The sequence below is a fragment of the Saccostrea echinata genome, unplaced genomic scaffold, assembly GCF_033153115.1.
Source record: "Saccostrea echinata isolate AGI-Se365-2 ecotype Australia unplaced genomic scaffold, CSIRO_AGI_Sech_v1 ptg000010l, whole genome shotgun sequence".
NCBI classification, from domain to species: Eukaryota; Metazoa; Mollusca; class Bivalvia; order Ostreida; family Ostreidae; genus Saccostrea; species Saccostrea echinata.
Window position 1 is genome coordinate 3,340,624 of NW_026889759.1, and position 144,179 is coordinate 3,484,802.

The following is a 144,179-nucleotide window of genomic DNA, read 5'->3' on the forward strand; positions in this document are numbered from 1 at the left end:
TTAGTTATTTCGATAATTCCATGCATCTGTTTGCCTACAAAGCGCGGGTGAGACAACACTCCATACATGTATCTAAGTGCATGATCACCGAGATCCGAGGGTAACAAACACATATAATATTAAAATCAAACTCATGATAAAGTATATATGATGGCAACTTTTTTTTTGTGGTTGTGATGGTGGTGATGGGTTCTTTGAATTTCCGTCTTGGCTAAAGGTCATTTATTGTTCAGTTCATAACATTCCCCCCATAATAAAAATAATAAAAGTGCTTAACGACTCAACCATATTTAACAATTATTCCTATCCTTCCTTGCATAGTGGCTGCCAAACATAATTTCTCATGAAAAAAGTCAAAATAGTAAAGTTTATATATGGAATGTGGAGATAACGAACAGTAATCAAGCTCAAAACTCAACTGAAATAATACAAACCGGGAGCAGAGCAAACAAGGACCTCTCAAAGCTTCAGAGGTAGGATTAGATGTCATGGAGGCTTAAGCATCCCCTGTCAACCGACCGGTCACACTCCTTGTCATGATCCAGCAAACGAAAACATTTGTAAACTCAGTGTGTAAATTACTATGCAAAACGTCAGTCAGCATTCGACTTAATGATAGATGGTATTTGCTGACAAGGCCATTGTATCGACTTCAGAACTTGCAAAATGTTGACTTTAAATGAGACTGTTGATATCCTTGTTTCATCAAATTGTTTGTCAATAGCTTGCAGCTATTTAGAAATTGTTCTTACGCAGAGCATGCTCTTGCGTATCGAATCAACTGAGAGACACAGGCGTGGATCAAGAAATTTCATAGTAAAACAACAAAAATAAACCCCAAACGAATCCAACCCAAGAAATTTCTTCACAAGCAAAAAAAAAAAAACTTTCCCAAACGTGAAAAACAAACAGATTTCTTAACAGGGGTCTACGGGTCTACGTTTTCTAGATTCTAAGGGGAAGGGGGTCCAAAGGCATTTTTAGTTTCTTTTCAGTTTATACATTTAATAACTCTGCAAATTTCGGGGGGGGGGGGTCTGAACCCCCCACCCTCTAGATCCGCGCATGAGACATAAATTCCATATGCAGATGATAAGGGTATATTGTTAAATAAATAAAGGAATTGACGATAAAAAAGTAGAGGTCATCACGTTTAACATAAAGTTTTGTTGTTAGGTTACCATTTATGTCTTTTACTGGTAAAATATCCATATATGAAACAGATGTGTCAGACTTTAAAGTATTTTTCATTTCATGTTCACTGGGATATATCGAGTCGACATACGAATGGAAGTAAATATTGTTATTGATAATAAGTAACTATTGTTATTGATAATAAGTCGTCGATATATCTAAATGTCGTGTGGAAGGCCACAGCAATTGTTTTCTTCACCTCATGTAGAAGTTTTTGATTAGATTCTTCTTCATATGAATACAAAAATAGATCCGCTTACAAAGGAGCGCAATTAGGTCCCATTGGAATTCCGAGAGATTGTTGGAAGACTCATCTCCAAAAACTACATAGATATTGTCAATCAAAAACTCAAGCATCGTTTTAATATCAACTTCAGAGTACTTGTGTGTACAATCAGAGTTTTTTTTTAACAAAAGAATTTTGCAAATCACTATTGACAAGGTAAGTAAATTTAGGAGTTGCATGTTTATTAAAAAAGCAGCTGAATATGATGTCAAAAAACCTGGACTTAAATTTATCGTGGAGAATGGTTGTATAAAGTTTTGAAAAGTCGTACGTTTTGATGTTATTGATTTTGGTAAAATTTTGTGATTTCAAATTTTCTAAAAGTTCCTCGGAGTTTTTTAGTACCAAACTTTGATTTACCAACTTTGGAATACATGTTTATTGTTCTACGATACTCCTGAAGTGTCCCCTTCACTGCTGTTAATATTTTATTAAGGAGAAAGAAAAAGGCTTGGTAGAACATTTATAGGAACCCGCTATGTATCTTTGTTAAAGATTTTTATATAGTTTAGTGGTCCAGTATAAGTATGGTATGATTTTGGGGAATATTAAAAAATTATTAAAATATTTAAAATCTGACATATGATGTTGAATAATTTCCTTCTTAAAAAGGGGGCTATGGGTATAAGTTGGATTACCACTTGCAGAATTACGCGGGTCATTCAATAAGTAATGCAACACACAGTTTATCATAATAAATGTAGAAGTAGTTGATTCTATTTTTTAACATTTGTAAAGTTTTATTAAGGAACCCCTGATCACAGAAAACCTCATGCTTTTTCCTATTGTTCTCGCAAAGGAATTTACTTTTAAAGACTTAGTAAGCATGGTCACTACACTGAGCTGATAACTGTTTAAAATGATCTCTGACAAGAAGATGAAAACGAGGGCGTATGTGAAAACTGTGCTTCATTACATAAATAGCTGAAGAACCAATATTAAAAATATGATTTTAATAAGTAGAAAGTGCAGTCTTTCACGCTGTATTGTTTCAAATGGATTCAGAAATTCAGAAGTAAAAAAAGTACAAGTAAAAGATCGCAGTCAAACTAGTCAATCGGAATTTGTAGGGGCACCAAAAATATCAATGTTGTGAGCAACACGATATTTGAAAACGTCAGATTTGCATTGATAGACATTGCTAAGACACTAAACATTTCATCGTCACAACAATTTATAGAGTTCCGACAAATGAAATAAATCAAATAATTCTATCAGATGGGTGCCTTATTTCCTTATAAATGCCTAAGAGAAAACACACGTTAAATGACCCAATGGTCTATTTAAAAGTGAGCATTTTTACAGAAAAGATTTTATAAACTTGAGTGATAGATGTCGTAACATGGGTGTAGTTATATATTTTTATAGCCGAAAAGGAAGATCAAGAATAAAATGTGGAATCAAAGAGGAAGCTGTCGTCTTATTATTGCAAAGAGAAGCAAGGGCTCCAAATATGTTTTATAAATTTTCTTTTTACTCAAGACGTTCAGTAAAACATGTACAGCCAAAGGAAGAACTATCAGTGGTAAATTTTGTGTTAAAGTTTCACTCAGGAAAGTTAAACAGATTTCCTGCAAAGCAAGTCCAAATGCTGGTCCTCAGGGTATTTTTCTGTACCTGATAATGCTGCTGCAAATAAACATAGAGAAATAAATAAAATTTTGAAGAAAAAGTAAGTTTACAAAGCTTAGCCACCCCCTCCCCCTATATTCGCTAGATCTCAGCCATTATGAGATCTTCATATTCCAAAAACGTATGAAAATAATCGAGCATATCATGGAAAATGCTATTCATCCTATTCATCAGTGTCTTTAGGGCATCCCTAAAGATGAGTATGCTGAAGTTCTCTGGTTATGGGTACAAAGACTTAGACAGGTGTAAATGTTAACAAGGATGATTTTAGAGATTGAAAGTATTAAGAATAGATCTGCTTTACGTGTTTTTCCTATTATTAGATGACATTTTGAATTATTTATTGAACGACCCTCGTAAATCCCAGCTCCTCTAAAAATACAATTAAAATAATTAGGATTACAAATATATATATATATATATAAAAATATCCAATATACTTTGGGTTCTACTAGATTCAAACTACAAAAATAAACACACCTGTGAAAATTCAGCAGTATGTAATTCAAATCACTTTGTTTCTGCTGTGTATTTTGATTCACTATGACGTAATAAAAAATCTTCAGCCATGTAAAAAAAAAAGAAGAAGAAGAATATTTGTACCAGGAATGGTCACATGTTTTAAACTTGAAAACAGAAGACAGTCGTTACACTTGTGATAGTGAAATCAGAAAAAAGGTTCGACCGTGAAACAGAGAAATTAGGTTTACTAAGTGATAAGTCTGAGTGTAATTTATTGTTAACATCGGTAAGCTACATGTTTAACAACTCTTAAATTTAGTGTATGCTTTAACGTACGTGTCATAAGTGCGAACTAAATAATTAACATCAATGGGTTTTATTTATAAAAGCAAAACATTGTTAATCTGATAAATATAGTTTCATTTTTAAAATATGATTAACACTTTTAAACCAGAATTAACGGAAGTTTTCGTCTCAAAACTACAGCTGTAAGACACGAAATTAAGTGAAGGACTCAACATAATTCTGCGTTTGAGATTATGAAAAAAATGTTCTTTTATATCGATATTTTACTTTCCGTGAAACATTATTTCATGACCTGGATCTAAATCATGTTAGTGATTCTAATTAAATTACGAAATCAGCCTCTTTTAAGACTTGCTTGATATTTATTCGGTACTTGCATAATTAGAATTTTTTAATTATGTTGTATTGCACATTAAGTAGGTAATCAAAACCTCCATGTTCGGAGTTCGCCTTCGGAAATTACGAACAGCCAATTACAAAGTGGTAGGAAGTGATTTGGACATTTAATAGTGATTTAACGTTGAGCTGCATATATATATATATATATATATATATATATATATATATATATATATATATATATATATATATATATATATATATATATATATATGAGCTAGGCCACAGTATAAATGTCATTCACCGGTATTTTGCCTGCAAAATTCCTAAAAAATTATGAGCCCATGGCCCATAACGCTCACCAGAATTACCTTGATCCTACTGTCTTCAGATTTTTTCCTCTGTATTCCTTTGAAAAATGTTGAATAAATTGAAATCTTTTCTATTTAGAAGCTTGTATAGAAAGAATTTTTCCTAAATACACATGTATTCATATACCAAAATTTCGACCCCCTGCTGTGTCTTACCCTAACCCCAACAAAGGCCTGATTCAAATCCCATTGATCTACACTTCCTGTCGATGCTTGCTCATGATAATGCATAATCCAGCTGTTCGCATATTATTTGCATGGCCATTATTTGCATATTTTAATATCAATTCGATTAGAAAAGCTCACGTAAGCTGTTGGCTCAGGTGAGCTAAAAATCCTCTCTGAACAGTCATACAGTGATTAATTTATCATTTCTCAATCATTAAAAATCATACTTTTTAAAAAATTTATATAATATTTAAGAAATGTGTATCGATCGTTCGACAAGCCAACTACAGAACAATCTTGCAAATATATGTATTGTGAATAATATTAAGCCCTATATACGAGGTTTGTTCCAGAAAAACGCGAACATTTTCAATATCTTTTGTTTCATTAATACTATAAAAGCTATCGGCGCAACACTGACGACGCCAAAACGTAACTCGTGGCGTTTGGGAATTTATGGAATCGTGCGTCTGATAAAATTCGTTTCAAGCATAAATTAATTTTCTTTTAGTTACCAAGTTATCCGTCTCAGGTACTAATTAGCGTTTCCAAAAGATCGCGGAATTAATTCTTTTAATAAACTTTAACAATTTCCCAAACCAGGTCATAAGTTTACCTAACTGCTCGCTAGTTAAACGGTCGTCGCCACGTATGACGTCCAGCTTCTGACTTTTCAGTTTGTTGGTCTACCAAACGCTTATTCTATCGAATAACCAGTCAAGCCATCCTCAAACATCTTTAACTATAGGTATAAATCTGTGTCCGAGATACGTGTTTGTGTCGTTCCATCGTTTACATATCGTTTCCCGTATGGACAGAAGTCATATCCCGCTCAACAGTACTGCTTGATAATTTGATGCTCCGCGTTAACGCCCGACGTCAATATTTTTGACAATATCCAAGTAAAGGTGTTTTTGCATCTAACGTCATATTTTTGTCACTTGTGATGCTAAATAAATGAATTTTTACATACGAGTATTTCAGATCATAGAGTTTTTATGGAGGTAATTTTTTCTCATTATATTTTCGTACAGCCCTGATAATAAAGAAAACTTTCCTGACAATGCCATTTCTAAAACTCAAAAAATTGGCGTGCGCAGGGCACAAATATTTCACACCATTTAAAAGCTATTTTTACATACAAATGACATCACAACATTATAATATTTTGTCAAAATAGCAAAAATTTAATTTTCCAACAAGGTGCAATAAATATTTATTTTGGTCGATTAGTTTTTGAAATATTCAAAAAGTTCGCGTTTTTCTGGGACAACCATCGTAAAAAATATTTATGATATAGAATCATTCTGACTATAGATTGATTGTATGTTGTTTAACGTCCCATTCGAGAATTTTCCACTCATATAGAGACGTCACCATATACCGGTGAAGGGCTTCAAATTTTGACATTTACTCGGCACTCAAGGCCATTGAGCAGTGAGGGATCTTTACTGTGCCAACGCCTGCCGTGACACGGGGCTTCGGTTTTTAAAGATCTCATCCGAAGGACCCGCAACTTTCACTTCAAAGTGCCTAGCGCATGGCGAAGGAACAGTTGCTACCAATTTTTTTTCGACTTAGGTCAGTCGCGGCCGATATTCGAACTCACGACCTCCCAAACACGGAGTGAGCGCTCTACCAACTGAGCTACCGTGAACAGTTTCCGACTATAGATGCAGTCTCTTTAAAAAGCAAGTGGTTCTTAAGAAGATATTTAAAGATTTTCCTATATATTTCGATGTAAAACTTTGATTCCCTGTTGTGGCCCAACCCTAGCCTCGGGGGCCATGAATTGAACAATTTAGAATCTACACTACCTCAGGAAGCTTCCATTTAAGTTTCAGCTTTTCTGGCCTATGGTTCTTGAGATTTTTTTAATGACGCCACCCTATTTTTTTCTTTTCTTGATTATCACCCCTTGGAAGGGGGCTAGGTCCTTCATTTTAACAATTTAAACTCCCCTTCACCAATGAAAGCTTTGTACCAACTTTGGTTAAAATTGGTCCAGTGGTTCTTGAGAAGAAGTTGAAAACGATGAAAAGCTTATAGACGGACGACGGATGATCAGAAAAGCTCACTTGAGCTTTCAGCTCCGGTGAGCTAAAATGAATCTACACTACCTGAGGATGATTCCCATGTAAAACTTTGTCTATTGTGGCCCCATCCTACCCCTGGGGGTCATGATTTGAACAAATTTGATACTACTCCGAGAATTCTTCCATATCAATTTTACTTTTCATGCCTTTGCTGTTCTTGGGAAAAGGATTTATAAAGATTATTTTCCTATAAGAGGGTCATTCAATATGTAAAGCAACATACGTGCTTCATTACATAAATAGCTGAAGATATGATTTTGATTTATGGAAAGACTAATCTTTCACGCTGTATAGTTTTCAGATGGATTCGAAAATTTAAAAGTAAAAAAGTACAATTAAAAGATCGCAGTCAAACTGGTCGATCGAAATCTGTAGGGGCACCAAAAAATATCGATGCAGAGAACAACAGGCTATCTGGAAAAGATTTACATTGATAGACATTGCTAAGACACTAAACATTTCATCGTCACAACAACTTATTTGAGTTCTGACAAATGAAATAAATCAAATAATTCTATCAGACGGGTGCCTTATTTCCTTACAAATGCCTAAGAGAAAACACACGTTGAATGTGCCAATGGTCTATTTAAAAAATGAACATTTTTTCAAAAAAAAAAAAAAAAAAAAAAAAAAAAAGATTGACAAACTTGAGTGATGTTTGACGAAACATTGGTGTACTTTTTATTGCCGAAAAGGAAGATGAAGATTAAATTGTGGAATCAAAGAAAAATTGTCCTATTACTGCAAAGAGAAGCAAGGGCTCCAAATTTCTTTTTACTCAAGAGGTCCAGTAAAATATGTACATACAGCCAAAGGAAGACTATTAATGGTAACTTTTATGTTAAAATTTCACTCAGGAAAGTTAAGCAGTTTTCCTGCAAAGCAAGTCCAAATATCGGTCCCCAGGGTATTTTTTCTGTACCTGAAAACGCTGCTGCAAATAAGCATAGAGAAATAAATAAAATTTTGAAGAAAGGAAAGTTTACAGAGCTTAGCCATCCCCCATGTTCGCTAGATCTCAGCCGTTGTGAGATATTTTTCTTCCAAAAACGTATGAAAACAAAGGAAGACTTTACAATTTCAGGTATAGCACGGAAAGTGCTATTCATCAGTGTATTTAGGGCATCCCTCAATATGAGTATGTTAAGTTTCTGGTCATGGGTTCAAAGACTTGACATGTATAAATGTTAACAGAGAATGCTTTGGGGGATTGAAAGTATTTAGAATCTGCTTTACGTGCTTTTCCTATTTATAGTTGATCTTTTGCATTATTTATTGAACGACCCTCGTATATTCCGATGAAAATTTTAATCGCCCATTCAGGCTCCACCCTACATCCGGGGGACACGGTTTGAACAAACTTGAATATACATTACCTGAGAATGCTTCCATATCATGCCTTTGCTGTTCTAGAATATCTATAAATGACAAATTAAGCCTCACCTCGGGGCCTGATCCCGAGACACGGGGGGGGGGGGGGGGGGCATTAAATCTTATTTGTTGCAGAGAGAGTACTGCTTATAACCATGCAAGGAATTGCCTGCTACATGTCCATAGGTATAATGAAGGAGCTTTTCAAAGATAAAATTTATTTCAATATATTACCAACTTAGCCCATCCTGGGACCTGAAGCAATCACGAACTTAACAAATTTGGCAGAAGGCTTAGAGTTAATTATTAGCATGCAAAGAGTTGGTCCAACACATAATGCATAAATACGATTTTGTTTTTCCCCCAATATACTCAGTATGAACAACTTAGCCTCACCCTGCACCTGAACACTGTACCCGTAACACACCAGTTTTATAATTTTGGTAGATGATTAAGTACTCATCATAATCATGCAAACAGGTTGCATGGCATGTTTATGAGTAAAGTAGATTTTTAAGTTATATTTTTCAATATGACTTAGTCCCACCTGGACTTTAGGCCAGTGAGCCATGAATTTTACAATACTGGTAGAGGGCTAAGTTAAATCATAATCATGTTAACAGTTCATCAGCTAGATGTCCATAAGTAAAGATGTTCAAAGGTGCTATCAATTTTTCGATATAAGACCAACGTAGTCCAAACCTGGAGCTTGAACTCTGGACCTAGTAGACAGAAATTTTACAACTATTGTAAAGGCTTATGCATTCTTTATAATCTAAAAATTAGTTTGGCCACTCGATTTCTTTAAAAAAAAAAAAGGACCCTGTATACACTACACACACTGAAGAGTTCTAATTGCATGGTTAGAGTAATTTTTGCCTTTGGGAACTGAATTTTCCTTCTTTTTTTGTCAAGAAAATTCTTGGTAGGAGGGGGAGTGGGGAGGAACACCCCCCCCCCCCGGTAAAAAATTCCTGAATCCGCGCCTGAACATTTTACTTGTATTAGACAAAGATGAAGTAATTGAATATATACTTCAAATATACTGAATATATACTATATTTACCTTATATATAAGTAAATAACAATGATTTCTGTTCATCAATACATGTACTACATTGTCTCAACATTTTTTTCCGGTACCCTAGGTTGAAAATGAAATATATATATATATATATATATATATATATATATATATATATATATATATATATATATATATATATACATACATACATATACATACATACATATATATATATATATATATATATATATATATATATATATATATATATATATATATATATAAAATTAATTTTCACCTTAATAAATACAATTTTGTCAAGGTCCAAAATCTTTTTCACTAGTGTACTTAGGTCTGTAATGAATTCCCATTACATGACCAACTATAAGTGCCACCCTTCAGCCAGAAACGAGGGCTAATGGGTATGCATTTTACAATTTTTGTAGAGGGTTGAGTGTTCTATTATTTTAATCAATTGCCTGCCTATGTCCAATTTTCAAAGATTTAATGAATTTTCAATATATGACCTGTTAGCCCCGACTGTAGGGCACAAGGGGTATAAATTTCACAACTAAGGTAAAAACGCGTTCCAGTCTTGTAGCGTAGACTTTCCACTCTTAAATCACCCCCCCCCCCTCCCCGGAAAACTGGCTCTAGAGCTAGATCAAGATTTCCACCAGAAAATAGGCTCTAAAGTATGAATTCTCCCAACAAAATGACTCTACAATAAGATATCTCCCACGATCTATCAAATTTTCAGGGTAAAAATCCTACTTCGTCTTAAAGTATGGGACGCTATTTCCGCTAGAGCCATCCTCCCCCTTTCATTGTTATTCATTTATCCAAAAGCAGTCTAAACTTTTTTAAAAATAGTAAAATTACTGTTTATTTGATGCAGTTACCTCTAAAAACATAGGTAATCAAAGATTACGAAGCTCACCTCGACGAAGGTTATCTATAAGTAAGGCAAATCTCACATCATATTTTTTCTAGTTAGTGTACATCCCAAGATCAATATCTATACAAGTTTGGTTTAAGAAGGACTTATAATTACTTGGAAATAGACCTGCTCAAAAAACTTTAACCTGGTCACTCATCTGGAAAATCTAGGTCAGATTCAGCATCCGAAGCAAGTGTGTAGTGTTCATCCCTACATGCATCATCCATGCAAGTTTGGTCCAGGTAGGGCGTATAGTTACTTGGGAATGGACCTGCTCCAAAAACTTTAACCTGGTCACTCATCTGGAAAATCTAGGTCAGATCCAGCATCCGAAGCAAGTGTGGTAGTGTCCATCCCTTTATGCATCATCCATGCAAGTTTGGTTCAGGTAGGGCTTATAGTTACTTGGGAAAGGATCTGCTCCAAAAACTTTAACCTGGTCACTCATCTGGAAAATCTAGGTCAGATTCAGCATCCGAAGCAAGTGTGGTAGTGTCCATCCCTAGATGCATCATCCATGCAAGTTTGGTTCAGGTAGGGCCTATAGTTACTTGGGAATGGACCTGCTCCAAAAACTTTAACCTGGTCACTCATCTGGAAAATCTAGGTTAGATTCAGCATCTGAATCAAGTGTGGTAGTGTCCATCCCTAGATGCATCATCCATGCAAGTTTGGTCCAGGTAGGGCTTATAGTTACTTGGGAATGGATCTGCTCCAAAAACTTTAACCTGGTCACTCATCTGGAAAAATCTAGGTCAGATCCAGCATCCGAAGCAAGTGTGGTAGTGTCCATCCCTATATGCATCATCCATGCAAGTTTGGTTCAGGTAGGGCGTATAGTTACTTGGGAATGGATCTGCTCAAAAAACTTTAACCTGGTCACTCATCTGGAAAATCTAGGTCAGATTCAGCATCCGAAGCAAGTGTGGTAGTGTCCATCCCTAGATGCATCATCCATGCAAATTTGGTTCAGGTAGGGCCTATAGTTACTTGGGAATGGACCTGCTCCAAAAACTTTAACCTGGTCACTCATCTGGAAAATCTAGATTAGATTCAGCATCCGAAGCAAGTGTGGTAGTGTCCATCCCTAGATGCATCATCCATGCAAGTTTGGTCCAGGTAGGGCTTATAGTTACTTGGGAATGGATCTGCTCAAAAAACTTTAACCTGGTCACTCATCTGGAAAATCTAGGTCAGATTCAGCATCCGAAGCAAGTGTGTAGTGTTCATCCCTACATGCATCATCCATGCAAGTTTGGTCCAGGTAGGGCTTATAGTTACTTGGGAATGGACCTGCTCCAAAAACTTTAACCTGGTCACTCATCTGGAAAATCTAGGTCAGATCCAGCATCCGAAGCAAGTGTGGTAGTGTCCATCCCTAGATGCATCATCCATGCAAGTTTGGTCCAGGTAGGGCTTATAGTTACTTGGGAATGGATCTGCTCCAAAAACTTTAACCTGGTCACTCATCTGGAAAATCTAGGTCAGATCCAGCATCCGAAGCAAGTGTGGTAGTGTCCATCCCTAGATGCATCATCCATACAAGTTTGGTTCAGGTGGGGCGTATAGTTCCTTGGGAATGGACCTGCTCCAAAAACTTTAACCTGGTCACTCATCTGGAAAATCTAGGTCAGATCCAGCATCCGAAGCAAGTGTGGCAGTGTCCATTCTAGATGCATCATCCATGCAAGTTTGGTCCAGGTAGGGCTTATAGTAACTTGGGAATGGGACTTGCTCCTAAAACTTTAACCGGGACGCCGACGCTAACGCCGACGCCGGGGGTATAGCATAAGCTCATCTCGACTTCGTCGAGGTGAGCTAAAAATTATTAATTTGCTTTGGTTCAGATATTTTCCGATTGTTGATTTTGATCGAGAACGGCTTTATTTCAATCGGGATTGGTTTAAATTTTTTTTAAATGGGGGAGGGTCTCTTTTCTTGCATTTTTTTTTTCAAATAAAACTTACTTTTATTTCCTTTCTATAAGTGACACTATCGTAAGTACGTTTTCATAGACTTAACTGCAAGTATAGAAAATATTAACAAATATTGTTTTTAATTTGCATAATTTATTTATTTATTTATTTATTTTTAAAAATATGTCTAACTCTTCTTGAATTTTTTAAATATAATATTGATATTATTAAGAGCAAACTTTCTAAACTTTTAAATTTCTAAAGTGTTTTATTAGCAAAATTTATATTCTGTCGGGAAAAAAAAATACACCCCCCCCCCAAAAAAAACCCTGTAGAAACAGACTAGGGTAACGCACTTTACCCTACTCCGTTTCTACACAGTGAACACATATGAAATGATTAACACACACGAGCGAGGGTGTGCCCCTAAAAAAATCCTATTTTAAATAATTCTTAAGATCACAACCTATCAAAATATCATTATTTTATTTAGGGCAGACATGTCTTGAAGGATTTCTTGGCCAAAATTCATGCAAAAATCGGTGCTTTAACGGGGAAAATATTCTCTTAGCCATCATTGCAGGTTAATTTTAATAAATTTAGGTTCAAAATGCATTAAAAAATTTAGACAAAAATAAAAATTCGACATCAGTTTTGAAATGTGACTTTTTCGGGAAATTGTTCTCTCCTATGTGTCAATATTCTGATGAAATACGTCCTTTCAGCACCTTCCCAGGAACAGCTGAACCAGTTTATGTATAGATGGGTTGAGACATAAATTGTGAATTTCGTGGTCCAAAACCACCAAAATTAATGCAATCTTTAAAAATGCTACCTACTTCTATACATAGCAGGCAAATAGCTGGTATGATTATGGGATGATCAGCCCTTCACAAAATTGTGAATTTCATGGCCTCTGGGTTCTGGCCCGAGCTAGGCTGGGCTAAGTTGGTCATATACTGGAAATGTATTATATCTTTCATATTTTTTTACTTGTAGACTTTTAGATAAACTGAATAACTATAATAATGAGTATTACATTCCCCCCCCCCCCCCCCCGTCCTTCTTTCAAGCCTTAAATTAGGTTAGGATATATTGAAAATACATTACATTTTTGAAAATCTTTTTCTACTCATCGGCATTAAGAAAGCAAACCGATTCCAATATTATTATACTAGTATACTTTGCTTTCTACCACACTTGCAAAAATTCATGACCTCCTGGCCCACTGTTCAGGCTCCAGGTATTTTTCCAAAATACAAACAACAAATTTAATACACAAATACAATTTTGTTTTGTTTCTTTTATTCAAATTGAATGCTTATACATTGAATACTAATACATGAGTACCTTCTGCCAGATACAACATCCTCACATCAGATACAAGTAGCTGTCTACAAAAAAGAACCATCATTTATTCTGCCAAGCAAGTATGCTTCACATTTTTTATTTGTATATTTATGAACCAATCTCAGTAACCCAGTCTCTAACACATCTTCTTAAATCTTTAATGATGATCTCCAGCAATGATATCCTAGTCCAATTGTAACACTTTGTACTCATGACATTTAACATTTACCAGTTTGCCAAATGCTAGGACACTGCATATCTAATTTTGGTCCAATTCATTACACCCTCTGCAGATGGAATCACCACATTGAGAAAAAACACATAAGGCAGTTGAAATTCAAACAGGATTTAAACTCTAGGATTTTGGATGACAACAGAAATACTACCTCACTTATAAAACATACTGCATATTTAGAATATTACCCTCCAATATATTTTAGGATTTTTTCACATACTTACTTATTTTTCTTTCTTTTACTTTTAATTTATCTCTAAGTTCCCCAGTGTTTTGGCATGCTACCTCCCACATCCAAAGCATTTCAAGTGAAACCCAAGCAACTCAGTCAAAACATTTGGGCTGGGGGGGAGGGGGGGGGGGGGGTAAATGGTATTTTGAATGTTGTAAACATGCATTATACATATCTACAAAATATCCTAAATAGGCAATTTACATGTACCCTTTATAAGATTTATTTAAATCCCTTGATCTTTTGACTCCTTAAATTTCAACTCTCTTCTTCCTACATATACACTTACCACCTCTTTACTGCCACAACTCTGTAACAAATAACGAAGGATAATAAATCCCTCAGATTACTTTTAATGCTACATGCATTTTTTTTAACCCTGCATCAATAAAGGCATATCTTAAAGGCAGAGATTTTAAGCACCGCCTTCAAAAAAACTTGGTCTGTGTACCCCTGTCAATCAAGTGCATAAAGGTACATCATTGGATGCTAGAACTTGATTGACATTTACTTACTAGTCCCTGTGTATACCCTGTACACTTTGTTTGGCACTCGTGGTGACCTTCAAATTAACTTTTGATCCTCTGATATTTACCACACATGGTGTAAACAATAGAGAAGCTGTATTACTATAGAATTTTTAGCTTAATAATATATATTCATACACACCTTTAGTATTTGAAATAAGTATGATATTCTTTATGATAATATATATCAAAATTTGGTATAACTTTTTTTTAAAGCTCCACAAATAATTTGAATAATAATATTTTTTTTGATGGGTGGGGATGTTTGACAATCATTCAATAACAAATTGCTAAAAAATATTGAGATTTAACTTTATTTACAACTTTTTATTTCTAATTAAAAATAATCTCAAAATCCCAACACAGGTAAAGTTCGACTTCTTGGGTACTCTACTGTGTATTAAATCACTTCCTGTGTATAGGGATTAGGAGACAAATGACCACAGGCAAACTGCTAGCCCTCAAGGCATTCACACCTGTACAAAATAAGCCCCTCCCTCACCTGGAATTTACCACCCGGTAAAAAATCTCTGCCTTTAAATGCAAGAAAGAGCCATAGCTGCCTTACCGATGACACGGCCGACTCAAGAATTTAAAAGGAAATCACCTGTTTCTATTTATAGATATACTGTACCTTTTCAATTCATGAGCAAACTATGTAATATGATTTGAGGACGAGTGTTGCAAGTATGTCAAATGACAATCATTTTACTTGTTCAATACTCTAATTCTGAGACAAAAGATTTACGCAGAAAATCAATAAAAATAAAACAAGTTGCTATGAATTTGCAAACTTTAATTAAATAGCTAAGGACTGTCTTTTCCCGAGATACTTTCAAAGTGTAATTGTATATTATATCTTTCTGAAATTGTGCATGTTATAAAACATAATAAAGAAAAACGTAGAAAAGATACACAAAGAAAAAAAATTTTTAAAAAAAAAACAATGGAAAAATGTGGGGCTCGAACTCGCAATCACCATATTTACATTCCAGCAATCATACCGCTGCGCCAACGAAGTCAATGATGTCAAGCTGATAAATTTAAGACAGGTTGCTAAATCTTACGATTATATGAGAAGAAAAATTAATATATATTTTCATCATTTTCAATATGAAGACCACCTTTAACCAAAATTATCTAAAGGGAATGAAGTGCAGACATATCCAAATAAAATTATTCAAAAGTTGTTTTTCTGGTTAAGGATGGTCTTTGGCAACAGTTTGTCATCGTTAGGTGGATACCTCAATATTTACTATATATTCTATACAAAAACTGGATAATTTTCAAATTTATCATATGAGGGAACTATTAACATTTAAATATCATTATTGTGTGATTTGGTTTTACGCATGTATAAACTAAGACTGTATGATAAAATTTTGGTTAAAAATGTATTCAAGAAATCACTAGTAGAGTAGGTGAAAATGCCTATCAAATGCGCTATGGCTCTTTAAATATACAGTAGCAATCTAAAAGAACGAATGGCATTTTCTGTAAGTAAATATCCATTATCAATATTCTACTGCATGCAAACCTTGAACTTCTGTCCCCGATTATTTTTCGTTTTTATTCTGACCACTGAACTTCCTACTTTACTGTAAAATCTAACCATTGATTGGAATACAATTACCTTTACCCTCGTCTTCTAATTCCATACCACTCAGTCTTCATTTTTCAACTCCAAACATTTTTATCTTCATAAATACCTAGTATTTTCTTCATACATTTTCTTCCCTACATTCTCAATTTTCAATCTTCATCCCCTACTCGAATAAATTTTCTTCATTTCTGACCAATTCTTCATCCCTACTTCTCAATTTTTCTTTCTTCACTTTTCAAATCTTCAATTACTCTTCATAACTGAAGATACCCAAACTTCTCTTCATTTTTCTGTCTTCAAACCCTTATGAAAAGGTAAAGAATACAGATCAGTATACATGGCTATTTATTGACAACCACATCTACATTGTAATTAAACAAAATGTCATAATTAAAATCAGACATAACACTACCGGTATCTTGATAACTGGTTGTAGGACAAGTACATAAAAATTCACTACTAAGCACAAGGATGTACTTATGTGGTTGGATTATAACAGAACATTCAAACAAATCTGATACACAGATTTATAAAGTGTTTTAAATCTCACTGAATGCAAAATGCAGTTATAATGATTATTCAACTTATGCCACAGCTTTAAATATATACTTGCAAATTCAAACATTTCATATTTCCTTCATTTTTACAATACCAGTTGCAAATGAGGCTTCATACACCAAAATAACTAAATAAAACTCACAGGCAAAAACTTCTACTTAAATCACTTTTCAAGCCATATTTACTTAAATAGCTATTCAGACTGTCAAAAATATTTCTATCCAACATTTCATAAATCTTAATTGTCATCTTGCATTAAAAACTGAATAGAAAGTAAACATGGTCACTTACAATAATTCTTTGTCTCAAAATTTTGATTATGGTACTTTGTTTCCCATCTTGAACATTTCAAAATGGATATCTTGAAAATCTTAAACATTAAAGTGTATTTAGCCTCTATATGCTTGCCTGTTACATATCATGAAATAACACACCAGTTAAAATAAAGAATATGAACAAAAGTTACAGATTTAATTTTTTTTTTCTTTTTTCCTTTTTTTCAAATGTCAAAAGTCTCATCATTTGTTGATGCAATTTACAAATTGCTTTCTGTTTGTTTACAATAACACCTCCATATTTGATCATTTTTAATGACTCTGTTGTATACCTCCTCAATAATAACCTCCCCCTGGCAAAGAAACAAAACACCAACATTTAAACATGACAGCATCAAAGATTTCCCTCTCAAGGACTATAGAAAAATGATACATGTATGATGAAAATGAAATTATGGTAGAGAAATGGAAAAGTCATTTCTGCAGTTGTCAAACATTGTAGTTTACTCAAAATAGCAACCCCAGAAAAAAAATTAATTAAAAATACAACCATAAAATATGTAAATCCCCAATTCACTACAACAGCTTAATGGATGTAATTGCAAGAAATCTGAAAGGATTTCAGATCCCTTAAAGTTTTCAAATGCAGAAATCACCCTTTAAATGATATCATACTTAAAATGTGATTTTGTAATTATAAATTGAAGAACCAGAGTTAAATCTGATTAAAATCTGAATTATTTTATCAAAACTCTAATTTCGATAATGCTATTTCTATAATAACCTAAAGGGAAAAAAGCAAATTTCTTTTTGTTAATGATAGAGGAATCTGAAAAATCATCTACAAAATGTATTTTATCTGATGAATGAACATTTCCATGCATTGATGATAACTGTGCAACATTTTTTTCTAAATGCTGATGGTTATCTTAACTCAGATGAGCTGAAATATCACTAATAATCTGAAGACTTATAATGACACTACATTTAATATATCAATGACTGAGATGAATTTATAGGACCATATGAAATAGACATGAAGCAGGGAGGGATTTTTCATGCAACAATATATCTAATCAAACCTTTGGACTACTTACTTGGGCTGTATGACCGTGATCTTGACCTGGATCTGGAATATCTACTACCACGGCTATATCCCCCTCCTCTTGAATATGGGGAAGGGGATCTCCTTCTATAGCTGGACCTGTCCAATTACATGGTACAATTCCATCACTTTTAAATACCTGGAATTTCATGCTACTAAATATTCTAAAGTTATTGATGTATTGAATCAAAAAAAAAAAAAAACCATTTTAACTTTGAAGATTATCTCTGAAGAATAATCAATTAAATCTTATTTTTCTTACATCATGTTTATGGAGTTAACTGCAAACATCAGACATTTCTTTCTATTATTTAAATCAAAATAGGTTAAACTTTTCCACAAAAACAATTTAATTACTTTAACTCTACAATTACATGTATGACGAAACATGCACAGTCCCAACATTGAGAACCAGCACAATTTGCTGAAGAAAATTTATCGATGAGATACTAAACATATGTAGTAGGTTTGCCGAGATAAATCTGGATGAGATACTTAACATATGTAGTAGGTTTACCGAGATAAATCTGGATGAGATACTTAACATATGTAGTAGGTTTGCCAAGATAAATATATGGATGAGATACTAAACATACGTAGTAGGTTTGCCAAGATAAATCCCAGGTGTGGGAGTGTGGGCTCTCGTTGTGATAGAGAAATCCACTCTAATTCTTCGCCCATCTATCTCCATCCCAGGGCCCCTGTCCTTTGCCTTCAATTGAAATAAAATGAATAAAATAAAAGAATACTTTTATTGCATTTCACGGTGCTCAAAATCACCCAAGCAGGCACTCAGTTCAATGAATAGTATAAGCAACATTTCAAATATCTGTTGACTTACAGCATATAAAAAGGAAGCCAATAAATAAACATTTACTGTTGTTTTAGTGTGATTTTAAACCTTACTTTTTTAACATTTTCATTCTTTTTATAATCTGTATTTGAAAACAGTTTATCAAGGTAAACTTGAAAGTGAGATCAATTCCATTACCTCAATAGAATCTTCAATGTTTCTGAAGTGGATGAAAGCAAAGCCTCTGGATCTTCCAGTCTGAGGAGAGTAAAAAAGAAATGTTTAATGCCTATACAAATAAGCATCTGTTTTTAGTATACAGGTGACTCTTCATTGCTTGAACTTTTGATCTCTCGAAGTTCTTGATCTCTCAAAGTGAGTCTCCAGTCCCAATCGTTTCTCCTATATGTTAATTAGTCAATTTTTTTCTTGATTTCTCAAACTCTCCAAACCCTTGATCTCTCGAAGAAAAGAATATTTAAAAACTTGGAAGTCCCTATCTCTCACAGTTTTACCATGGTCATTGGCTTTGAGTTATTGAGAGTCACAGGTATACAAAATTAAAGTATTTTTCTTTCAGACTTATAAGACAGGTACTAAATTGCCCTTCTGTCAATTAAGTAAAATAGAAAATGCATCCAATATATTTCATTTCCATAGCATATATTCACCTGACTTGTTTGATAATCTAAAATTTGAGTCCTACCTGTCTATCATACACAACTTGTACATCTTCTAATGGACCAAATCGACCAAAAACTTCTCGCAAGTCTCGTTCCTGGGTGTAGAGACTCAGACCAAAGATACCCAAACATTTAGTTGGCTCTGGATTGTCCTAACAAAGATAACATCACTTAAGCACAATGACTACACTGTAAACATTCTTTTATAAGGAAGAAAACAAATAAGACTGTTGAAAAGAGTTTTCAGTTTGAAACATGCAAATATTTCAGATTCCATGAAAATCATACTTGCTTAATTAGAAAGGTAAAAGCAGATCCAAATCGTTTTTTTTTTTTGGGGGGGGGGGGGGGGATTTTCACTCTTTTATTGAGCTTGCTTTCTCCATTAATATAATGAGAACTCATACTGTACTTACTTCCTTTCCTACTACTAAAATCAAATAATTTTTACTATTGAGTGGTCAGTCATGTTATTCAAAACAAAAAAATTTACTCATCAAATGATACATTTCCATGGACAAGTTCATTAATGTAAGTAAAGAAATACTAGTCACAATTTTTGAAACAACTACAAAGCAGCTTCTGGTTTTTTTTTAGAAGACAATACTCATCTTTAATTTCAACAATTTTCAATTAAATGACATCAAATGTTTCAATGACCTTGTATTGGAGGTTAGACAATTCTTGCATTGCATCTCAGAGATTTTCTTGTTTTCATACAGGAAATGGTAGATTACAATTTATTCTTTGTATGTCAATTGAAAAAATTTGTTTTATGCGAAATATATGCATTATCATCTTCATAACAATTATTATCTTTGGATCTCAGGATAATGGTTTGGCCTGATAGGGAAAAAATCTGTTAGCAATGAAAACTAACTAGTCCATTGGGCATATCTGCTTCATACACCACTGGTCAAAGGCCAAATTTTACCGGGCCTTGGCCATGGACCTACTTTTCCCCCCCATCCTTGCTACCTTGCCTAGAACACTTTAATCTAATACTGGTCACTTACCCTGTTTCCAGTGTGTCTTCTTCTGTTGGACATGGGGGATGTTTCCTACAATGTGGAATGAACAATAAATCTTACAAGGCACAAATCTCAAATAGCTTTCAATGCTTAATGCTGGGTATATGCATTTGATAAGATAAAATCTTGATGTAGTTTTCTACAGCTCTTCTTAATGTATTAAAGTTAATGCAATATGCTGAATGTATTAAAATTAATGCAATACTCTGAAATACTGTATCAGATTTATTTTTCAAAACATTCTTTAACTGCTGGAATTTTGTTTGCTTTAATATTTCCTCACTGATATGTTTGATTTCATATTTCTTCCATCAAAACTTTCTACATGTACAGTGAATCTTGTCTAATCCCCATATCACTGGTTCCATAGAAATTGGCCTAATTAGACAACATTCCATATTAAACAACATATGAAACAACTGCTTTTACTGAAAGGGCCTTAAAGTTTATATTGCATTAGGCAAGATTTCGGAATACACAGCATCCATATGAGACAAGTTTTTCTTGTATATATAAACATTCTGGCAGTTTCCTACCTTCCCCCTCCTTCGCCTGGAATACCCTGGAGATCGGCTGCGACTTCTGTATCGACTGCTGCGGCTCTCTCTGTAATAGTCTCTGCTTTCTCTGTAATAGGGAGACCTCCCACGGCTATAGAGAGAGAAGTTAATTAAACTTACAGTATGTCACACAATCAAACATACAAAGGATGTGTCAGACAATTGAGGAACTTTTTTTCTGAGTTTAAATGTAACCAATAAAAGCACTTCAAGCATTTCTTTGCAACTTACCTTCTGCTCCTTGAGCTGAAAATAATTAGAATAAAATAATTATCTACCATCTAGATCTAGGTAACTTTAATTGACACAGAGTTCTTTAACCTACGGTAAGACATAACTGAAGGAGTTAGCTCTCCTGGCCAATATTACTATAAGTATTTTGTTTTTCCAAGTGTATTTAATATTTCTTCTAGGTTGTTAAACAGTTATATAACTAAAATATTGTTACTGCCATTACCTACATGCCAACTTTTTAAAGTTAATAAATTATATGATTTTAACAAACATCTTCAATCATATCTAAATTTTTTTTACAAATCAAAATGAATACATCCGGTTAAACTCACTATCGTGATCTTTTGTGATAGCTCCTAGATCCTGATCGTGACCTTGAATAGCGATCTCTGTGATATGACCTGCTCCTGGACCTGTTCATGTAAAAACAAATCGATGTAAACTGATTTGATTCCTGACATTATTTGCAAATTATCAGATCCTGCTGGAATATCACATATACATTTATCAACTGGGCTATTGCATGAGGTTCATAGATGCTCTGATAAGAGAAATCACCCTCACTGGAAATAATGACTATTATAATCTTTAAAAAAAAATGTCATTTTAAAAGGCCATTTCTGTCAGTTTTTGCTGAAATTGCTTACATTTCCACTATAATTTAGATTTCTTTTGGAATCCAAAATATGTGTTACTTAAAACTTCATTTGTGAAAAAAAAAAGCTGTAAGTTAGTCATGGGAGTAATTCCTTGCCTTAAAATTACCTCTCAACATAAAATGGTATCTTTTTTGGTCAATGGTCGTGGACAACAGAGGTGAAGTGAATTGATTTAAGTTTGTATATCTCTTCAATACCAATATAAAATCATTAGACTATGAGGGAAAGGTTTTGGGGATATTTTACAACTTTAAAATAGGATTTGTTTTTTTTTTTCTGAAATACTTAATAGTGATTTTGAGGGTTGTTTATAACCTCAGTTATACTTTCAATTCATCCCCTTTTAATTAAAAGAGAGAGAGAGAGAAAGAGAGAGCAATATGGACAAGAAGAACTCAAACAAAATTCTGTATTAGAAAGATTTGTTATGACACACATTCATCTGCTACAAGTTAAAAACATTACTATATAGAATTTGATACATCATAAAGATTAATTAAATACAATAATATAAGCTTACAAAACTTCCTTCATGGGGTATATGTTCTACCTTTTGTGTAAATATATGTTCACATAACATGATCTACATTAAATGTTCTACCTTTTACGGCCTCTTGAGTGTGACCTGGACCTAGATCTGGATCCAGAATAATGTCGTGAGGAGCGTCGATATGGTGACTTGGATGCAGATTTGGACCTGGAGTCCCTGGATTTGGGGGATCCTTTTTCATTTGATGGAGATCTAGAGTGCGAATAGGAGCCATCAGATTTTCGTGACCCCTCCGACTCCCTTGAACGGGACCTTGACATTCGTAGCTGCAAGAAAATAAAATAGTAATCAGCCATGGCTGTTAGGTAGGACATACCTAAAGAAATTTTGAAAGGTCTAAAATTTTATAGATAATTAAAGAAGAAGTTAAGCTTCCCTTTGTTAAAAAAAATTAATAGAAGCTAGATATATATAGTCCAGACCGGAAAGAAATTTTGTAGTGCGACACTAGGATAATTAGAGAGAATGAAAATCAAAAACAAAGAGTTCTGATTTTTGTTTTTAAGAGTGTCGAGATTTGCATCACTTCCATAATTTCTACTTTGACATTTCAAATTCTTGTAGCATTTTTCATGTTTGATGATGAATACTCGGATTATTGTGGAATGCCTGCGCAATTAAATAGCACCAATAAAGACAAAAATATCTACCGAAACAAGATATCATGACACATTTTGTTGAAAATCAAATGTAGTAGGTATATGACATTTTAGGCCAGATATCGAAGAGGGGTCCAGTGTTAACAATTTATGGAAGTGACTTACGTCAGAGCTCCAGATAAGGTGCGTATCTGCAGAAATACACATTGAATTTTACAAAATTCGCATTGAAAATTAAAACTGGGCGTACAGTTATGCATTAGCAATCGTAGATAACACCACGAAAGTACTGCATGCGATGGTTTGAATAAAAAAGTACGACTTAGCTAATGATATGAATTGAGATTAATTTTAACTCAGTGTTTGATTTTTCTCAAAACGAAATACTGATTTAAAAGCGTTTTATTAACCAGGAATTTTCAAGTAATGGCAACGACGACTTCCATTTATGGAGAAAGAATCAAAGATTTAGGTTGAGAGAAAAAAAATCTTCATTAATATGGCAAGTTGAGAGAAATCAGATGAATCCATCATGAAAAAAACTGTGTGTAACCATCCTACTAAACAGAAAACTCTAGAGAATCTAAGGGAACTCTTGATGCGTAATGTCCCTCTACAACAATTTATTTATTTATTTAATTGGTCTTGAAATTAAACAGAGCTCATTTTTTTTTTGATATGGTTTTAATATGGTCTTCACTGGGTTTTTTTCCCCTTACACATCATGTCCTCTTTGCAGGGTTGGCCGGAAAATACCAGTGGTGGGAATTACCAGTGGTAATTACCCGTATTTCCCATCCCGGGAAATACTACAAATTTTCTCTAAACTGGGAAATACTGGGAAATACAAAGTTAGTTTTTTATTTCTTTAATTCATTCAATCTTATATAAAATTCTAAAATAAAATAAATTAAAACCAAAAAAGATGAATAATATGGAATATGTCTCAAATTGCAATTTAACATACAGGTAACTCTCGATACCTCGAAGTCCGCGGGACCGAGGAAAAACTTCGAGAGATCAAGAGTTCGAGTTTTCAAGAGTCCGGAATTTTCCGGGTTTGTTGACAGGTTTTTAAATTAGTCTTACCGTATGTAATGATTTTCATGCAGTGCTAACCTTTTACACGTGGTTTATATAAAACAACGATATTTTTTCGTAATTTAGATGAATATTTCATTAAACTGAGTAAAGCAAAATATGTAAATCATTTCATGTATATTTATTTATTCTTTGTAATATGGACATCATACTACGCTTTCGTTACATGAAAACGACATTTTACCGCGTCGCATACATACATGTAGCATTGACTATAAATCCATATTAACATGATCATTGAACGGAGTTCTGTAAGTATTTGTCCAACAATAGTCATCATATTGACATTGAGGCTGTTAATGCTTTTTCATATTTCGTTTAACTTTGACACTGACTCGAAATAAAAATTAAATTAGTGTTTCGTCTTGTAATCAATTACTACTTTTCACTGACATTCCGTCTCTGAATCATCGTAAGACAGTCGATGATAATTATTTTAATAGCATATAGGCAAAAATGATTAATTATAAATCAATTATCACCTTGCAGCATAAGTGTCACCTGAATAAACATCCCGTTCCTCGAGACCCGCGTCCTCTGCCTGGGGCCATTTAAATGTCCAGGTAAAGGTGCCAATTATATAACCTTGTATACACATAGCCACTTCGAGCTATCGAGGGTAAAATCTAATAGAATATGCATAGCGGGACTGAATTTTGACTTCGAGGGATCAAGGGTTTCGAGAGATCAAGAGTTCGAGAAATCAAGAGTAAATTTGCTTAGTTATATAGGGGAAAAATTCGGGACCGGAGACTCACTTCGAGCGATCAAGAACTTCGAGAGGTCGAAGTTCGAGCCATCAAGAGTTACCTGTATTCAGAATGTATCACTACTCCAGGTCCCATACCCATAAGGTCTCTGAAACATTTCCCTGGTGGTATAAAACTGAGGTTTTCCAATTCAAGTTTCTTTTCACGTTTGTAAAATTATTAAGTTTATTAATGTTAAATCCAAGAAAAAAAATTGTTTTAATCCTTCTGTAAACACTGTAATTATTACAAACAATCATGTTGTTTTAACAAATTGCTCTGAACAGTTTTGTGCCCATGTTTTGAGAGATAATTACCTTGTCAATGAGTAGAACTGAAAGGCTTCTTCTTCTTAGGTTTGATATTTATACCATACTCTACATTTAAGAATTTTCTCAGATCCTTCTTTAGTTACATAAAAAACCCAATTGGGATCTTTTGGTTCATTTCATGTACCTGTATAGACTACATCTGACTCAAGCATGAAACAAATGCCACTCATGACTGGTATATGAGTATGCTGTGTTATGATTATATAAAATGAATTACTTGGAAACCAGATTTTTTTAAATCAGGGACAGTGATACCAGGTAGATATCTTAGCCAATAAGGTGTACTACATGTCAATATGAATGAAATATGTAGCTATTTCTTATTTCCCAGTATTTCCTGGGAAATTCCCGTAATTCCCGGTAATTACCAGTATTTCCCACCGTCCTGGGAAATATGAGTATTTCCCAGTTTTTTGCCAACCCTGCCTCTTTGATAACATTGCAGTACAAACTTTTTTTCTCCAGCTAAGACTTTATTCCTCCAACTATCGTTTGTTTTCTAGGTAACATTGTTTTCTTTACTTATGTATTACACTTGTTACAATATCATCTTACATAGACGACACATGCTTTTGTGTGCATGCTTAAAAGTACATGTAACTATGCCTAGTGCATAGTCTTTCTATTTAAAAAAATCGATTTTTGTTACGATATCATCTTAAATAAAGGAAAAGTTTTATGTGCCTATGGTAACTTTACCTACTGTATAATCCTCCTTCTCAAAAAAGAACATTTCTCAGTTTTAGCAAAAAGTCTTATGGATATTTTTGAAATTTATTTAAAAGAATGCAGGAACTGTCCTTTGCAGTTTTTTTTCCTTTCCTCTTCTAAAACACATATTTCAATAAGTTCAAAATCAAAATAGATGTCAAAACATTATATATTAACAAAATACTCTTAAATCATCAGCTGATCATGATCATATTGCTGAAAATCAAAATCTGCATTGATCTGAAAATCAGGGAGTAAATACACTTTGGGGTAAAAAATTCTCTGGAGCTCTGCTTACCTTCTCTATTTCATAATACTGCAGGTATGATTTCTTAATAAAATGTTAATTCTATGTAATTTTTTGGATTTTTCATATGGAAAACATTGTAAATGTGTACTAGAAGATGAATTTATGGAAAAAGACAAATAAAAATATCCATAGACCCAGGGCGTATATTCAGGTGGGGGTGGGGGGGGGGGGGTTCCTGTTCACATGCACCTAAGACAGAACTGACCCAACAAGTTTTTGAACCGTGACAGTCCTAGTCACAGACAAGTTCCATTTAATGTGGCTGGCAGTTTCAGGCCTTGTTGATTTTTTAGTATAGAGGGGTAGACGTCATCTACGAAATTAGATGGGGAGTGCATATATGAATTTTACTTCATTTATTTGGTTCCCAATAAAGAAAGCATGGAAATTATTCCATTTGAGTTGATATTTTACAGATATCGAACTAGCCCATACTTTTGTGACCAGTGACTCGAGGAGTTTCAGTTTCGGAACGTTGCATATTTTACCTATGTATCACTGTATGCACTTTCGATTTTGATTGTTTTCACACGCCTCTGATTACACCCATTCCATAATGGATGACGATCAAAGTAAAAATAATTATCCAAATTATTAAGTCCAATAAACATTAAATGCAAAAGCAGCATGCAATATTGGTTTCAATTAACATGATTAATCACTAAATCAGTTTTTTCTCGGTTTTCCTTGGAATCAACGACCACGCCATTCTACAAAGTTCTTTTACACTCCTAACCAAAATATTTGCACTGCTTAGTGGTAAAATTTGAAAGAAAAACGTGTAAAATACTCACCTCCCCGTTTTCACTCATTACTATTTACTCAATCACCCGCAATTTTTAAGAAATTGGATAATTTTACACACAAAAGTTCTACTAAATGCAATATGGCGCTTCCCACGTCGTTAAAACGTTTCGGTGTGCTGTTAATTTCCTGTGCGTATGCTTTGCACCCGGGTGTTTCAGTTCAATATTTGGAGATATTGTCGATAAGTGGAAGGGAAACGAAATAAATTGAAGGGTTATGATATCATGATGTTAACATATTTAATTTTTTTTAACTTCCTTTTAAAAAGCTTAAAATGCCCTTTTTCAATTTTGTGTTTGTGAGTATAATTTGTCTTTAGTATTCTCAGAGTATAAGGGTACGTTGAATTGAGTCAGCAAAGTTATAAATATAGTCCTGTGTTTTGTCAGAAATTTCAGTCAGAATTCTTTTAGATTTGATTTTAAATCATAAACTTCTTAAACAAATATACACATATGAGAGGGAGTAACCCTACATGAATGTCAGACACTTCGGCCCGACGACACCTCGGCCCAACGACATCTCGGCCCATTGACACCTCGGCCCCAACGGGTCGGCCCAAGATTTGAGACACCTCGGCTCACGTAAAAGACACCTCGGCACAAACAAAAATGTATTATTTTAAACATATTTATTTGATATTTTCTTAAGTATTTTATTATTATAGGGACTATATGCGACGGATTATATTATTATATATATCCATGAAATAAAAAAGAAAATAATTGAATAATCTTCCGAGAGTAAATTGACGGTAATTAAAAAAAAAAAATTGTCTATCACATAGTGCTAATCGTTAAACAAACAAGAAGACGCAGCGCATCCTTCGAAGTCTCAAGCGCGTGTCATATGGGGTGGTGACAATGAGGAGTTAATTACGAGCAGGCTAATTAATCCAATTGTTGGGTACAAACCACATATCTTCCTTGGTTGGTTTAGGGAAATATATCCATTATGCTCTAATATTACGCAAAGATCTATCAGGTTAACGTAACTTCTATATCTGTGTAAGGTTAAGTTGAGTATATAAATTAAAAAAAAAAAAGAATCAATTAAGACATCTTATTGATCAGGACAGAATACCTAAGGACATATGCTACTGTGCACTGGTTTATAAATATAATTATTATACATAGTTAAGTGTACAATACGCCCCTACTACAAAGTGATTTTTAAGTAAAAGAATTCTAAATATTATGAAATGAATAAAGTTGCATTTTCATAAGCAACAAAATAAATAAATAAATAGATCTCCTATCTCCCACTCAATAAATACAGCAGCTGACATCTATGCTGTCGTTCGTTCAAAAATTCTGAAATTATTTGCCCGTTTATCGTATACATATCGTCATTATAAACATACATACATTTATATTACCATAGTGAATACAGATAATTATTCTAAAAAAAAAAATTCCTTGGGCCGAGGTGTCTTTAGTATGGGCCGAGGTGTCAATAATTTTGGGCCGACCTGTCAGGGCCGAGGTGTCAAGCACGACGGGCCGAGGTGTCGTTGGGCCGAGGTGTCTGTCTACCCCCTACATGACCCCCACCCCCACCCCACACTACCGCCATCAATAATAATTTGATTTTTTTTCTTATTTTAAGGTATAAAATATCAATTTGAAACATATTCTGCATTTGTATTTACAAATGATAAATGTGAAATTACAATTTATCAAAAATTTGTTTAAAATTACAAATTAATAAATTAAAAAAAAAATAAAGTTAAGATTGTTTTATTTCCTGATTTAAAATTTACTTTTGTCCCTCTTTTAATTATTTTTCTTTTAATTTGCATTTTAAAATCGTTACAATAATCCTTGACAGGAGCTGCCTTTGGATAAGTATATTTCTAAGTCCCCTCATCAAATGCAGGAACCCTAAGGATCATGTTGTTCGTCCGTCTGTTTGTCCATCAATACTTTTGTTGTAGATAACTCAACAAGTTTTTGTTACCTTTATGCAAAAGTAGCTGACCATAGAAGGGAAATAATTCTGGGGTTTTTTTTAAGGGGTTGGGGGGGGGGGGTCGTGGTCTTGGCAAGAGTAATGATATGTATTTTGCAAATCAAAATCCCAAGTTTGAGTTTCGGCAGACATAAATTTAATGTTTACCTCATGTTTAATGTAAAATCAATTTTATATTTATTTTAATTTTACAAAAACGAAGAAGAACCACCATACTTAGTAATTCAGTCATACTTATTTCCCCGTTTCACTTCAAACTCATATGCCAGGTTTGAGGTATATGTATGTGAAAAGGTAACAATCTCATAAATCCTGTAAATGATACGAAACGTGAACAGGGAAAAAAAAACCAAAAAACAAACAAACAAAAACAAAAAAAAAACGGGCTTCTGGAAACCAGAGAGGGGATCGAATGCCTGAGAGGCGATGAACCCTCTGTATTGATCAGGTGAACAGTCCACTATTGTTCGTTTGATAAAGTCTCTTCGAGAATTTTTCACTCAGATTGAGACGCCACCACTTCCCGGTGGAGGGCTGCAAATTTAGACCTGTACTCGGCACTTACGATTTTTGAGCAGTGAGATTTTTTTCGTGCCAGCACCTACTGCGACACGGGACCTTGGTGTATACGGTCTCATTCGAAGGACCTAAAAATCCGTAGTCAACATTCGTATAAAAAAAAAATACGACACAAGGATAGTTTGCAAACAAGGGTAATAAAACAATCGTATAGAAATTGCGAAATGCTGCCTTTACAGGAGATTGTAGAAAGCCCTAATAAATCAACATATTTGTCAGTAACCTGCCTCGGTTTTAGAATTGATCGTACTCAGAACATCCTCTTGGGTACTATATGCTGGTGAAAATGGAAAGTTTATATATAAATATATAGGGAGAATTGACGATGGAAAAAGAGAAGTCATCCCATCTTTCATATATATAGTATAATTGTTAGTTTGCCATCAACGTCTCTAATAATCCTCATATGAAACAGATGTGGCGGCAGACTTTGTGGTATATTTTATTTTGAGTTCAGCAGGATTGTATCAAATAGACATAAATATTACTGCAAATGCATTTTTAAATCCATGAAATAATTGTTGCAGGGAGAATTTTCCACAAAAAAGTATAGTTTGACATTATTCTTACGAATTAATAATAAGAACGTTACCCCGGCTAAATGCTTTCCACACGATTTTAAGTTTCTTTGTACAATCGAAACCTATAGAAATTTTCCATGCTTTATCTAGCCGTTCTCTTTCTTACTTTTACAATGTTTGAAAAAGTTCTTTCGGAAATGAACTTGGTTGCAGTGGTGGATTAAACAGAGAGAGAGAGGGGGGGGGGCTCTTTTCCTAAAATCATCAAATTCAAGGTAAACCATAGAAAAGACAAAATAATTACCAGATAAAGAGATATAATGAAAAGGTTTTATATATTCCTTCAAGACAAGAGCGTCTGGGGGACCACAGGTCTTAAAATTAATGTCCGTATATTTGTTAACCTTAAGAATCATGACAAGAAGAAGTTTGAGACCTTTCATTTTCGCCGCAATAAATCTGTAGAATCTAGGAGCTTCGCCTCATGCCCCTCCCCCCCCCCCCCCCAACCACCACCATCATCACGGGTTCGCACCTAGACCCACAAAGGTCCCAAGCTAAATAGACGATCCCTAACCTAATCAGCTCAGTGATGCTCCTGTTAACCAGCTGCTAACTTAATTCAAATCCTGAATCTGCCCCTGGCCGGGTTGGTCACTTGATTAAATGAGGATTGTGAACATAAGCACTGCCTGGCTTATTTTGTAAAATAATAATATATCTACTATAAACATACAGTACATTTATGAATAATTTAATTTCGTTTGTATTCTAGCCTCTGATTGGTTAATATCCAAAAACGAACACAAATTATTTCTGTATAACCTGGTTTGGTATGGGGACACCCCCCCCCCCCCTGACAACCAGCTGAATCATCTGTATCCTTACAATCCTCTCATTTCCAGTCCTTGGGATTCATGGAAAATTCCAGATTTAATAAATGTACCTTTAACTTCAAACAATAATTCGATCTTACCACATGTAAACAAACAACAAGGCTGCTAGGCCTATGTATCAGTTTTTACCTCCCCTCGCTTCCCATCACTTCCGTAACTTCCGTTACTATGGTTGTATTATTGAGCGGCAAATTTGAACTAATAAAAAGCAACGAAATTTTACACCCATAGTTATTTAATGATTTGAAAATTAAATTATAAGGAATGACTCTAATTCTTGGCCAAATTATTCAAGTATAACCTGGTTTGGGTCAATTTACGCTGTTTTATAATCCGCTTCGCGGATTATAAAGCGTAAACTGACCCAAACCAGGTTATACTCGAATAATTTGGCCAAGAATTAGAGTCATTCCTAAATTAATAAGATTGGGCCTATTTTTACTTAGAATTTTAAAGCAGTGGAGAATGCCTATGACTATCCCCCCCCCCCCCAGTTTACTGTGTGTTGGCTAAAAATATATTTCCTAGCATAAGTCACAGTATTTCCCGTGTATAAATTCTAAAAAAAAAAAATAATTTAATTTTGTTTGTATTCTTGCCTCTGATTGGTTAATATCCAAAAAGGAACACAAATTATTTCTGTATAACCTGGTTTGGTATGGGGACCCCCCCCCCCCTGACAACCAGCTGAATTATCTGTATCCATACAATCCTCTCATTTCCAGTCTTCGAGATTCATGGAAAATTCCAGATTTAATAAACGTACCTTTAACTTCAAACGATAAATCGCTCTTACCACAAGTAAAAAGGCTGGTAGGCCTGTGTATCAGTTTTTACCTCCCCTTGCTTCCCATCACTTCCGTTACTTCCGTTACTAAGGTTGTATTGTTGAGCGGCAAATTTGAACTAATAAAAAGCAACGAAAGAACTATATACGGTAAGGGCGTATTCCTGCCCCCATAATAGTCAAATTTTCAAAATCTCTTGAAATGAGAAAAAGTGCATATATTGTATAAAATAATCCAAATTAAGACAATATATTATGAAATTGGAAAAATTAGTTGGCTTTTCTTGTCTCTGTGACGTCACAAACTATTTGGATTTCCGTTATTTTTAAAAATAGAGGCCAAAATGCACAGAGTTTGTTCAATTTTGGCTGTAGTATTTACAGAGCGCAAGCTTGCTCAGGTACCATATTCACATATTTCATTGATATTATCAATCTACACATTATATCAAAAGATCTAGTCTGAGCAGACCTGCGCTCGATAATTTCCAATCAAAAAACCGACGTAAAATACGCTATTTTCTCTCAAAATCATTGCAATTTGGAATTAACGTCATTTTATTGACGTCATATCTAACTAATGATGTCATAGTTGATAAAAATATTTAATGCTTTGAAGTCTGCAAATATCCACCTGGTTTAGAGCATAATTAAAGATTTCTCCATCAAAGTTTTATTTTGGGGGCAGATACTGGCCACTACAGAATATAGTCCTTTTACACCCATAGTTATTTAATGATTTGAAAATTAAATTATGAGGAATGACTCTAATTCTTGGCCAAATTATTCGAGTATAACCTGGTTTGGGTCAGTTTACGCTGTTTTATAATCCGCCTAGCGGATTATAAAGCGTAAACTGACCCAAACCAGGTTATACTCGAATAATTTGGCCAAGAATTAGAGTCATTCCTAAAATATCTCTGAAAAGAACGTGAAGTCAAGGAAAACAATCGTTTCCCTTACCAAACTGTTATGTTTGCTGCAGACCTGCAGCAAGTCTGCTGCAAGTTTGCAGCAAACAAAATTGTTCGCAGGAAGAAACTTTTCTTGTTCGCAGATGATTGCCGCTAGCTGCGATCTTGCGGCAAACATTGCAGCAATTGCTGTAAGCTTGCAGCAAATTCGCAGGAACTCAACATGTTTGCAGGAACATTGCAAGAAACATACACGCCAATCTGTTGTTCGCAGCAAGTTCGCAGGAAACATTTAACAAATTGAATGTTTGCAGGAAGTTCGCAAGAACAGTAAACAAGTCAAATCAGCCAATGAAATGCAGATTGTACGGGGGTCAACACAGAATTCGCCATTTTGAAATGTTTGAATTGAAGTGTAGATGTTTCAGTATTTTGTTAGGAATACTTCCCATTTTGAACATGTTGAATGATTACAAAAGCAAAATTCTGAATGTAGGTGTATATTGGCATACAAAACATCTAATTGGTAAGATCTGATTTTGTTTTATTTTGATAATGAAACAATTATCTCTTTAAAGCATGTTCAAGTAACATGTACTTGCTAGGTCAAATCTTAATCTATTTATGAATTTTAATCTTTATTTTAATATCACAATTGTATGTTTCTTTAAATGTATTAAAGGTTCCAAATCAACTATTATAAATGTTTATATGTTTTCAAATAAATTAGTATTAACCGTAAAATTTTATTGTTAAAGGAATGTGCGAAGTTTTTAATTTTCTGTACTTGTCAAAAAAATTATATTTTTTATTAAGAATAGAATGTGAACATTGTCAAGGAACATAAAGAGAGACTATCAACACTTCAGAAACTAGCTTGCATCATTTCATACACATGTGGTGGATTTTCTTTATAGTTAACTTCAACAGATTAAGGTCAGGACAAAGGCTTTCTGCGAACTTGCTGCTTGTACCCAGGAATGTGCCAAATACAATAATTATATTCCTTGCCGCAAGTTAGCAGCAATGTTTGCTGCAAGCTTGCAGCAATGTTTGCCGCAAGCTTGCAGCAATGTTTGCCGCAAGCTTGCAGCAATGATTGCCGCAAGCTTGCAGCAAGGTTGCCATATTTGGAAAATCCAGTGTTTGCTGCAGACTTGCAGCAAACCTCATTTGCATGGTAAAATGTTTGCTGCAAGCTTGCTGCATACTTGCCGCAAACTTGCTGCAAACCCAACGGCTTTGTATAGGCTGCCATGGTTTACTTAGCTTCATTGCAGCAAGCTTGCAGCAATGTCTGCAGCAAGTTTGCAGCAATGTTTGCTGCAGACTTGCAGCAAATGTTTGCAGGAAGGCAATATTTTTGGTAAGGGTTTATTTCAATGCATTTAAACCAAACGGTACGAATTAGTCGGGTAACGAGTTAGCTATGAACTATTGTTTACATGATCGGGTACCTGGTAAACTTTAAAACTTCATGTCACTAAAGGTAAGTTGAATAAAACCTTTCATTCAATAACCCAAAGAAATTTCATGGTTAGTCATATCACATAAAATTACCAAGGTACAATTTTGAAGTACTGTCGCTTTCTTTTATTGTTTATCTAATGCCTGTAGTTATTATAACCATAACCCATTAATCTGAAGTGTAGCGCGTTGACAAAAATGACATCATTGACAATATTAGTAAATAATGCAATGAAAGGTGCATGAAATAACTTGATGTTATTAGGGTTTTGCTGTCGACAAATACTTTCCATTCCTATAAGCAGCTGATAAACGATAAAGGCCTTTAAAAAAAAAGCATAGGCATTCCTCAGCTTAATCTGTATGTTAATAGTGTATACATATTATTTTTTTTTTATTAACAAAAAGCCTATGTAAAAAAGGAACTATGTTTACAACTATTCGTAAGACTGGGATGTAGTTTATTCCCTGTTTTGGATTCTTCAATCTTATATGCATGTCATTAGTAAACACATGTCATAAACTTATGATTCAGATGAGAATGTTGATTAAGAGAGAGAAAGGGTATTATAACAATATCACAACAAAACAAACTAATTTATAATTATACTTAAACTGTCATTGGAAGATTGATTTAAATACTGGCAAAAAGAATCATGTTTAAAAAATACAGTTTAGTCACTTTCACTCATATTTGCGATAATATATTAAGTTTTTGCCCTTGGGATATATACGGAAAGAAAAAAGAAACGCAGGGTAACATAATATGTGAATTTTTTTACTGCTTAACCGAAAATTATGAAAATTGGTCAGAGGGATATCTTGGTTACCGTGCATTAAAATCGGTGTTTAGAATTACTCCACCATGAATTGGATGATATCACGTAGGGAAAGTGATCAAAATACGAAAACACGTGCATATTGATGACAACATGTTTTTCATCACATCATTTAGTACCACTTGCTGCACTTAAGTTATACACATCGTTTTTCGGTATTTACAGACGATATGCATTTCTTGCATTCATGGTACGGTTGACGGAAGTTCCGTAGGTCTTGCTATTGCATTGCCTAAATAAGGACAAAGGCAATACCGGGTTTGTTGTGAATATTTCCACCACAGAATGTCTTATCTGTCGTCAAAGAGGGCCTAGAAAGGTTTCCAACCAACCGTGACGATGACGTTGATGCATAACAGCGCCACGTCAAGATCGGGCTACTTATCCTTCCACCTGTATAATCAACATCACATTACCCTAAAACTGCTATTATTACAATAGGCTATGATAGTCGTTACATTCACTCCAAAATCTGAAGGAAATCGATTGCGCGATTTTGGATTGTGAGCTCGTAAACTTTACATTGGTGTTCCTCTCACTTGCACATGCGTGCGTCGTTTGCCTATTTTTTTGGCATGTTAACCCCCGTCCCAATGCTGCCAGGGTTTTGTCAACTATCTCACAAACTATCACATTCATCCACTTGACTGGTCTCCGTAAAGTCCATCTTTTCTGCATCTTACATCTTTGGGACTACATGGACGATAAGGTTCAAAATACCCAAGCTGGTCTCAATCAACTTTGGGCTACCTTGTCGGAAAGGTTGAATAATATCCCTATTAGAAGGATAAACACACTGATGAACTCCTTGCATGGGAGAGTCAAGGCTGTGACAGATGCATGAGGGAGACATGTGAGATAATGAGAATTTTCACTTTTCGGGGGTACTGTCATATGAGTTTCAATAAATCATTAATTATTTGGGAAAGTCAAACGAGGTTTTGGTTACATGTTTATTAAAGATGAAATTAAATGTTACTAATAGATAGGAAAACTGAAAAATATGTCTGAAAAATATAACCGTATTTCACCTGAAAAGTTTACCCTGCATTTCTTTTTCCTTTCAGTATATAATGCATTGCTTTGGCTTAATCAAGTAGCTCTGCTGTTTATTTCATATTCATATTTAAAAAAATCTAAATAATTTGGAGCTACATGTAATCCATCCAGGACTTTAAAAACAAGGATGATAGTTGCATCCATTTGAGTTGCAGAAACATTCCTGATGTAAGTGTATAAAAGGTTTAATTTAAAATCACTCTAGCGGCTTGCTTTTGGAGTTTACACAGTTTGCTAAGAACTTTGTTCTTCATATTGCCCCAAACATTACAACAGTACTTAAAATATAGGAAAAACAATTGTATTGTAAATTTTTAGCAATAACTCAAAGGACATGAATGATCTTAATCTAGACAAAACACAATATTTTGCCTGCAAGTTTCTTTTGTCAAAAATTTCAACATGTTCAGACCATGTAAGACACCCTTGTCAATGTAAACACCAAGTAGTTTCGCACAAGATGCATCATGTACATTTTCAATAACAGTACTATCTATCTGTCTATCTGTTAGCTTTTTCATCTGTCTATCTGTTAGCTTTTTCATGACCAGGTTGTATCTTAGAGGTCTAGGACCATTAACCCTTGTCAGTTGATGCATCTTGGGTAGAATTTAATTTTGTTTTATTTTTATTCATGTAAAAAGATCACAGAATATCATGACTATACACATATAACACATAACAGATAGAAAATAGACATGGTCTCAGCACTATGCAACTAATGGTAAAGATTTATTTAAGGCCATATCTTTTAAAAAATTTTGTTTGCCATCTGATGCCGACCGATTGGCTTAAAATGGACCAACTTGAAGCTTTTTTTTAACCTACAGGAAATGATTTTTCCCTTTTTATTCCTGATTTTTTCTCATCCTGTCAATATGTATGTTGAAATTTTCTAGGGAAAAAATTTTCCCATCTACCTACCGACCCTTAAATTATAATTAGATTTAAATAACAAAAAAATTACAATAAACAAAAAATACGAGGGGTTATCAAAAAGTTCGTGGACTAGCACAATAAAATTAAAACCGCTTAAGGTACATCAATGAATATTTAAACATTTAATAAGCATCATTTTTTCTGTCTATAAAATAAACTATAAATCATAAGTTTTATTTTTTAATGATTTTTTTTTTGTAAGCAATGGTATGTCCAGGAATTGTTTTTGTAAGCAATGGTATGTCCAGGTGGCGCAACCTCCAACATGACATATTTTCTACCTAAGTGTAACTGAGAAAAACTCTTTTGATATGAAGATTTGCCATCCGAAAGTCCCATAAATTCACTCATGTGATATGACACAATTGATTCGTAAAAGTTGCAATTTTTACCTCATTCTGTAAGTTCTATAAAATTTTATCGTAATCTTTATATGGAATGTCTAAACAATTAAAGGGTTAAAAATGACATCAAAAGGGGGGAGGTCATTATTTTCCAACATTCTATAAAGTTTCAGCCCCTGTAAAATGGGCGTAACCTAGAAAATGTTTAAATGGGGTACAGAGAAATAAAATGCATCCAGAGTACTTGTTACTTAATTCCAAAACAGTTTCAGCTAGAGAAGAGATGTACAGTTAATGTCAATTTGTAGTCAGGGTGTCCAAAGTCGGTCACGTCGAAAAGTGACGTTAATTATGTGTGTTAGACATTGAACTCCAATTAGCAAATTATTCTGGCATAATCAAGCGAGGATCTTTTCGTTTGTAAATTTTTATTTACAATATTAATGCATTGGAATTAGCCGTTCATGACATTATAAAGTCATATAAATAAGACGGGCTTAGGTTTTTACTTAACTACAGGGAATCTCATCAAGATAAGTGTATTGAGACAGACGGAGCGAACATTGAGAAATAATGACGTCAGATGTTATTGAATTCAATGGCGAAAGCGCCGGGTGATCATATAATGTCTTTTTTTTTATTAATGATAATTTGGCAAATTATCAATGTATCAAACTGAAATTTTCAACACTTCTTAAACTTTTGTTTTTTTATGTACCTTATAAATTTTGTAATCAACAACAACATAGTATTAATTTTATCACATCAGTCCACGAACTTTTTGATAACCCCTTGTACATACTTGAATTAGGCAGGGTAGTATTAAAGATATTGCATAATGCTTTGAAATGATGACAAGTTTCTAAGATTATTCATTTATAGCTTCAAAATAATGCTTATAAATATATAAAATTGGAAAATTAAGCCATCATGTAGTACATTTCTTGCATTTGTAGCTAAAAAGGATCTTCCAGCTTACTTCAATGTTTGTTAGACTGTATATTAAACATCAGATTACCACTGTGACCATTTTGTATTAAATAATATAATATTACTAGAAGTGCTACTAATAAGAATTGTCATATACCTAAGATAAAAGGTAAAGAGTCTTCATGTTTCTTCTTCAGTGCTGTTTAAGACTGGAATGCATTAATTGCCATTAGAAATCAAGTAAGTTATTATACTTAGTCCAACGCTTGAAGTTATATGGGCTGTTTGCACTTTTATGAAACAATCACTAAAGTCTTGGATCTTAAGTTCAAGACAGACACACACATACCCAAATCAACTAAGAGATTATGGTTTCAAAAACTAAGTTCCTGCAATTTGAGGGAATAATTTGCACATATACATACACTTATAATTAATTCTTTTGCTGCTTAATTCATGTATATTTGTAAAATTCATATAGCTCACATTTAGAGGTATGAGAATCACCAATCTAATTTAAATTAGACGTTCCAAATCCGCTACCGCTTCTAAAACATCGATGTAGACTAAAATCAGAGTTTGCTACATGGTTATGACTATATAATTAACTGGGTAACCTACATGTATGATCAAATTAGTATTTTCCTCTAATTTGAGGGTTTTTTTTTTACATTTTCTATTGTAAATTTATTCATAGACTCTTGATTATATAATCTACTATGAAAGGGATGTCATTCTTTGAACTGTCAAATGAGCCATGTTTATCTACAATTTAACGCAATTCTTGTACAAGACAATCCCTGGTATCAATTATTATGACCACCCAGGAGCTTCATGTGAAATTCAAAACAAGATAAAAATTGCCACTGTTTTCCTACCATTTTCATCATTGTCTGTGACAATACTATACATTACATTAAGATTATACCATCCTAATGGATAAGACCCACAAGAATTGTTATAGCTCAGTTGTTTATAATACACAACTACACTGTATGGCCCAGATATAAATGTCTTTTTTCAATCAATCTGATGAAAATCAGCTGCTTTAGACCTGCATGCTCCACGACGTTTGAATCCCTTAATGATTAAGGTCGTAGAAAGTAACTTTTTTAACTAGGTTGTTCATTAATATTGGTCAAAATTGATAGGTGGCAACAATGGTTAATGTATCTGTTTGTCAAGCCTCAAACCTTCATCTCCTTGATATTCTAGTGAGTATATTGGTTTGAGTTTAAGGACAGTTTGTGAAGAAAGGTAATTAAGTCAGGCAAAAAGTCTAAAGACACTAACTCTTGTGTATAACTCGGTGCTGAAAAAGCGCAGTTTATGATTAAATTTAAAAATTAAATTTCAATTAATAAAGTATAAACTCAACAAAATCTCGTAAACCTATATCATAGTGGGACTGTCAAAAAATGCTGAAAAGGTCTCAAAGTTGGAAGATATCAATTGAAAGTTGAATATCAAATTTTATGGATAACAAAGTCTGGACAGTAGATATCCTTTAACATTATCCATTTTAAGAGATGCCACAGTTAACATGGTTGACATATATACTGACGCAGTTGTACTTGATGGTGCATGGTGTTGGTGAACGTTTTGATGGTATATCTTGTGTCTTTTAAAAATCATTTTTGTTCATGCATATATGAAAACATTGGCAGCATTAATTAATCTACTTTATTTGGTATATAATTAAGACTTTCAAGAAAGCTGCATACATTAGGAAAAATGACACATTTTTAGATCGCGACGCAGCATGGTACAGAAGCGTTCTAATAGGTCCAACTGTTTTTCTTGATAACATTAAACATTTGTCAAAGATTCATTAAATTTAATCATGTTTGATCACTTTTGGTTAAATTTCATTCACTGCCCGGCATGTTAATAAGTGGACTGTCGTATTTTATATCCATTTGTAATTTAATTAGTCAGAATATTGAATGCATGTGCACACCGATTCTGCAAAGTCATAAGATCTATTTATATATACATATATTTTTATTTTTCATCATTGTTCCTGAGATGCATGTTCATTAACAATTTTTCTCCCCTTTTTTTCAAACAAGATGAGTGACATATATAAATTTATACGAATCTTTTACATTGTTAGACATGGTTTAGAGACATACGTATCCCTACATTAATTAACAGCCTGTTGTGGTTTTTCAGTTTGCAGTATTATTCCTGAATAATATATCACCCCAATATGAAAGTACCCTAATAATTGGAACACCTTAGTGCAGTTTGCTGCCCATTAATTAAATAAATGGTGAAAAAACCAAATTTTGATCTTAATTTTAATATATATTCATTATGGTTGTTTCTCATCTTTATTAGTTTTAACCACAACATGACCTTAGCTTTGAAATTCTGTCTTGTTTATTGTTGGCCTGAACTATTTATGGCCCACAGTGGTATTGTTAAAACATTCACATGCCTTAATACTTACAGGAATACTAGAATAGAATTAGTTTTTCATGATGTTTTAGATAGATGAATTTTATTCTTTTTTGTACTCTAAAGTTAATTTGCATGAATAATAAAATTTTGAATAAAACAGGTACTAAATCTTACTTAAGAAATCATCAAGTTTCCAATGTATATAGGAATATTAATAATTATTATGCTTTAACATGTTTAAGCGGATGCAACATGCAGTTAACAATTTTCCAGTCTTTTTCTTATGATATATACTGGTAGTTATGTAGTTTCTGTTTGTCATTAAGACTCAGAAAGTGTTACACTGTAGCACTATAGACTGCATGTCTTTGCATGTACAGAACAACTTTCTGTGCAAACATAGGTGATACATTAAATATCCACAACCCTATGTGCTATAGTTTTTTACACAAACTTGTTTAATGTACATACTGGCCAGTGGTACAAATATGATTCAATAAGTAGCTTAGTTTCTTGTTTTCTTTACAAAAAAAAAAATCACTTGCTGTTTCCAAATTTAATATGCCAGGGCTCGACATTAACTTTTTTCCCTACTTGTCCATTCAGACAAGTGACCAAGACATTTACTTGTCCGAACTTCAACTTCACTTGTCAGAAAATTTTTCAATAAAGATCTTATACTGTCAACTGGAAAACTAAAATAAAGTCCATTACACATGACACGTGCTTGATTTATTCGTGATGTTATTGATAAATACAACAAACACATAAAACGAAATTTTATCTGACAACAACATATATGTCCACAAGTGAACCTGTCAACATCAAACAGAATCCAAACTTTGTTAAGTTCGTAAGTTCCATGCCTTTTCAGTACTAGTATGCAATTAGTGAACTTCAATCCCGATCGAATGTGAATCGAAGTCCAGTTTTTATGTACAACTTCCGTCTTGAAACTACCAATTAACATTCAACAGTCGTTCTTTTAATTATTTAGAGACTCCTTTACATTAAAATGCACTTGTCCAATTGGACAAATGCCCAGCAATATTCACAGTGAATTTGTCCGTAATTTTTTTTCACTGGTGCCGGACATGTGGACAAGGGTTAATGTCGAGCCCTGTATGCTTCATGAATTGCCTTATTTTCATCAGAATACTTAATTGTTTATCTTGTTAAATTTTTTTTTTAAGAAATAATACAGTAAAGACCATGGATTTAAACAGGCTACCGATACTGCCCTAGGTAGTAATAATATGAAAGCATCCTAAGGTATTGTAGATTCAAATTTGTTTAAATCATGCCCCCTGGGAGTAGGTTGGGGCCACAAAATTTTTCGTGGGAAAAATTCTTTTAAAAATCTTTTTAAAGAGAACAGCAGAGCAGAGGTTACTCAGGTTAGCATTGTGGCCCATGGGTCCCTTGCTTGTGGTTGGTAGGGGGAGTGGTGGAAGGGAGAGTTATCCTTAAAAAAAATAAATGTCCCAGTATGTAAGATTCTGAAACACCTCCATTAACACTGCATGGATATAATTAAAGTTTTTAAGCTTAAATTACTTGTGTAAGGAAGTATTCACATAGGAAGATCCATTTTCTTTTTCAGATTTGTTACTTTGATGCATCTGTTTTTATTTTATCAGAATACAGTATATTTAATGAACCCTAGATTTGTGGAGATCTGAACACCAAAAGCTTTTTTTCCCTTGTGTGAGAGTGGATTATGTTTATTACAAAAGTGAGCTTGCAGTTATAAAATACAATTAGGAAAAAACAATTTGAACTGCATACCCGAGGATTGTTTATTTCATTCAGAGATTTTGTATCTTTTCTAAGAAATATAAAAATACCCTAATTAAAATATTTAGAAGGGATTCATCCTTTTTTTTTTAAATGATGAATAATCATAAATTCTTTTAAATGATATCTTCATCCACCATTTTGGTGCATCATGAAGGATGTCCATTTTTAGGTCACCTGAGTCTGTTTATGTTCTTTTTATTCAGGTGACCTATTGCTGTTTTCATCAATTGTTGTGTGTCATATGTCCTTTCTTATCATTTGAACATTTTCAGCTTCTTCTCTGGAATGGCTTGGCCAATTTTGGCATATACCATCTATGGGTTAAGGGGAACAAAAAATTGTGAATTTCATGGTCCCTGCCCTTCTGGAGCCAGAGGGGTAGGGCCAGAACCATGAAAAGTAATGCAATCTTTAAAAATCTTCTTCTTTTATCCTGGACATCAAGCAGTCAAACAGTTGACATGATTGTAATAAGTATTTAGCCTTCCATGAAAAGTTTGAAATTTATGGCCCCAGGATCTGGGTTCTGGAGTAAGGATGGAGCTCTACTGATCATAAAGTGAAAATTCATGAATTCTCTAAAAGGCTTCTCTACCCCTGTACAATTAGCAGACAAACTAAGTACCTGGTAATAATGATGCCCAAGAGTGCCTCTTTACAACAATTGAAATTCCAAGCCCCAAGGTCCTAATGTTTCTGATGGAAGGGCAGGGTTTTATTCATTATATGTGTATTGTAAAAATGCATCATTTCTTTGAAAATTTTCTTCTCTGCCCCTGCATATTTAGTAGGCAAATTTATTGTATGGTTATGATCAGCAAGGGACCACTGCCTCTTCCAAAATTAAGGGTTCTGTGGATGATGTAATGAAACTGTATTAATTCTTTGAAAAACTCCTCTGCTCAGGATTGTATTACACTCAGGTGACCATTAAGGCCCTTTGGCCTCTTGTGAGGATTTTATCTATAATTGATTTTCCAAAATTGTGAAGATACTGGGTTCCTGGGTCAGGGGTTCTGTGGTTAGGGTGGAGATCTATTGATGACATAGTGAAATTGCATCAATTCTTCGAAAATCTCCTCTGCTCAGGATTGTATTACACTCAGGTGACCATTAAGGCCCTTGGGTCTCTTGTTGTGAGGATTTATCTATAATTGCAAGTACATTTTGATTGATTTTAGGGTACAGCAGGTATTGATAAAAACCTCATATAATAATTACAGGGAAATGTCAAGCTGAAAGGTTAAAGTTAAGAGACTCAATAGAATAAAGTAATGCATTTATTTCAGTTGTGGACAGTCCATTATGAAATTAATTTCTTTGACGCAAATAAAGTCTGACAGTCTGTTCTGTTATAGAACTTTCGGAATATGGCTGTTTTCATCGTTAAGTTAGTGAAAGTTATTTGCAAAAATCTGCTCTATTTAAGATGCATGTCATTAGCAATTTCCATATTAAATTTGTGTGTTTTGTGGAAATAATACCAGTCTGAGAATGTATTTACTGTGAACAGTGTGTACTTATATAAGTACATGTACTGTCAAAGTCTCAAAGTCAATTTCTTGGCCTCTTTAACTTTATTAGTTAGGCCTAGATTTAGGTCACTTCCTCTCTTTTGTGTAACACTGAAACATGTATAATTAATTTTTTAAAATATTTTTATCTTCATTAGATTGTAAAATTTCCTTAGGGAAGTTAGCTAGTGCATGGAAAGAACAAATTTAAGTAGTCTGACTGTGAATTGTGAACAAAATTTCAGAATATGGGAATCTTTTGCAGTGCCAGAGCAGACCAGTCTGATATTAGTGCAAAGGCAGAGAACAAATTCAATTCATTTTCATATGATTAAATCATTTAAGCAAAAATTCTGCACATTAAGAAAAACAAATATGCAAGTTTACATAATTGACTAGTGACTCAGTGCAGAAGGGAAAAAAATGCATATTATATAAATGGCCCTAATATACTATTTTGTTTTTAGAAAAAAAAAAAACAGATGTGTGATGACTTTCAGGAATGTCAATATTTAAGATGTTTTTTCTATAATGTCTGGTGTGGCTGCGTAACCCCCAGCTGTTTGGTAACTTCTGTTGACCGTTAACTTGATAACTTGACACCAGAATCACCCTGTAAAGTACCTTCCTTGATATTACAGAACGAAAAAAACAATGCAGGTAGGGAATTTGCATTCATTTCTATTCACTTTCAGGAAAATGGTATTGATTTCATGCAAAACAGTAGGTGTAATTACTTCCATCTTGGACTGGAGGTGAATTTTAAAATGTTCTTGTTTGGACCCCAGGCAACAATGAGTTGATGACAAAATAACTGCACATCAGGCCAGGTGCCAGCTGTTTTCATTTTTTTTTATTGTTTAAATTTTGATTTATTATAAAGAAGTTTCGGCGGCAAAAAGCAAATTAATTAATGATAGCAATCTTACAGCTTTACGGATGAGTCGATCATACCGGCACACTTGTGGCCTTGATTCCACTCACTTTTCCTTTTAATTGGTTTGACAGGTGAAAGGTCAATTTTGGGATGTCCCATTTTCTGTCACATCATACAGTAGTTATGATCTCCGAGTGAATTATTACTTTTTAATGCCAGTGGTCAAATGTAATGAAACGTAATTTGAATTTTGTCCAACCTTGCATTAACGCTGTATATTAAGTCGAATTTTCAGTCCATTCAGTAATAAATAAGTTTTGTTGATTGCATATGAGTAGTTTTTGGGGCTATGAATTAAATTCAAATCATGAAAATCATGTTTTTCAAAAATGCGAAAAGTATATTATTTGTGTTCAGCATGTACAGTGTATATTAATTACTTTAAGATATGACAGCTATATGTACTACTAAATTTAATTTTTGTTGTTGAAGATTTATATTCTTGAGTGACTGTGATATTCTAGCTTAGCTGAAGCTGATATGATTGACATTTGACAGTCACCATAATTGGCTCCATGGAGTGATTTAAAGAACATTCAAATTAAAAAAAATTATTAATTAATTAATTGATTTTCACCTCAGTATTTCTTCGAATTTATAGAGAGATCAGTAAGTTCAAGTTATATCTGAACTAAGTTAAAAAAAAATACCCAGTGTCTCACTACCTTTGAGAATATATATAGGAAAAACCATTAAAAATCTTTTTCTCAAGGAGAACAGATTCACAGTGTCAAGTCATATTAATATATAAGCATCTTTTTATTGTGTGGAATAAAGTTATGATTCAAATTATGGCCTTTGCTGTCATAGTGCACAAAAATAGGGAAGCAAATCTGTATGTAACACAAAGAAACCCCCCCCCCCTTTTATTAAAGAAAGATATGCAATAATTCTATGAAGTGAAATGATGACCCCTTAGGGCTAGGGTGGGCCACAGTAGGTGTTCAAAATTTTACAAGGGAATGTTTACGGAAAAATATCTTTATAATATTTCTTAAGAACAGCAGGGCTATGGTGACTTCCATGTACATGTAAGTGAGCATTGTGGCCTGTAGGTCTCTTTTTAATTTTACCAGTATTTCTGTGACATGAATTAGGAGAGGTGAATCTTGTGTGGACAAAACTTTGGAACTTAGAGAATTGAGACTTTAAAGGCTCATACTTGATACAAAGGAAGCCTGTGACCAGAGGAGTGTCTTGCCCCTGTACAGAAAAACTCGGTTATAGTGAAGTCCTTAGGGACCTGTGAATTTACTTCGCTATATCAGTAATTCGCTATATCCATATTACGAATTCGTTAAAGTATATATAATGAATTCGCAGTATGCATTTTTTTCTCTTCAAATATGACTGCCAAATATCTTCTGGGAGGTGTTAAATCGAAAATTTTCCCTAGAGTACTAAAGATATCTGATCAATTGAATTTCATTTATAAATACTGATGAAAAATGATGTAGATACGTATTTGAATTTTAAGATATTAAAAATTCATTATAAAAGATGTAATTTTCATCATTTTTAACCTCTACAGGACACAAAATCAGTTCGCTATATCCGTAAATTTGTTATATCAGAGTTCATTATAACTGTAATATTTTCCTAGGATTTGTTAAGAATTTTGCCAGGGACTCCAAAAAACTTTGCTATATCCGTGAATTCACTATATCTGTGTTCATACTAAACAAGTTATACTGTACCAAGGTCATTTTGGACAAGGGTACAGGTTTAAGAACTGTAAAATTCTTGCCTTGCATGGTTATATTTTTCAGGGGAGAAAAATAAAGCTTTCAACCAATTTCATATCAAAAATATTTAGGCCAAGTATAAGTTTTTAGGGAGATGGCAGAGTTCTCTTTAAGGGTATTTTAAAGAACATACAGTATATCCCCTTTCTCTAGTTGCCCCATGGGGTATTACCTTGGTATTTTTGTTTGGACATTTCTAGAGTTTTTAAAGTATTAAAATGAAACTTATGTGGAGGCTTTTTGAGGTAATGTAAATTTTAAATTGTTCAAATCATCGCCTCTGGGGGTAAGGTGGGGCCACGAAAGGGAATCAAAGTTTTACAGTGGAATATATAGGAAAAACCTTTTAAAAAAATCCTCTTCTCAGGAACCACTGGGAAAAAAAAAGGTGAAACTTATATGGAAGCTTCCTGAGGTAGTGTAGATTCTAAATTGTTCAAATCATGATCTCAAGGGGTAGGGTGGGGCCACAATAGGGAATCAAAGTATTACAAGGGGAAAAATCTGATGATCGAAGAACAGCAGTGTCAAAGTGACTAAGGTGAGCATCCTGGCTCATGGGCCTCTTGTTGAATTTCAACAAAGAAAAGAATGGCATAAAATGTGCTTGGAATATATACATGTATAATTCCTCCATTAATTCTTTGGACATGTTTCCTTTCACTGTGGCTTATTGAAAAATCCTATGTATAACATAGACAGGGAAAAATTTGACAAGAGATTTTTGTGAAATTCTCTTCTTAGTAAATTATCTATAGGTCATAAAGTTGACTGCTTACAAGAATTTTTCCTTGGAAGTTGATGTAAATTAGGATGCAGTTTGATTGAAAAGAAATACATGAATGAAGAAGCACAATAAATCATAGATTTAATTGCATTTTTATCTGATAAAATAAGTGCATATAATTATTATGAAACATCCACTAAATTAAATTTATCCATGCAAAGAAAAGATGTGCAAAATGTGAACCTTTTGATTATTTACTTACTATCAAGAAATGTACAAGCAAAATTGGTTTTCGTCTAAAAACAAGAGAATCGGATGTTATTTGTCTAATTTCTTGAAGTCGCAAATGAATATTGTCTGGCACTGACTCATCCTGAAAATCAACACACAATGTAACCTCATTTTTTTTATTTTGAATTTACCAGTATCAGAATTATCCTTTTAAACCAAAATATATCTCTTGTACTGGAAGATATTATTGGTGTCTCTTCTCTCACCATTTATATGGTTTGTTGGGAGAATAAATTAATGAATAAATTTATTTCATGCTTCTTTTGAATGGTTTTTTTTTTTAGATAATTATACAGATTTCTAGATCAATGAAAGTAGAGTCATGTATACCTTGCCCTCATTTCTTTTGTGTACTATAAAATACAGGTTGTGACTTTGTCTATCTGTCTGACAGGGTTTGAGTCATCATAGAATGTTGACAATGGTGAATATAGTACAAAAATACAAAATCACTAAAAAAAATTATAACTTAACAGTTTTAATAAATAGAGAATAATACATGGCAAAATCTGTATCACACCCCATATCTACCCGAGACTCCAATATCAGCCCGAGGGCCGAAGGCCAGAGGGCTGATATTGGTCGAGGGTTGATAATGGGTGTGATACAGATTTTGTCATGTATTGTTGTTTTTATTATATATTTGAAAATAGTGTCAAAAAAATCATATATAAACCTGTAAATTAATTAATTCTAAATAATTGAATATGTTCTCTTTTTTTTTTCGTTGAATTTCCTTTCTCATTATTTTTTTTCCAAAGGCAATGCATACAGCGATAAGAAATGAAATAATTATAAATTAAACAAATAATTATTTTGAATAGCATAAAATATCTGATGAAAATTTACATTATTTGAAAAAACTTTATAAACAATTAATAGAAAAAGATCCGAGGTATTCCGAATGAAAAATACATAGATGTTCCGGAAAGGTGTAATAAAGGGTGTGATAAAGGGTAAAATAAAGGGTGCCGATACAGGGTGTGTAATACAGGGCGCGTGCCTGTGTTCATATCAGGGATGCAAAAATCTTGTATTATTGAACAAATATATAATAAATAGAGATAAAAAGGGGGTTTTCAGGTAGATATAAGCATGGTGCAAGTGAGATTTTTTAGGCTACAATGTATTTATAACACTAAAATATTTGAATGCATTCAGTTATATATAGATATATATATTCAAAGTCAACTGTAAACATACATTGCTGTTTTGCTAACCAATTTATATATGTACATGACGTATTTATAGTTACGTATGTACGCTATCAAGGCCAAACTTTTTTGTTGTGAAATTTGAATTGGTACAAATATAAAGCTAGCATTGTGGTTATAATATTGAAATTAGGTCACAAAATAAAAACAGATTTTAACTGGTTAGAAGTTCGTAAACCAATGAATTTTCAGTTATCAACATGGTGATGATGCATTCATTTTGTATATTAATGTCAAAAATCCATATCAAAAGCCTTTGATACAAAGCAACAATGTTTTTTTTAATTACGAGGGATGAAGAATTATAGGTTTCATAATGATCTCTGATTTCTTTAGTAATCAGTTTTCAAAATTTATGCTTTTTTTTCTCTCTTTGTTTAGACCACTTTTGGTTAACTGACATTAGTATTCATGTATTGTGACAATCGGGCAACTGTTTTAGATTTAAAGCAGATCGGGCATGTTTTCTGATGCTATATGATGTGTCTCTCTCTTTGTAGAACATGAAGCCCTATATAAGTGCAAGACTCAATCAATTATGGATCAGAGAGCATGAGTCTCTACACAGTGAAGTGACATTAGTTTGACTGCAGTACTACTATGGAAAACACCTGTTGTATGTAAAAGAACATTAGAAGAATGAAGATGGAATTGGTGAACATTTTGGCCTTCTCTGTATTACTTTCAGGAGGGTTTCTTCTAGCCTTTAAGTGTCCAAAAGGGGGTAAGGCTGCCATATTTAATATTAAACAAGTTATAAAAAATAAAAAAGTTAGTTTTTAAATTTTTGTCAGACATTAAAAATATGTTTACATATGTATTTATATACACAATTTATAATTCTTTTTCTGAAGTGTTTAAATAAATTTGGAGAAGTTTCCATCACATATTATTATTAACTGCATTTGATTATACACATAAATATCGAAGAAATTTCAATTATACAGGTAATTTTTATGACATTACCAAGGAAATATTTTTTTCTTAACTGTAAATTTTCCAAGAATGATGGTATTGAATTCTTGCAAGCTTGAGTGCACTTCAGCTAAAAGTATATTGCATTATTTAAATGGATGTATTCTTTTGAAAAATTAATATTTTTCCCGTTAAGTGTTTGAGCAAAAATTAATGAGACAAAACTTATCTTTATGGCTATTTCTGCTACCGGTAATTTGAGCAAGTTATTCATAAAAAACCTCATTCATTTTTTTTTTTTAAAAAATAAATTTCTGTCAGTGGAAGACCTATATTAATCTTTTCAAGATTTCAGAGAGAGAGAGAGAGAGAGAGAGAGAGAGAGAGAGAGAGAGACAGAGTCGTAGCTAGATCTCGTTATATTGATGTTGGAAAATGGAGTTAAATACATAAAAACTTATCATTTTATAAACCTTTTAACCCTATGAAGTGGTACATATTTAACAAGGGTATAAATATTAAAATAAATGTACAATTTTAAAAACTAGTGAATTCCAGAGTTACTAAATGTGATGAGATAGCATGCAATATAGCATGGTTTTACACTATTCTATTGAGCTCTAGTATTGAATTATGTTACAGCTGAACCTTGGTATCATGAACACAGATTTCTCGAATACCATTGATATGCCGAAGTGATTTTGAAGTCCCAACTACCATTTTCTTATTGCATTTTACCCTCAGTATCTTGAACTCTTGGATATCTCAAAGTTTTTTCTCGGTCCCATCAGGTTCAAGATAATGAAGTTTGACTGTATTTTCAGATTTTTAATTTTACAGATATTTTTTTTCGAGTGTATTTCTGTTTGTCAAGTATTTTACAACATTTTGACCTCCCTCCACAGAATAATCTTTTTTAAACTTTTGTTAAATTTAATTTTTGAAATAACAATTAAATCTTCAAATCCACCTAGTAAGTTATGACAGAGTTGTTTGTCATGTACATAAATCAATCATATTTGTTTAGATTTTGACATTTTATGTCTTATCCTTAATTCAAATTTCTTGTTGACATTTTATATGTAAAAAAATTATGAGGGTTAAAATGTTAATCAAATGCAGCATGTAAGTTAAATGAATAGTTCAACACACACTTCAATCGAAAGAAATGTCTTTAATTGTTTCTTTTACAAAGAAAATTATACTTAGTATTACCAGAAATTACATATTTACTCACTCGTGCTTAGAACCAGATATCTAACAGCTGCTGTTGAAGTATAGTATGTCACATTGAATGAACTTTCATATAAGTGCATACTTTGTAGCAGTTTTTTTTAGTATACTATTAAGAAATTCAAGACCAGTTGACATTTAAAATGCTATTGTACTTCAAATGGTAGACAATATCAAATTGTATCTCTAATCTATTTTTTTTCCTGTTGTCTCGTGTCTTATTGTAAAACTTGGACTTTCGGAAACCCAGATCTTATGAAGGATTTGCTGATGTAGAGATTTCTTGGTAAAAGAAACCAATTAATGAAGAAAATCTATTACTGGAAAAAATTACGTTTGTTGACTGCATGGATTTAAAATTGCAATTCAAGGTGTGATGGGTCAATTGTTTTAAAAAAAAAATGAAAGAGAATAAAAAAAAATGAATAAATCATACCAAGCAGCTGTTTCATGTAGGTGTTTTATGTCAGGAATATAAGGCTAAGTTCTATATTTAAACAATACAGAGCTCTTTTTTACTTTTTCACTGTATATGCTAATTCAAAGAACAATGCAAAGCACATCATTGAAATTAACCATTTGGATCACTATATTGCTGAAAGATTTTTTTTTCAGTCATTTTTAATAAATTATGTTAAAGACACACAATTTAGAAGTGCAAAAGTTATATAGAGACTATTTCTTTAAAACTGCAGTTCTGGTAGACTGATTCGCTACTTGTAGAATTGTTATTACCAATATAGACCTGTCAGTTTTATGTCTGTTGTAGCCATACTTCTTGATGGAGAGCTCATTGTCTCCGAAAGAGAAAAAAAAAAATTGCCACTGGAATGAAATTGTCACAAAATTGCAGTGCTGCAAATTTGAAAACTGCATACCTTACGTTGTAGATTAATTACAAAATCAATTTTCTGTTGCTATTTTTGAACCAGCAACATCCCACTCCTCAATTTGGGCACTATTAGAGTGATCTGAAAATTAGATACCTGAAGCCCATTCACGTAGAACTAAACCATTGGGCTCTTTGACCTATAAACATACAGTGTGAGGTATTTTTGTATTTTGCACTATTGAGGTAGATAAAGCATGACATCTTCATTAAACTTCATGAAGTTTTGCAATGGAAATTGGCCTGATTGCACTGTATGGAAACGTTGATAGTTTTTAAGGTAGAAGCATATTTTACTGACAGAGTTGGCAGTTAGAATGGAGTCTCATTTGTAAAAGTGCTATATTTAGGGCATTTCCTGTCATTTTTGCAACCAAGATATAAAAAAAATCTATACCACTAAAAGAAAAAGAGTTTAGTTTCTTTCCTTCATTATGGTGGAGGAGAGATATGTAATTTTTTGGTTTATGCAAATTTAAAGAAAATGATGGAGCTATCATGCATGTTACATAAGGAAATTTCAAAGTTGCCTTATTTAATTAATTTGCTTGCCTTAGATTCAAGAAATTTTTATTGATTATGAGTTCTTATCATCTGGTAAATCCCAATAGGTTGGATACATATACTATGAAATTTTTACTGACATAATTATATGACTTGACCAAACTTTAACATATATTGCATGGGAAGATCCAGCTTGAGAGGGGGTGTTGGTTAGGGGGTGTTGTGGGGAGGGGGGATTGGAGAATTTGAACATTTTTCTTAGCATCCTGAACTTGATGGGGATGAGAAAAAGAAAACTAGAGATATCTGAGGATTAGAGATATTGAGATTAAAAAACATAAAGAAAAAGTGGTTTTGGACTTCCAGCTTCCAACTTACTTCAGCATTTCTGGTATTTGAGATATCAGTGGTTCAAGATACAGAAGTTTATACTGCATTGCATTTTGTACTGAAAATCTTACTTGAAAATGTAACTTCTAAAAAAATCATGTCTTGGATTAAAAAAAAAAGAATAGCCGATTGAGGTACTTTAAATCAGATGTTCTTTGCTTTGATTCAATGTCACTGCATATAATGCTCTCCCTAGGCAAAAGTATGAAAATCTTAGACAGCTAGGAAAGCTAAAATTAATATGAATCAGAATTCATGTAAAAAAAATTCTCTGGACTTTTAATAAGTGAAAGAGTTATAAGACCTTGTCAGAATAATGGGTATATACTGAGTGATCCTTTTTTTCAGATTGTATGAAATTGCATGTATTACATCTATAAAGTGCAATGGGAATTATACATTAATAAGTGATAAAAAATCTGATTAGTGTAGGCATTAGTTGATTCCTCCCCAATCCGGGTAATGGTTTATTCAGTGTTTCTGTGTATGGTTAAACAATTCCTGGATTATTGATATTTTTTTTTTAGAAAGTAGATTATCATCCTTTTTTTCCCCCTTTGACAGAAATTTACTGCTGTAATAAATTCTTTTCACAGCTGTATGCTGGAGAATAAGATACATTCTTATAAAACATTCACAATTAACTGGTTTGTCTCACCATAACCTGGTAATTTTTCATGATTTACATCTTATCATATTCATAATTAATGGTCACTATACCGGATACATATTGATCTATGAAGTCTGAGGACCATGTATCTCGGAAACTGAAAAAAGATAGTTGAAAGATATAGGGGGAGCATTTTAATGATTTCTCTTATTAAATTACAGCTGACAAATATAGAGACAGGCACTCAAAGGTAAACAAAGAAGGTGTTGTACTTAACACGCCTACTGTCACCTACCCCCAGAATCAATTTCAAAAATTCTTTGAAAATTGAAGTTAGCTAGAAAAAAAAAATCAATTTTTCTTATCATGTATTTTAATATGAAGGTAGAGACTGAAACATAATATAATTTTTGTGGTGTAATGGCACATATTCCCAGAAAGCCTTAATAAGTGGGAAGCAAAGGTAGTACATTGATCATAAGAAATACAGTCAAATCTTGTTATCTCAAACTTAATGGGGCCAAGATAAACGAGATTTTATATATCCAAGAATTCGAGATATCGAGATTAAAAGAAAATTAAAGTGATTGGAACTTCCAACAGATTTTGACTATCCATGGTAAACGATCGAGGCATCAATATTCAAGATATCAAAGTTCAATTAAATATATACTATGTGAATTTGTTAGTAAATGATAATAGTAGAGAAAAAGATACTCAGAATATGCGAGGATTTGCTACAATAATGAAACTCTGTTTTAATTATGTATTTGAAACTATTATGAATTTCAAATATAATTCATGATAATGAGAAATGAGGCTGTAATTAGACAACAAATTATGTGGCAGATATTTTTCTGAACTTTTATCTCTAAAACTTGTCCTTTCGACATATGTTTTGCAGAAATACAGACCTACACCCCTATTTTCTACTTTGGGGAATTCATTAACTTGACCTGCGTCCTCAAGGTCGACAGAGTTGGCAGCGCAAAACTACTGAGCGAGGGCAGGCTCTACTTCATGTCCTCAAAACTGGAAGAGGGTAAAGACGACCGAACACTCTATGGAAAACCTTTGAATAACCCTGGAGAGGTGGGAATAAGTATATTGGATATGGTGAACCAAACAGCCAGCAAGAAGAACAAATATATGCATTATGTCTGTCTGTATGACCAGGACGGTCAAGAACGTCCTTGTCTTGTGGACCAAACATTTGTAGAAATCGAATGTAAGTATAACACTCACCGACTGGAATGAGTTTTATTTCATTGAAATGTTGAAATGTAACATATTTGTTACATCGGATCCGAGATCTTTTTATGTAGTAATAAGTTTTCAGAATGTTGTCTTGCTGTTGACTAAGACACCCTCCCCTACCCTTTCAGATATCCTTTAAATGCATTGAAAAACTTTCTTATCATAGCAGAATAAATTGATGTTTCTTTCTCTCTCCTATGTTGACATTACTAAATTGGGTCCTTTCAGAAAACCTCCCATTTTGAAGAGTTTTGTTGGTTTTTGTATAACACACTAATGCAATAATAGTGCTGCTTACATTTTATGATTTGCATATTTAACTTTTTAAGTCCATTGAAGTCATTCCTCAGTTTTCATTTTTATAGAATAATGGACTTATATTTATATTCCACAATTTAAAATCTTCACAACCAGTTACAGGCTAGTTTTAAGTAAACAATTATTGTAGGTAGAAATCATTGATCCTGAAGGTTTTTTGATATTTCATTTGAAAGATGTCATTTGTAAAAGGAAATGGAGAACTGCAGGCTTATTACATACCCCTTCTTTATATGACTATTTAAATAAACTTTATAAATGTTTTCATATATTCTTTTAAATAAATATTAAATAAATAGTGAATTTTATGTTATATTTAACTACACTGGGATGGATAGTTTTGTAAGCATGTAATAAGCTAAAGGTCCTAAGAAAACATTTCAAGCACTGTTTTGTCCTACAGATAGTAAGGAATTACCGGTATAATGACAAATAAGTCAAAAGCTTACATTAGTATTTTAATTAATGAAATTGTAAAAACTAAGTCTAGAAGTTTCTAACAGTATTCAGACAGACAAACAAGTATTAAAACTAGATGCTTCAAGATGTCTTTTCCGCAGAAGTCTGTGTCCAGTTTTCGGTTGAGTTACCAGTATATTAAAATAGCGATGTAGAAATGTCATCCATATGCAGCAAGCTAAAGTGTATGTCCTACTTGCCCCCCGCCCTTCCCCCAACCCTTAGCCACTATATTCATGGAAGGTGAGAAGATAACAGAGGCAAATGATATAGACATTGACAAGTGATGACATTACTGCCCTTAGTTAAAGTACATTATTTACATTTGCAAATATTTTTCTTAGATGAACCTATTGAAGAGAAAATATGTTCAATTCTGTATGAACTTATTAGGGGGTCAGAGGTCATGGCGTGACCGAATCACACAGCGAGATGATATCTTATCTACATATTTCTGTTACGGTGACACTGGTTTCGGAACTTCTAAGCCGTTAAAGCGATGAAAAAGATAAAATAATTGAAACATATATGTTTTTCTTCGTTCAACAAATGATCATTTAGTTCTTTCTTCGGTATGAGGAATGTTTTTAATTAGCCTAAAATCACGCTTACCTTTTTAACCCGAAATTCCTTTGAAGGTATGTAAACTGAAGACGATACCACTGCTTTTGACTTCATATATTAAGAACTCATACACTAATAGTAAGATTATTCTCAGTAGCGATCATGGATTTTTCATTATGAACAGATATTTCCTGAACTGGATTGCTGAACATCAATATGTAAGTATTCAAATGTTGGAGCGAGGCGAACTCTCAAGACCAAACAGCTTCGAGGTCATTGCGCGTCACAACATAGCAATACGGCGGGCCGTTCGTGTAATAAATGCAGACCCCAGCAATCTTTTCAGAATATTCGTCTCAAATGTAAATAAAAGTAATAAACAACAATGCTAAAAAGTTCACTGGGAAATGAACTTGGTTGGTACGTGATCAAATCTTCTGAGAAGCCCTTCGGGCTTCACAGGATTTGATCACGTGACCAACCAAGTTCATTTCCCAGAGAACTTTTTAACATTGTTGTTTATTTCTTAAACATATAGAAATGCTCATCTTTTCTCAAAGTTCAAGAAGAGTTAAATTTTGAAAATGACTGACATATAATACTGGATATTTAAATGTGTATCATATCAAACATCCAAATTTAATAAAAGCTTTCATTGTAGTACAGTGCAATAGAATTGGCCAAGTTCTCTATGAATGAATGAATGAAATTATAATGACAATTCTTTAATCAATTGTACATCAAGAGTGTAAATTTAAACTTCAGCCTTTCAACTTTGTTGAATGTCATCCCAGTTTGTACTGATCAGAGGTAGAAATAAAATTTATTTTCTACAAGGAAGGAACTAGAGGAACTTATTTATATAGAAAAACTTGGACAAACATGTCCCTCTGTACCTGGTAATATGTCCTGGGCATGTACTTTGTGTCATTATTTAAAGTAGGTCAGGGCACAAATATTTTTGTGGTGACTTAGTTGAATACAGTCAATAAAATTAAAAAAAAAATAATAAATGACATTGATTTTAATTGTATATAATTATGAAAGTCAATTAATTTTGATTTAATTTTGCTATTATAGTACCCTCTTATGCTATGCGTGGAATGTTTAAGAATTTTCTCTTTTTTTTTCTCTGGTTAACTTTGATGTCAATTTTAATGAAATAATATGCCATATACTTTCAATCTTAGTATATTCTGCAAAAAGTTAAACAAAGTAATTCTTTTCTTGTTGAAGTTCTTTTTTGTAGAAGTACCTAGTAGATGGAATTATGATACTGAGAAGATTCCAGTCTTAAATCTCTTCGGTTCATACAGAATTTATAGTATATCCCACCTCACAGTGATATACTCTCTGTGGTTTTTTCATGCTTAGATACTGTAGATAGGAAAAAAAAAGATTTCTCAAATTACCTTTAAAAAGAGAAATCAATACCCACTACAACCCAGACTAACAGAAATTTTGCATGCTCAGGAGTTGGCAGATTTTTAATGTGTATATTCTTTGGTCTAGCTGTCTTGACATTGTTGTCTGTTTCAAGTTTGAAGACATCCAAGGACATTTGATAGGTGTAAAACATAGTAGGGACTCTGTCATTTTAATTTGATTACAAGTGAATTATGGGTTTGCCAATGTGATATATAGGCAATCATGTTAGGTTTTGATGGCTAATTCACTGTACTTGGCACCAGTTTTTTTTTTGAATGTCATTAAGTGTGTGCCATTAAAATAAGGAACTGGCCCATTGATAAATTCCACTATGAGTTTTAATTTATCTCCCATTTATGTGGGTCAAGTATGTTAGTTAATGACCATTTTTAAAAGATTAGCAGGAACTGGTACATGACACATGGCAACTATGATTTCTGCATGCAGACTTTCAGGTATAATCTCTGCATTAAGCTGTAGAAGTGTGGGGGAATATGACATTTGTGTAAATGTCAGCATTCAAAGCATTTGGGAAAAAGGGTTCATGGTTTGCCATTTATAACCACCAGTTTCTGGTTAATCTGTAAACAATTAAGATTAATAAAAGTTCCGATTTTATCTCTTCACCACTCACCATTTAGGAAGTTTCTGCTGTTTTTAGCTTTTAAGTGAAAATTATTTATAGTGATGATAAAGTAGGATCTATATTGTAGACTATAATCTGTCTATATAAGGAAAAGTAATTGAAATTCAAACTGAATTATTAAGCCTTATGGACTCAATATTGTGTCCCTCTTATCTCTCTTAAGTTGTAATCAATATAAACACTAACATGATAGTGGGATGAAATGTGCAACCTAGTAACCACAAATAATCTATGATATAATTTTATTGTACCTCAGAATTATTTTTACCAATATCAAGGTGAATGAATTAACTTTTTTTTATCTTCAGGCAGAAGATCCTAAGTGCCTTTTATATATTTGCCCAGTGGCATGTTAAATAGTCTTTAAAAGTTTTAACTCTGCATTAATTTCCTATTTTAGTTTTGATTTGACATAACTAAATGCCGATTGGCTGTATATTTAATTCTTTCAGTAGCAAGTTTATTACCAGGCTGGCCTCCTAATGACAGCAACTATTTTCTTCTGCACAATCATGTTTGAAATAGCTAGCAAATTAGTGAATAACTTTGCACCCATTAATCTCCCTTTGGGGATCAATTCTTATGTAATATTTAAAACGAAATTTCGTATCATTAGTAAATGACATTGCTATCCTAAATTTATGTATCTGTAATTTGTATGTTTAATGGATCATTCATCATTAGTGGTTAACAAATGGTTGTTTAATCGTACAGTTACTTTAGTAATGAATTAATGCAAAGTCTTCTGCGACAGTTGAATTTGGATTATTTAATAATTGCAGTTACTGTGTTAATATATTATATTATATTTTATAGGGGTCTGAGTTGGCCCTGTTCTCTATTTTGTATTGTTTTATTGGATTTTGAGCCAGAAAACTTTCTGTTTTCTTCTCATTTTCATTCAATTGAAAGTACATGTACTTGTTACAGTTTAGAAAGGTTAATCATTTACTATACAGTAAAACTCAATCATAAAGAACTCATTTATAAGGAAATCTTAGTCATTTTAAGAAAACATTTATAAATCCTGTAGAGGTCTTTGCACTATGGGATATAAAGTATTTAGTTATAAGGACACAAATTTCAAGGACCCTGTGACTTCTGTATATCCAAGTTTTGCTGTATTCTGACAAGGTATGTATTGACAAGGTAAACAAAACCAGAATTATAATTCTGTTTTACAGACAAACCAAGGGCTCCCAAATCAGGCAGCTGTGTGGTGTATAACTGGGAAAAAATGGAATGTTACTGGGACCTGGTGGTGGAATACAGACAGCTTCATGGAATCACTGATATCAGTGTGGAGTATCTGAATGCTTCACTGGATTATAGCCTGTAAGTGTAAGGATCAAAGTACCTTACTGCATTGTAGCCTAAGTGAAAGGGTTAAAGTACCGTACTGGATTAGAGCCTGTGAGTGTAAGGATCAAAGTACCTTACCGCATTGTAGCCTGTAAGTGTAAGGATCAGAAAGTAGCTTACTGCATTGTAGCCCATAAGCCTAAGGATCGAGGTAGCTTACTGAATTGTAAGCTTGTAAGTGTAAGGATCAAAGTAGTTTACTGAATTGTACCGGTAAGTGTAAGGATCAAAGTAACGTACTGAATAGTTAACGCTTGTAAACATAAGGATCAAAGTAGCTTGCTGAATTGTAAGCTTGTAAGTGTAAGAATCAAAGAAGCTTACTGAATTATCATACTAGTATTATATGTGAAAAGATCAAAGTACTGGTAGTTTACTGAATAGTAAACTTGTAATTGTAAGGATCAAGGTAGCTTACTGAATTGTAGCCTATAAATGTAAGGAATAAAGTACCTGACTGAATCGTAAGCTTATGTGTGTCAGAATCAAGTAGCTTTTCTGAAATGTAGCCTGTAAGTATAAGGATCAATGTACATTACTGAAGTGTAGTCTGTAAGTAAAAGGATCAATGTATGCTACTGGAGTGTAGTCTCTAAGTAAAAGGATCAATGTATGTTACTGGAGTGTAGCCTGTAAGTATAAGGATCAATGTACATTACTGAAGTGTAGTCTGTAAGTAGTGCCCTGTTCACATGGAGAGTTTAATTCGAATTAAACGTAAGTTACTGGGAATTAAATTTGAACTGCATTCACAGGGAGAATTTAATGCGAATTAGTTTAATTCGAATTAATTTACTGTGCATTAAATTACTTTGCATTAGCTCCGTGTGAACGCTAAGCGAAGCTAATTCGAATTAAATTTTGACGAATTAATTTACTACGAATTAAACTCTCTGTGTGAACAGGGCATAAAAGGATCAATGTATGTTACTGAAGTGTAGTCTGTAAGTGTAAGGATAAGCTTACTGAATTGTGAGCTTGTGTTAGAATCAAAGTAGCTTACTTTATGACGAGCTTGTAAGTGTAAGGATCAAAATACTGTAGCTAACTGAATTGCAGCTTAAGTGTAAGCAAGTACAGTGTACTAGAACCTCAGTATAGTGTAGAAGTGTATAACACACAGGTACAGCCAACATTGTCACTAAAGGTCCATTCACAAATGCATGTTTACAAGTGAAAATTATGCAAATTGTACTCCTAGTACTAAATGTAATTTTTGCTATTCTTTCACATGCACTAGCAAACTGTGTGTAAATCAGAATTAATTTGACAATCTCCAAGCATTCTTAAAAGTAAATTTTACTACATGTTTACATAATTGAAAATACAACCAGAAGTAAATTTACTCATGTATGTAAAAGTTAATTTCCACCCACACTAGGAGTAAAAAAATACTCCTGCAAATTTGTTTATCCTCTGTTCACATGCACCAAAATATACCGGGGTGCAAACTTTGCAGCAATTGCTCTTATGTAACATTTTCAAACCATGTGTAAATTGGTGCATGTGAATTGGGCTTACGGTAATTAGTGTTAATTAGTTTGTACGTGTACGTAATAGGAGGTAGATACAGTATAGCTTGTGATCTGCACAGATAATAAATCTGTACGGATTTACAACATTTCATGTATCAGAAGCATAGAGGAATAGGTATTATTGTTTGTATAACAAACAAGAAACATATGCCTTCATGTGCTGAGATAATTTTAATTAGCATTGAAGTTTTATCATCAAAGTATGCAGTAAAATTTCAGAAAGTAATACTGTTCTGTTAATCTCTTTTAAAAGAAAATTTAAAAGAATAGTAAGGCTTTTAGTGGGTTCACTCAATTACACAATCTCAGTCTGTATGTTATGGCATACTTATTATATAATGCTAGTTTTATGTACTATGTCAAAAGATAGATTTTTATGTACTTCTCTTATTGGTTTTTGGTCTTAGCCCATGAGAAGCTTTCATAATTCAAAGTCTGACAAGCTGTTACACATCACAGAGTCATTGACTCACTTGATGTACTCTTGTTCCTCACTGTTAAGACCCAATATCTCAGCTGGTATCTCGTTATCTCATTATATTGTTTTTCAGAACAACTGAGAAATGGAGTCGATGTCCTTTGTCTGTAAATGGGACACAAGTAACCTGTGTCATTAAGGAGGAAAAGAATTCCCCTCTCTTTATGGGGCACTATTACTTCCGTCTCATTGTCAACAACACGAAGACGCTTCACTCAGCGGTAACTCAGACAGAATTCATGACCAATACACTCGGTAATTATGCATGGATATTGTTTTTGTAGAGTAATGCACTTGCTTGGTTTAGAACAATTTTAGGAAATATGACATAAAATTGGATGTTTTGAATTATCTTTCAGTGAGATCGTGTCTTTTTTTTTTAACTGTAGACATAGATTTTCAGGAAGAACCATATATTTTGCTAATATAGGAGCATGTTTTCAGTGCATGAATGTTATATGTAATTTAGTTGAGTAGGAAATATCGTAAGTTGGATTGATGTTTCTGTTGCAGTGAAGCCTGCCAAAGTACATTCAGTTTCTGCCTTAGCCAATAAAACCTCTATTCATTTAAAATGGAGTGTAGAAAAGCCATATCAGCCACAGTTGTTCAGGATTCGCTTTGTAACTACTTCAGATCTCGACCAAAATCCTCCATGGAAGGTACATAATTTGCACACTGCAGTTTGTCTTCTTCTTTTTTTTTTTTTAAAAAAAAGACTAATTGCTGAGTTCAGAGCATTAATGCTCAAAACTTTTACCACAGAGAATTTTCAAGAAAATATAAGAAACTGCAAACCTTATAATACATGTATGAACATGTATATAAATATGGCAGATTACCATATTTTAATGACACCTTATTTTTGTAAGAGAGATATTTTGTATTCATAAGTGAGACAAAATTTTCACAACTTCTGGTTATTGATGTCTATAATCTTTACTAATAAAAATATTTGTGAGAATGAAATTTTTGCAAGCAAGCAGATAGTCTTGTGTAATTTTGCAAAAAAAAAAAAGTTCTCACGAATAAAAAGTTATTTGCAGTAGTGAGACAGGGAAGGAAAACTCAGTTTTTAAAAAGTATTTCTTTCATGTATTTTGAATTCAGCTTCCCTCTCTTCCTATTTACCCATATATAAATTCATTATCACCAAGTTTACTCCCAAATTATTTACAAGTTGTAATAGTGCTTAAAATATAGATTGTTCTAAAGGCCTACCCTATTTTTGTGATAAAAAATACTGCCATAATACTGTAAATCAACTATTATTTGTGACATCTTTTTCGTGATTTGTCAGTTTGAAATCTATATCCTCATAATTTTTGCAACCGAGGAAAAATTCTGCACAAACACACAGTTATATAATAGATGCAGCGAGAAATGTTTGTGAGTAAAACAAGGTTGCAAAAGAGGCCGATATTTCTTGTACACTAATAAAAGTTGGCTTACAGTATGTATTAGTCATTCCTTTTAATACAGTTTTATTTACCTTTAATCATATAGGTAATTTTCATTAAGATTAATAAGTAAAAGCATTAGACATTACCTGATTGAATTTTATTCATTACATCTGTACTTGCACATGCATGAAAAAACTGTATCATTGCACTTAATCTTTGACCAGTATACACATAATCTAATTAAAATTAGATGTTCCGAATTCCCTACCGCTTCTCAAAGAAGCATAGTGGATCTAATTTTAATTAAATTGGTATATACATACATGTACTGGTATATAGTGATGTACTAGAGAAACACAACATCCTATTTTTAGAGGAAAAAAAATTAGAGATTGGGTATAATTTTGTACTTTATAAGAAAGGACATCTTCAGCTTTTTTATTCAGTAATTTTACAATTGAATGATTTTATCTCGTTACTGGACCAAAGCCTGAGCCTGATTAAACGGAAATAATAAATCACACGTTCAACAAAAAATTTGCATATGATTTAGGTTTGTTTCTGTTCATCATAAGTATGGCAGCATTATTTCGGAAAAAGAGTTCTCGTTTCTTTTCCTTAAATGATGCCAAGGCTTCCTGAAAATGACTGTAAGCATGCATTCCAATTGCTCCTAGCAGAAAATTCTCAAAATGAAGTTGAAAGGGTGTTGAAAGAGTGTTGCAGATTCAAAGATGCACTTTATCACGCCCCTTCGTATGGCACCAGAATCGAGGAATTTGACTTAAGCATCTGAGAAACAGCCACTTCAAAAAGAATGAAAGAGTATTTCTTTCAAGAGTTTGATGAACTCAATGCATTGTAGAGTCTGAGCTACAACTGTTGTGCATGACCTACTTGCTGTAATTCAATTCAGGTGGGGAAAGGGGGGGGGCATTGAACAGTGACTTGTTACTTTCTAAAGTTGAAAGATAACATTCAAGATTTCAATGAAATTTCTGGTGTTTTTAAATCAAGTTATCTCTTCCTATTAAAATCTGAGTTAAATTGTGAATATCAGCAGATAAAAAATATTCATATAGTAGTTAATTGCTTGTGTTTCTTTTGCATGTCAGTATATTTTAAAGATTCTTTCTGTAAATTTCAAATAGAAATGCTGCAAATGATAAGAATTAGAGGTTCTAATATAAATGAATAATCTTTTGTTTTCAGGAAATTAATACAACTAAAACAGAGGCGATTTTGAATGATCTGCTACCATATAGAGAGTACACAATTTGGATAGCTGCTATTCCATTGGTCAGAAACCAGTCTACAGGATTTTGGTCTGACACAACAAAAGCTCATAACACCACATTACAAGATGGTAGGATTAATAAAAGCATACATTAACATTTTTAACCCCCCCTCCCAAAAAGAACTTTTATCAATTATCGCTCTCTCTCTCTCTCTCTCTCTCCTCCCACCGCCCCTCTCAATAGAAATTTTGAAATTACACACTCTTTCTCTCATTTTATGTTAAATTTGTGTTTTCCAGTACCCAGTGATGTACCAGAAATGGATCCAGGATTTTATACTTGTGTTGATACTAATTGTACAGCTGTGTTTATCTTTTGGAAAGTGAGTTTCTTTAAAAAAAAATGTTGCTTTATTGTCTATTCAAGATTGATTTATTATTAAAAAAGAAACCTATTATATCAAAAACTTAATACAAAGATCTATGGATGACTTTCTCTTATTATATTCTTTAAGCCAATAGAGGATGAGCACAAAAATGGCATCATTAAAAAGTATAGGATAATAACAGAGATAAATGGTACACAAACCCAAAAATATGAAATAGAAAATCCCTCAGCGATTGCTGACAAGGTCCCAGTTGACAACAGATTTGACACAAAGATCAAAGTGAACGTAGCCACGGAGGTGGGATACTCCCCAAAAAGTGACTCCTCCCTCATTATCCCTGCATTCCATCAGCGTAAGCACATTAGGTTTCTAGCTCACCTGAACCGACAGCTCAGGTGAGCTTTTCTGATCACATTTTGTCCGGCTGTCCATCTATAAACTTTTCACATTTTCGACTTCTTCTCAAGAACCACTGGACCAATTTCAACATAACTTACCACAAAATATCCATGGATAAAGGGGGTTCAAATTTGTTCAAATGTAGGACCATGCTATCTTTAGGTGATAATTAAGAATTAGGGAAAATTTATTGGCAACTTTTAAAAATCTTCTCAAGAACAGAGGAAACATGTGAAAGCATCCTCAGGTAGTGTATATTCAAATTTGATTAGATCTTGACCCCCAGAGGTAGGATGGGGCCACAATGTGTGATCAAAGTTTTACACAGGAATATGTTGGGAAAATCTTCTCAAGAACCACTGGGCTAGTAGAGTTGAAACGTATCAAACTCCATTATGTATTAATTGTAGATTAAAGTTTGTTCAAATCATGACCCCCCAGGGGGTAGGGTTGAGCCAAAGTAGACATCAGAGTTTTACAAGGGAATATATAGGAAATATGTTAAAAAAATCTTCTCAGGAGCAGTAAAGCCATGACTAGTCAAATTGATATTGAAGTATTCTCTGGTAGTTTAGATTCAAGTTTGTTCAAATCATGACCCCTGGGGGCAGAGTGGGGCCACAAAAGGCAATCAAAGTGGTGTATAGGAATGTATAGGAAAAAAAATCATTAAAAATCTTCGGTTAAAGAACACTGTGCCAGAAGAGTAAAAACTTATATGAAAGCTTCATTACATAGTGTAGATTAAATTTTGTCCAAATCATGACCCTCCAAGGTAGGGTTGGGCCACAATGAGTGATCAAAGTTTTATAAGCATATATACATGTATGGGGAAAAAATCTTCCTCTCAAGAACAGCAAAAACATGAAGCACTCTTAGATAGTGTGGATTCAAGTTTGTTCAAATCATGACATTCCCCCACCCCTGCGTAGGGTGGTGCCACAATGGGTGATCAAATTTTACATAGTAATACATCTGATTTCCTTAAAAATCCTCTACTCAAGAACAGCAAGGGCATGATTAGTCATAATGATATGGAAGCATTCTCAGGTTGTGTAGATTCAAATTTGTCCAATTGTAAACCCTTGAGGTAGGGTGGGGCCACAATAGGTGATCAAAATATTCACATAGGAATATATATGGAAACATTCTTCTCAACAACTGCAAAGACATGATTAGTCATATTAATATGGAAGCACCTTTAAAAGGGGGATGGGGAGGGGGAAGTGGGACTACAATAGATAATCAAAGTAATAAAAAATAAACCTGATGACAAAGAACAGTAGGGCCTCATTGACTCAGTGAGCAATGTGGTCCATAGGCCTCTTGTTTATGATAGCATATCCTGCTCATGAATTTGATACTTTAAACAATTTTCCTTTTTTTGTCTAATTTTTAATTAGGTGCAGACATACTATAAATATTTCTATGAAATTCAATCCCCTGTTAGAGTCTGTTCCTAAAGTTTTTAAAATTTTAGCTGTTATTAGATTTTTATCCTAACAATTATTATTATTTTATAGGTCCCCCCTATCCAGAAAATATTATTGTACAAGCTTTGAATTCCAGTCTGATAAAGTTATCATGGACAGCTCCCAAAATTCCAGAAGATGTAAGGAAATACATGATCACAAACTACTCCATTATGTGGTGTAAAGGAGACCATACTGGATGCAAGGTATAAATCAATTTTATCCCAATGGAAGATACTCTTATTTAGAAATTGGAAAATCAACAATGATCAATGGGGTCACCCAAATTGGTGTCTTTTACTTGGTGAAAATTTAATTAAAAAAAATTGCTTCAACCATAGACATGGATATATTATACTTCACCCCCGAGTTCAATACAGTGAAACCTGTCTAATCCAACATGCATTGGGAGATAAAGACAAGATGTCAGATTTAACAGTATAAAGAATATACAAAATAGTAGTACAATGTATGGGAACTAAATAAGGGTTAGAATTGACGGTAAAATGGATTACACAAGGATGGAATTGGACAGTTTTCACTGTATTAAATTAGTTTGTGCTTACTGTTCATTTGCTATAAAGTAGGGACCCGGCCAATAACAATTAAAGAGGTTTCTTTTCTTTGCTAGAACAATTAAGGTATCTTTGTTTCATAGAGATTTTGTTTTATGTACCTGTTACTGAATGTTGTGTAGAAAACCAGGTTTATAGTTTTTCAGTTTCCAGGTTTTCAGTTTTCAGCATGATTTTTTTTTGTTCTGAATGTAAACTAGTAAACATTAATCAGTTATTTGGTGCATAGTGAATTTTGCTATACTCCTTTTACAGTTTGACAGCAAAACTGTAGGATATGAGGTAATTTGTGTAACAACTCTTGGTAGAAGTTCTGATATTTTATTCATTCTGAATAATACTTTTTTAATTCTGACCTTCAAACAGGGTGCAGTGCTCTAGTTCTTTAACAGTAATACTAGGAATGGGATCTATAAGTCTTCCTAATGGAGAAATCCATATGATTCTATGTACATTTTCCTCATATTTTTCCTTCTCCCATTATTTTCTAAGCTATGAATTTCATTTCTTTTGGATGCACACTTTCATTTTTTTTGTTTGTTTTTGTTTCTGATGGGGAAAAGGTTTTTCCAACTTGGGCTTGTGTAATGCTTACACCACTTACAAATGTAATGTATAATGTGCTTGAAAATGTATTGCATTTGGTACTTACAGATATGATGCATACAATAATATTACAAATGTAATGCATAATTGCTTACAACAGCTTGCATTTTAATATATAAAAAAAAATTATACATCTTTTTCAAATGAAATTGACACAAAGTATAGCTATATGTAGGTAAAGAAATTAGACTGAAAGTGTATGATATGGCCAAATGAAGTTGTTTTTTTATAACCCCCCCCCCCCCTTCTTCCCAAATCAAAGGAAGGATTTCTCACACTTCATAGTTTATACAGAGTTTGGCTTTTACACTATCTATCATGTCTGATGTTTGTGTTGTTATACCTATGGTTTCTTTTATTAGAACTTCTTCAAAAATCTATGGAAGATGTATGAATGATACTACAGTGGCGCCTCTGTCTCCAACGAAATCGTCCGGATAATTGAATCACATCTCAAAGAGCACTCTCTAAGCATGTATATGTGCACATTCTTGTTTCAAATGTGACAGCAAAGAAAAAAAAAACTTTTAAATTATATTTTGGTTAATTGTTTTAAAAGCAGTAATTAATTAATGAAAAAATATATTAAAATGTAATTTACACAATAAAAAAAAAATGAATGGGCAATTTTATGCCGAGACCTCCTTTTTTTAATTCGCCTTCTCTTTGGCATGTGACTTCATGGATTGAGCAAATTTTGATCTACTGTTGTTTTAGTTTACCATATATTATAATTATTGAAGCTCATATGATATGACAGAACTGTTCAGCATCATCATTGAAAATGTTCAAATATAAACTAACCCTGTATATTCCCCGTATATTCAATACACAGGGTTACTATAAAATTAACTGAACACTGCAAACTAACTCAAGCAAAGTATTAAAAATATTCGTAAACACAAGCCATCTTCATGATTATCAGTATTATTTTTTTTTCTACAGACACTAAGTTTGAATTTCGATCATAAAAAAATACCTTGAAAAACGTAATCAACTTCTGTACGTAACGCCATTTTTATATGCAATGGACGTTTGTAAACGGTAGTACATTAAATAGAGATATTTCTTCAATTATGTACCTTTCTATACTGTCTTGTGGGGAAAAAAACGTTTCAAATACATTTACGATTTTTAGAAATGGAACATCGTATTTTAAACTAACGCAATCGACATGATAAAGAGCATTAAGAAATCGCTCGTTATTTATTGTTCATTTTATTTACAACTCTCCAAAATTCTCCTGAATTTACCGATGCGGTTAGCAATATGATTTTGAACGGATTATTATTTAATTAATGCACAGTGTCAGCTAAATTCTTTGAGCTTCATAATAAAGATAAACGTGTGATTGAATTGGGGTAAACACACGCTAATTATAGGCGCTATTGTTTGTAGGTCACAGGTAACCGCCTTCAAACTGACTGCATGGCCAATGTTTTTGCAACAATTAACACGAATGCAAGATAAGTGTGAAAATGTCGTTTCTTGAAAAAATACCGTCCGGATAAACGAGTCATTTTTCAATGAACTATTATGTTTTGTAGTAGAAATTGACCGTCCAGATACGGAAAGCGAATTTCCGGATTAATGAGACAAAATAACGTGGAAAAAATCGGTTCCCAAAAAATATCGTCCGGATGGAGAGCGTCCGGATAAATGGCGTCCGGATAAACGCGGCGCCACTGTATATGATCTTTACTTGGAATATGGCTTTAATATTCATATTGATTATACCATATGATGACCAATTTCTGTGATTCTAAAATTTTTGCAACATGATTGATACTTTAAAAGTAATTAATACATGAATGTCTACTCAAGGGTCACTTCTCTATAAAGGTCACTTTCAAGGGTTCCTGCAGGTGACTGATTAATAAATGTAATATAGGTTTGACTGTATATAACAATTATTTTCATTTAAAAAGACTATATTGAGAAAAATAACAATGTAAGTAGACTTTTGTGAAATTTCAATTGGACATCATATTCCATAAATTTTTAAAAACAACTTCAGATATAGCGTGTCATATGGTGTAACAATTTTTTACTGTGAGTGTCCTTTACACCTGTGTCTTCTGAACTTAAGACTATTATATGAATTCTGTTCATAGTAAAGTAGTATATTGTCTGTCTATCTGTTTGTGGTGTCAACTTTTCTTTCATTGAGTTCCTTCTTGAATGAGAAATTTGAGATATATTATTATCAAGAGGTCACCAAAATTGTATTTTTGTTGGGGGGTGTGATGGGGGGGGGGTCAAAATTTCAACATGGCCACCATGGTTGTTTATTGGTTTCGCTATTTTTTCAACTTGTCTGCCTTTCCCTTCTGATTATAAACTCATTCACCCATTTAGACAACTTTTTAGCTTACCTGAGCCAAAATGCTCAAGTGAGCTTTTCTGATTGAAAAGGGTCCAGAGTCCTTCTGTCTGCCTGTCTTCATGTGTTGTCTGTAAACTTTTCACAGTTTTAACTTCTCCAGAATCACTGGGCTAATTACAATTTGGAATTATTGAAAATTTGGTGACACCTTAAAAATCTTCTCAAGAACCACTATCATAGAAAAGTTGAAAGTTCATGAAAGCTTCCTGATGTGTCATGTATAGTTTAGATGTTAGTTAAAATCATGGCCCCAGAGGCAAGGGGCCACAAAAGAGGATTTAAGTTTTATATGTGAATTGAAGGGAAAAAAAATCTGTAAATTTTTCTCAAGAACAACAAGGCCATGATTAGTAATATTAATATTCAAGCATCCTCAGGTAGTGCAGAATCAAGTTTGTTCAAATCCTGGTCCCTATAGATCTAGGGTAAGACTACAAAAAATAAACACAATTATCATTAGAAATGTTGGGGAAAAAATATACAGTAGGGGATTTTTTTCCCTCAAAATCCATTGGAGCATAATTATTGCTTGTAGTATGCAAGCATCCCCAGGTATTGCAAATTCAAGTTTATTAAAATCATGATCTCTGGATGTTAGAAAGGGGTTGTAATAGGGGTCAACTTTTTTTTTAAATGAAAAATTCTTTTGAAATATTTTTTTCTGAAGAACAGCAGGGTCATTGTGACTTTGGTGAGCATTTTGGCCCATGGGCCTATTGTTATTTTCAAGATCAAAAATGTTTTCAGTACTTAATTTTGGAGTGCTTGAAATTTCAAACATGCCACCATTGATTGCTTTAAGATCAGCTACCTCTTCTCATACTTTTTGAAATCCTTTTTTACTTAGCTGTGTGGTCATGATATAAGAGAGCTGTAAAACTATAGGTTAATGTTCTCTTAGTATTTACAACATATTTCTCATCTTATAGGGAGAAATAAATTCTGAGATACTTCCTATCAAAAAAGGATGGAAAAACTATTGGAGAGAGCTGAGTGTTACCGACTCCTTTGAGAAGTTTGCCTTTGGCATTTCAGTAGAAGCGTTCTTGATTAAGACAGGCCGCTTCATCAGCAGTGGTATCAAGTGGAGTCAGTGCTCTTATGCAGTGGATGCTGGTAGGTTTTACAGTTAATTAAGGAGGCTCCAAACACTGCACACTTACTACATGTAACTCTATGGTAGTTTTATGCAGTTAGGGTGATATGTTCCGAGATGTAAGATAGAATAAATGGAAATCTGCAGTGAATGACTACAATAGATTAAAATATTCTTCACATAATTATATTAGTTCAAGATAAAGTAAAATTATTTGCATGTATTTTCTCAGAGTAAGTAAAGAGCAATGATTTCTGTTCACTAACACCCCGTACTTCATTGTATTTGAACATTTTGCTGGGGAAATGTGGCAAGTATCGTGAATATGAACTTGATAAATTCAACATATACACCTCTGTAATATTTCCAAAGTCCAAGGAAGCATTTTTCATTAGTATTTAGAGCCTCTCATTGGATTTCGTTTCTTCTTTTTACACAGAAACATTTACCAATGTTTTCATTTGATTTTTGTTGTAAACCTGATTTTTTTTTTTTTGCAGTGCCTAAGGAACCAGTTGACATAGATCCAGTATTAATTGACACCCATGAAACCAGCAACAGTACAATGTTGTTTAACTGGAGTAGTTACAGCTGTAAGAATGACAGAGTGGGTCCTGTCCAAAATTTCACTGTGACAGTCTGCACTATTAACATCAGTGAAAACTGTGAAGGTTAGAGATAGTGTTTGTCATATTTAAGTACAGTCAAACATCAATATCTTGAACTTAAAGGGACCAAGAAAAAACTTCAAGGTATGCAGGTAAAAATGCATAAAGAGTAGTTGGACTTCCAACTCACTTCAGAATATCCATAGATATATTTGAGTATAATATTTGAATCCCGTAGATTCAAATATTAGAATATAAGACATTTAAGTCAATTCTCTGATATGAAGCAGCAGAGACAATTGACTTCTGGGATATGCAGAAGGTTAGCATGCGCTGTCTTGTTTCTACGTTAAAGAAAATACTGCTGTAAAACTTGCCTTATACAGACACTACTTGTTCCAAAGAAATTTGTTGGATTAAATAACATTCTGCATCAGGAAACATTTATAGACAGTTGAATGTACTGGGGCAAATTAAATTTTTTTTATCATAATAGACAAGATTCAAAATACACAACATCTGGATTACTTGAATTGTACTGTATAAGTAAATTTGTTGTGAATTATGAACTTTACATTGAATATGCAAAATAATTTTGGCTGCTTGTCTACAGGGACACCTCGGATTGTTGTTCTGAGTGGAAACACAACCTCCTACAGAGTCACAGATCTGATTGGTGGAAAACTTTACAAAATTACAGTGACTGCTGCATTTAAGGGAGGCAACTCACCCACTGGACAATTCAAGTTTAAATCTCCAGCAACATCACTATTTAATTCTTCAAACACAGGTATTCAGCTCTTACATTAAAAAAAAATTAACAATATTATATGGAATTTATCTTTATATCAGCATTTTAGATTTCCAAACTTTAATGCCAAAATCTAAATCTTGCACAGATAAATATTTAGAATACTACAGAATTCTAATGTTAAAAAGTGCACATACAGTTTATAAATTGTATCTGTAGATTTAATTTGTTCATTAAGTAACAGTATTTTGTTTTATTATATAGCTTATGAATAGGCTATAATAAAAAAAAAAAAAAAAAAAAATGTTTTATTGAACGCTGAGTTTGCATTACGCGTATGAGTATGTCCCAAAACATTCCGAATACGAGCATTTAATATTGAAAGCCCCATTGTAAGCAAAGTATGTTGTCTGGTCAATCGTTCAACGACAATATTTATGAAGAGTAGAGGCAGATAGGTAAGATGTGTCTATTTTCACACAAAATTGAAATTATTAATAATTTAGTACCTATTAGCCTCAATAAAAACATCAGTATATAAGCAAATCAGAAAGCTTGGTAGGGTCATTGGAATGATGTGATATATTGAACACTTACAGGATACTGCAGTTTTAATATCTGGTACTGAAAATTCTCATTAATTTTGAGTTAATTAATTGAAATAATTAATATAAATCAATGAGAAATATTTTAGCTATATAATAAAGGAGTTATTGAACTTACATGTATATTGGTGAATATTGGCACTCGTTGGTTGTACAAATGCACTCACAAGCTTGTGCATTTGTACAGCCAACGAGTGCCAATATTCACAAATTAATGTAAGTTCAATAACCTAAAATACTGATACATGTGTATCAAATTAGATTGTTCTTGAAATATTTTATAATATACTTATTTAATGAGATTGATCATTCATATTTTTGGCATCTTTGGCACAATCCATTGTTTGCTAATTCATGCTTACCATCAAAATATAAAATTGTATAGAAGTATTATGTAAAATCTTGATTGAGCCAATTCAACATGATATTACTAAATGATCTCTGACCCACATGTATGTTGAGTACATTACAAATACAGTTAATTAAGTTGCTCCTGAGCAGAATTAAGGAAGGAGTGCCTATAGTATAAAAAAATGTTTTTTATATTCATTATTAGTTTTAATATATCCTATGTAAATCACTGTTTGAGATGTGTCACAGTTCTCTTTTCTCACAACAAAAATTACCATTAATGACCAAATTCTCTGCATGTTACGTGGTAGCAAAGACTGGTATTATCCTCACGCAGCAATATAAAGAATGAGATTGAATGCTGTATATTATTCAAGTTTCCTGTTTGGGGAATTGTGGGTATAAATGTGAAACTAATCACTGTCTGCTTTTGGATAAATGCTAGCTTTGCTATCTGCTATGATGATTTTGCTTTTAGGTGGTGCCGAGGGTGGTGCTCCGTGGGGAATCATTGCTGGGATTGTGGCGGCTGTCATAGCAGTGGTTGTAATCATTATTGTTGCTTGGAGAATAAGGTAGGTTTTACAATAAAATATGCTCTCTGTGATATTTTAAGATAATCTCATGGTAACGATCTATATAACCATAGTTGTTGCTTGTTTGTCTGATCAAGAATTATTAAAAGTTAGTATGAATTCTCTGAGAATCAGTTTATAGTAATTAGTTTGTTATGCATTCTTCACATTAGGGTTATTTGAATATTTTTCTGTTGAAAGTTGCAAGGAAAGATTACTGTATATACAAGCATGTATGAATGTCAGACTTTGTTGATGTGCTGTTGGTGTCTGGTTTATTGTAATTTGATGCTTCTTACAAAAAAAAAAATGATGTGTTATAGGATTTAGTCTGAATTTGTTCTTCTAGGCATTATGTAAATTTGTAATTGACAATTAATGCATTCATGAACCAGATTTTAAGAAAGATGGGATAGGAACTGCGGTTTCTGTATGTGTTGCATGGAAATATTAGCTTTCCTGTTGCATGTTGAGCTGTTTGGTCCAATGTTAATAAAACATGAACATCATTTTTATAGAAAACTTCCATGTTTAGCATTGGGGGTGCAAAGGTGAAATATCACAATGGAGGAAAAATTAAAATATGTCTCTTATGTGTGTATTTCAGAGGAGCTGTTCACTTGATCAAATATACAAAAGCTGCCGAAGCACATGGTTCCTTAGTAAGTTAATTGGCAAGAAAAGCTGGGTGGACAGGTATTCTTGGCATGTCAAAGAGAGGCTTGTCCGATCTTGTATCGTCTTTATCAACAGTTACCTGTGTGTTTGTTTTTATAGTCTCGGTAATGGGTTCCATGTTTTATACCTGTACAATTTTTGTCATCGGATAGGATTTCCTAGTTTGTACAGTCAGTTGTATTTGTTATTTGTTACAACATGTACAAAAGATCTTTTCAAAGAAACTGCTGTATTTGTGTTTGAAATTATTGGTATAAAAATGAAAAATGCCTTGGGGGGTTGATAGTGCATGATGTATATGTGGTGTGGGGTGATACACTGGAATTGTGGATAAAATGTTTTATGGAAATAAGTTGTCAAAAAATGTAAAATAAAGAGAGAGCAAGATGGCATTGAGAAGAGTGAAATTCATGATCCTAAGATAAAATTAATCAGAAATGGATGAAGATTCTAGTATGAAACTTTGCAAAAATTGTCTTCTTTGGTACTGAACATTTACCACTTGAGATTGTTTTTAGAACATCTTTGTTGCAATTAACCTGTGTCTTTCACATGTTTCATATATAGCTTTGTGAAAAAAATGAAAAAGTTTTGCATGAAAAAAAGTGTGCTACAAGGCCCTTGGGCCTCTTGAACTAGAAATTGAGAGTACATTTGTATTGTAAACTTCTCTTTGAATTAAGAATTCAACAGTTCAATAAGTTGGAGTGATTTAACTTCCATTTTTTAAGTGCTGAATGTATAAGTGCAGAATTTTTTAACAGTGAAAATCTGTACAATCTTCTAAAACTATAATAATGACAATTACTGTTATTGCTAACACACTGTAGAATTAATAATAATGGTTTCTTCCATTTCCAGGCATTGTTTAAAAACACCTGATGTAGAAATAGAGATGCCTGCCGTAAGTGTTTTTTTTCCCTTAAGTGATTAGTAACTCAATAAGTAACAAAATTATTTCCCAGTTGAAAAGAAAAAAAAAACATTGACTCATTTTATTTTATTGGTATTGCATATGTCTGCAGACAATTAATTTGAAACCTTATTGTAGAAAGACAAATGAATCCAGTTTGAAAGACAATTGATTTGAAACTTTATTGTAGATAAAAACCAATGGAGAAATATCTAGACTGCCAGAGTCTGCTGTCACCGAAAATGTGCCTTTGCTTCATTCTTCCGAGAATCAGTCGACATCTCCTCGAGCTGTACAAAACGGAACAGCGATACCAACCCAGATGCATGATAATTCTTACTATGAGTGCAGTCAGAATTGCTCCAAATACTATGACCAGAGACACAGTGATAATAACACAGAACATTCCTATATCCAGAATGATTCTGGATTAATTGAAAGTAAGAAATCCAGGTCACCTGGATCTTCACAAACTGCCAGGGATAATGGTTGTCCCCCAGCTGTGGGTCATGGGTCCTCTTACATTGATCACACAGTGGCTATGGGACTTCAGCCTATTCAGCCATGGGAGAGTGGTTTAGGCTCGTCTTCTTATTGCCATTCTGGAGAAATTGACTCGTATGCAAAGGCAGGTGAAATGAATATTTGTTCTGTGAATTCGGACAAAAGCACTTCCATGTATATTCCTGGTGGTGCATCCGGACATGATCAGAATAATACATCATCAAACAGTTTTGATGAATTCGGCTATTGTAAGAAATGATCATTCATAGATCTGTGTTATAAGGTAGCTAGCATCTGATTATTTTTTCATATGTGTATGTAATAATTTCAGAAAAGGCAAAGGCATTCCACTTGATCTGTCCACAATAACTTTTTCTCAGGGTTTTCAGGAGTATTTTATATACATGTAACATGTACAGAAAAGAATCATATTTGCGTAAATTTTAAAATGTTTATCAGCCGCACAGAAGTAACCATTTAGAATATATTATATAAACTGCATGCAGAATGTACAATCTAGATTATGATTTCCACTTTTAAGAGGTCAAATTTTAGTTAATTTGTAGGAATTATTCAATTTTGAAATTAGATTAGTAGGTCTACTTTTCTTTCAGTTCAAGCTAAAGCACACAGAAATTAACTTCAAAGTTAATTTTATTGAACTATTGCCCTTTCCCTTAAAGGAGTGGCTTTTTTAAGCATGAATATTCCTTGCCGCAAACCATTTACTTAATTTTGTATATATATATATGTATATGTATATATATATATATATATATATATATATATATATATATATATATATATATGAAATATTTTCTCAGCCACCAGAATTTATTGGCACAGATGGATTTCAGAGTGACGATAGATGAAGCTGTTATGAATTATTGTTGGTTTACAGTACCAATGGATACTGTGTTGTTTATTAGTCCTACCTAGTAATCAGTATTGTTTACCACCTTTAAGCTTGTAGTACCCTAATTAGAAGAAGTTTTAGAAGTCTTTTTTTCTGATCTTTTGAACTATTTTTAAGCTTTTAAGCATTCCTTTCCTTTTACCGTTGCATTATGTTTGCCATAGTCATTTAAATAAATTCCAATATTGTGCCATAAAAACTATAAGAATATATCTTTTCATATACACTTGCCAAAGATAAAAAATAAGCAACCAGTATTTTCTAATGCACTCTGTGTTACACATTTTGCTGATACTGAGTTTAGAATTTGCTATAGGCATTAATTGCCAATATAACAGATTTAAATAGTGCTACTTTTTAAATTTCTCTTTGAAATCATGTTCAATATATATACATGTACATGTATATATATATATATATATATATATATATATATATATATATATATATATATATATATATATATAGAAAGCACAAAGAAATTCACTTTTATAAGGATACCCACTTCCGCCCCAGCCCGGGGTTGAACTCTCAACCTATGGAATCTGTCTCCTAGCAGTACAAGAACAGTGCGCTAGACCGCTCGGCTATCTAGGCAAGTCAAAAAACTTGCTTTCGATGCCGATGGAATTCTCGCGGCGCTGTCCTACTGTACACTACACGGTTCATTGAGAATGGAAGTGAGATACAGTTATTTGGACATTAGTTTTATATATTTATATATATATATATATATATATATATATATATATATATATATATATATATATATATATATATATATATATATTTATATATATATATATATACTGTTTTATTTCCTATAGGAGTTCCTGTATAGCATGAACACTTGAGAGGTCAAAGTACATGTAGTCTGTTATGTGATATAGTAAGGGGTAGGGGTGGGGTGCAGCAACCATGAGATTTCTTAACACACACCTGTCTTTGTTAGCAGTTTGAACTTTAAAGTATCTTAATACAGGTAGATTGGTTGTGATAATTTCCCATTGATGTGTACCATTGTGTTCTGTTGCTTTTGCTCAGGTGTAATCTTTACCATTATACCGTTTTATCCTTGTTATACTGTATATGACTATCATGTTAAATCTTCTGTGTACCAAGTTTGAAAATATACTTAAGAATTTCTACCTAAAGTTTTTTTTTTTTTTTAATGGAAAATAACAATGAGATTTTAGTGTTTACCTCTGAATATAAACTACAGATTATATCTGGTTGTGTGTGAAAATATTAAGTTAAATGACATGTATATTTTGTTTTTTTCCTTGGATAATTACACTGTAATACAAACATGCACATGTATAAATTGTTTAAGTCTTAGTTGAAAGTCATTTTGCAACAGTAAATTTAAACCACATTAAAGCTGTATAATTTTGGTCAATTTGCTTATATATAAAGAATTCACGCTTATGGCCAAAATATACTTTGTTACCAACTCATAAAAAAATTATGCAAAATTAACTGCACATACCAAGATACATGTAATTCAATTACAATTAAAGCAATTTTTTTCATTAGGGTAAACTAGATCTTCAAGCATAGGTAGACAGTAGTTTATCAAAGAAGAGTAATTTGAGGGTTATTTACATTAAGGGTAAGCCAAATCTTTAGCCTCCTAACTGCTGGCTTGGCTTCCGAAATTCAACTTTACTGTAAAACCTAGCTTGTTGAAATATAAATACAAACAGACAGTCCACAGACATCGGGTTGAAATGACATTTTTATTTTTTCAGTTTTACCAATGATTTTAGAGGTCTGATAATTCTTTTTTATAGTCTTTTTGGGGTAAATGTCCTGCTTTTTTTCTATTTTGTTATCAAAATAAAAAAAGCATTAACTTATTTATTCACATTTTTAGGTGAGGTACTATTTATCTTTTAATACTTCCTGAGTACTTTTTTAAAATTTTAAAATTCTTATAGCAGAGTCAACAACTTTTTTTCTACAAAAGTTTGCACATCATTTTTAATTTTTTTTTTGGTTATGTTGTTAAAAGCTTTAGAGGTAGTTAGTGAATTTTCCCCCCGGGCTACTTCCTCTCTGTTCAGAGGGGATGGGGTGACCTCTTTCAATCAGACCTCCTTTAGCGATTTGTTTAATTAAATGGTAATTGGAAGAAGGGAGCTTTTCACGAGTAAGACATGCAATATTTGAAATTGTAAGTCATAAAAAATGTTACATATACATATTATAGTATTGTTATTTATTTCCTAAATAACTAAAATAAGACATTTACTTTTTTTAAAACTTGTACATACACATTTGACAAATTTTACAAATGTTTCAAGCTTTGGTTTTTTGTTGGCCTTTTTTTTAGATAGGTGCTTTAATCACTTTTTGAGTGATATTTGTTAGGATGGTATGCATGTATGATTTCCTACACAGAGTAAGCTGTTCTGTTAGAAATATCTCCTGTTTTCTTGTCTTATTTATATTTTTATCGTTTGTTGTATCATTTTAATAAAATTATGCCTGCATCAATGATTTTCTGAAATACACTGTACATTAAGTAAATTGGACACACTTTATAGAAAAAAGTTTATATTTGAATAAAAAAAGTTGTGCAGAAACTATTTTAATATTTCAACTTACTTTATACCTGAGCATATATCAATCTCTCATTTATGACATTTTCTTTATCTATGTATTTTTCCTTAAAGTTTTAGAATGAAATATTATGTATATTCTGTTGTTATGGCCCGGCTTACTGAAATCAATGGCCCAAAGTTTTAATGTTTGTTGTCTCTGTCTGGCCTATCAAAGAACTCTGAGATTTACATGTCAAATCTCAAATATTTCACTAATTCAATAATAATAATTTGGCAAAAGTGTTATCTTACTTGTTTCATATTCACAATAAGTCAATTAACAAAAACTTGCAAGATCAATTTTTTTTAAGTCAAATGGAAACATCAAAACCAAATAAAGATTTGTCACCACAGAAATTTTTCAGGACCTTCAACACAAAAACTTGTTTATAGAAAAAAATTGTTTTGCTGACTAATGTTTCCTGTCTTGCATCTCTCCAGTATGTTAGCATATTGGATCACTAGTCTTAGGGGGTAATTTTCTTGCAGACTTCCCCAGGTGTTTACTGTATAGTCTTTTGAAATGACCAATATTCAGGCAAAGTTTATTTTAAATCTAACACTCATTTTCTGTTTGCTGCAGGTAAATTGAATATATATATTTGAATATACATATTTGCACACTAGTGAACTATATATGACTTAGGTGAGCATAATTATGGGCAGCTTAATTGCGCATGTTTCAGATGTCCTTAGAATCATACGGCATTGTCTGATGCAATACCTTTTCACTATTCTTTTCAATATTCTGTGATTTAAAATTTTGTTAAAAACTAAATTTTGTTTGCTATGAAATCTGGTATTTAATTCTTTTGTCTTAGTTCAGAGAGCAATATAACCTTGTAATCTAGTAATGAAGAGAGAATAAAGAATGGTCACAATTTATTTAATTTTTCTATTTTTTGTTTTACCTTCATACAGATGTATCATCACATCCTACTGTTATTTTTGTAATTTTGTTGGTAGACAAAAGAATGTCATCCCGGTTTTATAATAAAGATGTTTTATCATATTCTTTAGTTTTTGTCTTTAAATATATGATAAATACAAGAGGCATAAGGGTCTAGATCTAGAATTGCTCTTCTGATAAATTGTACAACATTCACTGTGACCTACTTTTTGGTCAACAACATATCCTTAAGCCCAAAGGCATAGCTACCAACAGGGCCCTTCATTTGAACAATTTAAAATCCCCTTTACCCAAGGATGCTTTCTGACAACTCTTGGTTAAAATTGGCCCAGTGGTTCATGAGAAGTAAAAATTTGGAAAGCATACAGGCAGACAGACAAACAGGCACTAGACAATGCCTTGCATGCCAGATAATGACCATCCTTACAATGTCAATGTCAACACTGGAACTGGCTAGGCCATGTACTTAGAAGGGACTTGGACAGCATCATAAAGACAGCTCTCTTCTGGACACCAGAGGGAAAACGGAAGAGAGGAAGGCCCAAAGTCACTTGGTGGCGGACAGGGGAAGCCGAACTTAAAGAACAAAAGAGAGGCTGGGGCACACTCCAAAAGCTAGCCAGTGATAGACTAGGATGGAGAACCCTTGTTACTGCCCTATACGCCAAAGGCTTCACGGGCAGGAAGTAAGTCACAATGTCAGGGGTCCCGAGTCAACATGTTGGCGTTGGATCCGACAAACTTCATTTGATATTTTACAGGCTGACCGCAGTGACATCTTTTTGGGAAAAAACAAATCTTGAATGTTTTTCCTACCTCTTCACCATCACAGTAACCCTTTCCATGACAAAAAACCTGTAACATGTGCATTGAGGTATCAACTACTTACTTTCTGTTAAGGACATACACAACGTACCTTACCTACTGATAATTTTTCAAGATATTCTTAAGATTATAATGCCATCAAATGTTCGTGGACAAAAATTCAGCATGCATTACCAGGGGTTTTTAAAAGATATCAATTGACGAAAATTCTTGTATAATTCAAAGAAAAATCTACAAAAATTACTAAGCATATATTCTAGATGTTTTGTTGATCCAAACTTGTTCCGGAGGAAGTGTACAGCACCATATATAGACATTAAAATGTAGCACACAGTTCCTTTAAGTATTGGAACTCTTCAACTCCAGGGAAAAAGGCAATGAAGTTCAAACTATGTTGCGCATGTCCTTAACATTTTATATCAACTGATGAAAGCCCTGATCTGATTGGTGCTCCTCAATGTGAGAAGCAAGCCCATAGAATATTCAAATGAAGTTTGTCAGGAGTCCAATTGGCAACAAGACCCCTGATGTTGTGAGGATGGATGAGGGTCAATTACTGTATATACCATTCCATGTGCTTCATACAAGACAATTATCAATGATCATTGAGACTAAATTTAGTTTAATCTGACCAAGAATTTTAAAGGAAGAATGAGCATTATTAATGATCTAGGTAAGCTATGATGTAGATAGATTTAATGCTTTACAAAATCTTGAACTTTTACACATGTAATGCGATATTATGTTTAGATCTGAACTGACTTAAAATGTTCACATCTGAAGTGATATAAATTGTTAAAACTATGAGGGAAAAATTATTCAATTGAATAATAAACTTACGATGGAGAAGCATACATAAAATTTATTTCATAGCTAGGAATTGGAACAAAATAAAATACAGTATCAGTTTTGACTTATTTTCTTAAAATGTATTTCAAAATTACAGTATACCCTGAAAATATTGTTTAAATATTGTGTTTTATATACAGACTTTGAAGCCATAAGTCAAATACATATTACGCACTTAATTGTCATGGTAACATATATTTTATAATTCTAACTCATATATATGTACTTTACAAATATAAAAAAGTAAACTTTTGAAATATTACCCAGAGATGGTGACTTGTAGGTTTAATCAGCATGATTCTCAAGTAACTAATAGCATCTGTCTCTGCATTGTAAAGCTATTAACCTTAACAGCTCCCCCCCCCCCCCCCCAAAAAATGAAGAAGAGCAACACTCCTTACACAAATCCAATAATCTTTTCCACAGGCATCAATACAATCACAACAAAGAGTTGTTGGGTCTTAGCACACATGATTTTTTAAAAATATTTTTTGGCTAACAAGTGCTGCTTTGAAAACGCTACAATTTAATTGCCATTCACGAGGTTCACAACCACATGTATATCAATGTTGCTTAATACTGTGGAATCATTTCAATTCATGGGGGTTAGTGTTTGTGGGCAGGTAAAAATTTTACTAGTTCATGGAAATGTAATTTTGTGGGCAAATTGTTTATATAGAAGATGCAATGAATCCATATAATTCTTGGATATGTAAATTCAAGGCTAAGGGTAACCTTGAAATTCACGAACATTGGTACCTCATGAACAAGGATGATTCCACAGTAAGTAAATTTGTATAGAATACACATATAGCAGACAAATCAGTTAAATAAATCATATGCATGATTTAGATCATATAATTTCATTGAGGACATTTTCTTATAACAGCCTAAATACACAGTGAAACTTGTCTAATCCGGATGTTGTGTAATCCAAAATCTTGCTTAATACGATGTTAACTTTAAGTCTATTTCAGTAAATTCACTTGTTTAAAATGTTGTCTAATCCGGAATGTTGTCTAATCAGGCCAATTTCTTTGGAACCAGTGGTGTCTGGATTAGACAAGTTTTACTGTATGTACATGTATCTTCTTTCACATTTTGTCATTCTGAATTTAGAATATATAATATCTTTCTGGATATACAAATTGCACATATAAAGCATTTTCTTTATAAAACTTCCTCTGTACATTTTATTGCATCTTGAGAGCAATTTTTTTTTTTTAATTTCAAACAAAAATTAATTCACTCCCTTATCTGTATGAAACATTTCTCATTTGATGAGACACAGTTTAAAGCAAATCCAACACCAAGTGGTTACTACTAAAAATTCACTGTAGGCACATTTTTTAAAAAGATTTATCATTAAATAATTCAGCATCCCAATATACAAAGTCAATTTCCATACAAAAAATTACATGAATAGGGTTGTTTGCAGAAGTTGTTTATGAAATTCTGCATGTGTTATACACTTCAGACAATAAATCAACCAAAAAACTTTATCACAGAATTGAAGACACAAATGGTTGTCCAAACACTGTTCACAGCATTGAAGACCATAGATGATAGCTACAAACATTGACAAAGTCCTCTAAATGATGCTGAACACTCCTTACAGGGAGATTGGGGGATTCCAGAGTGTCCACCTGACCCATCAGCGAGTCTCTATATACAGCACCTAAAAACTATTTAAAAAAAACATATTTTTTAAAAAAGATATCCAAGTATAGAACATGTTCTCTTGACTACAGAAAAAAATATACCAAACATACAGTTTCTTTACAAAGTGTAGGATATTTAACTAGATGTTGTATCTTTTGCCTTTTTCAATTTGTTCACTCTACACATTAAAACTTTTTTTTTTTTAGACATGCTGTATACAGGGTTATTTTTGGCCCCAAGTAATTTCGCCTTATCACACTTAAAAAAAATTTTTGCACCATTTTGTTTTTGCCTAGACACAATAGTTTTAACAGAAAGGTTACTCTGTTAAATTCACCCGATTTTAAATGTGCTCACTAACCACAAGGGTGAAAATAAACCGGGGCAAAAATTTTCCTGTATATGTATGTTTTCATCCGCCTTTGTCAAATATATATGTACATTGTTAATGAAACTTTCAGAATCTGAAGAGAAAAACTTGCAAATCTCAATTATGCAAAGTAAAGCATTTGTGCTATAGGTATTAAACTCTATGTTAAAGTACATTTATATGTTTATTTTTAGAATATTAACTACTCTATACATGTTAAAAGCCTACTGTTCTATTTTCTCTAGCATTTGTCATCAACATGGAAAACATGTCCACATAATTTGGATTAAGAATAACCTGCAACAAATAAAACAAACCAAGCATGATTTCAAACATACTTCAATAATCCAATCAAGAGCTACGTTTACACTTGAAATAAATCAGAAACCTCACACTAACAGAGAATGGCTTAAACATACTTGGCATCTTGTACATTTCGTACTTTGTTTAACTTTGGTTTATTATCTATACAGTTATTTTCATATGTGGAACTTACGATATATTGCACTTGGCCATCTTGTGAGGAGAAACATCTATGAGTATCTGGATATTTAGTCTGAAGTTTCTTGAACAGACCATTGTACCACAATAGGTTCATGTTGAGGAAAGGAATCAGCTGGGAATCTATCGAGTTCAAGGAAACCTGCACTGACATTCCAAGGAGCTCCAGAAATTCCTCAAATTCCAGTTTCTGAAGCTGTTGATAAGAAACATTACCATGGGTTCAGTATACAAGTTAAAATATTAATTTGATGTCTTTCTATATGACCATTTTAATAGACCTTGTTTTTTAATTTTTTAGAAAAATTATCTCTAAAATACTATTTTTTAATCTGCAATAAGAACTTAACTGTCAGATCAGTTTGCTGCAATTTGTGCATATAACAAAAAGAAAAGAAAACTTATTTGTCTTGCATGTAAATAAATTGTATATGAAAAATCAGGATATTTATATTTCTTCTTCAACAGAGTATTGAAAATCCATAAAGATTCAAAATAGTTTGAATTTTATTTTTTATTTTATAAAATTTTGCAATGATTTGATCTGACATGAGTTCCTTCATTCTGAATTTTCAGTTTCCTTACATTATCTTTTTCTTCCAGTTTTCCACCAATCAGCATCCTTTGCCATAATGAGTCCTTTCTACACTTGACCTCTGACCTCTCAATCATATCATCTATTTTCTGCCTGCAGTTGATAAAAAGATACAATGAACGAAAAACTTTGAAGTTACACTTGTTAATTGTTGACACTTCTTAGTTTTAACATATTAAAGACTGTAGATAGTCAGTACACATATGGGTGCATGACTACAGTACACTCATATCTATGACCTTAAAGAGGACATCAGCTGCATTCCATTACATTTAATTCATCATTTAAATTCAATTTTGTTTTATTTTTTTTAATTTTTTACATATTCTGTTCTGTAATTTGCATCCTATGCATATTCATTTTTTTTTACTGTACATGTAGGATAAAATATAAGGATAAGCCCTGTACCTTGCAAGCTCTCTTTCATTTTCCAGCAGATTGTACAAGGAAAGGTTATGAATCTTGCTCATCTTCTGGAATTTTAGGACCTCCTTTCGAACACTGATGTGTTGTTTCACAGGAACCATTTTGGAGCGATCTAGGAAGTAAAAGGTAGAAAATAAATGCATAAACAAGCTATAATTGGTTGTTCCCTACAAGACAGCCTTTTGATAAGATGTACATGTATGTGCACTCATAACTGTATGGACCTGGTCAGGTATTTGTTACCCAAAACCTTAGACCGAAATCAATACATGTAACTGTTTTATCAAATAATCAGGAATTTTTATGCTTTTCACACTGTAGTCGGTCTTTTTCTACTTTCTTTAACAAATAGAACAATATTTTTACCATGAGATCACAATCATTGCTGCATGTGCATCCTCCCCATGGTTCATCACGTGTTAAATTTGGGTGAATTCTCAGGTTCATCTCGGGAAAGATGTTTTAACCACTCAGAGAGCATCAAAATTCCAAATTACTGAATAATTCACACAATATCTAATGTTGCTGACATACTGAATGGTCAAAAGAGGTTAAAATAAACTACCTGAAAGTTCCTGAAGAACCATGGCCTTGAACTCTCCTGTTTTGGTTTCTACAGGGTCACTAGGAAACAGTTCTGACTGACTCGTCAGTAATATGAAATAGTTCAGTTTCAATGTATGTCTGTCTGTATCACTGTATGGACTTTGAGTAATCACCAATCCCACAAAGTAATCTTCATGATTTGGCTTGTTGCTCTTTGGAGGTAGAGGGATGCGGACCGTTTTATGGGAAACCAGGGCATACTCTGTTGCCTTTACAAAGAAGAATTCCTGGAGAAAAAAAGTGGAGTTGTAAAATTTATTTTTCTTTTAATCATTGTGTGTTTTGAGATAAAAATTACATGTTTTTCTTTGAAGTTCATACTGGTAGTTAAAAAGCCATTTTCACATAAATACTATGTATTAAATTGATTGAAAAGACACATATTTACACTGTCAATTTCTGGATCAATGCTGGGAACCATCTCAAACTTCTTTAGGTCATTTAGTTTGTTATTCTGTACCATAAAAGTGTACAAGTCACTTCCATTTGTTGACAAATTGGAAATTGAAACTGCATCTGCAAGAAAGAATGAGAAATACCATCTATACTGCTATGCTCCACGAAGTTAAATGAGTTCCAAGGGTACTTTGAAAACTGTTTCATTTAACTCCTTGTAAACAGATTGAGTGCATGTTCTGGCAATAGTACTAAAAATACACACTCCAATATATCCAATTTTGTATACTGTAAGGCTAATGCACGTTCTGGTAATTATACTTTAATATATTTTATATCTATGAAAAATATCGAATTTCATGGAACCCATGGACACATCTCAGAATCAATGCCTCCTAGTAACAGATGCATTTTCGGCAATATTTCTTTTCATGTTATTCAGTACATGTATTCTGAAGTGGTTGTCTGTCAAAATCCCTAAACTTTGTGAATACCAGACCATCACAAATTAGTAAGTAAGTAAGCATATTACATCTCACAGATGTCAGTAAAAAGATAAAATTTACCTTCCAGCAGGTAGTTTCTGGAGAATTTTGGAGGATATGGATACACCTGTGAAAAATCTCTGAGGAAGCCTGTCAGATGATACTGTGGCCTTAAGAATGATTGTGCGGCTTGTACTGGCTGCATGCATGATTGAATACATCGCAGATGGAAGTCATGTGCAAAAGAATGTACGTGTATCAAGTCCTTGCATTTCTCACATTCCTCCACAAAAAGTAACTTCAACTGCAAAGGTAAACAGCAAAGATTGAAAAATCTTTGTTAATAATTTAAGTACTGTATTCAAGGTTATTTTTGCCCTGTGGTATTTTCATCCTATCACACTTGCAAACAATTTTGAACCATTAAATATTTGCCCATACAAAGTTGTGTTTTAAAAGATATAGCTCTGTCCCTAACGAATTCGCCCCATTTTGAATTTGACCACTGATGAGTAGGGCAGAAAGGGCAATGATAAAACAGTGGCGCAAATTTCCAGAATTTAATTTCAAATGGCAGTCATCTTCGAATGTGATTAACATTTTTGAGGACAGATTGTCCATTTCAAAAATCTGCCAGCCCCTCCCCCTCCCCCGCAGTATCCAATGGTTGTCCCCTTACATGTTTGTTGATGGGGATCCCAAGGCGAGTATTCTCACAAACAAACATCTCCACACAGAAGTACTGCTCCCTAAAACTCAGTTCCATCAACATGATCCCTGCAGGCATTGCCTTGTGAAGGTAACAGGTGGAAGACTGTGTGTGGGGTGGATGGATTTCTTCTTCGTGAACTGACAGCTTCTCATAAGAAGATCTCTTCTTGTGTGTCCTGAAAACAAATTCATATTGACCATCAACAAAATTTAATATTCACTTGGCTAAACACACTGTAGAGCATTCCAAAATCACTTTAAAATCACTCAACCTTATTTCTAAGGAAGTAAACAGAATTTGACAGGAAGAAAAAAAAAAACGCTTTTGAATTATTTTCTGTTTTTAAAGAAGGCAAATATAAATCAATACCCTTTTGAGTGAAGATTTGGTTGAAGAGTGATCGAAATGAAGCCTAGTGACTGTACATATTTGATATACTGATGTAGAAAGGTGTGTCTAAGCTCAATATGCCACGCCTCTTCTCTATGAAGCCTGGGATGATTGACAGGTGAGTCTGTGGGTGTAGTCACAGGCCTCTTTTTTAAGCCTTCTTGACTATTTGTTCTCATGGCTCTCAGACTGGACACTGACTGACCAGAGCTATGTCTTGAACGCTGTATTTAAAAAAAAGAAGAAGAAGGAAATGTAATTTATTTTACCCTTAAAGTACTTTTCCTTAAAAATATCCTTTTCTGCAGTAATCGTTGTAAAATGTAGCTAGCCTTGTAAATTATGATGAGCTGAAAAATGCCTAAACTGAGTCTGTAATCAGCGTCACAAAACATCTTGAGATGCACTAAACATGTATATAGGTTAATGTGGTATGGATACCACTTGTGACAGAAACAGATATAATAGCCGAACTTTACCAGAGTTGATAAAGCAAAAAATGTAGGTCACATGACCATATGTGCAAGTTTGGATTGGACACCTCCAATAATAACCCTGGAACTGATTAACAGTCACCCTTAGATTACATACATACAAATAGACAAATAGCTTAGACCTAGACCACTTCAGTAACCTTCCCTAACAACAATTTTACGATATGGGAGCTGATATATTTTATATTTGAAATCTAGTAGACAAGATATGTGGTTACCACTTTTTCCGTTGAAGAAACTGAGAGTTGTCTCTGGGTGACTTCATATTTCTTCATAACCTTCCTTCTCCATATGGGATCAAACAAAAGGGGTGTGGCACAGTAGTGTAATAATCTCGAGGCCTGTTTCAGGGGGTGGAGCACATCTTCCTGTAAATTCAATTTCAGAACTTATATGAGTAGTCCTGATTTCTTTAAAATGGTTTTGGTTGTGAAACTCTTGATATGCAGAGTCTATTAGCAATTTAAAGATGTTGATGAAACTAGACTGTAAAAGAAATCACCGTAAACTGAAAAGTGATTGTCAGAAATGCAATAATACACTACAGTATCCTAACCTTGATAGGCATATGGGCAGTTGACTTTTGACTCCACAGTAAATACAAGTTGCGTAGTTTTTCAAGTTTCTCCATTTCTATACAGAGAAAAAACATAAAGTGAGAGTCATCTTCTTCTAATAAAAGAAAATGTTGAAATTTTGTCTGTGAAGGAAAATCATACTAAAACTATGGGGAAAAAATAAAGTACTGGTAACCCCAAAAAATTATTTGGAGACAAAATTACCTCTTCTGTCTTGTAATCTGAGGTCCTGGGCTTGGAAGCATTGCTGCTTAATTATATCAGACATCTTGTAAAACTCTGTGTTCTGCAGAGGCTTGGGAGGTTTAAGGTCCTTATACACCTCATCAAACGCACGATAGGACGTGGTGACTACAGTGGACATACTATTATGGCGTCGTCCCTTGTCACTTGGGGGAGCAGTACATTTTATCAAGTCATCCAAATTTGTGCTGGTTCCAGCAAATGGGTTTTTCTATTCAAACAACAAGCAAAAAAGAAATCCATCAAAATATTTTCACAGTTCACCGAACAATGACTGACCGAAGGTTGACTTCACTAGACAGCTTCCTGTTTTCTTTCAAACATTTTCAATATTCTCATTGAGCTGAAATTTTTAACATACATGAAAATGTATTTGTAATTGACATTTACAAGCACATGAATGGGAAAAACAAAAAAAATTGACAAAGCTTCTTACTCATGTTAGAAACATCTTGTTACCTTATTTCTCTTTGGGTCATAGAATGAGCAGTGATTAAACAGACCCATCTTCTGGGCAACCACACTGTTCAACAAACTGACTCTGGCATTCTGCCACTGCACTATACGAGTGGTGGACTTGATAAGAAGATTGGTGGAGTCCCCTGCCCAGTTGTAAGTGTACAGAACCAGCTATTTCGAGAAAATTAACAAAATTAAAATGAAATTCTTTTTTTCACAAAAATAAACATTGAATTTCATTACAATGTACCATGGAATTGCTGAGTAAATTGAATAAATTTTGTATTCTTCAGTGTAGAGAGCCAGCTATTTCAGGAAAATCAATAATCGAAATTAATTTTTATCCATAAGAATAAGACTACTTCAATGTTGCCATCCAAGTACTTACTAAACTGTAAAAACCTTAAAGGTGCTTAGACACAGATTTGAAGTTAATATTTACTCAAATTTTCTGTATAATTTCATGACTTGTATGTTGGTATAGCGTTTCATACGAAAATTCGATAAAAATCTTATTTTATCTGGAAGTTATTGAAACTTCGATTTTCTGGACGCGTTTGATAGACACATCCTTGCACTTTCACAAATTTTAACTTTATCTTTATTACTTTAGAAAAGTAGCAATTCTGTTGTTTATTAATGAAAAATATTAAAACTATAATGCAGAAAATTCAGAGTAGAAATGTAGAAAGCAAAATCCTCTCACCGGTATTGTCAGTCCGTGCTCAGTGGTGTGTGCAGAGTTTAACAATTGAACACACCCGGTGAAACGTTAACATAAACAACAACAGAGCTCGTGCCCTGTTTACAAAAACAGTTTACGTTTCACTGGTGTATTCAATTTGTTTAACTCTGTACACAACTACACAACACTGAGCACGGGCTGACAATACTTAAGTGAGTGGGTTTTGCTTTTGCACATTTTTACTCTGAATTGTCTGGATTATAGATGTAATATTATTCATTAATACACAACAAAATTGCTACTTTTCTTAAGTATTAGGATAAAGTTAAAAATTGTGAAAGTGCAAGGATGTGTTAATTAAACGCCTCCCGAAATTCGTAGTTTCAATAATTTCCAGATTAAATAAGTTTTTAATTTTATTTTCGTGTGAAATTCTATAGCAACTTATAAGTTTTGATATTATACAGAAAATTTGAGAAAATATAAACTTCAAATCTGTGTCTATGCACCTTTAAGATCATTCCTTTATAAAGCATCCTATAAATCTAAAAAAGATTAAACTCTTAGATCCACTCTTAGATTTGACATTTCCTAATAAGGCAGAAACCTTGCTGACCTTTCTGTTCTTCAGAAGAAGAAAGAGCAGCCTCTGTCTGGGTATAAACATGGTGGACCCTATTGGGCTCATCTCTATAGTATCGGGAGATGTCTGGTCTGTCAAAGATTCCCGTCTGGTTTTCTCCAACAGATAAGGAGCAAACCTCTGGAAGGACTGTTTTGGAAAGGCTGTGAACAAGAATCAGCTATGTTAACAATCCAAGACACTTTAATAAGCTTATGGAGAAAAAAAAATTGCAGAAACTTTGTGATTGTTTGCTTAGAAAAAACTTATTGATAGTGTTATAACTATGCCACATTTTAGCATGCTGTACCTTTGTCCTTCTGGCTTTGTTTCATAGTGATGTCTGCTATTTCATCCTCACCCATGTCTTTGATACTTGTTTGCCATTGGTCAACATTTCGACCAATGACAATAAAAGATACATCTAAAGTATGTGATGCAGTCCATTGCTTGTAATCCAGAGAACTTTCCCTATATGTTTCCTCCGTCTTTTTGTGGAAAAAAAGTGCATATATAGAAACATTCTTATCACTCTATATAGCCATAGCTAAGATGATGAATAAATCAAAATTCATATTTATGCTGTTGAATATTTACTTGACAGTACATGTACATGTATATTTGCTCAAGGTATACTCTATGGTTAATTTCTTAATTGTGTTTAAAAATGAATTCAAAAATCTGAAACCCTTATCCTCACCCCATTCTGATATTAGGCACCATGGTTTGATCAATACAGAATTTACACTTTATAATAAGATTTAAAGAAGCTTTCACTGTAGGTTGGATTGTAGGTAAGAAAATTTTTGATTGACCTCATTCTCTGCTTAAACATTTATATCTCTTGAAAGTAATATGAGCTTCAAGAAACCTGTATCCCTTATTTTCAAAGTAGACATTGTGCTAAGTTAGGTTGAACTTCACTTGGCCAAATGCTAAAGTGAGCGACTTTGATTATGATTAGCTGTCATCAACTTCTTACATGTAAAGGTTTTCTACAAGGGTTGTACTGCACCCAACGACCAGATTGCACATGATGGTCAGGTTCCTGTCGAAAGATACGAGGGGATACATTTCCAGAGGTCACTGTCTTTACTAGACTCTGGAACTCCATCAAAAACTGGTCCAAACTAAGTCTGGATATAAATGTTTGCTCAAGTTTATTTACTGCTGGGGCACCTGAAATATATTATTTTTTTTTCTGTAGTATATCTTTCAATCTTTAAGATAATTTTAATTCTAAGGTTAATTCAAAATTTTAGGAAAAATGTCCAACAGAAAACATAAACATTAATGCTAATAATTTTACTCAGGTTTGGATAATACATTTTTAACACAATAATTAACAAATACTCTGAATTTCACAGAATTACAGTTTTCCCAATGCCCTCTTACATACTGAAAGGTTTATATTTATAAACTAGTCTTTTAACATGTACTTGACCCTTATTCTAGCTATCTTGCATATTGAAAGGTTGTTAAAGTGGCTTTCCTTTTAATTACACAATAAATAAAACTTTGTGGTCATTAACAAGTCCAAACCTTGTTTATGACAGTATTCCAGCCATCTGGCCATCTGCTCTGTGAAGATTGGACACAGACTCCCTCTTTCTCCATCTTCATACATCTTTATAGCCTGATGTACATCTGAGCCCTTATCTGTTATACTGCCACCTGGTGTTGGAGAGGTGACAGGGGAGGGAACACTTGGAAACTCAAATACCTTAATTGGAAAAAAAACCCAAACATCATGTAGGTAAAAATGTAAATAGAAAGTAGTAAGGGATTATGCTTTTGGATGATTGAACTACAACAGCAAATAAATATGCTGGAACTTTTCATAAAGAAAATATTTTCTTTCCCCTGTAATAACTTTTACAAGAATAAGTTTCTCTTCTGAAGTTTTGATCACCTCATCATACACATGTACAATTAAATATTTCCCAAAAGTGGATGCATGATACTGTGTAGTTTGATTGAAAACAAGAGGCCCATGGGCCACATCGCTCACCTGAGTAACTTTGGCCATGCTCTTCTTTACCAAATTTCCCCCTTGTAATACTTATTGTGGCCCCACCCTACCCCCGGTGGTCATGATTTTAACGATTTAAAATCTACACTATCCCAGGATGCTTCCACATAAGTTTCAGTTTTTCTGGCCCAGTTGTTCTTGAGAAGAAGATTTTTAAAGATTTTTTTTACATATTTCAATGTAAAACTTGGATTCCCTATTGTGGCCCCGCCCTACCCCAGGGGGTCATGATTTTAACAATTTAGAGTCTACACTATCCTAGGATGCTTCCACATAAATTTCATCTTTTCTGGCCCAGTGGTTCTTGAGAAAAAGATTTTTAATTTTTTTCCTATTTATTTCAATGTAAAATTTGGATTCCCTATTGTGGCCCCGCCCTACCCCCGGGGGTCATGATTTGAACAATTTAAAATCTACACTACCCCAGAATGCTTCCACATAAGTTTCAGCTTTTCTGGCCCAGTGGTTTTTGAGAAGAAGATTTTTAAAGATTTTTTCTTATATATTTCAATGTAAAAATTGGATTCACTATTGTGGCCCCGCCCTACCCCCGGGGGTCATGATTTTAACGATTTAAAATCTACACTATCCCAGGATGCTTCCACACAAGTTTCAGCTTTACTGGCCAACTGGTTCTTGAGAAGAAGATTTTTAAAGATTTTTCCTATATATTTCAATGTAAAACTTGGATTCCCTATTGTGGCCCCGCCCTACCCCAGGGGGTCATGATTTTAACAATTTAAAATTGAAACTATCCCAGGATGCTTCCACATAAGTTTCAGCCTTTTTGGCCCAGTGGTTCTTGAGAAGAAGATTTTTTAATGACCCCACCCTATTTTTGTCTTTTCTTGATTATCTCCCCTTGTAAGGGGACTTGGCCCTTTATTTTAACAATTTAAACTCCCCTTCACCCAAGGATACTTTGTACCAAGTTTGGTTAAAATTGGCCCAGTGGTTCTTGAGAAGAAGTTGAAAATGTGAAAAGTTTACAGACGGACGAACGGACGGACAGACAGAAGGACGGACGGACAACGGGTGATCAGAAAAGCTCATTGAGCTTTCAGCTCAGGTGAGCTAAAAAGAAATAATCCATGAAAAATAATTTCTTAGAACTGTCATAAAAAAAACCCTAACATGTATTACTGTAATTGTATTATATTTAGTGTGTTTGATATTTGGTGGAAATTGATTTTTCAAAAAGTACGCGTACATTTGATTTAGTGCATTTCTGAATGTATATACATGTACACTAATGCACTGTATATAGTATATGTATAATTATACATGCATGACATTCAGTGATGTACTTGATATAGCGGAAGCTGCTTACTGCCAAAGGTGCTAAATAGAATACACAGCCAAATGTAATACACCTACAGTATTTTTGCTTCTCTTATACAATTATAGCATATATTACTTTGTACCTTGGAGGAGGAGTCTGGTGGAGGTGACATTAATCGGCTCCTCGAGGACCCAAACGTGTCCTTCATAAACTGTAGAGGAGATGGAGCTGTCTTACTGGTACTGAGGGATTTAATGGAGATCTCCATGGAGTTCTTCCTTGAAAGGGCAGAATGCCTCTTCTCAACAGATTCTGAAACTTTAAAAAATACCATACAGTGAGTAAATAATGTCTGAATTCTGTATTTTCATCCTCAAATATCACAAGAAAAATATTTTTATTCATATTTTTTGTACAAAATTAAAATAGAGAACAGTTCTAAAACGAAATTGAGATCAAGAAAAATTGGCACAGCTTGGTGAGAGAACTCAAATTTTCTTAGAAATCTCAGCTTTGAGAAAATCTCGGAGTTGTTGGCCCCTGCAGCCTGGACATTACATGGGAGCTTTTTTCACATTATTTACATATACAGAAATCAAAATAGTCCCCACCTTTGGTAATGACTGGTGATGATGGGGCAGACAGAGCTGGAGTGGGGAGGATGTCGTGTAGTTGATGGGGCACCTGGCATATGGAGGACGTAAGAAAGTAATACTCCATTATGACATCATTAAGGGCATGTTTCATTGCACCAATCAACTTCTCTTTTAAGGTGTCAAGGTCAGATGAACCTCTCTCCCAAATCCGGAACTGCACCAGAGCAGTAGGACCTGGTGGTGTAAATTCATTACAATATTCTATTATGTAAAGTGTAATGTTCCATACGCAGTTGAACTACCTATAATCTAATGAACACTCTTAAAATGTGGGAATAGTTCTAAATTAATGATATTGATTCAAAGTTTATTTCACACACAAACAAACCACTGAAAGACTGATATCAAACTGAAATAAAATCAAGTCACAAGATTTTAAAGCAACAATTTCTAGGAAGTTCAACACAAAAAAATCTGCACTGCCCATTGTAAATACTGTAAACCAACTATTATTCTCGTCATCTTTTATTTGCAATTCGTCAGTTTGAAATCAATTCAGCGACGATTAATTTTCGCGACTACGGAAACATTCTCTAAAAATACAAAGGAAAATAAATGGTTTGCGGCGATTAATATTCACGAGTTAAAGTAGTTCGCAAAACTCGCGAATATTAATCGCATGCGAATAAAAGTTTGTTTACAGTACCTGGTATACCCGCTCTGCTTGGACGTTTTGGACTGAGAGGGGCAGTGTAAGTGAGGGATTCAAATTCCTCCAATGTTTCAACTTTACAATAATTTGTCCGGGAAGGTCTAGGACAGGTCAACAAAGGAACCAGATTTCTCTGTCCATCTACTAGAGACACTCTTACACAGGCAATTCCTAAAATACAAATACAGGCAGGCCATTATTCATACATGTGTGTGGAAAAAAAATCCTCTTCCCATAAAATCTTCAGTTTCATTTGCAATAAACAGCGAGGTTTTGCACATCGATAAAAATTATGAAACAATAAATAAGTGAATTGAACATTTAGACTTGGAAGTATTCTGATAGATAATGACATTTACACATGTATGCATATGTTTTGAAAAACAGATATATATGTAACAATTAATTTTATGAAGAGAATAAAAAGAAACAAAAGGAAAAAGGAAATAAAACTGACACACAATTTTTTTTTTAAAATTCCTGCCATTTTATAAGAAGATAACTAACAATATTAATTCACTGAAAGAAGTCTTTCAGATTTATTTTTTACCTTTTCCTCCTGAGGGCTGAGGTCTGATGTACAGAAACACCTCATCATCTGGTATAGGACGGGACAGGTTACCAGTTTTATCCTAGAAAAAAAAACAACAAATGTTTCTCTGTATTGAGGACAGGACACAAAACAATTCCCCATATCCATAAATTCATTATATCAGAGTTCATTTTAACCATAAAATTTCATTAAGGAATTATTAAGAATTCCAAAAATTTTGTAATATCTGTAAATTTGCAATATCCGTGTTCATACTAAACAAGTTTTACTGTATATAGAATACCTGGAATCTGTTCTCTGATTTGTTGTCGGCATAGTTTGGGGCGTGTGAGAACTGGGACATGTTCTGTTTGAGGTAATACATCAGTGCTGACAGAGGGATTGGGAGAATCCCGGGAATAGTCAGGAAGATCTCTAAACTAACGTCCTGGTTTGGCTTCTGTATGAACTGTAAAAACAAAATGGCATGTCATCAAAAACCTCTTACATGTACATGTATATTCTAATGTGGTTATATTTGATATCTGGTAATTAGAGTCCAGTTAAAATTTTACTGCTAAACATCCCGAAGTCCTTAATTTTTACCACTTATAAATATACACTGTACTTGAATATGCACATCATGTTTGTACATGTATTATGAAAAAAAAATCTACCTGGTATTTAAACATAACTCTGCTTGAATTTGCCAGTCTTTCCAACTTTTAAAGTATACCCTGCCTGCTTGACTTTTGTGGCATAATTTTGCTAATAGAGAATATCTTGTATATTTAAAGGTATTTCATACATGAATATCATGTGGCATCAGTTTGATATTTGGGTTCCTAATGAGTTGTAGAGAGATGATATCCAATACAGCATCATCCAGCTTCTTCTGTAGCATGTCCATCAAATGCATTTGCAGTGTAGTACCTAAACAGAAAAACACACAAAATTTAAATGTTGAAGTTAAAGTCAAATTTTTTTCTACAGCAAACACATTTATAATGAAAAGATGCTTAACATAGGCATCTCTTCAGACAAAACAAGAAGTCTGTGAGCCAATGCTCACTAATAATACCCCCACTCTGATGTAAATACACAAGTTCATTTATGGACAGACACAGGGATAAACAGGAAGTTGATATCAGATTCGTACAAAAATGAATTCTGCCATAAGACATTTAAAGCAAAATTCTGTTGTGGTAAAATAAAATTCTTACCAGCAGCCTGTACTCCATACACCTCCACCTCAATGAGGTCCTGAGGTAACCTCTGGGTAGAACTCCCCACAGAGGTCACAGAAATGGCATCTGTGTCCTTGTCTGAAGCCATCTACAGAAAAGGATTCAATTACATACAGTCAAACCTTGTTATCTCGAAGTCCAAGGGCCAAGAAAAAAAAATTCAGATGCAAGTATGTAAGGATTTGAGATATTGAGATTAAAATACATACAGAAAAAGTGGTTGGGACATCAAACTCACTTCAACATATCCGTGGTATTTGAGATAACAAAAGCTCAACAGCAATACATTATATGACAATTTTCTTACATGTACATGCATTCTACTTAAAAGTTTTTCTCACACACACACAAAAAATATAATACATTAAAGACTATCTAGAATTTTTATAGATGTTGTATTGATCTGAAGTATTTTCTTGCAAAATGGAAAATATACAATAAAATGATGAAAAGTCAGAAAAGAAAACAAGATGTACCTCCTCTCTTTTCCCAGCAAACATCATTGAACTAGCAGAATCTACAAAAAAGAAAATTTAAGATCTTTCACAATAATTCTAAGATTAATAATGTCTGACTTTCCGAGAGGTATTTGCATTAGCAACTACGTCAGTTCCAATAATAATAGGACCAGAGATACATGAATTATCACAAAGCCCCACATCTTAGGTGCAACTTAAATGACTTACAACAAAGCCCCACATTTAAGTTGCTATTGATTCTTGGCATAAGTGACTTACCACAAAGCCCCACATCTTCAGTGCTGATACTGGAGACCTGTCTAGACAGATTGCTGGATAATACCTCCCTCAGTCTACAAAGTAATGAACATGTGACATATGTTTCATTCTTAAATTAGTTATTGTAAGATTCAAAATCTGCTTACAGTCTCTACATTGTCAAATCAAACCTAAAAACTTCAGTCAAGATTTCCTATGAAAAACTCAGTAATAAATATTTGTGACCTCTGTATACTGTAAACCAACTGTTATTCGCGTGCGAGAAATATCCGCGAGTTTGGCGACCTACTACTGCTTGCAAATATTAATTGCCACGAACCATTTATTTTGCTTTGTATTTGTAGAGAATATTTCCTAAGTCGCAAAAATTAACCGCTGCGGATTGATTTCAAACTGACTAATTGCGAATAAAAGATGACGCGAATAATAGTTGGTTTACAGTAATCAACAAGTATGCCATCAAACAAAATTCAGTGTCTGGCTGAAAAGAATATGTATCTCAGTCATTGTTATCCTGTTTAGCAATGAACTCATACCTTAGGTAGTATACAGAGTTTGAATCATCCAACTCTTTGATCACAAACATATTCTTCCTGTTATTCACAGAAAACTTGTTCAGAACTGTCCTCAAAGCCTGAACACCTGAAAATAAATATTTTGTAAGTAGTTTTGCCCATACACTTCATCAAAACTTAAGGTTTATCAACCTTCTGATAAGAGAGATAACTCTTACTGTCATAAATGACTTTTATTATTAATTTAAATGTTTGTCAAGTAAAAAAAGGCAATTTCAGTAAAATTTGTCCCACAAGACATCCTGAACTTGTGTTCATTTCAATTACAAGTTAAATTTCTTTAGGAAAATCATTAGTGTTAAAGGAAAACTTATACGAGTGAGCAGATGAGTGATGAAAATCTAGATACCTCTGCTGACATTGGATCTTCCTGTTCCAGTTTTGAGCCGAGGATGGACAATGAATCTGTAGGTCATCACACTCTCACACTCAAAGTGTCCCGGCAGATACTTGTTCTCTGCAGCTAGGTACTGTAGCCCTGGATAAGTTTCATCTTCATCTTCTGAATGTGAAGATGGAGGCTTTCCAGGTACTGTGTCTACATTCCAGGACACATCTTCATCAGCTTCTGCCACCAGCAGATTTTTACACATACGAGTCTCATACAAATCATTCAGGAGCAGTAGCTACAAACAACAAAAGAGGTTAAAGTAAGTTCTTATATCTACAAGGGCAATATTTTATCATGCAGGTAAGAGTCAAAATAAATTTTTTCATGTTTTCCATGTATTCAGTGGTGAAAATGCAAAGCAGTTTAAAATGGTTAAGGCAAACCTACAGATCTCAAATTTACACTGTCAGTTACATGTACATTTTACAGAAATGCTTTTCATATTATATAATGTACTAACACTGCACTGTTTTCCTGTCAGTGATCATTAATTTGACTGTTTGATATTCACCTGATTCACTTTACGACAGAGTGACTCAATGTTCTTCTTGACATTAGACATCAATTTTCTTTGTTCTAAGAGATCTTCACTCTCACCAGCTAACCCTGTCTCCCTAAAGTAAATAAATGAACAAAATGAAAGATCAAAGAAATCCTTGAACTCAGACCTAGCTCTACTTAAACAAAAATATGTATGCACATACTATGTACATAATTATCAAAAAGATATTGTAGGAAACAAATCAAATATTTTCATTTACTCTATAAACAGAGAGTGGAAAACATAAACAATATTTTATTGGATCTTAGAGTTAATTCCATCAATAAAATTACCAAAAGTATTGTTAGGATATTTGACCTTGAGTGATAGTACATGTCCACTCTATCTTCCTTGACCTCCAGGATGAGCCAGAATTTAGGGGTTGGGTGCTGGAGTCCACTAACATCACTGAAGGCTGTTGTTCCTTCCTCACTGTCACTAGTCCCTCCCTCATATCCTGAACAAAAACATACATGGCTGACTAAATGTCACATATCATTACTGTACAGTGTATGTGTGCTTATTAGTCCCCTACCGGTGAAACCGGAGGGGACTATAGGTTTCCTCTGAGTCTGTCCGTCCGTCTGTCCGTCCGTCTGTCTGTCTGTCTGTCCCTCTGTCTGTCTGTCCCTCTGTCTGTCTGTCAGTCTGTCCCACTTGGTTTTCCGCACTTTTTTCCTAAACGCTTGCAGATATTGAGCTGATTTTTGGTATGTGAGTGTATCTTGATGAGTTACAGATCAAGTTTGCATTTCGTTCCGCTTCATTGATTTTTGACGGAATTACAGCCTTTTCAATTTTTAAGGGTTTTCCGCAATTTTCTTTTAAACGCTTGTAGATATTGAGGTGATTTTTGGTATATAGCTTTACCTTGATTAGTTATAGATCAAGTTTGCATTTCGTCCCGCTTTATTAATTTTTGACGGAATTATGGCATTTTCAATTCTTAACGGGAACCAGATTACACTTGCCGGTAGGGGACTAGTATTGCTAATGCAATACTCTCAGAATGCTTGTTTAAGTGGCAAAACACCAGGATGAGACTGCTTGACACAATTAGACATTTGCATTCATAGAATTATAACACATGCCCTAAAATATCAGTTTTGCTAATATGAGTAAAAACAAAGTATTTTGAAGAAAAGTTCAATTAACAATGATAAGACACACTTTAAATCAAGTTGATGTCATTCAAAAACATAGACTGAGATTAATGATTTTATACCTTCTTCTGTGTAGCTTCCTCTTGAAGATAACCATGATGGTGTTTGTGGAACTGTTGAGTTTTTGCTCCTAGGTGTACCATGGCCAGAAGGAGCAGATGAATGTCTCAGTCTGCCCAGGGATGGAAGCTGAGGAGTCCCCCCAAGTGGCTTTGATGGAAGCTGGAGCACAGAGGCCACAGATTCTTGTCTGCTGAAGGTCTCTGTCGTCTGCTCATTCTGAAATCCAGCAAAACTGGATGACTTCCGAAGAAAAGCATCTGGGAGATCATCATTGTTGCTTGCACTTCTTGTAACAATTGGATTGGAGGGCTGCAAAGGTGCAATGTTTGACAGCTGTCCCTCTGTGTTACTAGAGGGACCTGATGCACTTTCAGATGTTGTGTCATCAGTATTGCTGTCTTTCCTGGCACTAAAACAGAATGTCTGGCCCGTTGAAGATTCCTTAGAATTTCTCCTAGAATCAATGAGTTTAGAATCACTTAACAGTAGATTACCATCAGATACATGTACTTCCTTTTGATGAAGTTCTACCGTTCCATTGGGAGAGACCTGCTTTTCAAAACTGACTCGATTAAATTGTATAACAGGTGAGGGATACTCATCACTACCACTGACGTCCGAGGAAAACTGCCTTACATGACCTGAATTTCTAAAAGTCTCAGGTGAACAAAATCTGGGGGATACAAAAGTTCTTAGAACCCCTGCCTCCTTTGATAAGAAGCTGTCTTCTGTGGGATCATTAAGACTATCCAGAGAAGCATTTTGAGTAGCAGGTGATCCTTCTTTACTCAGCTCCACCAAAGCATTTTTCAAGGCTTTCACGTCTGGCTGATGTCCTAGACAGTGACTTTTCAACCTTACAGCAAAGTAGTAATCCTCCTCTTTGATCAGTCTGAAGCCATGCATGTGTAATCTCTCAAATTCCTAAAGAATTCCAACACAAATTAAAGGTTGCCAATGCTTAATATACTGCAGCACAATTTTGTGATACTCAAATTTATTCAAAATTTTTATCTAAAAAACCAACTTCAAAACATGTAACAAGGTAGCGTCAATAACTGACTATTTCCTCCTTTCATTAAAGATTCAGAATTTTATAAAATGTCATAAACTATTCAACTCTTCTGGAAAATTATTCTTCTTGAATTTTGGTCAACATACCTCTCTAAATTTAGTCAAACTGTCGTCAGATCCATACACAAAATGCAGTGGCACACTCTCAAATGAGCAGGTAGGCTTTCCTTTGCATGCTGAATTCTTGATGTGTTCTGTGACATATTGCAGGGCATCCTTTCTGATTGGGTTCAAGTGTCGCAGGGAAGAAGCTATTTCATCCTTTAGCAGCCATTCAAGCTGAAAGATGGTTGACAGTTGTGACTTAAAGCTTTTATTAAATACTGGGGTCTTCCACACTTATTTATGATAAAACTGTTAAAGTACATTATATATTTACCTAATTGTACATGTACAGATGTGTCAAAACTCACTGTACAGTAATAGAATGTTATTTCTTTTTATAGCATACCTCCTCCTTGCACTTAGTTATGGCATTGTGCTGCTGTACAGGTAAATTTCCTAAAGGATCTCCTCCAGACTGATGACTAAAAGAAAAATTCTCTTCTTTTTATTCTAAAGAGACTTTTAGATGGGGCCATCTTTAAAATAATGTTTGTATGCCCTCTCTTGACTCGGAGGAAAAAAATTGGTCACTAGGTAGGGGAAAAAAGTTTTTTCAGAAAATTTTAATATACTTGTTAACAGGATGAGGATGAGAAAATTCAGGGGAAAAAATTCTGTCCTGGGGGTTAAAAAAAAGTTTTGAGTCCGGTCATTTTTAGCCAGTTGGGAGAGGGCAAACAAACTATTTTTTTGTAAAAATGACCTGGTTTAAAATTACTTTGCTTTATATTTGTAAATTGGACTGAAGGAAAAGTATGCAACATGTGAAATTTCAGGATGGAATTTTTTTCTTCAAATTTCTCTACCTATTCTTGATATTTATACACTTCCTGCTCAGACAACACTAAGTTATGACAGAATTAATGAATGTTAAATTTGTAACATTATGATGTCTATGCACTCCCTCAGTGATGGAAGTCACTCTTCCAATGGGCCAAATTAAAATTATTTTTTTTCTTTTACAACACTCAATTATACCTGCTTAAAAACATTCATAGCCACTAAAACATTTCAAATGTGCAATAAAATCAGTAAGAAAGTTTACAAACATTAAGAAAAATAGCTAGTAAACATGTAGAAAATCAGATTGTAGTTATCAATACTAACCCTGGATCAATTGAGCTTATAACTTCTGTATTCTCACATTCAGATACACGCGGTGACTCCTCACTTCCTACAGAATTATAAGATGACATCCGGATGTACGGGATCCTCCTGGTCTCACAGACATCCGACTCAGATGGATATGTCAAACAGTTAATGTCCAGAGTTATTTTTAAATCAGCCAGGTTTACTTCCATGACAGATATTTCTTCAGCAGCACACAGCTCCTCTAAAACAGAAAAATAAGACTTCTTTTCTTCATTTTCTTGAACTTTTGGGACCCTCACCCTCCCTTCACTGACAAAATCTAACCCTTGGCTCAATTACACTTGACTATACAATAAAAAAAATGCAGAAATTGCAGTAGTCATTTAACACATAAATTTAGAAATCTTTCCTTTAAATACCTAATCTTTCAGATTTTTTAATATTCAGAATTAAAAAAGTCTAAGAAAGATACCAATACAAGGCACCAGTTTCCTGACAGAAACATTTTCATTCAGGATTCCACTTTTCACAGTACACGTAAAATGTAAAAACAGCGGCACTGAGTCATCCTCGTTTTCATGTAATTTCAGTTCCTCACAAAAGTCGTATTCTGATTCCTCAAAGGACAAAGTTTCATCAGAATCCCTCTGGGAAGCTATGGAGGCAAAATCTGGATTGTTTTTCTGATCCGAGTCCTGCTCAGGTTCCTGGAAACCAATACTGTCATCTAGCAGTTCTTCTGTTGTTATGGCCTCTGTAATAAATCCCTTCATGAATTCACATAGGAAAAAACTAGTTTTTTTGTTGAAATGTATCCAATTTTGTACACAAGGACATTATATTAAGTTGAATTAAGAAATTATAATGCTGAATTTGTCAAAACTCACCAGATTTAACAATGTCAGAGTTGTCTGAAACATTCCTGTTGTCACTCTCTTCATTCTGTTAAACACAAAATGAATCTTTTTTTCCAGAGTTCGATCCAGTGTTACAAATGAATAATGAATATCATTTCAGATTAAAAACTTCACAACAATTAACTAAATGAAATCTCAAAAACAGAGAAGATGTCAATTACAAGGAATTTAATGACAGAACTCAATGTATATATTCAATATAAATGTATTTGTTTAGGAATGGAAATCACATAAAAAAAGTTTTTAACAGTAATATTACATTTGTTTCCATTGGTACAGGGTCTGGACAGTAGAAATAAAAATCTGGAGCAGACGGCACCACTTTGAACCATTTGTTAACAATGTCCAGGAACTTGCCCCTAATGATGTCATGGAGACCATCATAATATTCACATTTATCTGGGAGGGAGGGAGCAGTCAGACGTATCCGCCCACGGGGGATCTGAAGCACTGCTGGGAGGGACGGAGTTGTCAGTAATTCACTACAGAAAATATATGACAGTTTTAATGCCACATAAATCTGATTGATAACCAAAATATAATCGAGATTAAATAAGTCCCCTTGTATTCAATTACAGTTATTGATGACAAATCTAAACAAATTTGTGCAATTTTACTTCATACCTGGAATTACAATATAGTATTTGAAAACAAAAATATTAAGGGTGCAATTTTCCTAATATTCAAAATTTTGAGGATACATAAATTAAACATTTTGCTGTTTATGTACGATAAATATATTTAAATGCCATTTCATACCCATCTACTTCATCAGCAAATCTGACAGAGATCTGTCTTTTCAAGCCATCCTCTTTGTGTTCTGTTGTTTCCACTAGAGCCACCGTCGCCTTGGCTTCTTCCACGAGCTGCTGAAAGTGTCGACAGGAAGTGTGCAGGAAGGAAGTGGTATCGATCTCTAGGGGGTGTGTCTCTTCACAAATGTTGTTTATGGCTGCCTCTATGTCCTGGTGATCTACTAGAAAACCTTGCTGCAAACTCTGAAAGACTCCTGAAAGCAAAATCAATGTGGCACTAATTGTGGTCAAAGTACTCAAAAAAAAATTTTCACATCAAATTTTTAGCAAGGAAAGCAACAGAAATAATGATAACACATTGGTGCATTTGTATCAGCTTTTAAAATTACTAGAGGAATTGTTGTACAGTTGTCTGTCCTTAATGCCATGAATAAATATTTGACAGAGTTCCCCAATTATTGTACCCCAGTCTGCTAAAGCCCCCCCCCCCCCCCCTTTACTTCAAAGAATAAACTTGAAACATGAACATTTGTATACATTGCACATCATGAACTGATATATTACAATGTAAAAAAGCATACCATTCAAAAAACTGCTGCAGTAGTACTCTTTTAAGTCATTGGACTGTTGTATGAGATCCTCACTGTCACTGTTTTCTGTTGAATGGCGTTCATGATGAATTCTAAATGTTGGACTGGCTACTCCTTCCTCTGTTGTCTTGTTAAAGGCACTCAAATCTACTGAAGGTTTCTTTAGAGCTGGGCTTTTATGTTCTTCATCCACTTGAAAAGTCACATCTTCAAAGATGTCTTCTTTATTTGAAAAGTTCCAAGGGTTGACTAGAGAGTCTGTTATATTTTGAAGATGACATTCATAAATATAAACTGGTATAACATATGACAGAGGTTTAGATTTTCTTTCCTCATTTTCTGTGGCTTTATTGTCCATCTCATCTTCTGTGCCCTTTTCACCCTCCACTTCCTTTTCATCCCTATCCTCAGATGTCTGTTTTTCTACCTTCATATTTTCTAAAACCTTCATCTTGTCAGAGACTGCTTCTCTTGTCACAGACAATGACTCCCTTTTTGTATCTACACTAGCACAATGTAATTTCAGTAAATCTTCATACGAAGCTGGTACAAACTTAATAAAAAGCTTATTAGAACTAGCAGATGACACAAAGCACTTCCATTGTGGAATGTCCTCCAAATCAGCTACAGTTTTGGGTGACTTACTGGGACTCTGTGGTTGACTAGGTACTTTGTCTATCATAAGTTTTACATTACTGACATCAAATGGATATGGATTTTTCTGAACATCTCGATCTCTGCCCACCAAAAGCTGCAGGAACCTCCTACAGTCTGTGATGCTGAGGGGGATCTCCTGCTCTTTTCTCCCCTTGATTTCGCTAAAGAACAGATTCAGCAGAAGGTTGTTGGAGCCTTTGATGTCTCTGAATGTTTCACCTGTCTCTTTTACTATAAACCAAATAGAAAAAGGTTACAAGGTAATTAAAAATGTCAATTCAGAGTTGTCGAAATTTGGATAGAATGAAAGACTCTGTCAGTTCAAAGAAAGGCCTCATACTGTCAATTTAAAAATGTTCAATGTTTCAAGAAAATTGATCATCTGGACTAACATGCCCAAGAAATACATCTGTCCACATGTTTTTTTTATTGGTCTTGCTGACAAGACTTATTGTATAGATTGTATAGGCATACTACATGATTTTTTTCTTGTGCACAGGTAGATTTGAACAGAGGAAAAGTATATCAAATCTGATCAGAATTATGATAGATGATTTGGAAAAGCAAAAATTGTTGATTCTACTAAAATTTCATCAAATTTACATAGTACATGTCAATAAGATACATTTATCATGATAAGTGTGAATTAAAAACAAGAGGCCCATGAGCCACATCGCTCACCTGAGCACACTGGCTAGGAAACAGCAGAAATCAATTCAGTCTTGAAAAGTTTAAATATAAAAGTGGTTTGGGGGGGGGGGGGGGATCTATACTTCATAGGGATGCTTATGAATTAATATGACAAATATGCCCCTATATTCTCCTGGGGGTCATGATTTGAACAAATTTGAATCTACATTACCTAAGGATGCTTCCAAATAAATATGACCAATCATGGCTTTGCTGTTCTTGAGAAGAAGATTTTTAAAGATTTTTCCTATGTATTCCTATGTAAAACTTTGATTGCCCATTGTGGACCCACCCTACCCCTGGGGGTCATGATTTGAACAAATTTGAATCTACACTTCCTCAGGATGCTTCCATATAAATATGACCAATCATGGCTTTGCTGTTCTTGAGAAGAAGATTTTTAAAGATTTTCCTATGTATTCCTATGTAAAACTTTGATCGCCCATTGTGGACCCACCCTACCACTGGGGGTCATGATTTGAACAAAGCTGAAGCTTCACTTCCTCAGGATGCTTCCATATAGATATGATCAATCATGGCTTTGCTGTTCCTGAGAAGAAGATTTTTAAAGATTTTCCTATGTATTCCTATGTAAAACTTTGATCGCCCATTGTGGCCCCACCCTACCCACGGGGGTCATGATTTGAACAAACTTGAATCTACACTACCTGAGGATGCTTCCATACAAGTTTCATGTTTTCAAGCACAGTGGTTCTTGAGAAGAAGATTTTTAAATGATGCCATTAATTTTTCATGAATTCATAATTACTGTAAATGTAATATATTTAGTGTGTATGATATTTGGCATAAATTGGTTTTTGAACAAATTAGCACAGATTTGATTTAGTGCATTTCTTAATGGTCTTATTTATGTGTGTATGTACTCGACATTTAACATTGTACCTGAATTAGCTGAAGCTGCTTTCCGCCAAAGGCTCTAAAAATAATACACAGCCAAATGTAATATGTTTAAAGTATCTCCCCTTGGAAATGGGGGTGGCCCTTCATTTGAACAAACTTGAATCCCCTTTACCCAAGGATACTTTGTGGCAAGTTTGGTTGAAATTGGCCCACTGGTTCTTGAGAAGAAGATGAAAATGTGAAAAGTTTACAACGCCAACAACGATGACGACAGACAACGGACAAATTTCGATCAGAAAAGCTAACTTGAGCCTTCGGCTCAGGTGAGCTAAAAAGTATGAAAATCACAAGCTTCACCAAGAATGAAGGAAGAAAAGAGCAGCTCTGCTTGTTGACTCTTAGGCACCAATGTTAGAATATCGAACACGAGGGGCATCTGGTGAATGTTGGGTAAAATTGGTCCCCTATGACACTCGTCATCATACGGGGAGCTGGAAGCTGCATTGCTGCAAATGCTGGAAAGAAAGTGTAAATAGTCAACTGTAGCCTGTATCCTGTTGTAATTATTACAAATCCATATACAGTTTAGAAATTCATTAGGTGATGACATGCTTCAAACACATGTAACATTTATTTATCATATGGTGACACATGCTGCATATTTTTACAACAGAACATGTGTTAGCATAGGAAAGTCAAGTAAATTTCAAAGAGTTAAATTGGTGAATACAACATGCTTCTGATCAAGAAGCTAATGTCTAATGATGGCTAATCTGATGTCATCTCATTGTCAGCAACACCTCAAGTCCAAACTACAGATGAAAATGCCTACATCAGTCTCGAAAATATTAATGAATTTCAAAAAATTAAAATCATACATATATTCAGATTCTTGGATAAATGCAGTAAATAAGAATGCTGTCAACATGTTCAGAGTATTCATTTTAAATAGCCTTTCTCTTCTTTATAAAAATAATTTGACAAATTTTCCCAATATACAATGAGCAATGGTGATTCAGGTTATTTTATAGCCTCCACAGACACCAAAATGACTGTTATCTATAATTTTTTATATCAAGTCAATTATCATTATTTGAATTTTTAATTTGTACTTGAAAAAAGTGATGTAATTGTATAATCAGGTATTCTCTTCAAGCTCCTTCAATGTAAATATGTTTCAGTATATTCCAATGCCAAACCTTCATCTGACCCTTTATATAATGCCACCTAACCCAAAGGTCCATATGTTTCAAACAAATATAATTTCATCTATAAAAATACTGATATCTCTTCACTTTCATTCTTTTTTAAAAGCTTTATAAAACTACAGTGCCTGTACTTGCCATGCTGGCAATTACTTTGAACAACTTAAACTTAGAATATTAGACCAAAAACAATGCTTGTATATCAATTTAGCAAATAATTGTTTTGTTGATAACAATCAAACTTTTGAATAATTATTTTTTTTACTTTTTACAATTAAATCAGATTTTGGTCCTCAACTGTTGCCCCATCTTGATTAGGTTGGCTTTGACCTTACTTGTATGTATCATACATAAATGCAAGTTTATTGAAGCTTGAGATGAATTCTTTATTTAGTGGAAGTCTTTGTGACTGTGTATTGAGTATTAAATTACATAATTATCTCTCAGAATAATACAGCCAATCTGATTGGTTGAGAGCAAGTCACGTGCAGGGAGACAATTCATGACATCTTTCTCAAGTATAGGGTGACAACTTGTTCCAAATATTTTTTATGCCAACCCTAATGTTATCAAATTTCATGACCTGTTAAATTTTAAGGATGCTAAAGTCATTTTTGGACTTGCCAAATTTTGCAAAATTTTATTGGGTGCAAGTATAGGCACTCCCCATGTACAGGTAATTTTGTAAATAATGAAAGGTAAGTATAGAATAGGTTCTACCCTATTATAAAGAAGGGTTGACCCATTATAATATACACCTATTTACTGACTGTGAGGACAATAGCAAGTTTATTGACCCCCAAGACAGCAAATTTCTATTTCCCAAAGTATAGCCCAGGGAAATAGTTGCTGTTGAAGGGGACAATAAACTTGCCATTGTCCTCACATTCAGTAATTAGGTGTTTTTTAAAAAAAAAAAAAGCAGATTTTTCTTGTGTACCATCCGGATAAATCCAGAAGAGTTCTGATATTAAACGGCAGGGAAATGGAATGCTGTTGGTGAATATTTTGATAACTATTTCACCACAAGCAAGTAATGCAAAACCTATTGCATGGTAGGGGCTGTTTAGAAAAAAAATAGCAGGTTTATTCATCATATCTTTATAAAAAAAAAAAAAATCACATTTCCAAAATTACATGGGGATTGTCTATGGGTGCAAGCACCCTTGGGTAACAACCCTACTCAGATATAAATGTAAGGTGTAATGTAACATTCTTTAAACACTCAAATTTATCAAGAAAGATACAGAGGTTTCAACTGAAAGTTACCCCAAAATGACCCATAAAGTGTGTAAATCACTATAGCGCTTTAGTATTCTGCATTTATACATCACAACCAAACTTAAAACCCCTCTGTAATACCTTCCCTCTGGTTGCCATGGTAGCAGGTCCTCAAACACAGCAGGGTGTTGACAAACATACTGCAAGTTCTCAAAGGTCACAAGACTAGACACACATTCCAGGTCTTTGGGATAAAACTGTTGATAAAATGAACATTAAACAGGTAATCATATAGTCTTCCATGAACTCTTCAGTAAAACAGTGACAATCTTTCTGCAATAAACTTATTTTCAAAGACACAGCCCATATAATGTTTATTTCTCTCAATTTCAACCTTATGTTTAATGAATTATTGGTTAGTGTTAACAAAATAGATTCTGTTGTTCTTTCTGGGTTTCCATTCTTTGTTTCTTTGTTTTTCTTCTGTCTTTACACCTTTCGGACAAAATGATGTACAGGTTTAGGAAAGTGTTGTGGCCTTGACCTCTGATCTACTTGACCCCCTCTCTAGTAACATCATGATAAAGTCAATGGAGACAAAGGACTATATTCGGTAATGACCAGTATTTGCCCCCAAAATCAAACTTTGACAGAGAAATCTATAATTATGTTCTAAACCAGGGGGATATCTGCAGACTTCAAATCATTAAATATTTTCATCAGCTATGATGCCGTATGTTATATATGATGCCAGGAAAATGACGTAAATTAAAATTTCCATGATTTATAGAGAAAATGGTGTATATTAATAGGTCAATTTTTTGAGTAAAAGTCACCGGGCACAGGTCTGCTCCAACTCATTGTTTTGATATAATGTAGAATGATAATACACATGTTGTGAATATTGTTATGGAGCAGGTTTGAGATCTATAAATTATATAGTAAAAATTGAACAAATTTTGTCCATTTTGTCCTCTTTCTGAAAAATAACACAAAATCCAAATAGTTTTTGGTGTTATAGAAACAAAAATTAATGCCAACAATTTGTGTCAAAACTATAGTATATTTTTGTTAATTCAGATTTTTCATACAATTTGTACAATACAGCACATTTCAAAATTTGATTTTTATGGGGGCAAAAATATGCATATACCGCATATAGCTCTTTCTTCCATGGTGTATATAATTTCAACCAACTTTGATATGACTGAGCCAGAAATGCTACAATTTCATAAAGACATTAACAGTATTCTCTAAATTCATCCATTTACATTCCAGTTTCATTAAAGAATTTCGATCTAGTAAATGGTAAATTGTTCTGACTTAAAATGACAGTATTATAGTAAACATGAATTCTAATATGTACTAGCATGTACTTCAAAAAATACTTTTTTTTAACCGCAGATTGACATCGGCACTTTCATTTGCTAAAATGTGTCACATGACTTCATGTCCAGCTGGTGAGAATTTATACATGTTTTAGACAATATGGCTGCTGCCTAACCATTTTGTTATTAGATATCATTACATTGTATATGTTCCTGACATTATGGTCCTCAGTATTAGGTTTGTTACTGGCTGTCTATGAAAATATAGGGGATTGATCAATCTCATTGAAGGCTCAATTGGTTTCATCTTGCTCTTTATGAGATTGAACAACCCGATATATTTCCATAGACAGTCAGTAAATAAACCTAACAAGTAATACTATCAGTATTTTGGATAATTTGTCTTACAGTGGGATAAAGTAAGTTAAATCTTGTTTATCTTGTATATTAACATCCAAGTACAATGTAACTTATCCTGTAGGTATATGATACCTGTGAAATACATCTGGCTGTTCAAGGTCAAAAGCAGTAGTGTAAATTTTCAACCAAATGCAGATGATATTACAACACATAAATTGTTTAACATATTTAAAACACATGTACACACACTTTACTTGTCCAGATCCAATCCTTAGTTAAACTCATTCATGTTGTGATTTTTCAAATAAAAATTATTCAATTAAATTGTAGCAAGTGTCTAGTAGTTTTTACTCATGCTTTTCATTTAGTCAGAAGACAATTTTTTTTTTGCTTGCAAAGAATAACAAGGAACACAAACACACACAAATAAATCTTTGTTTTAATTGTAAATAATAAATGGATTCAAATACATGTACTTAATACAAACATGCACTTTTTCATTACGCAATACTGCATTCCCCTAAGTTGACTGTCTGCATGCATGTTACACTTTGTTGTTGCAAGTCGGTTATGAGATCCCCAACAACTCTTACATATATACCTATACGGCTTGCCAATGTTTGTCCAGTGTTATCAGGGGTCGGAGATAGCAGGACTTTTCAGCTCTGTGGTCTCCATTTAAGTGGGGTATTGGATGATGGTACAAGTTAGATCTGTACACAAACACCCCCTAATCACAAGACCAGCTTTCCCAGGCAACGCATTCCCGGACAAGTCCAATCTCGTCACTACAGGCCACAGGTTTATCAGTTATCAAATCATTCCATCTACCGGCACCTATCTCACTGGTGGCTAAAGGTTACCTCCTATCACATACTTAGGGAGGCTTCTTCGTAATTAATAATACCTATCTGATATACTTCAAGTGGGCTTCAAACTTCAGACTGCTACCTTTGTACGTTTGCTACTATCTGTAACTAGAGCATTTATCTACTAGTTTATCATAGAAATGTCTACATCACAGCAAAGCAAACAGTATTCTTAATGGGAGACAATTGCAAAGTGCATTTGATGACGTTAGAAAAGTATAACTTCACACACTGTATCAATTCTATTTCTGGACAGATAATCTCTGTTAGCCTACTTTTTAATGATTGCTTCCTAGAATCTGTAAATATTTACTCTGAATTCAGGATTGTAAATATTTATTATTCAAACTTGAAACAAGGTCTGTTTATAAAACTTTTATTTCATACCTGAATTCTCAAGAATAACAGAAAATTTCTATCAAATTCATAGATATCAACTTTAAATGTTTATACTAAGTGATTAATTTTCCTAGCCATTGAGAGTGTAGATATCTACTTGAATTTAAAAAAAAAACCCAGATATTCTATTTACAACACAAAAAAATTATATCTTTATAAATTATTAATCACCTGAATACATTACCAAAGAAAACTTATCTAAATTTAACACACATTAAACGTGTTTTACATATATAATCTGCGAAAAAGTAAAATGTTTTATGCAGAGTCATACATACCTCTTCAGCTCCGATGGGAAGTGCAAATATTCACAGGCAAATTACATTGGGGTACGTAAGCAAAAAAGAGAGTTTAAATATTGAGCAATACTGCACCAAAGTATTGAGATATTAGTCCATGAGCTGCTAGCTGGCGTAGTGTGCAGTTGGAGGAGTTGAATCTCACCCGGCAATTAACGATGAGATAAAACTCTCTCCACTCCAAATACACCCGATCTCTCTAAAACTTTTCCTCCAGAAAATTTCTACACATTTTCCATGAAAAGTATCATGTCTACCTCTTCAGGATTAATTCTAACTTTGAATAAACATGCACCCTTGTCTCACCGCAATCACACCCTTCAAATAAATATACCTCCAAAAAAGCATTTTTTCAAAATCATCTTATTCAATCACTGACAACTCGTATACTTGGAAGCATGAAACAAGAGCAATATGCACTTCAGAAAGAATTTAAATCTTCTTTTTAGGTACTGGGTTGTCTAAGAAGACTAAAATCATATATCATCTATGTCTACCTGTGTACGTTTATAGTTTTCACCGATCATTGTAATTTATAACTTTATAAATACCTTGCTAAAACACATACTGAAAGTAGATAAGGAAGAAAAAGACTTGTATTAAAGGGTAACCTTTTACAATATGAAATCTGAATCCGAAAATATACCTTGACAAATATTAATAGGCTATTTCCTCAAAAAATGAAAAGAAAGTAGTAAGAAAATACTTTAAAACCTTGTGTCTTATTTCCCAAAAAACAGGAAGCAAAAAATGATTATAATCACCATTGGAATAACAAATGAAATATGAGGTCCAAGAAGGTTATCCTCTTATTTAAAAAATATAGCTGACCAAAGCCGTAAACTTTCACAATATTAGTCCAATAATATCAATACTCCAGTCCTCTCACAAAAGTCGAAACAAAATCACAAATAAGAAAAGATGAAAAAAATCCTCCTTATTTTTTCCGCCTTCAAATATCCCTTGCTCTTTGAGAAAAATCCAGCTCCAAGACAATGCACAAGTGATACCCATGTGGACCTATCAGGCACCTAGCTAAAAATGGTAAATTGTCCCTAACCCCCAGGTTATTTGTTCAAAGTAAATGTTTGTCTGCAGGTTACCCAGATATTTGTGGCTCATCCGAAATCCTAACAGGCAGAGTGAAACCTAATCCACAAGCACTATCTACCCAGGCCCTAGCCACGCACTCAGACCCAACGATTATGTACAGGCATGTAGAAACTTATGGGGTTGAATATTTTTCTTACCATATTAAATAAAAAGAGTCCCGTAAACTTCAAGTTTTGAAGATCATAACAACAATCAATAAAGCCAGCCAAATCAATAGATAAGACATATGACAAATATTTGATTGTGATTTTTTTTTTCCAAAATCTTGATGGGGTATACGCCCACATTGTACTGAACATTTTAATAATTCAAAGTAGATTTGGTTGAAGTAGGTGCAGAATTTAGGTGCATTAAATGTACTGATGTAAATTAACCACGGAGTATTACATGTAATATTTATTAAATTACTTTATCAAGAATATGCAGTATCGGGTTTATTATATTTACTATATACTCTTCCTGTCATAAGGAGTAGAAACAGGAAAATTATTAACAAATATTATCAAAATATAAAGTAAATTGTATCCTTAAAAAAATTAATTTCCTCAAAATTCATTCCTAAAACTTAAATCTTGATCTGTTCCTTAATAATGACCCAACCACACATCCCGAGTTAATAAAATCCCCCAATATTCATACCCTTTACCAAGAACCTGTTGACTTTAAATCTCAAAATTTTAATGCTGTTTGCCTATATAAATATTGCAAGACAAACAAGCGATGGTCCCAGATAAGTCCGAGTACACTCAGAGAGAGTAACACTGTTTACCCATGTAATCTCATTATTCACCCATAAAAACAAATTCCAGCAGATCTGGGTATTAATGAAGCCATTGATGCACTGATTATAATTCATACAGCAGCCATAAAATGTAGTTTCAAGAGTCAAGTTATGTAATAACCATAAAAGCCCCAGAAAAGTCTTAATGACTACCCTTTTCTACTGGAAAGGGGGGGGGGGTGCATTCCTTAAGGTCAAGATTTGTACCATTAACATTACCTTAAGTACAATTTTTCAACCCCCTTTTGAAGAATTCCAGTAACAAAATTTTTAGCAATTCTGGGCTGGTATAAAATTTTCAGAGGATATGGTATTTTTGCATTTGGTACTGACATTGTAATATGCATTAAAGAGTATGGGAATAAATTATTTTGAAAGATAGTTAGATTGAAACATCAATTGATTAAGTTATTTAAACAACCAAGCAAACTTCTCCATTAAAATGTAAAAATCTTGTACATACAGTAACATTCTTATTAATAAATGTAATTTCATAATATTTAAGCAATTAAAACACTTTTCCAAGGAATATTTTGTTGCATGACCAAAAATGAATTATTTTTTACAACAACAGCCTTTTTTTTTATTATTATTATTTTATTGTTTTACCATGACCAATGGCCATTGTGCATTATTATCCAGGGACTTTAAATTCATACATTCAACTACAACATTAAAATTTCTAATAATTTCTCAGTGACAATTATAACTTCCCTGACAGGTAATGTAAATTTATAAACTTGTACTTGTATCCATTTATTTTTGCAAAGTCAGCAGAAAATTGGGTCTTGTTTATAATGCTGATATGTCCCTCAAGAAAAAGGGTTAGGAACAAACACATTTTTTAATATCAAAATCATTTCTGTTGCTGTAAATTATTGATTTGTTCTCATCTCTTTCATGGTCAACAATTGTACACCCCTTCATTAAAAAGATCTTTGTTTTTTAAAGTTAAATTTCAATATTTCTCTATATATAGAAATTACTTGTTTCCATACTATATCCATCAGTGCATCAATTTGAAAAAAAAAGGTAACTGTATTTAAAACTTCAACATTAACAAATCAGAACCATGTACGCTACAGAGGCACAAAAAATGCAGTTACTTAACAAGAAAATATATGAATTATTCTATCAAAAGTTACTTGATCAAACAATTAACAACAATTCCTTAATTAACCTTATATTCCATATACAGTACCATCTAGTATCATATTCATTTCCTGCCACAAAGAAAATTCTGGAAAAACTCTTTAAAGAAATGACTGAGAGACCAACAATCCCATCAGACCAATGGGAATAGCAGGTGTTCTCCCAAGGCCCTATCTCCTGTGACCACTGCATGAAAGAGAATATCAACCTAGTGAAAACTTTATGTTAACAAGGGAAACTCTCACTCAAAAGCATACCCTATCCAAAAAAAGTTAACTCCCTATATAAATGGTACTTACTCTTGGAGCATGGCCCTGAAAGCAGCAGAAGACACCGCAATGCAGCAGTGAGCTGGAAGAGTTAGATCTGGCAATGAACCCCATACTGCTGAGACCAAACCTTCCAACTCACTGATACATCTTCTGAACCAAAAGAAACATACTTCCAATATAAAAACTCCCCTCCTCTTTTTTTATGCAGTAATACATTTCATCTATCAATTTAAAGCAGTCAGCATCAGTATTTACAGATGTTCCTTGGTATACAGTTGGTTCAGGTCAGTGTGAACTTCTGAATTCAAAGTTGGCTACTGTATAACCTCAAGTCAGGATCCTAATAAGTGCCGCTGAAACCCTCTGCCTCCATTTTTATGGACCCTTCTTAAGAGATCGCAAACACTGACTTTGTACTTTGACATACCATGGGAAGATTCTACTATCTCTCGAGGGGTGACAAGTTGAGACAAGACTAGCGAGGACCTTAAGAGCTAGGTTTATGGACTCCTCTACTATATACGGTATCTGCCTTTTCATGGCCATGCTCGTAATGTACCTTATTAAACCTTGCATACGAAATTAGCAGGAGAAAACTTTATTAACCCTGATAAGTGCATTATGGTCAATTGATGAGGTGAAATTTGGAAAGTTAATTATTTTATATAGCAAGTAAACTTAAGGAAAATCTTGTGTTTGCATATCTCTCACTATATTGACTGATAATATTATGCTGTGTTGATAGTGTAATCTGGATTATGGAAGATAACAAGGGACTATCTAGCAAACATAAAGAAATAGACTGACACAGTCACCTTTCCTATCTGATTCTGTCCACGCACAATTTTTTTTTTCTAACCCCTCTGCCTTCCTCTGTCAGACATTGGGGGATCTATGAATGACCTGTTAAAACACAACCAATTTTCTGCCCTTATCTTTGTTGTATTATCACTAATATTAAGTATTCTGCCAAACATGGTGTCCTGTCTGAATGACAATGCAAACAGACAAAGACTTGGCCAAAAAAAATTCTTGATAACTTTGGAAAGGTGAATCATCAGTTAAAAAAAAAAAACATTGCTATATTAAATAATTTTCTACCTGAATAGCATTAATTGTTACACCTTTAAAAAATTGTTCCTATATAAATCAATACTAATAAAAGTCTAATATTTCCAATGTTTTACTGAGTGGGCATAAAAAAATCGATGTTTGACCGCAGAGTGAGATATTGGACCTGTCGATGAGATGTTGGACCGCTTACGTCACATAATGGGTGGGGTCAGCTAAATCTCATTTGCATTCATTGGTGTTCAACATACATGTATGTCAAAAAAAAAATAAAAATAAATAAATAAAAGGTATGACAAAACATTTATTGACTGTGTTCTCAGGCAAAATGCGTTTTGTCGACCCCTCGAACCAAACTGTTTGCCTTCGGCCTAATGGCCTCAGGCAAAGAGTTTGGTTCTTGGGTCCGACAAAACGCATGTTGCCCTCGAACCCGGTTAATAAATGTATATTATAATCATAATGTGTTGAAATCCTTATAAAGTTATGCCCCCCTCCTCCTCCAGAAAAAAAAATCATGAAATTCATCTTCTGGATGGAAAGAAAGAGGGACTTTATTAAACATTATGCAAGCATTCCTTGAACTCCAATGTTGGCTATTTCACCTGAATGGAGGCTCCTTTGCCACACCACTCACCTAATTCAGAGCTACGATCCTCTCAATGAAAGAAACAAAGCTAACAAGTCTGAACCATCCACTAAGCCATACTTTTAAAGAAATTAAAAGATGCACTGTACACAAATGCATTACTTTTTTGACAAATGTAAGATATACATGTATATTGTTGTTCAAATGTTTGTATTCCTTTGTTAAAAACATATCCTAGATCTGAAGAATGTGAACAACTTGAATCTATGAAAGTGATTCAATGATTCTGCAGTTTTCATACTTTTTTTTTTATATTTTCTGCCTTGCAAGGATTACAGGTATATGTATTGCCCTTAATTTGAATTCATAATTTTTTTTCCCAAAACTAATAATGTGATTCTACATTGGCCAACTGATTAATAGTAGCATGAAGTTATTTGGTCAGCATCACATGTAAATGCTTCGGCTAAGTCGAGTTTACCGACTTATCATTCTGTCTCATAATTCGAATGAAAAAAGGATTTGTTCCTGGTTTATTTTTTTCTCATTAAATTATCAACTGGTGAATGAAACGACCTCTCTCATGCCATAAGACAAGATATCTATCATAAAAACCACACAATATGTAAACACCATCGTCTGAGTTTGTCACCTGATCAACTAGTCACCGAATTCAGGGTTCATATTTTCAATCAGTATAATCCAGTATAGTCCCAGATAAAACTAGTCTGATAATTTACTTACATCCAAACATACAGATTTCCTGATAAAAGTCTTTTCTAATAAACAGTGTAAATATCAAATTCCCAGTTAATTTTTAACCAGTCATATTAAATACTCATGGTGATTCATTAGCTTTCTTTGCAGATTTTCCAACAATTTACATATATACATATCTGAATATGATTGATGATAATATTATATTTCATTTTAGTTTCATTTTGTCCCCACCCCCCACCCCCACCCCTCCTAAGATTTTAAGTAACAGTGATAAACTGCATGGTGTTCAAATCTGTGGCATACGTACTGTAGACGTACAGTAAATTTTGGGAGATGAATGATACATTTGTGGAGCAGTGTACACCTCATAATATTCAGCTTTGGGTGTTTTTTTTTAACCGAATAATTAAAAAATGTTGTCTATAAACCAAATTTGCTTCTTGGATTGCAAAACAATGACTGAGGTATGAATGGACTTCCTGGCCAGTTATAAATTTATGCATGTTTAACATGTCTTGCCATACAACTCGACTTTGCACAATAAAACCAGGAACATAATAATGTATTATTGTAGGCATATCATAATACAGCCAATATACACACTATTTTTTCATAATTTTCTTTCATAATTACGACAAGAGTCAAAGGTTTAATTATCTTAAAGTGTGAATAATGACCTCAATAGTGAGTATGAATGTCACTGTGATTAGGGCCTGTATTTACTTTGACAAGATATTTTTCAAGAAAGGGCCCCATGATTTTATTTAATTTTCTTAACATCGCTTGGACATTGAGGCATTTTAAAATGCTCAACAACGCTTTTGTTTGCCCAAAGGCTTCCCGTGCCTTCATGACTTGGAATGAGAATTAGAACAATATCTGAGCTGCTTGTAAATCATATTGGCAATAAACTGACTTGAATCCAATTCTCTACCAACTCTTGACAGTTCTTCTATTTGTTGCAAGGACTCTGTGTGCTGAACAAAGAGTCGTCATAATTTTTTACCTTGTATATTGACCCACAAGGAAGAAAAATATATTATGAAGTTTGACTATCAAACTATGCATAGAAATGATCCAACAAGTTCAATCTAACAAACCCAGGTATTCCTGTTTGATAAAATTAAGAAACAAAATTTGACCCGCTTTATCTAATCCCATTCATAACTTGGTGATTTAGACACGTAATTCGGAATTCACACAAAAAAGACACAACAGCATAAAAATGCCAGTACTTGGACGAATGAGTATCTGGCATCTTAGATCACCTGCAAAAACAAGTGTTAAATTCCCAACAGTAATTATCACCAAAAAAATATGACAAGCTCAATCAAGAATTTACAATAGCAAAAGAGTGTAAAGTTCCCTACAGTATAGACATAATCAAGAGATATTACATGCTTTTTCATAAATTTCCAGAAAAAAGCTTCAAGATGAAATTCCTTCTTGAAATCAACTACAGACTGTATATATACATGAGTTGTGAGGGAAACAGCATTAAAACTTTAACTTCTCTCTTTTTAAAATGCTTGAATTCCCAAAATGGTTGTATACACACAAATTAGCTTCTTAAAGACTCTACAACACCATAGATAATAACTTAAAAGTCTGAATCGTTTTCAATTTGAATCATTTTTTGACTGCAGCCACTACCAGCCAGCACTGGGATATTTAATACAGTGTATATATTAAAATGATTGAATCATTTTCAATTACCACCACACAAAAAAATCTATGAGTACCCACTCAATATGAATTAATACATTCATCACATTCCTCAAAATGTTGTAGTTTCACCCAAATTCTTACAGTGATGCCTCAGTTTTTACGACAAAGGTATCGCAGATCTTCTGTTTGACTATCAAATCCTCAACTTTCTATCCTATAAGGAGTCAACACTGTGTCTTCAGGAATGCAGTCATGTTTGTAGAGGCAGACATAATAAGCTACACACAGTTTGTCGTATTTTCAAGCAACTGCAATTTACAATCCTCAAGAAAATATGACACACAAAAAATACAATGCCTTATTATATAATATATAAACATATTAAATAAATGAAGGCAATGCGTCACTGTATATATGCAGCATGGACATTTTTTATTTCTTGGTGCAGTATTGTCTATATACTTAATTTATTATATCTAAATACTAATATAATACATTAACACTGATGCATCCCCATGAATAAATCAGTGCTATAACCATGAAAATGCATGAATTTATTAAGCTTTTTCCTGCAGTTTCATTTTGTTTTATGATTGTGTAAATATTTATGACCATATTTTACACATTGCCTCTGTCTACATAATGAAATAATGTCAAAATCTGAATGTTACGGCATATAAATACATGTATTTTAATTCCCATCACCTGGAAATAATAGCATTTTTCATGTAGCAAGGTTTAAAAAAATCTAAGTACTGAATGTACTAAGAAGCAGACTAAATGTGGTTTACATTATTTAAAGGTATTATAATTCTTTTTATTGTATAAATGCAATATTCAAATAGACTGTAGTATACGGTTGTTGTTTTTTTTTTTAAATGAAAAGTAATTTTTTTAAAATAGATATAGTAAATAATAATAATTTGTCACAGTTTAATAATTTTTAATATTTTCATTTTTATTTTGATAAGTAAAAAGTAAGGGGTGGACTTTAAGTTTTCATTGTGGTCCAACAAACATCACACACAACACTGTTCATGCAAACATTGAAAAAAACCACAACAGTAATGTCGTAATTTATGGCTTTTTGTGCTGTCACAATTAAAATCTTTCCAGACATGACCTAAAAACAATGAATCTCTACATTCCACTGTATCACAGAATTTTTTTAAGTTTATAAAAACTGATTAAATCACTTAAAAACAAGAGGCCCATGGGCCACATCGCTCACCTGAGCACATTGGCTAGGCAAAAGCACAAATCAGTTCAGTATTGAAAAGATTAGCGGGGGGGGGGGGGGGGGGGGGGGGGGGTGGGTCTTGAATTTTAAACTACCTGATGATGCTTCCATGTCAATATAACAACTGGCTTTGTTGTACTTGAGAAGATTTTTAAAAATTTTCTCATATATTCCTTTGTAAAAATTTGATCCCCATTGTGGCTCCTCCCTATCCAAGGGGGTCGTCGTTTGAAAAAACTTGAATCTACACTACCTGAGGATGCTTCCATATCAATATGACTAAACATAGCTTTTCTGTTCTTGAGAAGAAATATTTTTTCTATATGTTCTTATGTAAAACTTTCTACCCCCCATTGGGCCCCACCCTACCCCCGGGGGTCATTATTTGAACAAAATTGAATCTACACTACCTGAGGATGCTATCATATCAAAATGACTAAACTTGATTTTCAGTTCTTGAGAAGGAGATATTTTCCTATATGTTCCTATGTAAAATTTTCGATCCCCCATTGTGGCCCCGTGCTACCCCCAGGGGTCATGATTTGAACAAACTTGAATCTACACTGCCTGAGGATGCTTCCATATAAATATGACTCATCATAGCTTTGCTTTTCTTGAGAAGAAGATTTTTTAAAGGTTTTTCCTATATATTTCTATGTAAAACTTTGATCCTCCATTGTGGCCCTGCCCTACCCCCGGGGGTCATGATTTGAACAAACTTGAATCTACACTACCTGAGGATGCTTCCATATAAATATGACTCATCATAGCTTTGCTTTTCTTGAGAAGAAGATTTTTAAAGGTTTTACCTATATATTTCTATGTAAAACTTTGATCCTCCATTGTGGCCCCACCCTACCCCCAGGGGTCATGATTTGAACAAACTTGAATCTACACTACCTGAGGATGCTTCCATATAAAAATGACTCATCATGGCTTTGCTTTTCTTGAGAAGAAGATTTTTTAAAGGTTTTTCCTATATATTTCTATGTAAAACTTTGATCCTTCATTGTGGCCCCGTCCTACCCCCGGGGGTCATGATTTGAACAAACTTGAATCTACACTACCTGAGGATGCTTCCATATAAAAATGACTCATCATGGCTTTGCTTTTCTTGAGAAGAAGATTTTTAAAGGTTTTTCCTTTATATTTCTATGTAAAACTTTGATCCTCCATTGTGGCCCCGCCCTACCCCCAGGGGTCATGATTTGAACAAACTTGAATCTACACTACCTGAGGATGCTTCCACATGAGTTTCATCTTTCTTGGCCCTGTGGTCCTTGAGAAGAAGATCTTTTAAAAGATGCTTTTAATTTTTCACTAATTCTTTATTATCTCCCCTTGAAAGAGGGCGTGGCCCTTCATTTGAACAAACTTGAATCCCCTTCCCCCAAGAATACTATGTGCCAAGTTTGGTTGAAATTGGCCCAGTAGTTCTAGAGAAGAAGATGAAAATGTGAAAAGTTTACGACAACGACGCCAACGACAACAACAACGACAACGACGACAGACAACGGACAAATTTCGATCAGAAAAGCTCACTTGAGCCTTTGGCTCAGGTGAGCTAATAAAACAAAGTTCCTCAGTATGCAAGGAATGACATAAAACTGCATTTGTGTACAAAGAATATGGCATTTCCCTACAGTGACATTATTGGGTAGTGATCTATTTACACAGGGTTTTATTAGTATACCATATAGGATGACTAATGAGAAGAAACAAACATTTTAGGATGTGTCTAATTTTAACATAATCACTTTCCTTTATATCCCAAAAAAGAATTTGCATACATGTTTGTCATCTAAAATTATCACCAGAATTTAATGAATTTGAAGCTATCCAAATGTAATATTGTAATAATTCTCGAACAGTTATGTTTAATGGAGCAGAAATTTGACAGACTTTGACATAAACCATGTAAAAATAGTGCTTCAAATTTACATCTAGATTACTGTACTATTCAAGAATTTTGTGTTCAAGCTATCCGAAGTTTTAAAATCATTTATAGAGAGAATTGGGCCAGGACCCAGGACTTACTTCGAAATATCTGGGTTCGAGATACTGAAATTACCTGTATGCATTTTCTGCATCTGTCATATTTATGCTACAAGCCTAAGGGTTACTCACCGCCCTGGCAATCTGTTTGTAGGTCAGTCCCTCCCAGTGCTGTCGTTCTGGAGTGCTATTTATAACAACTCCATACTGAGGCTCTATCCAGCATTCTGTTACGATCTGTAGGTCGCCATCTGCTTCAGTCAGCTCAAACATGTCCATATCATCTTCAGACATACTGCAGAGTCAAAAAACACAACTCCTATTATCTCTTTTTATAAAAAATTAAGAAAAACAAGCATCCATCAGCATCCTTTTGTAGGAGGTACGGTAGGAATTTTACCATTACTGTTTTTCTTTTCTGATAGTGTATCAGATTCTTCGTAAATTATAATTCTATGATGATTTTTTTCCACAAATTTCTATCATAAGGAAATTTTTCAAGAAACATGAAAAGAGACTTCTTATAAAACTGAAGCTTTATCAGTCAACCAGCATTTTTTTCCCCTCATAGTAAATGCAATATTCATATGAAACCAATTATTTTACATCATATTTATGTGCACAATATATATTTTGTTTGTGCATATTACCCGTAGATTTCTTAAAGTGTATCTTTTGAAAAATTTCTGATCAAATATAACACTATCAACACAAGAGGCCCATGGGCCACATCACTCACCTGAGCACATTGGATAGGTGAAAGCACAAATCAGTTCAGCATTGAAAAGATTACTGGGGAGGGGGGGAGGCTTGAATTTTAAACTACCTGATGATGCTTCCATGTCAATATAACAAATGGCTTTGTTGTACTTGAGAAGATTAAAAAAAAATTTTCCCATATATTCCTTTGTAGAAATTTGATCCCCCATTGTGACTCCTCCCTATCCCAGGGGTCATGATTTGAACAAACTTGAATCTAAACTACCTGAGGATGCTTCCATATCAATATGACTAAACATAGCTTTTCTGTTCTTGAGAAGAAATATTTTTTCTGTATGTTCTTATGTAAAACTTTGATCCCCCATTGGGCCCCACCCTACCCCCGGGGGTCATCATTTGAACAAAACTGAATTTACACTTCCTAAGGTTGCTTCCATATCAAAATGACAAATCATGGCTTTGCAGTTCTTTTTCAGAAGATATTTTTCTGTATACTTCTATTTAAGACTTTGATCCTCCATTGTGGCCTCCCCTACCCCAGGGGGTCATGATTTGAACAAACTTGAATCTACACTACCTGAGGATGCTTCCAAATAAATATGATCAATCATGGCTTTGCTGTTCCTGAGAAGAAGATTTTAAAAAATTTTCCTCTTTATTTCTATGTAAAACTTTGATCCTCCATTGTGGCCCCCCTACCCCCCCCCCACCCCCCCGGGTCATGATTTGAATGAGTTTGAATCTACTCTCCCTGAGGATGCTTCCATATAAATATGACCAATCAGAGCTTTGCTGTTCCTGAGAAGAGGATTTTTAAAGAATTTTCTTATATATTTCTAAGTAAAACTTTGATCCTCCATTGTGCCCCCCCCTACCCCCGGGGGGTCATGATTTGAACAAACTTGAATCTACACTACCTGAGGATGCTTCCATATAAACATGACTCATCATGGCTTTGCTGTTCTTGAGAAGAAGATTTTTAAAGATTTTTCAAATATATTTCTATGTAAAACTTTGATCCTCCATTGTGGCCCCGCCCTACCCCCGGGGGTCATGACTTGAAACCTGAATCTACACTACCTGAGGATGCTTCCATATAAACATGACTCATCATGGCTTTGCTGTTCTTGAGAAAATTTTAAAAATATTTTTCCTATATATTTCGATGTAAAACTTTGATCCTCCATTGTGGCCCCACCCTACCCCCGGGGGTCATGATTTGAACAAACTTGAATCTACACTACCTGAGGATGCTTCCATATAAATATGACTCATCATGGCTTTGCTGTTCTTGAGAAGAAGATTTTTAAAGATTTTTCTTATATATTTCTATGTAAAACTTTGATCCTCCATTGTGGCCCCACCCTACCCCCGGGGGTCATCATTTGAACAAACTTGAATCTACACTACCTGAGGATGCTTCCATATAAATATGACTCATCATGGCTTTGCTGTTCTTGAGAAGAAGATTTTTGAAGGTTTTTCCTATATATTTCTATGTAAAACTTTGATCCTCCATTGTGGCCCCGCCCTACCCCCGGGGGGTCATGATTTGAACAAACTTAAATTTACACTACCTGAGGATGCTTCCATATAAATATGACTCATCATGGCTTTGCTGTTCTTGAGAAGAAGATTTTTGAAGGTTTTTCCTATATATTTCTATGTAAAACTTTGATCCTCCATTGTGGCCCCGCCCTACCCCCGGGGGGTCATGATTTGAACAAACTTAAATTTACACTACCTGAGGATGCTTCCATATAAATATGACTCATCATGGCTTTGCTTTTCTTGAGAAGAAGATTTTTAAATATTTTTCTTATATATTTCTATGTAAAACTTTGATCCTCCATTGTGGCCCCACCCTACCCCCGGGGGTCATGATTTGAACAAACTTGAATCTACACTACCTGAGGATGCTTCCATATAAATATGACTCTTCATGGCTTTGCTGTTCTTGAGAAGAAGATTTTTAAAGGTTTTTCCTATATATTTCTATGTAAAACTTTGATCCCCCATTGTGGCCCCACCCTACCCCCCGGGGTCATGATTTGAACAAACTTTAATCTACACTACCTGAGGATGCTTCCATATAAATATGACTCTTCATGGCTTTGCTGTTCTTGAGAAGAAGATTTTTGAAGGTTTTTCCTATATATTTCTATGTAAAATTTTGATCCTCCATTGTGGCCCCGCCCTACCCCCGGGGGTCATGATTTGAACAAACTTAAATCTACACTACCTGAGGATGCTTCCACATGAGTTTCATCTTTCCTGGCCCTGTGGTTCTTGAGAAGAAGATTTTTAAATTATACTATTAATTTTTCACTAATTCTTTATTATCTCCCCTTGAAAGAGGGTGTGGCCCTTCATTTGAACAAACTTGAATCCCCTTCACCCAAGGATACTTTGTGGCAAGTTTGGTTGAAATTGGCCCAGTGGTTCTTGAGAAGAAGTCAAAAATGTTAAAAGTTTACAGACAGACAGACGGACGGACAGACGGACAGACAGACGGACAGACAGACAGACGGACGCCGGACAAAAAGTGATCAGAAAAGCTCACTTGAGCCTTTGGCTCAGGTGAGCTAAAAATACAGTAATACATAGTAAAATTACATATACAGAAAAACATGATTATAACAAAGTGCCAGGGGTGGACGATTTTGCTTTGTTATAAATGTAATTTGCTGTATCTGTTTTGTTCACAATATATTTTAAAGCCACAGGGAAAAATATCACTTTGCTGTAAGCATCAATTCATTATAAGCATGTTTGCTATAAGCATGTTTTACTGAACATTAAAACCATTATCTTTGCTGCTTACCTAGTACAAGAGGTCTTGACTTGAGGGGGGAATATCACGTATTGCACCACACATCTACTGACATCTGACCCAGAACTGCTTGTCTCCGATGCATGCTGAAGCAAAATACAGAATCTGTACCATTAATTTAAATTTTTCAATTGCAAAAATTTGATCAAAAAACTTATTTTAACCAAAATTTAAATGATAATAATTTATAACTGGGAATGTGTGCATCTGCATATATAAGAGTTTCAAAAGAATATCTTTTAGTTTCACATTCAACTATATCAATATGTATCAATCTCTCTCATCTTTTTGCATTCAATCTAAATATTCATACTCTCATATCTGTTTCCAGCACCATATTGACAATTCCAGAATTACTGGAGGCAAAATGGAATCCTTCCTGAAGCCTTATTCTACAAAACATTCACATGGATAATAGATCACTAGCAAACCTGCTAAGAGTAGACAATCTTATCTGCTATACAAAGAATTTGTTACATCTAGGTGAATTTCTATTACTGGTACAGTGTACTTGAAGTCCTTAGGACAAAATATGCAATTTTTACAGGCAGTTATTTACAATGAGTGTTTTTGCTACAGACATGATTCACTGGTCTGTATCCTACTTACAAGGCAGTACTTTTAATATATGTTTAATGTACATGTACAGTAAAACTTGTCTAATCCGAACACCACTGGTTCAAGAGAAATTGGCTGAAGTAAACAACATTCCGGATTAGACAAGATCTTATACAATTTACTGAAAAGGACTTCAAAGTTTACATCACTATAATTAAGATTTCAGAATACACAACATCCAAATTAGACAAGTTTCACTGTTTTTACATTTCTAGTATAAAGGTTTCTTTAATTTGTAGTCTCAATCTGAAATTACAGTCCAAAGATAGAAAATCAAACTAAGACATACATGCACACTTAATCTCATAATGTTAACAAACTATGGAACTTGAAATAATTGTACAACTGCCCAGGATTCCCATATGACAGCTTGTATCTCACACAAACATTAACAAGTAGTTTGCAGAGTTTGGCTTACTTGGTGAGTGTGGACAAAATTTTGCCGACAGCTTGCATACTAATGTCCACTTTTCCCTGCCTGATGGTCCAAATCCATCGCTGATGATACAAGTACCGAGACAATGTGTTGAAGGCATTTGCCAACACTGTCTTGTTGGCGACTTGTTGTGCAGTCATGTGACTAGGGAAGTATCGGGAGGGATCTTCTAATATTGTCATGTCACTCGGTACCCGCTCATAACTAAACAGAGGAAATTTTTTCAAATTATTCAATATCCAAAACATATTATTTGTGTTTTCTATTCTGTAATTACAATTCTTTTTTTTTTTCCAATTATCAAAGGGGATATAAATGACATTTTCTTCAATTTCCAAAAAATTCACAATATTAGGCCTTTAAGCCATGCTAGTTACAGTATAAGTGGAAATTTTAGTGAGATGCAAATTTAGCGATTCATCCCCCAAAATTGGTATACATTTTAAGCGGGAAGTAATTTTTTAATGTCAAGAGAGATAACTATAACTACCAATTTGGAATAAATTGTTAGAGATATTCAGTTTTAGCTATCTCAGAACTGTTGCTAATAATGCCAAAATTGAATCCTTGCTAAAAATTCTGCTTATACGGTAACTCAAAATAAAATTTCTTACATTTCAGAATCAAGAGAATACCTGATGAGAATATTTTCCATGGGTTTGGTCAACATGACACAGCATGGTGTCTCTGACCACTCCCTGCTTAGGGGAGGCTTCCTCTTTGCCATTGTCTCTCTCTCCTGCTTTGGAGATTTCTTGCTTTTCTCTATCTGGGAACCTCCTTGTTTAAACTTCAGGGCAAATACTTTTGTTTTGAGTTCCTTTAGTACCTTGTATCTCATGGAACCAGAAGTTCCTCCCAGAAAAGCTGCTTTAATTGTCATGCATGGGGCTTTTGAAGTGGACAATCTCAACAGCAGAAAATGGGTGGGATGCTCTTTTGAACTTTGAGACTCTCCCCTGAAATAGCCATTTTATTGATGAATCAACTGGTAATCTGTTTTTATGATAACTATTTTTAACTATGCAACATCATCATGTGATACACATCTAATGGCCTTTCACAAATCTTATTTCTTAAGACTACTCTTTAAATAATAGCTTCAAGTGTTTGCCTTGCACGCTTTTGAATCATCCTTACCTAAGGAAGTTTTTGGACAAGTTTGGTTGAAATAACTCCAGTAACTCCTAAGAAAATGTTCTTTAGTTTATGGAAAGCAAATGATAAAAACATCCAAAAGACACAGAACAGAAAAAAAGCAATAAGTCACCTGATTATAACTCAGGCTATTCAGAGCGCTTTCATACTGACATAAGAGACCTATGAAACAAATACTAAGCTATAGTTACAAAATACATACATGTACTTACTCATACAAATACTTGACATAGGCAGTGTTTTCAACCAGTACAAATGTACTCCAACTCTGGAGGAGGGTTTGCAAGGCCAGCTGAGCTTGCCGACAGAAGACAAAGTAGAACCTCCCACAAGAGTCGGGGATGTGTAAGTACTTAGACAATGGACGGTCATGCTCCAACACCATACCTATCCTGTGGCTATGCATCCACTTCTGCCTGCAAGTCAAAATGTCTTTTTTTTCACTTTTATGCAGTAATTACATGTTTCTGTTCACTTAATTTTATGAATGGTCTTATCATAACAATCTACAAGTTAAGTGTCTAGGAAAAAATAGACTCATTATCCACTTGCAACAAAGCTGGAGGGATATAGTAACATGCTTGTGTGCGTGTATTGGTGGGTGAATGTGTGAGTAATGGAAGTTAGGCAAGTAATTAATTACAGAGGGATCTGTGTTCTTTTGCGAGGGGATGTTCCTCTTTGTGGTGCCCTTGTTTCTGAAACTTTTCTTACCAAATTTTTGTGTCCAAATGAACAACTGGCTTCCAGAATGTGACAAACTGATTGAAAACAGCATCCCTGTAGAAAAGTAAAAAAAAACTTTGTTCTCTACAAAATTTGACACAAAGGTACTCCGTGATTGAAATTTAAAAAAAAATAAATTTCTAAGAACGAGCCCCATTTTGACTTAAGTTCACAATTTTGCTGAGTGAAATGATGAAAACAGTTTTTACACATACATTTAATACAAATTTAAACTATATTGAAAATAAAAGACTAACTTGGTGTTGTGTTGAGAGTTGAAGGTTGGCGTACTAGACTGGAGAGGGATATAAAACACAGAGAGGCCATTCTTTATACTGTCCGGTAACTTGTAATTTACAGGGTTGGAAGCAAAGCCCTGAAGGTGGCTCAGTAATAGGTCACTTTGGCGAAGTCTGAAATATTTTAATATAGTTACAGAACTGTGAATAAAGTCACATATGCATGTTGTTTGTTATGCAAATATGTGAGATAAAGGCACACTAAGATGATTAATACTTAATGCATATTTTCACATTTAAATTATATGTTTTATCATTTGTGTGTTACTTGAAGTATCTTTAATGTCTTTGTTTAAATAAACTAATATGATATCTGGCCCCGGGGCCATAAAACTTAGATGAGCTCACTTTTGATCTCAGTCTCACTTTTCCACTATTAATTCCTTTGGTAAAAGTGAGACTGAGATCAAAAGTGAGCTCGTCTAAGTTTTATGGCCCCTGAGCCTGATATCCTTGAGATATATAAAAAGTTGACATTTTGAGATGATGTTTAATACAGACTTAGTTAGTGCTATGAGGAACTTCTTTTTTCTGTTGGCCCGAATTGGGCTCCACCTGGACATAGTCAAAGAACATTCACTAGAGAAAGCATCATGTAGGAATTCATAGCTTCCTTCCACAAACATTTCAACATGGGTCTGGTGTTGTCTGCCAAAAAAAAAAAGAAAATTAAATCTATAGACTTTCCTTCCTTGCTGACTAATCCCTGAGGATTTTTTTTTTTTGTTATTGAAACATATATTGGGGAGATTTCTTTCCCAGTTTCTTTCAAAATATCACATATAGTATGCTCATCAAGCAAACAAATTTTAGAGATTTCCTCATCCTTGATAAAATCTGACGAGAAGGATTGATTATAATGAGTTTATTTTACAGAATTCTCTTTTGTTATACACAGGAATATGATTTTACTTTTCTCTAATCAAAATGGAAATGCCAAGGAATTTTTTTTATCCATATTTAGACTCTAACCTGTGCCCCATCATGATCAAGTCTGTTTACTATCAATTTAGGGACACACTTTCACATGTATTAATCAAGTTATCTCCCACTTCTATCCATTATCCTTGTTACTCTTTTATCCATCTTAAAATACATGTATCCCCATATCCATTATACTTTCCCAATTTAAAATTATCTCTCAATCCCACCTAACTTGAAATATCTGAAATCCATATTACAGTAAAACACGCCCATAGCAAACATGCTTATAATGAATTGATGCTTACAGTGAAGTGATTTTCACTCCCCATGGCTTTAAAGTATATGAACTTAATGGATATATGATGAACTTAATGGATATATTGAAGTACGTTAACTTTATAATGAAGCAAAATTGTCCATCCCTGGCACTTCATTATAAGCATGTTTTACTGTACACTTTTATCCTGTTACTTTTTATCCATCTTGAAATATCCCCATATCTATTATACTTTCCCAATTTGAATTATCTTTCAATACCCAATACACTTCTACCTAACTTGAAACATCTAAAATTCATGTTACACTTTTATCTATCCAAAATGTCAATGAATCCCCTTGAAACACTTGTTTATTCTTTAATTATCACTGAATTCCTTTCAAATTTTTTTAAATTTACATTGCATTAACCACCTTGAATGTTCTTCCAATCCCTGTTAAACTTTTGCCTACTTGACATATCCCACACCCCATTTCACATTTATATGTGTTTCTACCTTGAATTATCCTGTGGCCAGGCAGCTGTCGCACAGTACTCAATCTTGACATAGTCCCTCCATAGCAATGCCAGCTCTACCTTGATCTGAGTTTCTCCTGAAAAAATGAATCTTCAGTTAAAGAATCTTACAAAAAAAGCTTTTAACCTCCAAATGTGAGAACTTGGATCTGGTCACTGAATCTTTCGTAAAATTTATCAACTGTCTACCCTTGCACTGAAAATAACATCTGTAATTAATTACAATGTCATATCTTCAGAGTTGCATTCATTGAGAAAGGGGAGGAAATTTGTATCCTTGGTCATAAGCAATATCTTTTAAGGTATTCCAATCCTTAGTTTCTGAAAATCAGCGGTTAAGCGATTGAAAATGCTCCCCAAAAAAAGTCTCTGAATTTCTTGCATAAAAAGATTTCAATTTCAAGTTTCATTTTAAGACTTTTTTTCATTAAATAATAATTATAAGAGTTATCGTTCCTGACTGAAGAGCTGATATCCTTAAAAGCAATCAGGTATCTAACTATATTTCCATACTTGTACCATTTCATTTGTGACAAATCAGAGCATGAGGAGGTTCTTACTTTACCTCTTAAGAAGATGATATTTCTGAGGGTGAACCCCTCTCTAAGTCGGATAGACAGGACACTGGAGAGAGAGGTGTTCAGTTTAACGTCCATCTGCCTCTTCCTCTCAATGGGAATTAGGTCTGGGTAATCTTTAAGGGGATGTGCATACACACTGATAAAGAAAAAAAAGCTGTATTTTAATATACCAGTACTTTAGACACACTTTTTTTCCCTTGTGGGATTAATTTACATTATGCACACAGTCACAATTTTTCGTGGAAATTTGTCTGTCACAGAGTACTTAAATTGCATTAAGGACATGTAATGACACTCAAAGAAATGCACATAACTTTCCACCCAGATTGAACACAAATTGTGATTCTGTGGAATTATAACCCTGTGGAAAAAAGTGCCGGCATGTTTACAGTATATAACCAAATTATGCAAGAAATCAATTGTACATAAATCTGCAATTTTTTTTCTTTTGGATTAAGAGCAAATAATATAGCATGGTAAATTTATCATTATAGTCAATGAAACATTAAATTAAAAAAGAAATAAAAAACTTTTTTGTTTGCAAAACACTGTTGGGTGGGATAAAAACTTTAACAAACATAAACAAAGAAAGTGGAGGGGTAGCTTCCATCACCTACAGTGTATGAAATGAGATTCTTACTTTATATAGGAACAGACACTATTGTTGTACCCTGGCAGAACATGCAGAGGTTCTCTTATGGATTTCTGGAAACTCCAGATCAGAAGCTTTCTGTGGTAATCTTCTTTCTGAAATGTAATCATTTAATTTGTAATTCATCAAATGAACAACTGCATGTTGGAAAGATTTTGCTCCAAGTTACTTTCATCCAAATGCACTAAAAAGTAGATAAAATTGTTGAGAATATTGGGAAATCATTTTGATTAATGGGGGGGGGGGGGTCTATGATGTGGGCAATTAAAATTTCATTATTTCATTGGGGCATAATGAAAGATTTAATGAACTGAAACATTGACAGCTATTAATCATGGGGACATCAATTCACGGGTAAAAAAATCCATAAACACTGGTCTTTTACCAACTATGATGATACCACAAACAGAAACTTGCATATTTAAATATTTGGTTCTTTGTTAGTTTAGAATTTATAAGTGTACCTCATCATGAGGATCTCCTATATATGTTCCAAAAGTGGTCGATGAAATGAACTGCAACAGTTCCACATGAGGAACCAGCCCAAAGGAGCAACGGGCACACTGGGTTTGTCCAATCCTCAGAAATGAGCATGCTATGGTGCTACTCCTTAGCTGGGCCAGCAGAGTGTCAAATAGATTTAAATCTGTCACTCCCAGCATTCCATCAGTCACAACAACTATTCCTGCAAAATTAGAAGATAAATGAGAACTTGACATTGTTGACATGGTGACCATCTAGAAAGGGCCCCGTGTTTAAGAAAAGGACAATAGGATGAAAGGGAGATCTAAAGGATTGTATTTGGAGAAGACCATTTTGTACTTAGAAAGTTTTGTCTCAGTGTTAAGGAGAAAGAAACTTGGTTTAAGGTCACTGCACACCCTCTACAGAAAAACTTTGAGCCAGGTAGGGCCCAGGGGAGAGAAAAAATGCACCAGACAAGGATTTTTTGACCTTGAACTTTGATCTAAAAATGTTGTTCAGATCACTGCATATCCTCTACCCATGGCCAGTCTCTGAGTGAATTTTCTGCCAGGAAGGGCCAACAGGAGAGAAAATACTCGGAATAATTTATATGACCTTGACCATTGACCTAAAAACTTGGCTGAAGGTCACTCCACACCCTCTACCCACAGTCACTCTATGGATAAAGTTTGAGTCAGCTAGGAGAAAAAATACTGTGGAATCATCATGATTGTTCGTGGATTTCTTGGGTCACCCTTACCCATGAATTTACATCCCCACGAATGTTTATTTTGTAAACACTGATTCGTTGAATCTACCATATGAACGAGTAACCAACAAAATTATGTCCCTACGAACAAGTAAAATTTTGCTTGCCCATGAACATTCACCCCCTACAAATTAAAATGATTCCACAGTTTACTCCATCCAAAGATTTTACACATGAAGGTTTCTTGACCTTGACCTTTGATCTAAAAAAATATTTAAAGGGCACTGCACACCCAAGGGCACTATAGGGGTGAAACTTACACCAAGCTGGGTCAACAGGAGAGAAAATGTTCAGACAAGGTTTTTACACAGACAGGTTTGGACCTTGACCTTTAATTTGAAAATTGGTTGAAGGTTAAGTTAGAAAATTGTTTCAATGTTACTGCACACCCTCTACCCCTGGGGACTTTATTGGTGAAGTTTGAGCAAGACAGGTGCATATTTTCTTTCCAATTGGGAGAGAAAATATGCTCCTGACAAAGTAAATAGGATGGACAGACTGATTACTATAGGGCACCCACAGAGCAGGACCCTTTTTAGCACCATTACTAACATTGATAGATGTTTGAATGTACATTGTATATTTACATACATGATGCACTAAGCAAAAACCCCACTTAACTAAAAATATTGGCATTTTTATTTTTTTATTGATTGTTGTAGAGCCTTTCTTTTTCTTTCTAATGATATATAATATGTTAAGACATTAAAACGTCGCATGAAAATGAATGCATGAGTATATACTTTGACGTACATCAACATACTTTGACTTACATCAACAGCACTAATAATCATAATGTCAAATATATGTACAATATGTATGAAACACTGTAAATGGGTACATATTTAAATGACAATATTATAAATGTGTCTATCTCATTTGGATTTAATTCAAAATCATGAATAAGTCTCATCATAATATTAATATTATTTAGGGATGTCAATTTTGTCCATAATTCATATTCGAATATTCAATGAAAGTATTCGAATATATTCGAATATTCGATTAAATAAATAAAATCTGTTTTATTTTAAATATGCATCATCCTACTCTCATGAAAGGTTTAGCGTAGGTATACTTATAATGGAAGTAAAATTGTATGAAGACTTTTGTAGGTGTACAATAAGAAATTCCATTTGATATTTGTCAATGTTTGAAATAAATAATTGATTTAAATGTAGAAAAGTATAATTTTAACAAATGAAACGTGTATTTATAGTATCTCCAACTGAGAAACCAGTCGTCTTACATGTACAAAAGGCAAGATAGTCGTAACGGTATACTGTTCGGATTTCAATACGTGTAATAAATTACAATTATCTGCCTGATAAGAGATATTGTTATAATCTTTGATACAATGTAAACAAATATTTCCATAGACAATTTTCCTAGGTAATTAACTAATTTCCCGATAATGAATATAAAATTCAGGATTATGTACAACCCGAGATAATCAAGTAATTTACACATTTATTCTGAAATTAAGCCCTTTACAATATTAATTACAGATTAATTCTATCTGACATTCATTCAATGATCAATTAATTTTATTTTGATAAGTATACTCTTCACGACTTTTAGACATTCTTAGATTTCATTTGTTGTCCTCGATTCTAGATACGATCGTATCTAACTAATAAAAACTATGAAAGTACGTTTTGTATTATACATAAAGTATTATTGTATAATTCTTTAACACCTTACTCAAAACAAAATACATGTAATTTAGTAGATTTATAAGATAAGAAATAAGTAGAAGAAATGAGGCGATCGAAATTGATCGCTAGTAAATTTCAGCACTGTTCTAATCAAAATTTAGTAATCACAGTACCTCTTCTTATGAAATCTGAAAATCACCGAATATTCGAATCTTAAATTCATATTCGAATATCAACTCATCGAATGAATATTCGAATGTTCGAATATTCGTTGCCATCCCTAATATTATTATATAATATTATATTATAATATTATAATGATTATAATCAATAACAAATATACTCAAAACCAAGACAAGTGAAATGATTTTGAAAAAGAAAGGGGTTTGGGTGGCTGCCTAAACTTAAAAATCCTATTTTGTGGAGAGGGAGGGAGATTACAGTTTTTATACAACAATGCCAGAATTTGACCTCACTGCAACAAAAAGTGGGGGGGGGGGGGGGGGGGGGGCTTTCAATGTAAATTCTAATACATGTACATGTACCAAAATCTACGGCACAAGACTATTCTTGAAGAAAGAGGGTCTGTCCTCCTCCTACCAGTACTTTTTGACTGGCCTGCATAAAAACATAGTACTGTATTAATGTATGTTCATTGTTTTATTAACAATACAAGGTACTTGAAATCTAAAAGAGTATTACAGATTTTATTCTCTCCAATGTTACAATAAAACTTAATTGAACACTTTTCTTAAACAATTTACATGTACCTGTATAAGTTTCAAATGTGCTAAAATGGAACAAAAAATGTATATATATTTAAAAATACAATGTTTACTGGGATCAACTATGGTTTAATATGTCTGAAAGCTAATATTTACTTTTATTTCTGACTTGTTATTACGATATTCTGAATCCAATTAATAAAATATTTAGGTCCCTTGGAAACAGATTAGAAACATTGAAACTTAAAAGAGAAAACGAATGGAACTGACAGTCAAATATATGTATGAGTTATTGATTATAAAAGAAAAGCTTAGTTTAGCAGGCAATATCATATATTTACATATTTCATATATTTGATGTTCGATAAATAAATCCTGTATTTTATCTCATTGCAAATGGCCCCTTTTGATCATAAATTTGCGTAAAATATCTGTTTTGTGCAAATGATCTTTAGATTCTCTGTCTTACATATATATCTCAAATAAAGGCATATTCCCACAAAATGTATTTCGCTGCAAATATTCGAAATACATATACTGCAATTTTGACAGGAAAATTTGACTGACATTGTTTAATATTGTTTAATATTATCAGAGTATTTATCAAATAAAATAGTTTAAACTTTCATAATTTGAAATGCATTTTCATTCATCGAACAGAAGAAAAAAGACCTTTTCTCAAGAGTAGTTGTTGAATGTTAGAAGTAAAATATATGTAGAAAAGAAAATTAAAGGTTAGAATAAAATAATGAAAGTAATTGAAAAGGATTTTGATAACCTTTCTCTAACAATATACTGAACTTCCCTCTCGTATGGTTGTTCTAAGTTAGAGACCTGAATGAGGATCAGAGACTGCATTTCCACCTGCTGCACCCGGAGTCAGCGATTTTAAAAGGGCTGACATGATTGATAACTGTGATCACGACAAGTAAAAAGTCATCTCCTTACTAGATTTGTTTTATTTTCATGTTTTGGTACATCAATCATACACTCAGAGAATAATAACATATTGGGATGATTTATAATTTTTCATCGATTTCATGGTGAATACATCATAACATTTGTATTCATCAATATTTTAGCAACGTTAGCAAACATTTGCCAGTTTCATATATATATTGTTTTATTTAAATGTGTGTACCCTTTTCATTAACTGATCATGCACACATTACAATGAAGTACAAAATCACAACTAATATTTTTTCGTAATTCAAAGTCCATGAATTTTTGCATTTCAGCTTGCATGGAAATCTTTACCATAGCTACACATACAAAGGAATTGAAAGAGCTAGAGCAGGCATGTGGCATCAAAGGAAGAGAGGGAAGATCCCCAGCTTCTTTTTGGATATGATAACATGGGAAGGTGTTAGACCATACAACAGTAACACAATAACATATGAGAGGCCTAAACAACCTTCCAATGAAAACTTTCTTAATTACTAAATTAACAGCAAAAGACCATTTTCAGAAGGAAGCTAGGACAGCCATCCTTTCCCCCTTATACTACATGTCTGAAGAGTATTGCATTTTATTTACTTGTCTATATTCTTGGCTAGTTTATAAGCGTTGTTCCCTTGCACAAACAATAAAATTAAAAACAATACTCTAATTATTTTTGACAAATGAGTGTGATTTATTTTTTTATTTCATACTACCCTGGATTTCATTGTGTGATTAGAAAAAAGGCTTATTTTATTGAACTTAGAATAAGGCTTATATTTTAAATTCATGGCTGGATCTGACCTTTGTAGTCAATTTGTGGATTTTAAAGACCTAATTACCCTTCGTTCAAACCGATGAATGGCTGCTGCTACAACATGGAATAGAAAAAGGTACCAGAAAGATAATATAACAAACTATATTAGAAAGAAGTCATTTTTTTCATAGCAGTGTTAAAATTTTAAATTCAAAACTAGATGTGGCTTTTTTATTTAAGTGCTTTTGGTGCCATGATTAAACAGATGGACATCAGATTCAAAATTTTTACAGGAATTTCTTGGCATCACTAGACTTCTTGCAAAATATATACCAAGGACTTCATGGTAAAATGGAAAGATCATGCAGACCCTTGATGGACACAATTTCTCAAAGAATGCACCCAATTATACAACAACCAAGAATCCTCCTCAGAGTATAGAACAACATTCCCCAATTCTGCTCAATCATTTGTTTTGGTATTATTTGCAGCTTTGAGTCACATCATTTAGACCTGAATGATTTTTTAAGCGAGTGGCTTTCAAAATGGCAAGCCATGTGATCAAACATAGGTAATCAGAGATTACAGAGCTCACCTCAACGAATGTTGTCTTTAAGTAAGGCAAAGTCGCACACTTAACTAATAATCTAGGAGTGTGCATCCCTAGATGCAACATTTATGCAATTTTGGTCTGATAGGGCTTGGGAATAGACTTATCTGAAAACTTAAAACTAGTCACTCATCCAGAAAATGTAACTCAAATCCAGCATCCGAAGCAAGTTTTGAGATTGTTCGTCCCTTGATGCATCATTCATGCAAGTTTGGTTCAGATAGGCCTTATAGTTACTTGGAAATGAGATCTGCTCCAAAAACTTTAACCTGGTTACTCATCCGGAAAATGTAGGTCAGATCCAGCATCCGAAGCAAGTCCAGTAGTGTGAATCCTTAGATGTATCATCCATGCAAGTTTGGTCAATATAGGGTTTATAGTTACTTGGAAATGACATCTGCTCAAATAACTTTAACCTGGTCACTCATCTGGAAAATATAAGTCAAATCCAGCATCCAAAGCAAGTCCAGTAGTGTGCATCCTTAGATGTATCATCCATGCAAGTTTAGTCAATATAGGGCTTATAGTTACTTGGAAATGACATCTGCTCCAAAAACTTTAACCTGGTCACTCATCCCAAAAATTTAGGTCAGATCCAGCATCCGAAGCAAGTCTAGTAGTGTGCATCCTTCGATGTATCATCCATGCAAGTTTAGTCAATACAGGGCTTATAGTTACTTGGAAATGAGATCTGCTCCAAAAACTTTAACCTGGTTACTCATCTGGAAAATATAGGTCAGATCCAGCATCCGAAGCAAGTCCAGTAGTGTGAATCCTTAGATGTATCATCCATGCAAGTTTGGTCAATATAGGGTTTATAGATACTTGGAAATGACATCTGCTCCAAAAATTTAACCTGGTCACTCATCCATAAAATATAGGTCAGATTCTGCATCCGAAGCAAGTCCAGTAGTGTGCATCCTTAGATGTATCATCCATGCAAGTTTGGTCAATATAGGGCTTATAGTTATTTGGAAATGAGATCTGCTCCAAAAACCTTAACCTGGTCACTCATCCGGAAAATATAGGTCAGATCCACATCCGAAGCAAGTCCAGTAGTGTGCATCCTTAGATGTATCATCCATGCAAGTTTGGTCAATATAGGGCTTATAGTTACTTGGTAATGAGATCTACTTCAAAAACTTTAACCTAGTCACTCATCCGGAAAATGTAGGTCAGATCCAGCATCCGAAGCAAGTCCAGTAGTGTGCATCCTTAGATGTATCATCCATGCAAGTTTGGTCAAAATAGGGCTTATAGTTACTTGGAAATGAGACCTGCTCCAAAAACTTTAACCTGCTCCAAAAACATTAACCTGGTCATTCTTTAGCTGAAATTGCAGCATCTGAAACCTTGACTGGTACAATAAAACACACTAGAAGCATCCTCCATGCATCTCTAACTAATATAGGCCATAGAAGTACTTGAAAAGAAAACTGCTCCAAAAACCTTAACCTGGGATGCCGATGCCAACGCTGAGGGTATTACATAAGCTCCCCCAACTTCGTTGAGGTGAGCTAAAAATGAATTCTGTAGAAAAGTGGCAGGTGAGAGATGGAGTACAAAAGTGGTAGAGTTAACATGTCTTCTATTGATTAAGTATGGATACACAGACACAAGTTAATTACACCTACCCGCACTAGAGTTCTCTGGCAGTAACTGTAAAGCAAAGAACCCCTGTCTAAGTAAGTTAATGATGCCAGCCTCAGGATTAATGGCCGATTCAGCCGACTTGTTTCTAGTTCGTGGTTTCTGTTCTGGGTTTGAATTCTCCACCCTCGATAAGCTGTCTCCAAGATTTGTCTAATCATGAAAAAAAATGTTGTCATAATGATGGATCAAGTGCTGAGTGATGTCACAAACCTAAGTTGGGCTATTTTGAAAGTTCTTGAAAAAATCTGGTATGTGCTGACTAAATGATTACACATTTGTTGCATTAGTTACTAGTTTAAGAATTCCTTCCTGAAATGACTTTAATCAGGGGTGTGCAATTATGATGGCCCGACGCCAGGGGCTACCGATATTAGAGGTCGGGCAAGGAAACATCAGTGCTGCCTTAGTCCGTCAGGCTAGCAGATCCACTTGTAAAATGGTAAAAACAAGAGCAAACACATTATCAATTGTACAAGTGTCAGTATTATGTCAACCAAATTTCTGTACAATTTAACTTTGTTGCCAAATCAAAATCCTCAGTCCATTTTAATGTATATGCATTGTGCATTGCTAGGGATAGTCAGTTAGCGTCAAAAAGACATGTAACTGGTTACACTAACAAGGTTAATTAAGGTGACTAACATATGTAGAAGCTCCCAAACAAATAACTTAATGATAAAATATATAAAATTGCCATTGTTTTGCATATATATTAAAATAAGACTTCCTTTCTAGGCTTTGTGCTATATTTACATGTACATGGAACATTTATCATTCTGTCAGTATGGGCTAGTTACTGACTACCTTGGACTAGTAACTTTGTTACTGCAACTAGCCCCTGGGCTAGTACCCAATTTTTGTAATTGCACACTCCTGCTTTAATGTTAGATATTTTCCATGTTTTAATTTGTTGTCATATCAAATTCACCTTAATTATTCAATGGCTACCAACTCTTTATTTACCAGGAATATATTTCATAAGATTTGTCCTGGTTTTATGCTGTACATGCATAAATCTTCTACCTAGAGTAGGAACCAATATTTTTACTAGATTTACACCCTTACTGGCAGTTAAGCTTTATTTTGTGATACAGGATGACAGATCTCACCATGTCTGGAGTGGGCAGATTGATGTCGTTGTACAAACTCTGCTCAAAGACCTGTAGGCCATTTCTTACTGCATCTAACACCACAGCAACATTGGCAGCGGTCACTCTAATGCCCTGAACTAAAACCTGTCAATAGGCAAATCATCTTATGATCAGTTTGATCAAGGATTGTCAATGCTCACAAACAGTAACAGATACAATCTCTACATACTCTGTAATTTAAATTTCTGATATTTTTTTATTAATTCTACATAGTAAGTAAATCTGCTGACTACTTCATCTATAAAACACTCAACCCTTGAAACCTCTAAGTTCTTTTGACATTTTTTTAAATTTTGACTTTGGCATTGTTTTTTATTGGTCTTCATAGTTTAAGGCTGAAAAAAAATTTTGTAAGGAAAAATGCACACATGAAAGATCAAATGGTAAAGGGTGAGTATGACTAAAACAGACAAGCTGATTTCCTTCCTTATAAATTGTGACATACCTGGTTTGTTGTACAGACCACCATAGGGGTATGAGCTATGACAGTGATAAACAGCTCGGACTCAAACAGCAGGTTTGTCCCAGGAAGTGGAAACTGTCAACAGAAGGGCATCATTTGTAAAACATGCACAAAAAGACAAGAAAGAAAAATTGTAGAATGCATCCCCCAAGATGCATGATTTATAATTGTGAGTTCAAATCCATATGGATTTAATTTTGATGACAATGAGATACAAGTATTACTTAAAATTCAAGTTGAAACTAATATGCAAAGAGACCTATCCTAATCAAAATACCCAGATTTTGATCAGTTACTATTTTAAACATCTATGAATATGAATTAGCATAAACAGCATTTTTCAAAAGGCTTTGCTTTAATGAGAAATTCATGCACTTAACTCTTTCCTTAAATTATTTGATGCTGGGACTTTTCAGTGATTTTTATATTTTGTGACCACATTTGAATTGGGTGAATCTATCAATGAGTTATTGTTTAACCCAGAACTCATGATTCCAAAGTTATGACACTCATATACCTGTATGGTGAAATAAACATGAAATGAAATCATTTATTATATGTACAATATTTCTGCACATTTAAATCTATACAGAAGTTCCTTACTGGTTTCACCAATCCAAGCAAGCATTTCTTCAAGCTGTCAAAAATCTTGTCTGCAAACACTTCTCCAGTTTTCAAGTCCTTAAAATGAAATTTAAATTCTTGAAAGTTTTATCAATACACTTCAATTCAAATGAAATCATTTCAAACTTTGTAAAAACAAAATTTTTGAATTTTGAAATTTCCATATTCAGAAATGATTATCTTGTAAATCATTAAACATGACTAATGAATTACTATAGATATAACACTAACATTCTTACATCACTTAACTGTACATATTCTTTTTTCAATTTG

General features: G+C 33.7%; 3 protein-coding genes across 5 annotated transcripts in view; 1 reads left to right on the plus strand and 2 right to left on the minus strand.

The window, feature by feature from the left end:
* Window positions 1–15,231: 15,231 nt before the first annotated feature.
* LOC133184165 (transformer-2 protein homolog alpha-like) lies at window positions 15,232–27,203 on the minus strand. Of its 2 annotated transcripts, none has more exons than XM_061319065.1 (11): window positions 27,100–27,203; window positions 22,555–22,769; window positions 21,627–21,707; window positions 21,292–21,306; window positions 21,037–21,151; window positions 20,486–20,530; window positions 19,493–19,621; window positions 18,985–19,044; window positions 18,590–18,705; window positions 17,986–18,092; window positions 15,232–16,358 (listed from the first exon to the last, which is right to left on the minus strand). In XM_061319065.1, the coding sequence occupies exons 1-11, from the start codon at window positions 27,115–27,117 to the stop codon at window positions 16,303–16,305; spliced, it is 957 nt and encodes a 318-aa protein (XP_061175049.1). In that variant the 5' UTR covers window positions 27,118–27,203; the 3' UTR covers window positions 15,232–16,302. The 2 variants fall into 2 exon arrangements, with proteins under 2 accessions (XP_061175049.1, XP_061175051.1); XM_061319067.1 differs by lacking the exon at window positions 15,232–16,358 and adding an exon at window positions 16,384–17,241.
* A 22,293-nt stretch (window positions 27,204–49,496) lies between these two features.
* LOC133184166 (uncharacterized) lies at window positions 49,497–76,847 on the plus strand. Of its 2 annotated transcripts, XM_061319069.1 has the most exons (16): window positions 49,497–49,716; window positions 54,438–54,761; window positions 59,390–59,540; window positions 61,654–61,835; window positions 62,094–62,242; window positions 64,196–64,349; window positions 64,521–64,603; window positions 64,736–64,961; window positions 66,532–66,686; window positions 70,977–71,163; window positions 71,644–71,814; window positions 72,365–72,541; window positions 73,937–74,033; window positions 74,641–74,695; window positions 75,573–75,615; window positions 75,815–75,936. In XM_061319069.1, the coding sequence occupies exons 1-15, from the start codon at window positions 49,632–49,634 to the stop codon at window positions 75,591–75,593; spliced, it is 2,217 nt and encodes a 738-aa protein (XP_061175053.1). In that variant the 5' UTR covers window positions 49,497–49,631; the 3' UTR covers window positions 75,594–75,615; window positions 75,815–75,936. The 2 variants fall into 2 exon arrangements, with proteins under 2 accessions (XP_061175053.1, XP_061175052.1); XM_061319068.1 differs by lacking the exon at window positions 74,641–74,695 and having other exon boundaries at window positions 75,815–76,847.
* Window positions 76,848–82,232: 5,385 nt separating this feature from the next.
* The window catches only part of LOC133184168 (KICSTOR complex protein SZT2-like), a 63,289-nt gene continuing 1,342 nt past the window's right edge, over window positions 82,233–144,179 (minus strand). Inside the window, exons 4-62 of the mRNA XM_061319071.1 lie at window positions 143,886–143,963; window positions 143,265–143,357; window positions 142,778–142,903; window positions 141,650–141,818; window positions 134,557–134,777; window positions 134,081–134,187; window positions 133,425–133,576; window positions 132,840–132,936; window positions 131,644–131,790; window positions 131,101–131,256; window positions 130,832–130,897; window positions 130,330–130,533; window positions 129,595–129,918; window positions 128,942–129,163; window positions 128,219–128,297; window positions 127,897–127,991; window positions 124,485–124,647; window positions 110,638–110,753; window positions 108,428–108,585; window positions 105,854–106,750; window positions 105,277–105,526; window positions 104,777–104,999; window positions 104,488–104,542; window positions 104,073–104,354; window positions 103,616–103,841; window positions 102,855–102,930; window positions 102,491–102,682; window positions 101,329–102,253; window positions 100,422–100,560; window positions 100,074–100,176; window positions 99,521–99,797; window positions 99,133–99,238; window positions 98,597–98,670; window positions 98,336–98,376; window positions 97,836–97,947; window positions 97,421–97,545; window positions 96,917–97,081; window positions 96,631–96,712; window positions 96,075–96,251; window positions 95,384–95,602; window positions 94,915–95,084; window positions 93,001–93,181; window positions 92,441–92,637; window positions 91,769–91,946; window positions 91,453–91,622; window positions 90,152–90,322; window positions 89,654–89,903; window positions 89,428–89,504; window positions 89,090–89,239; window positions 88,357–88,601; window positions 87,955–88,162; window positions 87,357–87,579; window positions 86,783–86,910; window positions 86,354–86,621; window positions 85,771–85,900; window positions 85,353–85,455; window positions 84,763–84,963; window positions 84,495–84,563; window positions 82,233–83,919 (exon numbers count right to left, since the gene is read on the minus strand). Of these exons, the coding sequence (XP_061175055.1) occupies window positions 83,776–83,919; window positions 84,495–84,563; window positions 84,763–84,963; window positions 85,353–85,455; window positions 85,771–85,900; window positions 86,354–86,621; window positions 86,783–86,910; window positions 87,357–87,579; window positions 87,955–88,162; window positions 88,357–88,601; window positions 89,090–89,239; window positions 89,428–89,504; window positions 89,654–89,903; window positions 90,152–90,322; window positions 91,453–91,622; window positions 91,769–91,946; window positions 92,441–92,637; window positions 93,001–93,181; window positions 94,915–95,084; window positions 95,384–95,602; window positions 96,075–96,251; window positions 96,631–96,712; window positions 96,917–97,081; window positions 97,421–97,545; window positions 97,836–97,947; window positions 98,336–98,376; window positions 98,597–98,670; window positions 99,133–99,238; window positions 99,521–99,797; window positions 100,074–100,176; window positions 100,422–100,560; window positions 101,329–102,253; window positions 102,491–102,682; window positions 102,855–102,930; window positions 103,616–103,841; window positions 104,073–104,354; window positions 104,488–104,542; window positions 104,777–104,999; window positions 105,277–105,526; window positions 105,854–106,750; window positions 108,428–108,585; window positions 110,638–110,753; window positions 124,485–124,647; window positions 127,897–127,991; window positions 128,219–128,297; window positions 128,942–129,163; window positions 129,595–129,918; window positions 130,330–130,533; window positions 130,832–130,897; window positions 131,101–131,256; window positions 131,644–131,790; window positions 132,840–132,936; window positions 133,425–133,576; window positions 134,081–134,187; window positions 134,557–134,777; window positions 141,650–141,818; window positions 142,778–142,903; window positions 143,265–143,357; window positions 143,886–143,963 (10,782 nt within the window). The 3' untranslated portion in view covers window positions 82,233–83,775. The remainder of the gene's footprint in view (window positions 83,920–84,494; window positions 84,564–84,762; window positions 84,964–85,352; window positions 85,456–85,770; window positions 85,901–86,353; window positions 86,622–86,782; window positions 86,911–87,356; window positions 87,580–87,954; window positions 88,163–88,356; window positions 88,602–89,089; window positions 89,240–89,427; window positions 89,505–89,653; window positions 89,904–90,151; window positions 90,323–91,452; window positions 91,623–91,768; window positions 91,947–92,440; window positions 92,638–93,000; window positions 93,182–94,914; window positions 95,085–95,383; window positions 95,603–96,074; window positions 96,252–96,630; window positions 96,713–96,916; window positions 97,082–97,420; window positions 97,546–97,835; window positions 97,948–98,335; window positions 98,377–98,596; window positions 98,671–99,132; window positions 99,239–99,520; window positions 99,798–100,073; window positions 100,177–100,421; window positions 100,561–101,328; window positions 102,254–102,490; window positions 102,683–102,854; window positions 102,931–103,615; window positions 103,842–104,072; window positions 104,355–104,487; window positions 104,543–104,776; window positions 105,000–105,276; window positions 105,527–105,853; window positions 106,751–108,427; window positions 108,586–110,637; window positions 110,754–124,484; window positions 124,648–127,896; window positions 127,992–128,218; window positions 128,298–128,941; window positions 129,164–129,594; window positions 129,919–130,329; window positions 130,534–130,831; window positions 130,898–131,100; window positions 131,257–131,643; window positions 131,791–132,839; window positions 132,937–133,424; window positions 133,577–134,080; window positions 134,188–134,556; window positions 134,778–141,649; window positions 141,819–142,777; window positions 142,904–143,264; window positions 143,358–143,885; window positions 143,964–144,179) is intronic.

Excerpts from the sequence above, each read along its gene's own strand:
- LOC133184165 (XM_061319065.1), bottom strand. Across the intron at positions 19,622-20,485 it reads GAAGACACACTGGAAACAGG|GACAATCCAGAGCCAACTAA; the intron begins GTAAGTGACCAG and ends TATCTTTGTTAG. Across the intron at positions 19,045-19,492 it reads AAGTTGTGTATGATAGACAG|ACTGGAAGATCCAGAGGCTT; the intron begins GTAGGACTCAAA and ends TACTCTCCTCAG.
- LOC133184166 (XM_061319068.1), top strand. The coding sequence starts at position 49,632 with ATGAAGATGGAATTGGTGAACATTTTGGCCTTCTCTGTATTACTTTCA. Across the intron at positions 64,604-64,735 it reads CTGTGTTTATCTTTTGGAAA|CCAATAGAGGATGAGCACAA; the intron begins GTGAGTTTCTTT and ends ATATTCTTTAAG. Across the intron at positions 75,616-75,814 it reads TAGAAATAGAGATGCCTGCC|ATAAAAACCAATGGAGAAAT; the intron begins GTAAGTGTTTTT and ends ACTTTATTGTAG.